This window comes from Vicugna pacos, chromosome 8 (genome assembly GCF_048564905.1).
Source record: "Vicugna pacos chromosome 8, VicPac4, whole genome shotgun sequence".
NCBI classification, from domain to species: domain Eukaryota; kingdom Metazoa; phylum Chordata; class Mammalia; order Artiodactyla; family Camelidae; genus Vicugna; species Vicugna pacos.
In genome coordinates, this window is record NC_132994.1 from 77,147,910 (window position 1) to 77,288,286 (window position 140,377).

Here is a 140,377-nt window from a genome sequence, read left to right on the forward strand (position 1 = left end):
GACGTGCTTTCACGTGTGGACTCCCCTGGGTAGAGAGTAAGGGACTTAAACGTCCCACAGCAGGAAAGTGGCCAAGAAACATCTTCTGGGTCGATTATCGGGTTATCAATCAGCTTGATGGTGAATTTATCATAACACGGAAAATGTTTATCTTAAACATATTAGATTTTTAAAATTGCATTTAAAATTGCATGTGCGGTAAGATGCAGGAGGAAAAACGGAAACTTTTAAAAAAGTCTGGTCATTTATTTAATTTATTTATTTTTAAATGGAGGTGCTGGGGGTTGAACCCAGGACCTCACACATGCTGAGCATGCGCTGTGCCCCTGCGCTCTGCCTCCCCCGACACTTCTGGTCTCTGAAAGGGAAGAACCCGGGCACAGAGCAGGAGGCTCACGCCGGAGGCTTTTACTCAGCCGTTCCACATCGTCATCTGGGCACATTTCCTTCATTTTCCCCCCAAGCATCAGAGTTCCAGAAAATTCATTTATTTCTTTTGAAGGATATGTGAAAGGCGTGAAATCTAAGGAAAAGATACACAGTTCAATATTTTTGCAATGGAAATCCTATTAAACTAACACGTAAACCAGCAATAAACACAGCTTGCCAGCTGCAGGGCTACACCGTTGCTGCTCGGCGTCAGGCAGGTGCCACGTCCTTCAGAAGCGCAGCAGCAGGGCCACGGCCGCGGTTCAAGCCTGGCTCTGATTAGGAGCCTTCCTGGGACACAAACAGCTCCGGGAACGGGACGTAGTTTTGCCATTTTCTGTTACCCAGTGCCACCAGTTTTAACCTTAAATATTGCAGAGACCACGGGACCACCCCCTGGGAAAAGCAGGGGGCTCTCTCTGTGGGCAGGACAGGTGCGGCTCCAGGTGAGACCGCCTGGCGTGGGCTGCCTGGGACCCTGTTTCACAAGGAGACCCTCAGCCTCGTCTAAGCACTTTGGGGAGTCCCTTTGGGGAGCATACCACCATGTTGAACAGAGAGTGAGAGATAAGGCAGTCAGCAAGGTGACTTTCTAAATCCTTTGTCACCATCACGAGCTACAGATCTGGGACATAATTTAAGAAGAATGAGAGGAGAAGATGCAGCCGTTGCTGGCCCAGGGGCCGGGGCTGGAGGAGGCCCACCTTCTCTGCGGTGGTCTGGCATCTGGGCTGGTCCCCACGTGCCTTCTGCACAAGTGACGCGGTGGCATCGGGTGGAAACAGCCATTTCACATGCAAACTGGGATCTCACACTGCGTGCTTCTCCCAGAAGGCGTAAAGCGGGGTGACTCTTTTAGAGTAAGGGAAGCAAATTGAGTTTCAAAAGCGTCTAGACATTCAAACTTAAAAAAAGTTCCAGATGCAACATTGAGAGATTTAGTAGGAAAGTAATTCTTACAATAAACTGGGGCACCAGCTGTGTGGCCTTGGATGTCATGTATAATCTGCACGACTGAAGCACCTGTCAATCAAACAGTTGTGCGCCAAGTGGCGCTGAGCTCGGGACACTGACAGCCGGGACCTGCTTGGGAACCAAAGCCCCACCTCCCCACGTCAGTGACCACAAGCCTGTGAAGAGGTAGGAAAGGAGCAGGCTTTTTTTTTCTTTTTGCATTTACAAACAAGAATAGGAAGTTAAAATGACTTGCCAAGACCAAGCAGTGCCAGAACCACACCGCAACACTGCTTTCCACCTCCTTCTGCACCCCCGGTCCACCAGGGCACCTTCCTTCAGTGATGGGTGTGCGGTTGACCAGCATCCAAATCGTGTGTAAAGGAGGCTCTGGCTGGGCCCCTTCGACTGGCTGCGCCCCTTCGACTGGCTGCTCCGTCACGTAAATCAGCGGAAGGGAATCCCGGGAGCCAGGCGTGTGGGAGCCCTTGCTGCGGTCGTGCTGACACTTGAGCCCGACCTTTGTAGTGTGGAATCCTAACTCACCATCATTACTGCTCAGACCCGGTGGTTCCGGGGAAGCGGGTGGGGGGCTGGCGTCCTCAGGAGTCATCGTCCCTGGGCTCACAGCCCTGAGCCTCGGCCTCCGGCCCGCGGCCTCGGAGGGTGTAGAGGACCCTGCGGTAGGAGCGGCGGAAGGCGGGGCTGGAGAAGCAGTGCACCACGGGGTTCAGCGCGCCCTGCAGGTAGGTGAGGCTGCCCGCCACGTCGGAGGCGTGCACCGCGGCGCTCAGGGCCCCGCAGCCGCGCCCCCGCCGGGCGGCGGCCAGCAGGACTCGGGCCAGGAAACTGGGCAGGAAGCACAGCGCGAACAGCACCACGACCACGGCCACCAGCGCCTGCGCCCGCTGCAGCTTCGGCTGCTTGTCTGGGTCCCGGAGCCTCCTCTGGAGAACCCTGATGATGCTGGCGCTGCAGAATAGGATGAGGCCAAAGGGAAGGATAAACTGGAGGAAGAAGAGGGCTTCCTGCCAGATAGCACTGAAGGAGGACTCTGTCCGGGGCTCGGAGCCGGGGCACTGGGCCTCGGACAGGAGCACGCTCTGGTGGGTGAGGGCGGCCACCAGGAGCCACACGAGGGCTGAGATCCCCCAGGCCACCCGCGGGGCTAGAAGGTTGACCTTGAGCCGAGGGTGGGCCACTCGGAGGTACCGGTCCAGGGCCACGGCAGTGAGGAAGGCGACGCCTGACCCACGGCAGAGGGCCCGCAGGAAGGACATCACCTGGCAGGCGGTGTGCCCCAGGCCCCAGGTCTTGTGTCTCAGGTAGAAGGCGGCGAGGAAGGGCAGGCAGGCGGCCAGCAGGAGGTCTGCCAGGACCAGGTTGAACAGGTAGACGGCGTAGGGCTTCCACACCTTCAGGCAGAAGAAGAAGGTCCAGAGGGCCACGGCGTTGCCCAGCATGCCCAGCACGCACTCCAGCAGCAGCAGCGAGGCTGCCGCCAGCTCCGCCGCCTCGCTGTGCACTGAGCAGTTGGGTGGCAGCATGTCCCGAAGTCCCCGGGAGGGCTGAGCTCCAGGGATCAGGCTGCTGCTGGCAGTGCACTTTCCCACAGAAGAACAGAAAACACACTGACCAGCATCTGAATGAGGTCAGAGGCAAAGTAAAATTTATTTGAGGAAGGAGGATCGGGGCAGAGGGAAAAAATCCCTTGCAGTTTTGTTTTGTCCTCAAAAAGGGGAAACTATGTTTCGCTTTGCATCATCTGGCATTCAGTGGAAGCTACAGTGTCCTGAGAGTGTCTGGCGTAGCCCGGCTGTGCACCCCAGCTGTCACAGAGGGGAGGGGACCTGGAAAGTTTAATTACATGAAGACAACTCGTCTTTATAAAGTTAAAATCATGATGGAACCAGAAAGTTGTTCTCTAGTTTGAACTGTTTTCCAAGCTCTGGTTCTACGTTCACCTGGAAGAGGATGTGGGGCGACCTGGTCCTTCAGGGTTGCCCGTTTTCCCTTGTCCTCTCATTTTGTCAGATTTTATTTTCTGCTGAGGCTGCTTCCCTGCCCTCCCCCGCTGCCCGGGTCGGGATCTACAGCGCTGGACCGTGCTTGTAAAGCTCACGGTTGGTTAAGGTGCACAGAATCCACCAGGATGTCAGGTCTGTGAACCCAGGGACGTGCCCTGTGTGCCTGAGACAAAACCATGCCTGGCACAAAATGGAAGTCAGAAAATACATGTGAATGAGGCTGGTCATTCCCACCCAGCGCTGGCCTGGCCCACCTGGGCCCTGGTCCACAGCTGACCCCAATTCATCCCGGCCCCGCTCAGCCTGGTTTGGGCTTTGCAGTCAAGTCGGCTTTAGTTCTATCTGGTTTCTCCACTCGGCAGCCACACGGTTTTGGGGAAGCAGGTGGACGTCAGTGCGCCCAGCCTCCTCGCCGGGGCGGATGTGACACCACCTGCCTGCAGGCTCCTTGTGAGCCTTTGCGATCCTGCCGCAGGGACTGCACTCGCACTGGATCTGGGATGCCGTGGGTGGCTCGACATTGACTGCGGTCATTATTAACCCCTATCTGACACTTAGACTTTTAGCAAAACTTGTTTTTCCCACCCCGGATGGTGATACAGTTCTGCATCACACTTCAGTTCCATGGGCTTCGAGGCCTTCACTTCGGAGACTTCATCTGAGAGCTCTAAGGGGTCTCAGCAGTAAGAACGACGAGAGTTTGCGGCATGCCGCCGGGTGTCTAGCACCGCTGTGCGCTCACCCGTGCTACAGCAATGAAGAGGGGCATGCGGTGCAGCAGGGACAGTTTTAAGCTCTATTCTGTGGATGGAGGCTCAGAGAGGTCAAGGGACTTGCTCGGGGTCACAGTGGGTGATGGGAGACCCTCCCAGCCCAGCTGGTGCCAGAGCCCGGGGTCCCGACCACACTGCCCGGCTGGCAGCACCCTCACTCCTGTGTTCATGAGAAGTCCACGTCTCAGGAGCCTGCCACGGCCACTGATTTGCATGATATTTCAGGTAGCTTGCTTTGTAGTCCTTCTGGCTTTAATTCTATCAAGGTTTTCCTTTGGACCTGCAGCCCACACATCATCCCATCTCTGCATCACGCATGTTCACCTGCCTCTGGTTTCCTAAGAAGATGCATTCAGAGAATGGTCCAAGCATCTGGAATTGCAGAAGTGTCCCGACTGGTACTTCTAGTGACACCTTCTCTGAACCATATGCCCATCATAAACGTTCCTTGGGGACACCAGGGGACAAGTTCCAGGCAAGGGTTGGCTGGAGACCACGTGTCTCATCTCTAAGGGTGCTGTAGCTCACGGTGACACCCAGAAAAGCTGGGAACTCACTCAACTATTCAGGGACCGAAATTACACAAATGCAGGTAAGTGATGGATTAAATCTCTTTCTCTCAACTTGCTTAAAACTCAGACCTTCGACGCTACCCTTCAGTGCAGATTTCAGTGCACAGTGTACCCCGAACTTGCTACATTGTAGATATTCTAGCTCAACAGGTAACACAAACATGAATGATGGCATATTTTCCTTTTTAAATGTAGAAAATCAAAAAGTCACAGACTTTGAAAAAATTCTGCTTCTTTTCCTCAGCACCCTGATTTATTTTCCTTACTCCTGAAAGGTTGACTTGCCCTTTACTTTCTTTTAAAGTTATAATCTTTGAACTTCTCCCTCAGGGGTCTTGTCTTGTTAAACCTTAGTATCCCAGGAGCCCGGGTTTCAGTAACCGTTCTGTTTCCTCAGTGCTCTTCTTCTAAGGAGACTTCTCTGTTCTCAGTTCAGTTTGTATGGTGTATGTTTTTTACACGCCTGTTCTTAAATTTAAATGCTAATGGAATCGTTGCTTAAAAGCAACACACAAATTTAATTCGACCCATTCTTCATTTCTAGTTTTTCTTTTATGTCTGAAAATAACCAGAAGGAAGACTTTGTAAAGACTGAATAAACACTCTGCCTTAGACTTTCCTGCTAGTTGCTTTGAAGGTCCGCAGGGACCAGGCTGTTCCTACAACACTGCCTTCTCTCTGTGATCAGCTGTGAGTTTGGGGTCCCCGAGACCACCCCCAGGTTCAGTAATTTTCTAGAGGGACTCACAAGCTCACTTATATTCACAGTTACGCTTTATTGCAGAGAAAGGACACAGATTGGGATCAGCCAAGCAGGGATGGGCATGGGACAGGGTCCGGGGCGTAATCGACGTGGGGCGTCCCTCCCGGCGGAGTCAGGACAATACCGCTTTCCCAAGATCCGTGCCCAGAGCGTTGTCGACCAGGGAGACCCCTGAGCCTTCTTCACTTTTAATGAAGTACGGTTGATTTACAGTGGTGTGTTGGTTTTTGGTGTACAGCATGGCGATTCAGTCATACAGACATACACATGTTCCTTTCCGGGTTCTTTTTCCTTATAGGCTTTTACAAGATATTTAATATAGTTTCCTGTGCTCTACAGGAGGACCGCGTCATTTATCTATTTTATATATAATAGTTTGTATCTGCAGATCCTGAACTCCCAGTTTATCCTTCCTCCCCCGTCGTAACCATAAGTTTGTTTTCTACGACTGTGAGTCTATCTCTGTTTTGTGAATGAGTTCATTTGTGTCTTTTTTGGTTTTTAGATTCTACATATAAGCGATATCATTTGGTGTTTGTCTTCCTCTGTCTGCCTTACTTCACTTAGTATGAGGATCTCCAGGCCCACCCGTGCTGCTGCCAGTGCGTCCAGAGGCTTTTCTGGAGTTCAGGCTGCTGATCCTCATGCTGGCCTCAGCCTCCAGGCCCGCGGAGGTGGAGCTGAGTCTGTGTGACTCAGAGCCCTGCCCCACATCACGTTACTCTCTGGCTGGACCCAAGCCCCTGGGTAGGAAATCTACCCCGGCCAGCCATGACCTTCAAAGGGCTTGGAGATGACCTCTGGCAGCTGGGGGCAAAGGTCAGACATCTTTTGGGCAAAGTTTAATTCTTCACTACACACGTAATTGCTCAGAAAAGATTCAGAACATATTGTGTTGCTTGTTTTGTGCTGAGGCTGCAGACACTTATAATTCTTACAATTCTGCCCAACAGTCAGACGCAGATATTCCAGCGAGGACGACCAACGGGCGCACAGATTTGTAGAGAACGACATGATAGCATTCGACACAGCGTGCTCCTGGCGGGAGTAGGGTCAGAGAGGGAGGGGGAACATCCTGGGTGCACGGCTGCTGGGGTGCGAGGGTGGGTGGCTGGAGCGGGAGCCACAGCTCAGCCCTGAGCTGGGACCTTCGTCTCACGTCGGGAGGGTGCGGGTTTCTCACAGCCTTGGTTGGCAGCTTCCTCACAGACTCTCAGAAGCTCCCACACCCAGGCGACGGCCCGGGGTCCTTCTCCTCGCCTTGGCTCCACTCCCCCGGGATGGGACTCGCTGACTTTTCATTCTCTTGTCCTGTTTTCACCTCCGGCCTGGGGACAATGAGCATCAGAGAAAGAAGCTATGTCATTTCCAAGAAGAAGGAGTCGTTTCAGAAGAAGAAACTGGAAGGACAATCCCAGAGGTGGGAAGTCACGCGCGGGCAGCGCCTGAGGGGCTGAACATCTGTCTCAGTCTGTGGTTTGTGTCAAGGAATTTTAGCAGCCTCAGAACAGTCCCGCCACGTGCACAGCAGCAGAGGAGGGGATGGGTAATGTAGTCAGTGTTTCGTGCATAAGAAGTTACTTGTTATAGAAAATTTTTTAATCTTAAGAATCAAATAAAAATAAAATTTCTATGAAAGTTGATTAATTGTCCTCAAACTCCAACCCAGTGTGCAAATGCACTCTTTAGTGTTAAACAAAATTGTTATTTTCTTCTTTTTTTTCAGTAAGGGGTAAAATTAAAGCGTTTCAGACTCTGATGGATGGAAAGCCCCTGAACTGACCTTCCCGAGTCCCACGCCAGAGGACGGCGCGGACAGAGGACAGAGCGCAAGCGCAGCCTCGGCGAAGGGGACTGGGTTTTAAATGTGTTCTTTTCCGTTTCATTGCTCTTGGAGAACTTGACGTAACGGATCAAAAAATGGCTTTCCTTATTTTTTGTGAAACTAGTGATTGGTGATTATGTTATGTATTCATTGATTTGCTCGTTCATTCAGTAAATTTGCAGAGCACGTGCCACACGCCCAGTCCCGCTCCGGCCCTGGGCGGGCAGCGCTGTCTGGAGACTGGATGATCCGTTCAGGTGGGCACACCTGGACGGCCAGGTGGGGTGAGTGCCGTGAAGCTGGGGGTGGGGGAGCACTGATGACGGCGGTGCTAGTTTGGAAGGTGGCCCCTCGAAGGCCTGCCTGGTGTTTGTATTTCTGTGGTGTTGTTGTAATGTCTCCATTTCCCTTTCTTGTTTCGTTTACTTGTGTTCTCTCTCTTTCCTTCTTGGTGAGCCTGGCCAGAGGTTGGCCAGTTTTGTTTATATTTTACTCTTTCAAAAAACCAGCTCTTGGCTTGACAGATTTTTTCTATTTTTCAGAATCTCTATTTGATTGACTTCCTCCCTGATCTTTATCATTTCTTTCCTTCTGCTGACGTTAGGTCTGGTTTGTTCTTCTTCTGCTAATTCCTTCCGGTGGCAGGTTCGGCTGTTTATCTGAGATTGCTCCTGTTTTCTGAGGAAGGCCTGTATCACTATGAATTTCCCTCGTAGGACTGCTTTTGCTGCTTTCCATAGATTTTGTGTGGTTGTATTTTCACTGTCGTTCATCTCGAAGTATTTTTAAATTTTCTTCTTTGATTTTATCATTGACCATTGGTTTTTTTAGTAGCATGTTGTTTCGTCTCCATGCTGCCATTTTTCTCTCATTTGTTTTTCTGTGGTTGATTTCTAGTTTCATGGTATTGTGGTTGGAAAAGATGCTTGGAATAATTTCTATCCTCTTAACTTTGTTGAGGTTTCTTTTGTGCCCAAGTATGTGGTCTATCCTAGAGAATGTTCCATGAGAACTCGAAAATGATGTATATTCTGTTTTTTGGGGATGTAATGTCATAAAATACCAACCGAGTCCAACTGTTCTATTGTGTCTGTTAGTATCTCCGTTGCCTTGTTGATTTTCTGTCTGGGAGACCTGTCCAGTGATGTTAGTGGGGTGCTAGCATCTCCTACTGTTATTATATTCCCATAAATCTCTCCCTTTCTGTCTGCTAGTATTTGTTTTATATACGAAGGCCTTCTTGAGAAGGGACATTTAAAGTGGGTCCTTGAGGAGAAGTGAGGGCAGGAGGCAATGTCTACATGGGGGATGGGAAAGACACGCAGGATGGTCCCTAGAACTTGACATTTTTGTGACTTTCTTTTGGAAGAATGGGTCGAATTATCCAAGAGCATCAAAAAAAAAGAATTCTTTGGAGGGGGATTAGGTTTGTTTATTTATTTAACGGAGGCACTGGGGATTGAACCCAGGACCTCGTGCATGCTAAGCACACACTCCACCACTGAGCTGTACCCTCCCGCCTTCAAGAACATTTTTAAAATTAGACATTACTATGTGCTCTTAGGTTATAAAAATGAAAACAATCTCATCCTGATGCAGAATTAGAAAGATCCATGGAAGGGGACAAGTGGCAAATAAAGTCTCAAATGTAGCACATGATAAGTTCATCTTTGAATCCTTTGAATTTTGTTTAAAAAACTTCATTCTGCCCTTTGTTTTCTGTCCCATCATGTGACATCACAGCACAAGTAAGCAGACATCCCCGGGGGACAGACACAGCAAAGGCCCATCCCCGGGGGACCGCCTGGGGGCGGCAGCTTTCCACAGGGACCTGCATGCTGCTGTCCACACCTCTGTGCTGCATGTGCAGCAGGGGTTACTGGGAGGCATGTTCCGTCGAGGAAGGTCCCTCTGTCTGCACCCTGAGATAAGCCTCTCTAGCCTGGTCCCCACTGGGCTCACCCCATCTCCCTTTAGCTCTGGGACCTGTACTCAGGCTGCTGGAGTGTGAGTTTCAGGGATAGGCCCTCCTTTTCCTGTTTCTCAGGCCTGTGGTTACGAAAGGCTGGCTGGCCCCCCTGCTGCGATGCTGGGCAGGCAGGTGCTCTTGTGGGTGGGGGCTGGTAGATTCCCACAGAGCTTGGAGGTGAGGGCAACTTTGAATGAGAACCACACTTGACTGACCAAGTATTCTTTACTTATCTGCCTCAAACAGAAACTGAAGCCACATTCACATTGAAGTCCTCACAGTCTGGGGGGCCCAGGGAAAAGGAGGCCCTTAACCTGGTACTCCGAAGGCAGGCGGGGGACACTGAGGACAGGCAGGATCTGCCCAATATGCCAAAGTCCCACAACAGAAAAAGAAGAAGAGCGGGTGTTCCCAGACGACCCCATTCAGGACAAAAGGGGCTCCTCAACCTGGACCATCAGTGGAGTTGAGGAATCAGGAGAACATTTAAAATTATACCCCAACTAGGACATCTTGGCTGCAGTGGACTGGCTGTCCTCCAGCGTATCTGAGGAATGCTACATCATGATCTGGTCAGATCGTTCCGCTTAAGGAATTGCCTGGTCAGGCGCAGTTACGAGTGTGCTTTCAAACTCTTTTCCCGTTGGGCATCCTCAGTCATGTCACCTGAAATAAAACCACACAACCCGAGAGTTGTGGGTTAAGTTTTACTGGGGGCAAAATGAGGGCTCTAGCCCGGGAGACGGCGTCTCAGACAGCTCTGAGGAGCCGCTCCGAACAGGCGGGGGGCTCAGGGTATGTATGGCTTCAGTGAAGGGGGGACGTGCTGCCAAGCACACGTTCAGGCAGAGGCTGCTGTTTGTCACCAGGAGCAGACGTCACTGTCAATGGTTTTAGTGCTTCTCTAGAGAGGAGGAGATGGGAGAATTTGGGCTGATGAAATCTCCTGAAAAGATCTGACTCTCCGAAGGCCTGTTCTGCCAGTTTCCCCAGAGCACAGAGCGCCTCCTTCCTGGCCCCGCCCTGGCCTCTCCCCGGCGGTGTTGGAGGTCGTGATTCAATCCCAGCAGGGGGAGATGGTAAGCGCCAGGGGGATCCAATCCTTGGAGGGGCAGGTGGCAAGTGCCAGTTTTTACTTGGCAGCCACAAATGGTCTTTCTACTAAATCACAGAATCAGAGCTGTTTAGAGCAAAGTGAGCTCTTAGAACCATGTTTATCTCCCTGCACTTTCCTGGAACTCCTGGCCACCATCTACACTGTTGAGAACACACTTCCCACAGCGCTCAGCGCCCCAGAGCCTAAGCCTCCTGGTCCCCTTGTGCTGCTGCACCCCCCATCCCCGTCTGCAGTGCCAGGGGCAGCACCTCCCCGACCCCCAGGAACTTCGTCTCATTTAACTCGGAGTCTCACCTCCATCGGCTCTCCTCCTCTGTCTGTGGCGACCCTCTCAGACCCCAGCCGGGAACTGCTGCTCTCTGGGCCCCTGGTCCCTGCCCCACAGGCCAGCACTTTTGAGATGAGAACTTCTTTTCTTTAAAGTGTCTGAGTTGGGAAAGAGCCCCACTAAAGCTTTCAGCATGAGGTCAGGCTGTGTTCTGGGTCCAGGGTCACCACCGTAAAACTCACCTCTGAATCATGGAAGGTTGTACTTGAATCCGCTCTGAAAGTTACCCTGGGACGCAAGGTGCACTTCTGCTCTGGGACGGCATGCTGTGGGGTCCACGTCCACGTGTTGATGTCTGTCCCCCACTCCCACCCCCCTGAGGTGGTTCTAAGTCCCCTTGTGTTTCAGCGGGTCTGTCTTGTCCATGCTTGTTGGGGATGGTCAGGAGAGGCCGCTGTGTTTTTTTGCTTTTTGCCACAAAGTGGAGGCTGGACCGCAGGCTCCGGGACAAGCCCACAGCACAGAGCTGAGCTGGCGGGATACTGTCCCGCGTGGAGGCCAGAGGGCAGGAGGCTGCGTTTTGGGTTCTGCTGGAGACAAAGCAGCGTGTGCTATGAAGAAAGCCGCCTGGAGCTTCCTCTGCAAATACCAAGCTCCACTCCCCCGCCACATCACCGTCCGGGACTCAGCCCAGCATCCTGGCACAGATCACATCCCTAGTGCACTCCGATTCATTTACTTTGCAATGTGCTTGGAAACGATAAGAAATAAGAAGGTTCCTGTGTGCTCGGGGCTGGTTGCTGGGAGGGACTAGGAGGTGGGGGTCTCACGTCACCCCATGAGTCACGGCTCACCCACTGTGACACTGTGTGATTCCGGAAAGTCCCACGCATGTGGGCGAGGCTCCCCCGTGGGAGGTTTGAGGGCAAACTATATATTTATCTGTACTTAATTGAGACTCTGTGACATATTTTACCATAAACCCTAACATTGTTTCTATTAATTTTTTGATAGAAGAAACTAAAATGATACTGACTGTGGAAGAAACCTCAGGAAATTGAAGGAGAGTGTCGTGTGACTGTGAGGAGGACTTCCTACTCCCCCGGATGCAACACCAGGGAGATGAGACAACAGGAATGAAGGTACACGCGTCTGTTCCTGGAAAGTGGAAACGTCACACAGCTTCCCGACCAGGAAACGGTGTTCTTTTCTGTCGATACATCCCTGTGTCTAACCAGCCTCCCACCTGCTGCCCCGCCTTCAGCCCGGACCCCTGCCTAATCCCGCAGCACACGCCTGGGCTCCCCGGGGAGCGAGCCTCGTGGGTCCGGGTGTTCATGCCTTTAGATTCCCCTTGTGTTGAAGAGCGCGCACAGCGAAGATTTATGCTGCTCACATTTATAGGGAATTAAATATACTCATTAATCCTAAGCATCAGTCATTCTTATTTCAAAACTGCATGTCCTTATTGAGCTTCGATCACAAAGCACAGACGAGCTGTCAGGTATGCTGCCTATGGACCGCGGCAGCTGTTTTAGGAACAGCACAGCCTAAGAGGCTGTGAAGCTGCGTCTGGAGCGGAAAAGGGCTTTTCACTGTCTCATAATGTGAGTAACTTGGAACCACCTACAAAATTTCCTGCATTCAAGACACTGATGCTCACTGTCCTGAGGCTGGAGCTGTCCTGCGGGACTCTCCACCAGGCCAGCAGCCCTGTGGATTACAGAGATGGAGGGCACACAACGAGACCATCAGCAGGACGGTCCAGAGCCCTGGGCACTCGGCCACCCTGGTGAACAAAGGCTGCTCCAAGGAGAATGTGAACTTGGAACCAGAGCAAGTGCTGGGTACCGGACATCTGGGGAGCAGATCCTCTACCCTGATGCAGCTGGAGCCCGACCCGCAGCCTGGCGGCCGCCCGGGGCCAGGACCACTTCCTGTGCTGGGTGGACGGCATGCAGGTGCAGCAGGCCCCTTCTGCCGACGCCTCAACGTTTCATTATTCATCACTGCACATTCGGGCTGCCGGTAAGGGGGACCAACGTTCAGCCCCGAGCCTCGACTCTCCTGCGTCATTGCCACAATTTAGAAGGAGAGGAGGCGCTTTGTGGAATGAAGACATTTGGATCGGTTCTCCTGCTTAAACTCGCATTTCTCACTTTCTCCTCAAAAGTATTTCTGCTAGTGAATCACATGTTTTGCTATCAAAGGACAGCTTTATGTCTTCAAGAACACCTGCAAAGAGGTTCTTACTGCATACTGCACACTGAAAGCTTGATAGTAAACACATTTTTTGGAGTCATTTGGGATGGGGAATTCTGACATCTTCAGTTCCTTGCGTAGGTGACATATTCCACTGACTTTGCACTTACTACATTCAAATGACACATTTGAAAATTTTTAATTGTCATTTAAGTTTGTGAAATCATAAGCTGGCTAGTGTGTGTGATGTGTGAAGAGGGCGTGTCCCTTTAAGACTGGGAGACAGTTTAGAATCGATCCACGGTTTTCTGGTTTTCCGAGATGGGGTGGGCAGGTCAGGAGCAGCACTCCCATGGCCGAGAAGATCAGGATCCCAGCCTGGTGGCCGCCTTGGACTTGGGGAGGTGACGAGTCCGCTTGTGGCTGAGAGAAGGGGTCTTCCCAAGACTGAGTTTGGGGCCGAGGAGGCCGAGATGTTAAAGAAATTGGAAGGAAGTGCCTTTTTCAGGGTTACAGAATGGTAAACTCAAGCCAACTTCCAAATGAAACGTCAGTAAAACCCAAGTGAGACAGGAAGGACGGAGCGACGAGGTCACTCGCTGGTCTTTGCTGTTGATACGTCTGATGATTATCTTTCGTCAGGAAACAAACGTTTTCACCTCTCAGTTTTTTCCTACCAGGGTTGAAATATCCCTTTTTAAAAAGTTCTTGTTTTTCACTGAAGTGTGGTGGACTTACAGTGTTAGTCTCGGGCGCACAGCGCAGTGATTCAGGCACACGTATGCATACAGACGTGTGTGTTTGCAGATTCGGTTCCATTACGGCTCATTACAAGGAAGTGAGTATAGTTCCCTGTGCTGGACACCTGTTCTATGTGTAAGAACGTGTATCTGTTAATCCCAAACTCCTAATCCACCTTCTCATTCTTATGTTTATAGAAAGTGCGAGGTTTATGAATAAACACATTTCTGTTTATACACAAGGGCCATCACACCTGAGTTCAAGTCTGTGTTCATAAACCTGCCCCCTCCCGCAAGTTCTCTGTCTTATGAGAGCCGCTGACTTCGTCCTGACTCAGCCTTAATTCTCATCTTGATAAAGACCCCGGTTCCCTTCAGATAGAAAGGAGGGGCCGGCAGCTGGGGCCGGGCTTCAGGAGGACGCCTCGCGCACTCAGGGAACTTTGTTTTCCTGGTTCGTTTTGTTTCCAGTTGCCTGAGCTCCGGGAACGGCGGGAGCGCCGTCCTCCCCGACGTCTTCCCTCCTGGACCTTCACGCACACACAGGCTGTGTGCTGACAAATGTCTCTCGTTGGAAGCCCAGAGCTCGAGAGCCGGAAAATCACCTTTTCGAGCTGTTCGGGGAAGGCGTCTGGAGCAGGGGCACAGCACGTCCGCCTCTCCAGGGGCTGGGCCCGCGAGGTGGTCCCCGGTCCCCAAGCTTCGCCTGCTGCGGGTGTTAGAAAAGTGTCCATTCAACGCTGCAGACGGACGGTCCGTTTTGGTTTTTCAGGCAGGTGTCTACTCAGCTGGTGCTGATCACAGAGCCGAGAGCTCCTAAGGTTCCCTCCGAGACGGCCCCGACCACGTCCGAGGCTGTGCCACCAGCCAGTCGGTTATGCGTATGCGTTATGCTGACTTTCTATGAATTGAAGCGTTTTCTTCAGGTCACCAAGGGGAGACCACGCGTGGCCCACTCAGGCCTCTTTGTTCCGTGGTTTCCAGACACTGAGATGGCCTTTCTGTGGGTCAGTTTTGTAAGCGCTGAGTAGGGTGGGACCGGCTGTGATGAGGTGTCCCATCTTGCAGGGGAGGGGGCAGCCTGCACCCCTCCCCGCCTCGGGCTGGCTCCTGACAGGCCTTCTTCTGCCGCCTCGGGACGCCAAGGAGCCAGCGGAGACGGGCCACGCAGAGGATGGCAGGGCCGGGCCGGACCCCGAGACGGTGGCAGGGCCAAGAAGGTGCTGGTGGGTGGGGTCGACTTAGAGTCACCGGCCGTTAACAGGACGGTGCCCAGGGGACCTGGCACTAGGCCTGCCCCGCCTCCTCTTCCCGCAGGACTGTTTCAACAGAGCTTTGTCTCGGCTCCAGTGTTCTGCTTCCTTCCACAAGGGGTTCTCACCCCGCAGCTTAATGTCCCGATGGCTGAGCGGAGCCACAGGTCTCAGCTTAACTTCCCTGATACAAGAGAGGGCACAAGAATGCAAACACGCTGTTAAAAAAAATCAGAAATAGTCTCATCAAATTCCAGAACTCTGTCAGCATCCACGCCTGACGCCTTGGGAGAGGGTCCGTTTCTCTCTGCTCTGTTTCCACAAAAGCCCCCAGGCACCCCCCGCCCAGGGGCCCTAGCACGGGAGTGGTTCCTGATGGACCCGGCTTAGCAGAGATGGACAAAGCTCTCTGGTTCTGTCGAGCCCACCCGCTGCGGGCTGCGTTTGCAGGCCAGGCTCCGGCCCGGCCCGGCCGTGGCCTCTGACCTTTGTCTGTGCTCTCTCCTCGGCACAGCGGCTGCAGCTGCACATCTCCGGGCTCCGGGAGAAGGTCAGGAGACAGGACGCTTGCTGCGCAGCCGCTCCCAGCAAGCTCCAGGCCCAGATCGACGTGCTGACAAGGCAGAGCCTGGAGCTGCGGGAGGGGCTGAGAGTCTCCGAGCTCTGGCGCCTGGAGACCAAGAGGAGCTCGGGGGCTCCGTGCACGTGGGCAGCAGCCGGGCACTCGGGTATCGAAGGCTGCTGTCTGCTTCCACATAGCATCCTTTATAGAGCCCCGTGCGTGTCACTGGGGCACTGGCCACCTGCCCCTCCAGGAGGCCGGGGACTTGCTCTCTCTAACCAACTCCACTTCCCATAGACAGTGAGTAACAGAACCCAACGGATCAGGATGCCCACTGGAGTCCAGCGGGTCTGGTCTGCAGACATTGGCTGACCCTGCAGAGGGCGCTTCCTGGGGATTTCGTGGGCTGGCCGGGGCTTTCCACCCCTGCTGACTATGATGACCCAGAGATGGGTCTGTTACCAAGCCCGTCGGTGGCCATGTGGCTGGTGAGCCCAGACCGGGATTTGGACCCAGCTCTCTGACCTCGGAACCAGCTCACAGGACCTCAGAGATGCCCCATCCAGGTGTCGGGTGGCTGATGACGTAGAGCCCATCCCGCCTCCTCCCAGACTTCGAATCCGTATTCTCACCCCGCGGCAGCACGGCTGGATGCATGGTCCGGCTTCCACGTCTGGGTGGCGGGGCTGCGAGGGGGCTGTGAGGGGGCTGCAGAGATTGCGGGGGAGGCTGGGCTTTACTGGCCGGTCTGCAGTCTGTTTCCTGCAAATGCATCCAAATCGTTGAATCATCAAAGTTATAGGCCAGACGCCGGCATGAAGCCTTGCAAACACCCTGAGGACGTGAGTGGGGGGTACTTTCTAGCGGATTAAGGGCAGCGCTAACAAGTCTGACCCGCACTCACCGTGTGGACTTGCAAGTCTATGGTGCAAGGAGTTAGCTAGGACACTCCTGAGGCGGCAGGATGATTCTCTGTCTGTCTCTTAGTCTGAGCTCTGGTACTTGGTGGATTTCCAGACGCCCGCCGGGTCTGGGCTCAGTGCCCGCCACAGGGCTGCAGAGTTATTTGTAAGGACAGTACCTGCTCTCAGAAGGACACACCTGACTTGAAGGAAACAGGACACATATATGATAAGAGTGTGTGGACACAATTTTATTTTTATTTATTTGGAGGGGGGCAGATAATTAGGTTTATTTATTCATTTTTAATGGAGGTCCTGGGGATTGAACCTAGGACCTTGTGCATGCTAAACACGTGCTCTACCACTGAGCCGTACCCTCCCCCTTAGACACAGCTTTAAGGACAGAAGATCAGAAAGTCAGTGATACCAGGAGCACACGACACATCAGGGATGAAAGCCTGGAGCAGCCTCTCCCCTCCCCGCCCACCTCCCCTCCCCTGAGCTCAGAAGCCCGCCCTCCACGGGAAGGGTCTGGCTGTTGTAGAGTTTGCTTTAGAGCAGGGAAGCTCCAGGTGCTGCACTCCAAGTCTCTGATGAATTGTGGGAGACGACACCAGAAACGCGATCACCTTGTCTTCCTTCTTTGCTACTTTCTCAGTCAAAGACACTTGACGCAAAGCAGTAAATCTGGGTTGAGTTTATGGTGTGGCCTTTGGGAAGCTGGGATATTTTCTTTTATTATTTTTCATTGGTTTCTGGCCACCTTTTTTTTTTTTAATTGAAGTGCAGTCAGTTACCAGGTGTCAGTTTCTGGTGTACAGCACAGTGTCCCCGTCATGTGTTTATATATATGCATACACATATATTCATTTTCATTAAAGGTTACTACAAGATATTGAACGTAGCTCCCTGTGCTATACAGAAGAAACTTGCTTTTTAAAAAAACCTACTTTTATAGATAATGGCTAACATTTGTAAATCTCAAACTCCCAAACTTATCCGTTCCCACGCCTTCCCCTGGTAGCCGTAAGATTGCTTACTATGTCTGCGAGTCTGTTTCTGTTTTGTAGAGGAGTTCATAGTGTCCTTTTCGTCTTCTTTTTTTGTTTTTAGATCCCACATGTGAGTGCTCTCATATGGTATTTTTCTTTCTCTTTCTGGCTTCCTTCACTTAGAATGACGATCTCCAGTCCATCCATGTTGCTGCAAATGGCATTATTTCATTCTTTTTTATGGCTGAGTAGGATTCCATTGTACACAAAAATCACATCTTTATCCAGTCATCTGTCGATGGACATTTGGGTTGTTTCTGTCTTGGTATTGAACACTGGGGTGCATGTGTCTTTCTGAATTGTGTTTTTCTCTGGCTATACCCCAGGAGTGGGATTGCTGGATCATGACATCGCTTATATGTGGAATCCAAAAAAAAGGACACAAATGAACTTATCTACAAAAAAGAAACAAAGTCACAGACATAGAAAACAAACTTGTAGTTACCAAGGGCGGAAAGGGGTGAGGAGGGATAAACTGGGAATTCAAAAACTGCGCATCTTGGGGGGTGATGGAAGCGCTGGCTGTTTTGATCGTGGTGGTGGCTTCATGGGTGTGTGCAGCTATCAAAATTCATCAAGTTGTACATCTGGAATCTGTGTAGTTTACTGTGCAGGAACCAGACCACAATAAAGGTGCTAAACAAACAAACAAAGCAACATTACTCTGCTTGGGACATTAGCATCTTGACAGGACGTGGAGAGGTGGCTTACCTGACATCTTTCACCCCCCACCCCAGACTGTCCTCCCTGCTGGGGAACCAAGAGGCCCAGAAGAGCATCCTTTGCTGCCTCCACGGTCATCTGTGCCACCGGCCAGTTTGCAGCTGGACCGTGATTAATAACTACACACACACAGTTGCACAGGTGGACATGGGGAGTTTGCTCAACAGACTAGGATGTCTTGAAGGCGAGGTGGGAGGACCCGGGGGGCAGCGGACCTCGCTCTGCGCTGCTGCGTCTGCGGGGCCCCACACGTCTGTGAGATCTGCTTACGCTCAGTGCCCGTGGGATCTGGTTCAACCTGGCCTGACAGCTGGGCCTCCGTGACCCCTCACCTGTGGTCCTGAGGTGGCTGGAGCACGTGCAGCAAGGAGACCTTAACTCTGCCCTGGGGGAATTTGGCGAGTGGGTGCCACGCCTTCACACTGCCTTCCAGGACCCAGAGTGACCTCAGTGTCACAGGAATGCCCCCTATTTCTTCAGCATTCCTTCTAGAAGATTCTGATCAAGATTTCCTGTTTCCTCTTTTGTTGGTTCCCTCTAACCCCGAGTCACAGAGAAACAGAATCCAGTTTTAAAATAAAATAAGAACCTTCACTTTCAATGCAAGACATTTCCAGTCCCCCGAAGATTTCTCAGAATCAAACATCCCAGCCCACTTCCCAGACTCCTTTAGTGAGCAGTTTCTGCAGCTGCTCGGTCCCCGGCCCTCCGGCTGGAGAGCAGGCTTGGGCTTCTCGGGTCTGAGTCCGCGTCCCTTTCTGGGCTGCCGGCTCCGCCAGCTTGCAGTTTGGGGTATGAGGACAAGGAAGAGCCCTGACACCCCACGCCTGGTTTTCCCGGGGTCCCGAGCTGGGCGGCCTCCGCCCCTCCTCTCAGTGTCCTTCCCTGTCTGGCTCACTCCTGCTCGCGGGGTTTCCAGAGGTATTTGCGGGGGAAGATGGAACACACGCCCATTCCATCCTCCCGGACGTGCGGGCTGAGTGTTTCTAGAGAACGACCAGATGCCGCCTTGTGGCCCCCTGGCCACGCGTTGTGTCTGCTCTGCCCCAGCAGCACTGTCTGTGTTCTCTCCTCCCCGTCCCTTAGCGTCTGTGCACCGGACACAAAGTTTATGCACAGAGGTTTCCTGTCACTCTGGAAACTCTTACGTCAGCACGTTATTATTTCAGTTGAATTGGCCGTAAGACTTGTACCACCCAGACTCGGCCTGTTCCTCTTGACGGATGGCTCAAGGCGATTCCTGCCCTAAAAACTTCAGAAGTGCAAATAAGATCACCTCTCCTTAATAACACATGCTTTCCTCGCCTCCGTTAAGACTCACCTTCACATCTAAGGAGTCATCAGAACCTGGCTCACAGTAAAGGAGTATTTAAAACAAACACTGAGGGACAGTGAGAGCTAATCTCTGGTTTTCCAGCGACGGAGGTCACAGGTCTCGGTCTCACTAGGACCCTGGGCACTTGTGGAAAAGGTGTCCCTTTATTTGCCTGACAGTGTAGGGTAGGAGTTTGCTGACAGGTAAGATCAGAGCCACCCTGATGCGCTTGTGTGCTTGGCTCCTCTAATCTTTCCCGGGACGAGGTGGCACTAAATGCACGGATGCTGAAAACAGGCAACGAGCAAGGAGACATCACCGCCTCGTGCCTCAGCTTGCTGGAATGTTTTTCTCTCTTCGTTTGTTTTTGGAATCATCCAGATCTCGTAGTAAAATTCTTTTAGCCGCTTAGAAGCGCGTCCACGTGCACCCTAATCACGCTGAGGGATCACGTTCTTGGCGTGGGTGGTCATCTCGTCCCTGACTTTTGCATCACCCACTAGGCGTCGCCACTCACAAAAATCCAGTCTCACCTTGCTTTAAGTTTTTGCTTTAACTTTTTTTTGTGGTCAAAACAAGCATAAAATAAAACTGGCCCCTTGCGACACTTAGCACCTCTGTCTCATTCTGGAACATTCACAGTGCTGTGCAGCCATCATGACTATCACCACCATCTAGTCCCAGAACAGTTCTGTCACCCCCAGAGGAAACCCTGTCCCTGTCTGCTGTCGTTTCCCGCCCCCCCTCAAGCTCCTGGAAACCACCAATCTGCTTCCTGTTTCTGTGGGTTCGCCGGTTCTGGGCGTGTCATGTGAGTGGAATCGTGCGACCCGGGAGCTTTCTGTCTGGCTTCTTGGTGTGCAGTCTGCAGGGAATCCCGGAGCTTCTGTGTCCTTCCTGTCTGGGAGGAACGGAGCACGCCTGGATCTGGGAGGTTCTGACGCTGCTGCTGGGACGGCCACCTGACAGCCACAAGGCCGACGGAAAGGGAGCGAGCTCCTCGCACCAGGCCTGACTTGAGGCCCGGGATCTATATACAAATAACGGAGTCATTTGTGTGTTTGGAGGAGAGGGAGGTTTTCAGCAATTCACTTTACTCCAGACGGCTGATCATCCTGTTGACAAAAATAATTTTGAACAAAATGTCGCCTATTAAAAAACAAAAAGTCAACCCCTGGTCTTTTACACTGTTCTCACCTAATAATTCTTTTAAGATGTGATAATAGTCTCTCTCACATTAAAGATGCACAACGCAATTGTCATGAAGCACGTCCAAGAGCAGGCGCGGGCGAGCGGGGCCTCCCAGGAGAGCCGAGCCGCCAGACCGGGACGCGGGCGCCGCGCCCACCCCTGAGCTGGCCCTGCCGCGGCGGAGGTGCTGTACTTGTGTCCAGACCCGCGGCTTTGGTCCCAGTGACGTCACGAGGCTGGGGAACAGGTTGCTGCCTCCCCTGAGGTAGACACCCGCGTTTTCAAAAAAAAGTTCCTTTCTTTGTTTTCTTCCTGCCACCTGGGGACGCTGCTTCTGACGCCGAATCCGTCCGTAGACGCTCTGAAAGCAGCTTCACTGAAGGGGAGACGAGCGCGAAGTCGCCCGCTCGGGGTCCGGGGCGGCGCTGCCGGCGGGCGGGGCGCGCGGGGAGATGCTGGCCGCGTGGCTGCAGGACCCTGGCGGGGGGACCTGCCCTCGGACGGCGGTTCGGCTCGGGGCGGCTGTCGTCGACAGAAGCAGGCCCGTCTTCCCGCTGGTCGGTTCTCTAGGCTGGGAGCCCCGTTCGTTCCCAGGGCGCGTTCGCCCCGCTTTCTTCACGGCAGACGCCTCCTTACCCAGCGCTCTGCTCGGGAGCGCAGGGCAGACGCGCAGGCGTGGCCGCATCCGCCGCCGCGCGCAACGGAGCGGCTGCAAGCTGCGGTCGCGGCCCGGCTGCGTCCCTTCCTCTCCGTCCGCAGGCCGCGGGGGAGACCCAGCGCAGCGGTGTCGCGGACAGGCTTTCTCCTCACCCGTCCAGCAGTCCAGCAGTCCAGGGGCGGGGCCGGGCTGAGGCTGACCTCCAACAGCCAGGGCTTCACGAGCTCACCAGCAAAGCAGCAAACCCAAAGAGCTCGCAGCAGCTGGCCGCGCAGGGGACCGAGGGAGCGGGGCGAGGAAGCCGAGGGTCGCCATGTGCCGGGTTCTCTGCCACAGAAGCAGGGCGGCCCCGTGCCAGCTCCGCAGGGCCCGCTGCCTCCGCGGCCGCCCTCCTGCCTCTCGGGCGTCTCACACGCGGCCCGGCTTACGGCTGCCGCTGACGCAGACACGGATGCGGAGGCCACGCCTGCGCCGGCCGCAAGGAGAGGGCTGCAGACTCAGGCCTGTGCTGCGCGCGTCAGCACAGAGCAAAGCCTCCAGTCGCTGCAAACGACAGTCCCTCTCCCTCGAGGTGCTCCCGCCGCTCGCACGCCGGCGGCCGCCCGGGGCCCGGCACCCGCCTCCCTCGAAGTGCGCGGCCTGGGGCACTTCGAGCGGAGGGGCGAGCTCGTCGGGGGGCTGCACGGCCTCGTCATGAGCTTCGGGTCATGGCCGGGGGTCCTTCCTGGTGAGCCGGGTGGTGCCGGGCGCTGGTGACGCTGAGGTGCTCCGGCACCGGGAGGACGCCCTCCAGGCCCCCACGTTTTGCTCGCGGTGATCAAGCTTGTCCCCCGCACCAGGAGGACACTGCCCCACTTCCAACGTGGTCGCGTCAGCTCGGAACGCCAGGGGTTTCAAGACGGCCCCTGCGGGGTCATCGTCCGCCTTCAGATAAGGTTTCCTTTTCTGAAAATGGATGATCAGAAAAGCGTTAGAGGGCGGGCCGAGAGGTCACAACCTAGTGGGGCTTTCGCTGGAAAGGCTTCACGTCTGAGGTCAGCTGTTTTGTCTGCTTTGCTGCCGGACGTGCGGCCCCGTCGGTTACCTGCCTCTGTTCACAAACACTCCGTCTCTGCTCCCCGTGCACCTGCAGCCCGCCTCCTCTCCCTGGTTATTTCCTTCTGGGAGAGCCAGTTAAATGTGTTTGCAGGGACGCCGTCAACGCTCTCAGGAGCCAGTCTCTTGCGGCCCCGTAACTGTAGTGAGTTCATTATTTTGGCCAAAAAAAGTCCAATTTTGTGCAGCTAAATGAATCTGAACATGTGCCAAGCACTTGAAACGATGGTGTGTGACCAGCAGGGGTCTCACGGGCCTGAGAAGTCCTAGGAGTGAGGCCATGGCCCCTGTGATGGCCTCTGGGTTACCACCTTATACCCCCAGGGCCCGGAGCTGTTTCAGTGGCCAGAGGCCTGGTTTATGCAGATGTGTGGGAATTTGCCAGAAAGAGGTGAGAAGGAAAATTTGAATTTTTAAAAACTCACTCTGCAATACCAATGGTTATCTGAGGATTGTTCTGACATCCTGCAAGGCCAATAGGAAATGCAGAGTCAACATTTTTATGAACTTTCAAAGAAAGAAAACAAGATCTTTTGGGAGAAAAATTAAAACTGATGACAAAGCCTGACTTTTCATTACAACCTAGGAAGAAAAGGTAAAACTCGTCAAAGCCTCTGAGGGAAAGCGCGGACACTCCAAGGTCCTCAAGAGACAAACGCATCAAAAGCCCCACGTTCAGGCAGTTTGCCTTGTCTCTGTGACAGCGTTTGTACTGTCCGTGCATAGTTTATCACACAGGTGACATCAGTAACGCATTGGATGGAAATTCTGGGGTGTTGGGGAGAGTCTGACTGATATAAAAGGAATAAATTGTGACGTATACTGTGCTTTCAGGGAAGCCAGTTTGGACAAGAAAGAAAGGAAGGAAGAAGGAAGGAAGCACGGATGGTGGTGGGGGCGGGAGGGAGGGAGGGACAGAGACCCCCCTTGGTCACCCACCTCCTTCTCCGCACTTGACAGGGGAGGGGACACGGGGAGGAGTTGGCGGGGGCGGCGGGGGCGGGGGGGGGGGGGAGGAGGCAGTCTGTTGCCGAGTGACCTCGTTTCGAAATCTGAAGCTGCCTGCAGAGTGTGGGTTGCCTCTGATACTGAGGGTGTTAACAGGCTAGGTCGGCGGCCCCAAAGGAGGTTCCGGGAGAGCTGTGAACAAAGCAGCTTCAGCCAAGTGCCCCGGCGCCTTAGGCGTTGTTACTGCTTTGACCGGGGACGTACAGGATTTATAAATCTGTCATGGCTGTTAAGAAGATTCAATCTTTGCCACTTATTGTGACGTTTTCAAACTGTGTTCCATGGAATTAACACGTATATCAAGCAGTGTGTGTGTGTGTGTGTGTGTGTGTGCGCGCGCGCGCACGCACGGCAGGGAAGCGGGTGGGGGAGGCTGGGTCACATGATTATGGAGGCAGAATTACACAGAGTTGAAAGATTTCTTCTCTTTGTTTCCAAGAAACAGGCTGCGTTTCCCCAAGTTCATTTGATCATGACACACTCTTAACGTGTGTGTGACATCAGTTTCACAAAACCAGCTAAGAAACGCGGAGTCCAGTAGGCCAGATGAAACATTGTCCCATTTCTGGCACCTTCCACCTGCTCCCACCTGGGGAGTGGACCTATCAGAGGCTCAAAAAGAGAAGGTGGGGTGAAAACAGGGCCTGTTTCCTCTGGAATCAGTGCTCAGAGACCAGGGGCTCACCTTCCCCGGCTCTGCCTGAGCAAGAGCAGAAGTCCCGACAGGCGCCGCAGCCTGGCTTCCCTCCCCCTGTGGAGCCGAGAAGGCCAGCAGGTCACCCGGGGGGGGGGGGGGCTGGGGGGAGGGGGTGTGTCTGAGGAGACGCAAGTCCTGGAGGGCTGGTCCCACAGGGCACCCACTGACCTTGGACCCCATTTCAACTAAGTGTCCCTTTTCCTGTTCAATTTCATTAAGAAACCAAATATGTAATTGAGAGTTTTTTCCTTCTCCATAAAAGTTCTCCTGGACCTACCTGAAATGTCTTTATTCTGCCTGGTTCCCACTGACGGGCGCTGACAAGAGCAAGTAGTTTAGGTGTGTGTAGGGTGCACGTGGGTGCACGTGGAGGGACCGAAGACAGGCTGGGGACAGCCTGAGGCCGTTGTGTTGGGGAGGGCGCCAGGGCTCTGTCTGGGGAGGAGGGATGCAGGCAGCGATGGCTGAGGTGGGCGGGGCCAGCAAGGACCCTTCCCCTTCCCGGGAGGGGACGCAGGACTGGGCTCCCACCTCCCTGGTCTGGAAAGGAGAAAATGCTACTTTTAAAGTGGACTGACTGCAGATATCCCCGTTACTCTAGGTGTGGCAGCACCTTTGCCTGCAGGGCAAAGTTGCCCGCATGGGAATAAATAAAAGCAGAGCCCCTTCGGCGTGCATTTCTGTTCTGAAGCAGCAGGACGCAGCCCCCCAGGGTCAATGAGTCACACCGGCTCCCCTCCCAAGAGGCTCCCTCGTGGGTGAGACGATGTTGTATGTGGAGTTCCCTAACAACTTGTTCCCTTGCTGGTCTGAGCTGTGGGGGAGGTCCTCGCGGCTAGAAGGGGGCATGCTGACATGGGAACGATGCTCACGGCCGAGGCAGGACCTAGCGAGGCTGAGCTCCTGCTCAAGGTGTGGCCAGTGGTCCGTGAATCATGGAAGGAACATCCACGAAGACATGGTGTTTCGCCCTTCGTGTCCCAGGCTCGTACAGTTTTTCCTCACTTCAACCACGAGTAAACAATACTGAAAGCACAGAATGCATAGCAGGTTCTTATTCATGGCTCATTTCTGCCTCAAATGCCCTCCCCTTTTTATAACATCCCACTACCTTCGTCAGGAACCAGGAGACAGTGGCTAACTCTACCTTCCTGGTTTGGAACCCAAAATTCAGTGGAAAATTCTACTTCTAAATAAAATAAGCATCAGAAAATTTATCATTTTACCAGATAAACCCTAGATCTTTACAGCTCTTCCCAAGTGGCCAAGTGCGTAAGTCAGTAACTACACATACACACACACACACACACACACACACACACCTTTCAGTATGTGGATTTCTAGGCTGTAATACATAAGATGTATTGGTGGGAAATTGACTACATGACTGACAATAAAATGAAATTAATTAAAGATACAAAAACCATAAAATTATAGTAGTCTGGGGTATTTTATTGCACAGCCAGAGTCCTGGCTATTTCCTGAAGGCATCCATTTATATTAATTGATGCTTATAATAATTTAAAATATTAAATTGAACTCTCTGTGCTCAGACTAAAAAGGCAAAGAAATGCATCATGTGACACACATGCAAAATACAAATATACATATACATATAAAGACACAAAAATGTATGAAATTATTAATTATTTAAATATATTTGCTGCCTATCCAGGACAGAAGTGGAAATACTTGTCAACTCAACAGCCTGAACTTTTACAGTTTTCTAAGTTTGAACGTAGATGGCTCAGCCTGGTTGGAAGAGCTGTCACAGGGCCCACAGATGTGCTGAAAAGAAGCCAAAAACGTTCTCTTTGAACTTGGAGCACTTCATCTGGAAGCACAGTTCTCAGCCCCACTGGGCAGACACACTGATGTGTCATGATTGGTCCTGGGATGTGTTAAAGCGTAATTTTATTAATAGTGTGTAAAGCGCTCAAGTTTGCTGCAAAAAATTATTACGGATATCCAGTCATATTGATAGCGTCAAGATCTCCTGCGGATATTTCCATGTCTCCCTCAGGTGGGAGGCCCGGGGGAGGGGCTATGCGAAGTGGGCCGTCCTTCATAGGTGAGCGACCACAGACCTGCAGACACTGGGAATATTCCTTGTCGAGGGGCCTGATGGAGAGGGCGTCCCTTGGGGGCATTCCCAGAGATCCAGGTCAGCCTCCAAGTAAAAACTCCCAGAAGGAAGCTGGGACCCACCGGGCTGCTCCCCTGGTTACTGCCCGAAGGGATAGGGAGTCCCCGGCCCCAAGGATGGAGCCCTGGTGCTGTGTCTCTGTGACTAGAGGAAGAGTCCTGACTGGAGTCCCCCTCAGCTCCAGGAGAAGAACCGAGCCCCAGGCACAGTCGCTGGGAGCTCTGGGCCTGAGACCAAGCAGAGCGTCAGCCGTCGTCAGCACCCGCAGCGGCACCTGCAGGTCATGGAGGCCGGCACCCTCTCTGTGTGTGCCCGACTCCGCTACTGCGAGCATCACCCACCGGACGTTCCTTAGGCCAAAGCCCCACCTGGATGGAAACTAACAGCGCGCGGTGCCCGGGGCCCACCATTCACCCACGCCACGCGTGAGCCAGAGCCCGCGGGGGCACAGACAACCTGGGAAGGTGCTGCCGGGGGCACCCCGCCCAGACAAGTCACGTCCCGTGCCTTCTGACGGCCGTACTGTGGACGACTGCATCCGCGCACGAGCAGCCACTGAGGACCATCCCGACTCTGGAAGCCGCTTCCAGACGTGTGATTAGGGCGTCATCATAATTACAGGGTTTCCTGGGCTCTTGGAGTCTGGTTCAGCCCTGGCCGCACACTCTCCTGGCTTATGGAGGAAGCTTCTCTTTCCCATCCCCTGATGATCTTGTGGGGCCCACGGGGGGAGGGACGTCAGCCAAGACAGCATTTCTATCACCGCGGGAACCGTCATTCCCGGGGACACCCCTGTGGGCCCATTGCTTCTCCCGCAAGACTGATCCCAGCTCGAGAGTTACGTGGAGGGCGGGCTCCCAGTGCCCGTCGCGAGTTCTCACACCCTCTTCTTTTCAAAATAAACCCTCAAAAGAGAATTAGGAGTCAAGTTTTTTTTTTTTTAAATTCACACTTTACTTTTTAGCACCTTCATTGCTTAAAGGGCAAACTACCCCTCCAGGCAAACTTCCCATCTGAATCGGGATCCAGCTAGAGTCTCAACCATCTCATTAAATGTCAAGCCCTTCAGTCATCATGGAACTGAGAGGAAAGATTTGGGGGTCAGGGAGGGGACCCTCCTTGGGTGACCCTGAATAGGATGCTGCAAACCAACAGAGGTGCCACCGAAGCAGAGAACCAGTTTCTCTGAGAAACAGCGGTCAGCGCACATGACCAGTGCTCCTGCTGGCGGCTTACACGTGCACAAGATGAACGTAATAGACTACACGTTGCTATAAAAAGACGTTGATTTTTAGAATTTCAAAAAATGAAATCCAAAAATATTTTCCCTGCCTTTATTTGGAATGACTGACGATTGACTTTACAAAGCCTGTATGTTCATGCATCTCTGGTGAAAATGTGATTTAACTTTTTTTTAACTAGTAACAGCCTCACCTTTAGTCATATTGCAAATACCTATTTTTTTAAAATGCCATTTTGTTGTGAATGTAAAATTCATACACACAACCGATATTTCACACTGCTTAGCACAGAGATTTTCAAATTTAGGAGTTAGTTGTTTCAACATTTTTTTAAAATGGAGGCACTGGGGATTAAACGCAGGACCTTGTGCGTGCTAAGCACGTGCTCTACCACTGAACTGTACCCTCCTGCTGTTAAACATTTTTGTCAAATGGGAGCAAACAGCAGCTGGAGGCCCTGGTATGAATTTTCTAGGTAGTGAAGCCAGTTTACGAAGAGTCGGCTTCAGCCACCTGTCTCAGGATCGCCGTCGTCCTGTTCATTCTCCTTTTCTGACGCATAGTTTACAGCTTCCCGCTGTGGTTTCCAGTTTACATGAAATATAGAATGCTTCTCACATAAAAAAAAATACCTGTATACATTTTGCCCTATTTTTTAAGTTGGTTGACTTAAAATAAGAGTTCTACACACACTCTATTTGGTGCACCTAAACCAGATATCACACTGGAAATCAACTGTACTTCAATAATAATTAAAAAAAAGGGTTTCTGCATACTATCTACATGTTCTTTGGGGAAAATGTCGGTATTGCCTTGAACCCGGGACAGTTTGTATTATTCTAGACAGAGTCCCTGTGCCATTTTTGATGTTGATTATAGGGAAAGGGCTATTTTATCACTAAAGCCTTCAGTTTCACGAGGGCAAGTCCACTTCCAATCACTCCTTGCCCCCAGAACCCCAGTTCCCGTGTCCCCTTTCTGTAAACACTGGCGAAGGGAACCGACTTGCAATGAAAACCCCAGCATAGTCCCAGGACTCACCAGGCTGAATCTGCCCTTTACAGACTAATACAAAAAGGGAGGGCTTTTGGCCTCTTTGAGAGCCTTTGGTCACTGCCTACGTCTGTCTGAGAGCCACCTGCTCAGCATGGCATCCAAGGCCCCCGGCCCTGCTCGGCCTCAGGCCCCATCCCAGCCCCACCTCCCAGCCCCCGGAGGGGGTCAGGACGGTCAGCCTCTACGTTAAGCTCTGGTCCTCGGAAACCTTTGTCACCGACGTTGTGTTTATCCTGTTCGCCCTGGTGGGGCAGCAACCCAGCACACAGTAGGCCCTCTGCGTATTTTCTGGACTGACCGTGGTTGGAGCGATACATCCCCGCAGGGACAGGTGCGGCAGACTGGACAGTGACCGCAGGTCAGGGCGCGCACTCACCGCTCCTGGCGGCCCTGGACCCCTGTGCTCTCGGGAAGGGTGGGTCCAGGGACCAAGCACCACCCATGGGGCCACCCACGGGGCCGCCCTCCAGCTCTGGGCATGACGTCCATAGGTGGCTCCCTGAACCAGGCGTGGTGTGAACGCAGGACGGCCTCCTGGTCAGGCCTGGATCCGAGGCTGGGGGGCGGGTCCCCCTCAGCAGCCGCAGAGTCCAGTGCACAGGGGCAGGGCTGGAAGCTGCCCTGCTGGCCGCCAAGCAATGCTGCTGCTCCCTCACAAAGGGGTCACCCCCTCAGGGGCAGTGCTGAGGGCCGGGACCCCGGTCAGGATGTGGTTGCAGGGTTCCTCCATCTGTGCTCCAGGGGCTTCCCTCTTTCCAGGGACCCGCACAGGCCACAGTCTTGGTGGTCCCACCAGCTACACGCCTGGGGACTCAGAGAAGAGGCACTGGGCCCCTCCAGGGCATCCTGGGCCTTCCTTGGGCTTTTCCGTATTGGGACCTCAAAATATACCATTTCTACCCCAAAACAGTTGAGTTTCCAAAATGAATCTTGATTATTTGTTGAAGCCATGTTTCTACCAGAGAACCGGTTGGACCCACCCTCCAGCCAAGGCTGAACGCTTCCCCCCTACCCCACCGTCTCGCCCCGCCTTCCAGGGCGCAGGGGCCCCGCCTGTGGACTCCGCAGCCTGAACCCGTGAGAACCATCTGGCATTTCAAAGTCGGGAGCCGCACGACAGCCTCTTTGCACCCAGCCCATTCAGGCTCCGGCGTGTTACCACCTCTGCTGGTGGGTGTTTAATGTTTCACCGTCATCTGCCTCATTACAGGCACTGTTACAGTCGCTCAGGACCAAATGAACCGCTCCACTTAACTGCATGCAAACCGCATGACACGCAGCCGCAGCTGCGGGCTCGCGGTAAAGGGGATGGGGACGGCGGTTTTCTAATTAGCAAACCAAGGACAAAAGGAATTCACTGTACGTGGCCTAGAGGACTTTTTCTTTTTCCGGTTGACATGTTCGCTTCCCGTTAATTATGTATGGTTGTCCTCCAGCCATACTTGCTGGTAAATTTTGTAAAAACTTAGTGTCATTAAATTCTTCCCCTGTCTTCAAACACATCGCACAAAGGGCGGGTCTGGCAAGGATTTCAGTGATGTGCACGGCAGGGGAGGCAATCCAGGTGTGAGTCATGTTATCCGGGTTTGCATCGTTTAGCTGAGCGATTTATACATCCTGAATTTGTTCAACAATTTTTCCATTTTTCCTTCAATCAGAAATGGATGCATGAGCTGGAGCTTCCAAGACTTGAAGCTAAGTGCCTGCCTGGGCATCTGGGCTGCGAGAGGAGGCAACGGTCCAGATGAGAGGCGGTTGCCAAGGGAACCTGAACAATAAGGAAATTCATGGAGCGCTGATTTGATGAAAATGATCGCTGTTTCCCAAAGGGAGCGCAAGGAGCAAGCATGTTTCTCCAAGCTGTTTCATGTCGAGCCTCCTTCTGATGGTTTCTCTGAATTTTCCACTGGGCTCAGTTCTCTCCTTGGCTTGCGTCCCCTACAGGATCCAGGGCCCTCCTCAGACACGGAAAGGCTTCAGGACGGCTCAGTGCCTCCCGGTCACCGACCACACGCAGTTTGGACTGTGTGGTCAGAAAAGTGACTCAGAGGTGCATCCACGAGCCAGGGCAGTGCTGACCCAGGACCACCTTCCGCCCCGACCCCAGGCTGCCGCTCACGCAGTATGGGGTTCTCTCCCTCATCAGTTACATGGACCTCACAAGCGTCCACTAGTGATAGCATCAGTCTGACCTCAACTTCAAGTGCGCATGCCTGCTCTTTGCACCTGGACAGTTTCATCTGACGTGCCCTCCTCTGATCAGGTCAGGAGGAGTTTGGACTCATGACGATGTTGAAATCTAAAGTTTTGCTGGAGTCCTAGGAAACTCTGAACTCATGATAGAATTTTCACTATTCTGTTACACCCCAGCCCCACCCAGGGGAGCACAGAGACCCACGCTTCCAGCAGCTGATAGGAAAAGCATCCCATTTCCCAAGCCCCAGAGAGGGCGGCGTGGAGAGCAGCACGATTGCGGGAACTTGGAGGTCTTTCCTGGCCCCACCAGCGACCAAGTGACCAAGCCTTTGCCGTTCACTGAAACCTGACACTGCAGCCCGGTGCACTGGAAGGATGGTACTGAGAGTGGACTTTTATTGACTCGCACCATCACCTCACTACTGCTTGAAGGACCTAATGAACAGGGTATTTTAATAATAAAAACCTTGAGAGAAATATGTGTAAGTGCGTAAGACGAGTCTGTGGTTTTGGAAGCTGCTGTTCTTGGGCGAACTGACATGAGCGGGTCCCCAGGGGTCCAGGTGGGTGGTGGTCTGTTTCCTGGTCTGGGTGCTGGCTACATGGGTGTGTTCCATTTGTGAACTATACCAAATCATACACCGATAAATGTAAATTTCTGTCCTTATGTTACAATGCAATAAAAAGTTCCAAAACCTTAAGTGCATCTATCTCAGGTGAAAAAGGGCATTTAGGATCATGCCTCTCTCGCCTTCTAGTAGCTAACACCCCCAGCCAGGCGTCTCGCAATCAGGTTCGCGTCCCATGTCTTCAGCTGCGCAGCTGTGGGGCCCGGGACGCGCCAGAACCCTACTGAACAGTCTTGCATTTCTCATCTGTATCCCCTGAGGAGCCTGAGCTAGAACCACCCAATGCCTTCCTTGCCCTGCCCAACCCCCAGTATTTCAGCTGTGTAATGATCCTTGGCCCCCACCCCGGGCTTTAGCGATGGCCTCTTTCCTGGAGAAACCCCTCCGGGAAGGGCGGAAAATCCTCCCCGTCTACACTCCTCTGCTCTCTCGGACCCACTGAGTTCACGTCTTTACCCCCAGACTCCACTGAGCTGCTCTGGCCAGGGACCCCAGCAACCTCACTGCTGCTAAGTCAGTGGCCCACCCTCCACCCTCATGTGACGTCACTCCCAGCCGTCCTCGTTCACCTTACTGGTCACTTTTCCCAGCTCCTCCCCCGCATCTTGCTGTCTCAAAAGGGGCTGGGAAGAACCTCGGTCCTTGTCTTACCCAAAAGAGGAGAATTCAGACGGGAGATGAAAGCACTGTGTAATGAAAGATACTGAAGGATTTATTAGCAAAGGGAACGTGCACCTCCAAGAGCGGGAGGCAGGCTGATCCAAGGGTGGCAGCAGCACCGGCCTTTGCCTGCCCCTCCTCTTACGCCTTCAACTGTTAAAGAGAACCAGCCCTCTCAAGCTAGGGGAGTTCGCGCTTTTCTGTGTGTGGGAAGGCGCAGAGGTCCAGGCCCACTGAAATCACTCCTTTGATGTGCACCTGGCCGTCCAGGGCCAGCGCCCTGTGCTTCCCCATCCTGAGCCCCCTCAGGGGGCACCGCTGGGGGCGCTGCGGAGCCGGCTGCCTGCTGGTCTGCGTGCTGAGTTCCCTCCGCTCGCTGTCGCGGTTGGGGGCGGCGGTCGTCGCTGATGACGTGACGGCCTCAGGATCCTTGTTTACTGATGTGGCTGCAAATATTTTTCATTCACAGAGTGGACACTAATCCAGTCTGGGGGAGGGGGAGGGGGGTCACCCAAGGTCGGGACATCTGCTGCTGGAGTAGAAGCTTCCAGACTCCTGGAGGGTGAGGTGGGAAGTGACCGACCCACTCCCCTGACAGCTGCCCTCCGGCCTGTTCGGATCACAGTCCAGCAGCAGCAGTCCCTGCCTGTTGTCGACCGTCACGACAACCAGCCCGGCTGAACGCGGCCATCTGTCGGAGGCAGCGTCTCCGGGCTGGCCCGAGCTCCTTGTAGGAGTAGTTGTTCACATTCACAGGCGGCGGGAGCCTCCTCGGGACACAAGGGAGGAGAGCACAGGTGGAGAAGAAGGGGTGAGCAGCCTCCGGGGGTGAGAGGAGAGAAGAGAGACCCACGGGGACGCTGTCACAGAGCAGCAGGGGGTGCGGAGACCCGGACGGAGAGCCCGGCTCAGAGAGAGGCGGTGACCGAGTGACCAGCTGCTCCCCCGTGTCAAGGAAGACTGGGTGCGCGTAGGTTCTGAGGGTGAGAAGGGCAGATGGCTCTTAGGACGCTGCCCGGCTTCTAGTGTCTTCAGCCTCACCTGTGTGTCCCGTTGGGGACAACCTTTGCCCGTTGTCCTCCAATGGTCTACAGCATGTGAAGTGACTCACCTGATGACTTCTGCGTGTGTGCTCTGGGTGTTCAGGATAAAAGCGTCTGGATGGGAGACGGCGCCGTGATATAACTGCATTTATTCAGGAACTCCTGCCCCCTGCTCTGGCTTTGGCCCTGACGGACTCCGGGCGGCAGTCCCCGACCGGCCCGAATGTCGTTCAGCGGTTTGTAAAATGACTGGTTTGGGGCTGCGTTTTGGAAGCAGCCTTCAACTCTTAAAAACAACAATGAAACAAGCAGCAGTTGTTGGTGCTAAGAGTCTAAGCCAGTCCCAGTTGGCGGACTGTGCCCTAAATTTCTTTTTTTTGTGCCTGAAACTGATTCCTTCACAAATATTCTGGATTTCCACCAGGAGATGGATGAGGTGGTGGACTGCAAAATTTGGTAGAAAAAAAAACACATAAAAAATGAAATACCATGGAAGTCATTGTAAAGACTCAAGTGTCAACTCGGAGGTGCCTTCAAGCAAAGCCCTCCTGCCCGTGGGCTCCGCCCCACCTGCCGCGGGGTTTGCTGCTTCACATTTTCGTCTGTGTTTCTCCTTCCTCCTCTGGCTTTGTCTGCCGGACGGCAAGCGGCCTGGTCAGCTTCCTGGACTCCAGACACTCGACGACTCCGTACGCCACCATGGCCAGACTCAGGACGCCCAGGAGGATGTAGAGCTTGACGCTGACGCACAGAAACGAGCTGTACCCAAAGGCGATCACGAAGCCCAGGGCCTCCCACAGGCGGTAGTTGGCGAAGGCGGCCTCCTTGTTGTCCTCAAACAGCACCCCGTAGAGAGCTGCGGGGGGAAACTGCGGTGAGGCCTGGCCGTGGAAATGCACACGCCTCCTGCGATGGCGGCAGGAAGTTGTGCGGCTTTCCACGGCCCCGGCGCTCTCAGCAGTCAGGACCTTCCTTTTTGAACAGCGGGGCTAGTTCACGTTGTGGATCACAGCCAGCCGGTCGTGCTCGCCAGCAGAGGGGGACCATCGTGTACGGAGAACCAGGGCTCACGGACGTGAGCGCCGGGGGGTGCCGCCCTCGCCCGCGCCCGCGCCCGCGCCGCGTGGGTGAGGGAAGCCAGGCCCGACCTGCGTGGGTGCCGGTGAGGGACCCGCCCCGCAGAGCCGGAACGTGAGGACGCCTGGAGGCCGGGCTGCGGGGGAGGGACGTGCATTCCTGGGTGAGCACGGGGAGCACCCCCATCCCCAGGACGTGAGCGAGGCGGCAGTGTGTCTGGAAGGCGGACAGCTGGGAAGGGGGATGTTGCCAGCAGAGCGACAGGCCTGCGCACCCGGCCGATGTCCTGCTCTGGTCGCCGGAGCTGCCCAGTCACCATGCCTCCCGTCCCTCCACCGGGAACCTCTCAACCTCCAGGGTGGCCAGGCGCAGACCCTTCTCCTGGCGCCCCCCATCTCCTCCCTCCTTCCTTCGAGGCCCAGGAGGGTGCCCTGCACAGAGGAGGCCCTCACTCTCGTCACCTGGGGAACGGGATGTTTCACCATCAGTTGGAGCCCCTCTCCTGCACCCTCTCCTGGGCTGCCTCGTTGCCTCCTGCTCCAGCCTTGTTCTCTCCCGTGGGTCCCAAGCTGGAGTCAGGTCACGCTTTACCCTCCTTCCCCATGACACCACTGCCTCGTCTGTTTTAACCATTTGGACTTCTATGAAGCACCTACTACGTGGCAGTCACAGCTCTGAGCTCTGCAGACGCAGAGACAAGTGTGATCAGGAGGCTCGGGGCCCCTTCGTCAGACTTGGACCCCGAGTGTTTAGATTTTTCTGTCCGATCCGACTGTTAGAGCAGGCAGGTAGCTAGATATGAGCAGAGAAAGGGGGCCATGGGCCAAGTGGCAGAAAACCATGTTTACATCTTGTAAACAACGGGGGTCCTGGGACAGACCAAGAAAAACAGGATCCTCCAGACTAATAAAAAGCCATACCTTCTGGGTTGACAAGTGTCCTGGAGGCAGAAAGAGGGGACAGGACAGGAATCCCCACCATCCAGCTGTAACCTTTCAATCACTGTGACCTCCGTCCACACGTGACCTTTTGCTTATGATACCTCCCCATCTGAATGTAGCCTTCTGTTCATCATGACCTCATCCAACTTCCCGATCAAGACTAAACAAGGACAAAAGTCCCTCCTCCCCACCTGGGAAGGTAGAGCCGCGATGAAGGTCAGGAAAGACGACCCCACACCCCTCCCTGCCAGTGAATATTCTGCCAGTTCATTTTTACACCCAGAGTATAAGCTTGCCAAGGAGACTCGGGGCAGCTACCCACCTGGGCCTGCCTGCTCTTTCCTTGGGAGTGTACTGTCTGTCCCTTAATAAATCCTCGCTTTGCTTTCCTGACCTCCATGCTTGTTTCTGAATTCTTTCTGCGACAAGACTCTCTCGCCCCAACACGACCTGTCTGGTCACCGCTGGAGTCACCTGTTTCCACATCTCTGGGCTTACTCTACTCCCAGCGGCCCCCAGCCTGTTGCTAGAATCATCTTTCTAAGACGCAACGTGTCACACCACTCCCTGCCGAGTCTCTGGCATCCCGCCGGGGGGAACCAGGCCTTGTGGTGGGGCAGCCCCTCTGCCCCTGGCTGCCCCCGCACACCCCACAACGGCCCACCGACCACGCTTCTACCTTCATGCCTTCACTTGTGACAGGCCTCTCGCGAGGACCTCCGCCTCCCCTGTGACTTTCCAAGAGGTTCTCTGCAGCCGCCATCCCACGAGCATCCTTGGGGGCTCAACCCGCTTTCCCCGCAACATCCGTCCAGTCCTTTCATGCCTTCCACCTACTCAGTCTGTTTCTCCCTCTGTCCCCTGCTAGGCTGTGGACTCCTGAAGGCAGGAACCCATCTCACTTGGAGCGATCATTCCAGTGCTGCCTTAGAGTCAGCTTGGATACTGCGTGACCGAGAGGACACTGGGGGGTGGTGACTTGTGAATTGAGCAGGGCACCCATGTCCTGCAGGTCATGCCCCACAGGGACCTACCATAGCCTCTCGCAGGATACCTAGTGACACGAGGGGACGGTGGGGCCATGCCAGCGGGGAGAGTCCTCCCTTCCTCTCCTCCCCTCCTGTTATAACTCGGAGCCCGCCGCGGGGAGGCAGGCCGGGTAAGCTAGGACCTGGGACCGCAGACAGCAGGGCAGGGCTGAGGCATGGCCTCGACCTGTGAGTCAGAGAACAAGCGAAGCAAAGTGGCAGGTGTGCGCCTCTTGCACGGGCGGGGGGAGCGGACAGCCCCTGCTCCTCGAGCCCCTGCAGGGCCAGGCGGGGTCTGCGCCGGGAGCCTGTGCCCCAGGGCCGCTGTCGCCGCGCAGTCGTGGTGTGCTCGGAGCGGTCCTGCCGACGGGGGGGCAGCGGTGGGAGGCGGACCCACAAGGGGACTTCCAGCACCTTCCTTTCTCAGCTTTCTCCCTGTTTCTTTACCTTTGCCTCCTTCCTTCTCCCCAGCCCCCCCCCCCCAATGAGGCGGGGAGGTGAGAGGGTTTAGGGAGGAGAGGACCTGCCAGCATCGAGGAGGTCTGAGGCCAGGAGCGAGGTCTCCTGCAGCTCTGCCTGGAACGTCGACCCCAGAAGCTGCTCCTTGGCGTCTGGTTTCTCAGCCTTTACCTGCGTGGGAGCCACGCAGATACGCAGTACCAGGTAAGATACACATTTCCAGCGACGCGTGTGGGGAACTAGAGGCTGCTCGGAACACTTGGGAGAAGGTGCTCTTCTCGTGTGCAGTCTGCAAAGCGCCTCCCACATGAACCTTAACAAATCTAAACAGAACCTTAACAGAATCTAAAAGCCACATCCAGGGACTTGGCTCCTGAGACTACTGAAAGGTCTCTTGTCTGTCTTCGGAGGGTGACCTTAAACTGGACCCGGAGACAGGATGCTGGGGAAGGAAATCCGAGTGGAGACGCTACGGCCGCAAGGGGAGGCTTCAGTCCCGGTCTGTGGCAGAAACGGCCACCTGCAGCCTGGCAGGTTGCGGTCCTGTCACATGCACCCACTTTCCTGAAAATCCAGCAACACGGGCGACTCTAAGTTAAGCTACCACTTCTGGTCTGCAGGGTGATGTCTTCAGGAGATTTCAAGATTCGGTTTAGGTCGCGACGATCGTAAATCCCCGAGCCGCAGGAGGCTGGGACTCGCTCCCCACTTGCTTCTGCTTGCGTTCTGGCTCAGGTCCGGTCCCACCTCTGGAGCAGTTACGGGCTCTTAAACTTCCTGAGTTGTTTTTTCCATGAATGTAAACGTTCTGGGCCCCCGAAGCCTGAAATATCAAGCGAAGAACTTGACGTTCTCTGAGTCTGATTCTGAAATTTGACCCCCGGTGGGGGTCCACCAGCAGGGAAGAGAGGCCCAGAGTGGCTGCGAGCTCACCTCCTGCGTTCAGCACAGCTGGGCAGCTTGGGAGGCAGGGGAGCCCTCGGGAGGGGAGGACCTGGAACCCAGGAGTCGGCGGGAGCCAGCTGTGCCTCTGGCTGAACAGCAGAGACTGAGGAAGACGTGGGGCGGCAGACAGGAGGCAAGGGCCCCTTCCCCTCCCTCCCTCCCCTATGGGTGTCTCTGTCCAGGAGGAGCCGGACCAGAGCCCACAGAAGGAGCAAGCCAGCGGAGGCTGCCGTCAGCAGCCGGCACTGCCTTTTAAGAAAGCGCAGAGTCTGGGGAGAGCCACCTGTGCCCCTCTGGGAGCGCGGCCCAGCCGGAGTGGGGGAGGGCCCGTGGTAACCAAGCATCCGGCTTCGGGGAAATGACTTATGATCTGTTTTCCATTTTAATCCAAACGTAAAGAAAGCAACACATTCATTGCGTCCGATTCTAAGAATTAAGGACATGGTGGGCAGAGGGTAAAGACATTAAAGAGAAAACAAAAGTAGGTCGAAAACAGCAGTTCAGCACTTTTGAAGCTGCGTGGACAGTAGGGCCGAACCACTGAGAGGGGAACCTGGGCTTCCCACGTCCAAGAAGGAAGCTGCGGAGCAGCAGAGGGGGCTGGGGGCTGGGGGCAGCTGGAATGAGCCCGCGGTGCTGGAGCAGCCTGGCCCACCCCTGGTTTACAGAGGGAGTGCAGATACAGACGTGGATGCCCCTGTGTGTGTGCACAGGGGCCAGTGTGCACGGGTACCCCCTCACTGTGCAATGGCTGTGCCTGGAAGCAGGGTCATCTCAGCAGCCGTGGGCACACCCAGAACTCAAATCACGCTTTCTAATACCGTTCTCTGATAAAATGCACCCAGGCTCCTTGGAGAAATGGCTAATCTAGGGCTGGCACGGGAGAGTTACCAGATGAGCCTAGGATATTTCGTAGTGCTAGGAAATAAGGAAGTATTAAAAAAAAAAAAGATGGAACATGTCAAAAGGACACAGGCGCCAGTGTGAAAGATCCCAATGGCCAAAGCTGGAACAATTCAAGCAACAAAATAAATAATGTTGCACTGGATTGTGACCCAAGGAATATAACAAACACATGAGCCCACGTTGATACAGACAAATGGTTGAGTAAAGACCTACATGTTATGTAAATACACACTCGTCTTCCAGGAGGTGGGGATTAATTGCTCCCCCTTGATTGTGGAATTGCTCCTAGCTCCCAAAGAAATGGCCGTGGAAAGGCGAGTAGCCCGCTGCCTTGGAGAAGCCTGCCAGATCCTGGGCTGGCCAGCGATCGAGGTTCACAGCACCAGTGACCCGTACTGTGCTGCCACGTGCCCCTGACTGGTGTGCTGAGAAAAGACTTCACTTCGGGATCTTCCTCCCCAAAACCAAGAACACCAGCCTAATCACGAGGAAACGTCACACGAGCCCACGCTCACGGGCGGCCTGCAGAACACCCGACCCGCGCTCCCCACAGGTGCCAAGGGCACCAGCAGCAGGGGAGGAGGAGGATCCGGCACCGACCAGATGAGGAGATGTGACGCCGACGTGGAACGTGGCACCCGTGGGGGGTCCTGAGCCCACAGAGGACAGGGGGTGAAGCTGGAGGTCCTGGAGCACACAGAGGGCGGGGGGAGCTGGAGAAATCCGAATCGAGTCTCAGGTTTCCTTAGGTCGTGTCCCAGTGTCGAGTTCTTGGTTTTGACAAACATATCATCGTTTTATAAGATATTCAAATTAAGCCTGACCTGGCGAAGGAACCGGGGGGAAATGATGGATGCTGACCCCTGTCCTCCGATGACCACATGGGGACATGTCTGGTTTGGTTGGAAGAGACAGGCATGCAGGAGGAGCCAGGGTTTTGAGTTCATCAACCCCAAAACAGCCCCTTTGGAGGCTGACAGGGCAGAAGGCTATTTTTAGACCAGACATTCCAACCTCAGATGCAGGCATTGGCCTGTACGGGTTTCTGTGGCAACGGCCCCCATCTTCCACGCACTATCAGGGCAGATAGACAGACAGCCTAGCAGGAGGGCTCCCGAGGCTGGAGGGACGCCTGGAGCCCAGCGGGAGCTCGGAGCAGTGAGCTGCATGACTCTGGCCCGGGGGGAGGCGCTTGGATGGTCCCGCCACTGATGTGCTTCCACACTGGAGAACTGTCACCATCAGTGTTTAAACTGAGAAGTGGTGACTGAAAAGGAGGAACTGAACTGTATCGTCTCATCAATTAGGGAAGCACGCGGTTCACGTATCTTCTTAAAAGAGAGACACGTTCAGGGAGGACAGGTTTGGGGATCCAACTAGGTTGGGGATCCAACTGAAAAAGCAAAAACGAGAGGGAGCTGATCTTACAAGGTGGCAAAAGCTACACAACGTTTCCAGTTTTAGCAGCACAGAGACGGTGCGGATGCCGGGGGTCGGGAGCTCCGAGGCAGCCAGCCTGCCCGGAACCCCGTTTATTAAAACAGCGCCCCTGGCCAAGGCGGCTGCGGGCGCAGACTCCAAAAGGAGTTCTCAAATCATACGTGAAAGGACAGCTTTCCTCAACAACTGATTTTTTTCAAGGAAAAATGTACAAAATGACAGAAAGAATTCATCTTAAATTAGCACTCCTCGCTCAAGGCAGTCTTTATCCAAATTATTCACTGGCCCTCACGGAACTCTGCCCAGTTTTGACCAAGGCTCTGCCTGACAGTGTCTGCTGCCCGAGGATGGACAGAGACTGAAAGCAGTGACTCCCGGGTCTGCAGGGGAAAGAAAACCAGACATTTTTGCTGTGAGCATTTGAGACCCCTGGAGAATTACTGCATGGAGCGTTGGGTGGCCATGCCCCCAGGCCCTTACCTGGCTTCTATTTAATGTATAAATACTTATTACAATTCAGCTCGTATATCAGAAAGCAAGGCGGCACTTGCATTTGGAGAGCTCAGTAAGACACGGGGGCCTTTCACGCCCCCCGGGGCGCTGGAGGCAGGCCTCTCCTGGTGCTCCCAGGGCGAGCTGTCTGGGATTCCTGCAGGTGGCGTGGCCTGTCACCGCTTACTAATCTGGACCGTGCTTTCGGTTTCTCTCTCTGTGATTCAGTGTTTCTGCTGCTGAGCAATCCCGCAGGCCCAGCCTGTGACTAGTATGTCACTGCTTCCACGCAGCGACCTCTGTCCACACGCCAGATTAGGACACTGAGCCAAACACACCTTTGTCACCTGGTTCTGAACTTCGCCAAAGCCTCCTGCAGGACGGGGGCCATAGGAAAGCTTGGGAAACCCACCTCCTGACCGACAACATGATGTTTTTCTGCTGTTCTGCAAGCCGGGCAGTCCTGGAATACTGAGTCCACGGGGGCTGGGGACAGAGGCCGGCTCTCCCGTCCTGGAAGCGCTGGCTCGCGGCCGCTTAGTGGATTGACCTGGCCCAGTTTCTAGTCCCAGGTGTTTCCTAGATGAAGACCGAATGGGGGGTGGTGTTCCTGAGGGAAGAGGCCCCTTCGGAGCCGGGTCCACCTCTGGGGCCGGGGCGCATCTCACCGTTCTGCAGGGTGCCAGACGCATAGGCAGCTCAAGCCCTGGGCCTCCGACACCCACCGTGTGCCGGGGCCGTAGGTGGTCTGTGGGAAACTCAGGGCTAAGGTCCCCGTCCTCGGCCCTCAGCCCTGTGGTTTTCAGCCACCACACAAAACGCGGGCTCTCTGCCCCATACTGCCACGTGTGGTCCCCCACCTCTGCTTCCCTCTTCTCTCTTGGGGCCTCCCCTAACCCTCTCCGGTACAGCAGCTTGTCCCCTGGCAGGAAACGCAACCAAGCCACCACCAAAGGGCGCTCGACACTGGGGATGTGGTGTCCACACCAGGCCTCCACGCTCCGTGCCCGGGGGCCTCCCTGGGCCTCAGACCCGTGTGTCCCCCGGGGCTGCGACTACTCCCTCCCCCACACGTCCCACCCCTGCTCCCCTGCACGCCGTGGGCGACCCCTACCCGGCGCGACGGCGGGCCTCGGGGCTCGGGAAGAGCTCCCGCCCCATGGCTGCTCCCTCCACGCCTCGCCTGGACTCTGTGCCTCCACCCTGAAGCCAGGCTCCGGGCTCCAGACTCTCAGGCTCCCCGGCCGGGTTCTCAGCCCTGATGCCGCCGCCCTCCCCACCCAGTGTCCCTCTCACCATCCTCATGTCCCTCCCATCCACAGTCTGACCTCTGCTGTTTCATTGCACATCACGCACTCTGGAAAGCACTCGGGTGCCCACCCCTCCCTGGGCCCCCAGCTCCGTCCCCGAGGATGGCAGACCCGCGCCGCACACGCTCCCTGCCCTCAGCTGGCCCACTGTGCTGGCCAGGCCCCTCGCCCGCAGCAGCTCTGCCCGCCTCGCTCCTCCTGGCTCTCTTTGCTTGGGAGGCTGCCTAACAGCAGGGCTGGACGACTGGGCCCAGAGCCCAGGCCCTGCACTGTGCGTGGTGCTGCGGGCAGTGTGGGGGGTGGCCTGGGCCACGTGGGCGAGGGGGCCCCTCGCAGGACCTGGAGCCCGGCCGTGATCAGGGCTGCCTGCTGGTGCCCCCACTGGCTGTACTCCCTGAGGAAGCCACATCTGCCAGGTGTGAACTTCGCTCCTTCCCCGTGGAGACAGTGTCTCCCACCTTCTTCGCCTGGACTGCCTTCCCTTGGCTTCCAAAGAAAGTGCCCACTCCCAGCCGGCGGCGCCCTCTCGGCCCTTCTGGCCCTGCGCCCCCGAAGCGCCATTCAGCTCGCCCTCCTCATCCGACCGTTTTTGGATCCTTCCTCCCCTCCTCTCCTACGACCCCTCACTTGGAGCCTAAGGACAAGCCCTGGGGTAAACATCCCCTTTCAGAGCTGTGCCCCATCCGGCGTCCCTCCTCCATCCCGTTCCAAGTCCGAGGCAAGACCCTCCGTGGATGCCTCTGGCCCTGCTGTCTGATGCCCCCCCGGGACCAGGATGCCCGGCCCCCGCTGGGGACGCTGGGCACGGGCACTGCGGGGGGCCTGCTGCTGGCCAGTAGCTTCCCCCACGCAGACTCTGCCGCAGGCCCTCTTCCCACCCCTCTGTCTGCCCTGACCGTCTGTCTGCCTGCCTTTCCCCGAGTTATGACAGCATCTCACCCTGCCCCCTTGGCGTGGGTCCTTTCTGTTGCTTCCACCCACGCTGAGTGAAACCGGGCCCTTCCCCAGGCACGTTGGCCCCACATTGGGCCAGCAGCCCCCGCCCCCAGCACGCCCCCAGCCTGTCCTCAGCTGCAGGGCCAGGGAGCTTGTGTCACTCAGACGCACTTGTGGAAACCCCACGGTGACAGTGTCGGGGGGTGGCCTCTGGGGGCGATGAGGACCTGGGGGGCCCTCCTGGGTGAGGTTAGTGCCCTTATAAAGGACCCCAGAGTCCCTCACCCCCGCCTTCACGGGAGAACCCAGCAAGACGATGGTGTCTGTGAAGCAGGAGGCAGAACCCTCCAGACACCGAATCTTGGACGTTCAGTCCCAGAACTGGGAGCAGCACACGTCTGCTGTTTACACACCCCCCAGTCTGTGGGGTCCTATTACGGCATCCCAAACAGACGGAGCCCCCGCGCCCGGCCCCCCAGCCTCCTCTGGGCCCCCCTCTGCCTGGAGGACAGCCAGCCGGGAGACGCGGCGTGGCCTCCAGGATGGCGCCTGCGTGACCCCTGCTGCCCCACACGCGGCTCTCGCAGGGAACGACACCCACCCCAGCCCTGGGGTCACTGCCGGGACATGCCATGGTCACCTGGGAGCCCCTCTGCGCCAGAAGTGACACATGCATCTCCCCATCATCACCAAGATCGCTGGGGGGCCCTCGTCCTCAGACGCCCAGGGACAAGCACACGGTGCGGGTGGGGGCATCATCTACTCAGCGAAGCTCCTCCCGTGGGAAGGGCCGGGGAGCCGTCACTCTTAGAAAGGAAGCTGTGCTCTCCGGGGCTTTCTCTCTGGCATCACAGGCCAGAGGAGACGCTTAGAATCCCCGGTGTGGGGCAGGAGCCCTCCCGCCTGTCTGGCCTCCGTTCCGCCTCCTGAGCGCCACTGAGGACGTCTGTCTCCCCGGGACCCCAAGCCGGCGGGCCGTACGTGTTCCCCCATGGCTGGCCCCAGAGTGGGAACGGCCCCGGGCCGGGCGCTCACCATTGTTCTGTGTCTGCCAGACGGCGTCGGCCACGCCCCAGAGGCCGGAAAGTACGAAGAACACAGCCAGCTGACTGGGGTGCGGTCTCCACAGCAGGAGGGCGAGGATGCAGGAGAGGTGGGTAGCGGCACCTGCGAGCAGGCAGACGGAGGGACGTGAGCTCCCCTGAGGTGCTCGGTGCAGAAGGACACGTCTTCTTGACCCCTGGCTTTCTGGCTTAAGTCACGTTTCCTTAAAATACTCCTGGGGGGGTTGACACAGCGCGTGCAGGGCCAGGGCAGGGGAGCGGGTTCAGACAGAGGGGGGAGAGAAGGGCGACTCCTTTAGGGATGAGTCTGGGACCCCTGCTTCCCACCGAGCTGGGGGCGTGGGCAAGGGGCAGGGTCGTCCAAACAGGACGTGGCAGCGCCTGCTGGTCCCTCCTGACTTCATCCTAACGGGTCCTAAGTCTTGGCCCCATGCCTCTGTGGACACTGAGGTGTCTCTCAAATGGAGTAGCAGAGCAGCTTACAGAGAAGGAGCAGGCTCTGCAGAGCCGGGGATGCGGGTGCACCCTGGGTTCCCCAGGCTGTGTGACCTCGGGCAGGTAACCACACTTCTCTGTTCCTCAACATACACGACTCCTTGGCTCCAGGCGGGCACTGACCAGTGATTACTGTGTCCCACCCTCTTCCTGCGTCACCACAGACCCTTTGGACCTTGGGGGGACCGCCGGGCAACCGTTTTGTTAACACCCCTATTTCTCATTATTCACATTGTCTCTGACGCTCCTTCCTTCCCTTCTCAAGAGAGATGATAAAAAAAAATCATAAAATAGATAAACAACAAGTGTATCCTGTGGAGCCAGGGAGCCATACTCAATATCTTGCAGTGACCTATGGTGAAACAGACTATGAGAACAGATGTACGTGTGTTCCCACGTGGCTGAAGCTCTGTGCCGTGCACCAGGAATGGACACGACACTGCAAACTGCCTACACTTCAACAAAAACATATTTTAGAAACAGAGAGATGGAGGGTGACGCGTGTTTCGAAGGTCACCCTCATCCTCCACGAGAACACAGGCCTCCTTCTGGAAGCTTCCCTGACTCCCGCCTCACGCCACAGCCCCGTGGCTGGCCGGGCCTCCCTTTCTGCGCCTCCACCAAGCCCCCTACTCGCCCCAACCCTGGCCACACCACACGGTGGAGCCAGGCCAGCCTGGGACCCCCTGCAGCACGCGCCCACGGTCACCTACCCAGTGCGAAGAGGGCTGTTCTGCCCGTGTGCGCGGCGAGCTTCCCGTACAGAAGGGAGCAGAGCGCGTTGACGGCCGCAAAGCAGATCATCACGTAGCCGACATACTGGATGCCCAGGGCGCAGGTGGCGTAGGACTGCGGGAAGCACAGACAGGTCACCTGCGCTGGCCGTGGCCCTGCTCGGGGGCCGCGCTCTGGAGCTGCAGTGTGGGGGTTCACTCTGACCAGGGCGTGCCGTGTCTGCTACAGCGCTCTCTTCCATGTGACCCCTGACCTGCTAAACTGGCCTGGAAGCTTTGTTCAGGGTCCCCGTGTGAACAGAGCTGGTGCTTGAGTAAGAACTAATGAAGAATGGTTTGCACAGACACCCGGTACTTACTGTTCATACAGGGGAGAACTTGCACTATTCTTGTCAGGGTGGAGGTTCCCCATTCTGTCTGTAAGACAGCTGAGGGTGGCCGTGAGTTCAGAGCCTGCCACCCAGTGCAGGTCACTCTCGGTGTCCAGGGTTGGGGCACTGCTCCAGATCTCCCCCCAAAGAGGCGCCCCCTTTAGGCACAAAGTGGGGCAGGCGGGCTTCCAGGCACAGAGGGCATCTGAGGGGGCAGGGCCACCATGCCGAGACCCACATCCATTTTCAGGTGGAGACGCGTAATTTAAAACCTCGAGTGATCAGGAATTTCAGTGGATTCGTGGATTTCGTGGTTTTCCCTATTTTTCACTCTAAAATAAACCTCAGGTGAGATGCAGGTACGCATCACAAAGTAAATGCTCACGTGCGTCCCGAGGAGCTTGGGTCCTTTCCCTGAAGACACAGCTCGGGTGAGAGGGGCTCCCCTGAGCACATCCCAGCCCAGGGGAGCTGGACGCAGCCAGGCAGCTGGCGTCTTAACCACAGAGGCAGCTCCGCCAGGCGGGGAAGGACCCAGCGCATCACCCGCAGCCCCGCCCGCCCTCCGCCCGGCCGGGCGGCCTGAGCGCGGCACGGTCAGCATCCCCTTCACCCCCTACCCTCGTGTAGTCGCCGGCCAGGAAGGCTTGCTCGAACCCGCTGTACAGCGGCAGCAGGACCAGGAGACGCAGCCGCTTGTCCCGAAAGAGCTTGAACGTCGACAGCAGAGCGGACCACGTGCGCGGTGCTCTCTCCTTCCCCTCCCGTGTCCGCTGAGCGCCTTTCACGGGCTCGAGCAGCACGGCCGTCAGCAGGACGGCCAGGACACCGCTCCCTGGAAGGGCGTGAGGGGAAAGGCTGCCATTACAGGAGCGGGCGCCGCACACGCACGGATCCCTCCTCCTCTGGGGACGGAGGGTCGGTTTCAAATCCGATCCCAGGGGACACGAGGCAGGCCGAGCCTGACCAGAGCCCTGCCCTCCCGTGGGGACTCGGATCCCACACACACGTGTGTTTCTGTGACAAACCTGTGACCCCATGTAACCCGCCACAGCAGGTCCCGGGAAACACAGGCCCCCGGGAGAGACCCCAGCGGTCCTCAGAGCCCTTCACACCCACTGGTTCTCTTGTCGGAACCTCAGAGTAGCTCCCGCCAACAGCCAGTCTCCGGCCTCAGGGTCCCGAGTCCCGGAGGTCACGTCTGCTGCTTCTCCTGTTTATCCCCCAAATGTCCCTAAACGTCCTGCACTGGAAACTGGCTGCGTGTGTCCAGGCATCTCCCAGCTGCAGCGCGATCGTGCATGTGGAGGAAGAAAAAGAGGCTCTTCATACTGAGACGGGAAAACGCCTCCAGACAAACGACTGAAGGGAAAACCAGGTGCGGGGCTGGCTGTCCGCTGCACTGCTGTTTGTTCTTTTCAGTTTAAACTCTATCTTTCATAACTGAGGTACAGTCAGTCACACTGTGTCGACTTCTGGTGCACGGCACAGTGTCCCAGTCAAGCATGTACACACGTATGTTCATTTTCATATTCTTTTTCATTAAAGGTTATTATAAGAAACTGAGTATAGTTCCTGAGCTCTACAGAAGAAATTTGTCTTTCATCTATTTTTATATATAGTAGTTAATATTTGTAAATCTCAAACTCTCAAATTTATCCCTTCCCACCTCTTTTACCCCGGGAACCATAAGATTGTTTCCTATGTCTGCAAGTCTGTTCCTGTTTTGTAGAGGAGTTCATAGTGTCTCCTTTTTCCTTTTTCTAGATTCCACGTATGAGTGATAGCATATATTTTTCTTTCTCCTTCTGGCTTACCCATTTCTTTTTGATAAGGAGGAACATAAAGACATATTCGTTTAAAGCAGAAAAAAAGTTATGGCTATGGGGCTCGGGAGGAGGGGTGCGGGAGGTTAAACTGGGCGTCCGGGACTAGCAGATATTTGGAATAAGTACTATTCCAAAGGCAGCCCTCCAAGCAGCGGTACACCTGTGGCTGCAGGAGGGAAGTCGTTTAGAAAACTATTCACAGAAATACTTGCCATTAAACTGAGCTTCTCACGGCAAGATGCGCTGTGAGGGCTCACTCCCCCGGGCAGCCGTCTTCCCACAGCCCCCCGGGCTTGTGCGCTTTCAGCCGAGCTGGGACCAGCCGGGGGGCCTGGAGCCTCACCGGTGCCGGAGCGGGTGCAGGAGAGACCCACGCCCAGCGCCCGCCTTTCAGCAGAAACGGTTCAATAGACCCCTCAGGAAAAGGCGATAACGCACAGGGGTCTGGGACTTCCAGGGTCACCCGGGCACAGCTGGGTCCCAAGCAGCCAGTCCACCAAAGCGATGGGCTGCCACGGTGCTGTCCGACGAGGTGGCGCTGAGCACTCGGAATGTGGCTGCTGGGACTTAGGAACAGAATTTTCATCTTTGTAATGTAATTTTTGATGAGTTTTTTGGGGAGAGACAGATAATTAGGTTTATTTATTTATTTATTTATTTATTTAATGGCGGACTGGTGATTGAACCTGGGACCTCGTGCATGCTAATCACATGCTCAGCCACTGAGCTGTACCCTCCATCCCCCAAGGAAGAGTATTTTTAATTTAATTAACATTTAAGGAAGCACATGGCATGGTCACCCGCCTGGACTGTGCAGGTGTGAAGCGGCTCCCTCCTGCAGGAGAGCATCACACAGCAGGGTCGGCTGTGTCGGATTCCCTGTGGAAAAGGTCTGCTTACACCCACAGGAAGAGGCTTTGCGGGGCTTTTGCAGACGAAGAGACATGATTCATGCTGGGGGAGGTGGTCTTTGCAGCCCAGGGGGCCTTAGACTTGCCTGCCCGGATCCCGCCGCGCCGAGCACCTACCCGTGTAAATGCCCAGCAGGGTGTAGATCAGCTCCTGGGACGGGTGACTGGTGCTGTTGGAGGATGCCGTGGCCATCAAGCAGTCACTGGCCCCGCAGGACAGGAGCTGCTCCTCTGGAACGGCCCCTGTGACGTCGGAAGCAGAGAGCTGGGATGAGAACACAGGCGGTTTGACGGGAGACGGGACCTGAGCAAAGGGGCGCCCCACGAGAAAGGCACGTGGACATGCAGAGAGCCAGACATCGCCACAGGTCAGCATGACGAGGCACGCGTTCACTTCACCAAGGGTCTGAAAATACTTGCCCCCGGGCACGTGTCCGTACACTTGACCTGAAGGCACTTTGGACAACGTGCGGTAAATGTTGGTTCCTTGTTTATGTTACTTTCCTGACATAATTGAAAAATTTCCACATTTCAAAATTAATAAGAACTAGAGGACACTAGATGAATGTCGGGCCCGCTGGCTTCTCTTTCAGATTCACCTGTAACCAGCTCCATGACCTTGGGCAGGTTATCTCATACCTTCTCTGAATGTTAGTTTTCTTATCTGTGAGAAGAATAAAATTTGAAACATCAGCGACTCTCAGACTCACATCAGAATCTCTGGAGAGAGAAGGATGTCGTGGAAGAAAGAATATTCAGTGAATATTATGTTCCCATCACAAAGGTTCCATCACATAAGATGCCACAAAATCCCTTGGCTGGGGAGATACGCAGTGCGTAGCGAAGGCAGCGTGGAGAGCAGAGGCGCAGAAAGGCCGAGAAGCCTCGTGACGCGCAGTGTGCCTCCCAGCCCTCAGCTCTGTCTTTCAGATAAGCCTGCATGTCTTTCAGATAAGCCTGGCCCCTCCGTTGCGCACCGGTCCTCTTGGAGGGGCTGGGCTTTGAGCCCAGTTTCTGCGGGGCTCTTGCTGACAGTGACGCCAGCAAGGAGGGGCAGTGGGTATCCATCGACCCTGTGGTCCCCTCTTTGGGTGCCTTTAGCAAGTGACGACATCACATGAGAAAACAGGAAGAAGGATTTTCACTACAGAGTTTCCCAAAGGCAGGGCTTTGGCGGGGACAGCGGGCTGAGGTCCGCGAGGCCAGGCCAGGGCAGTAATCATGGCTGCACTTAGAGCCAGAACCTCTTCCTGTTAATACGTGTTCCCTGTAAGGAATGAAGAGGTTCCTCCGTCTGCCCCTGGTTTAAATCCTCAGACATCAAAGTGCAGGCAGAGAAGAGACACCCACGTTACACCCTGTCTGAGGCCAGGGAGAGCGGAGTTAAGACGTCGGCCACCAGATGCTCAAATCAGGTAAGAGGTGAGGGGTCCTTCATGTGCCCCTGGAAACACTGGTGAATGGACCGATTCAGTGGGAAAACAGATGGTCTAGGACAGTGAGGATGCCATGCTCCAAGTTCCACAGAGGTGGCCCTCACTTCCCCAGGGCACCCCAGGCCCCCCCGCCCAGGGGACGCCAGCATCAGAACTGCTGGGGGCACCTGCGGGCCAGACGGGCCCTCAGACCCGCCCAGGCTGCCCGGGGAGCAGGAAGCCAGTAACGCTGAGGCACAGGCGGGCCGAGAACCAGGGCCCGGGCCTCACGAGACCACCCGCTCAGGTCCAGGGGCCCTCAGGGGTGGCCACTGAGCCTTCCTGTTACCGTGAGTGGGCGTCTGTCCAAACACCAGAGACGAGATCAGGTTGCCCCACACTCCGGACGACTGGAATATGAGGAAGAAGATGCCGAAATACTGGTTCACCACGTCTTTGCCGGCTTTTCCCGCCTTCTCCGCGTGTGCGTTTCCCATGATGGTGAGGTAGGTGCCTTGAGCGGACCACAGCGGGGCGGCTCCAAGTCCCAGCAGGACGGAGGTGGGGACCAGTGTGTACCTGGGGGATGAAGGGCAGATGGGGGGTGCTCGGCCCCCTCGGTCTGGAGAGAAGGGGCTCCTCCCGGCCCATGAGGTCGAACTGTGCTGTGGACTGGGCAGATTGACGGGGTCACCCTTAGACTCAGCTGAATGAGAAATCGGCACCTTTCCTGGTTCTGGCTCGTTTGTAAAAGTGGACGTGGGTGCCAGTGCAGTGCCTTTGTATTTGGGTGCAACTACAGTGAGCTGGAGTTAGAAGTGAGGCCGGGCCGGTGCTGGGTATTTCTAACGGCATTACGTTAAGAACATTTAGTATGCATGTGTGTGTGTGTACACATGCATGTGTGCATGTGTGTGCATGCATGTGCATGCGTGTGTGTACACGTGCATGTGTGTGCATGCATGTGCATGCGTGTGTGTGTGTGTGCTGGCCTGCCGCCCCCACCATGGGGACTCTGTAGGAAGTAATCTATGGTCCCAAGAAAAAGGAGCATAAGAAGCCGCTGTATCAGCGTGTCCTGCGGGCAGTGGGGTGTCCGTCAAGCAGACACTTGCCAGCTGGGCTCCTGGGAAAAGGGGTGTGGCCCACGCCCTCAGAGCTTGGCCCCCCAGGGTCCCTTTCAACTGGGGAGCGGGCAGGGCTCAGGCCTGGCCGGGGCACCGGCTCCAGCCGTGCCGTGTCCTCTCTGTGACGGGGTGAGGGTATGGGGTTTGGTCCACTGGTCACATCCTGCTAAGTCTCCCTGAAACTCCCCCCCAGCGTCCTAGTCAGAGTCTCCCCTGGTTGCTGGGGCCACGACAGTGCCTGGGGGGCAGGAGGGAAGCTGAGGGCAGGGTTGAGAATCGGAGTTGATGGGCCCAGCAGAGGGAACGGAGACATCTCATCTTAAAGCAGGAGAGGTGGAGGGGCCGGAGCGGCTCAATCCAAGCCGCACGTGGACCCGAGGTGGTGAGTGGCGGGTGTACCAGCTGGCGTAGAAGTTGCCCAGGGAGAAGGCCACGTAGCAGCACATGGAGGTGACGATGGTCCACTTGCAGCCCAGCTTCTGAATGAGGACCGGCGGCAGGAACATGGACGAGAGCAGCATCCCGCAGTAGAGCGTGCTGAGCGCGGCCACCCCCAGGCCCGCCTCGCTGTACAGACTGCTCTGCGGGGACAAAACCGCCCTGGTCAGCGGTCCAGTGTCACCTCCAGGTCCCCGAGGCCACCAGCCACAGGCCTCATGGGCTGGCGTCCTGGGCTGGAGGCCTCTTCTCCAGCTGGCAGTGGGCAGGGGCGGAGATGCGGTGAATTCTGCACAGGGTGGGGCCGCTCTCCTGGATGGGGAGGGGTGCGCAGGGCTGGGCAGGGAGCCCCACCTGCTGCCCGGCACCTGCCTCCATCCGTGGGATGGCGAGGCAGCCACAGTGTCTCCAGGCTCCTCGGGTGGCGGGGGGGACTCAGGCTGAGCCCGAGGCACAGCAAGAAGCTCCTGCTCAACACAGTAAGCAGACACTCCCGTTTTTCATATTTTTGTCATTTTTCGCTGGAGCGCCTGGCATAGCCTGGTATGAAGCGACTGAGAGGCCAGGCAGGTTCCCAGAGCCAGGCTGGCAAAGGCACTCGGGGGCGGGGGTGGGGGGGGACACGACATGGACGGACTTTTACCTTTTGCTGTGAAAGAAAAACCAGCATAACCGGTTTTTCCTCTTACTTCACTTGTAAGAGGAAAGAAGGGGCAGGGGGAGAGGGAGGCAAGGGGGGGGAGGGGAAAGGGGAGGGGGAGGGGAGGGGGAAGGGGGAGGAGGAGAGGGAGGAGGGAGACGAGTGTTCCTCTTGGCAGCGGGCTCCCTTCACAAGGGCCCTGCTGCGTGTCCCACTCCCCACGCTCTGTCCCCTTCCCCTCAGTGCCCGGCCCTGTGGTCACTCACGGCGGGAGGACCTGCTGAGCTCCAGGTAACCGGCCAGACACCAGAGGAGGAAAACGCCCAGGAGAGGGCGTCTTCCCCGGCAGAAGCCGGAGCCCTAAGCTGAGCTCACCCCCATCGTCCAAGTGCCGACTCTGTGCAGACACCGGAATAAGAGCTTGGACGGCTCTCCCCGCCGCGGCTGAGGCAGGCGCTGTGCCCCCGCGGGGAAGGCGCCCCTGCAGAGCGCAGACGCCGCTGAGGAGTCCAGATGACCCCGAGCCAGGGCTGGGTCTGCACCATCACCGTCCTTCCTACCTGGGCCCCTAACCAAAGGCCCCACACGTGCGGCCGGGGGCAAGTCCCTGAGGCCCTTCTGAGGGAGAAATAATACAACGGCCGCGCTGGAGCTAACAGATCCTTGGCTTTATGCTTACTGCCTGCTTTTAGAATGATCAGCAACCCTGCCCGACCGGATGCTGCTCCCAGCCCCAGGCCCGTTGTTACAGCTGAAGTTGTCGATTCTACTGTTCGATTTGACCTTCCTCTGATCATTAAAATTTACAGTCATGCTTGGCATCTGAGTCATTTCGCAGGAAGGGAGTCACAGGCGATAAGCTCAGGAGAATGACCAGCCACCCCCGACCCCGTGGCGCTGGCGCTGCCGGATGAGTCTGACCAGATAAAGAAGGTCGCGGGCTGACGACCTCCCAGACCACCAGGTCCCATGATACCAGACACACTCGTCCAGATCGAGGGGGAAGTTTCATCAGAGACCCCTGCTGATCACGACCACCCTTCATGTTCCAACCAACCTCTTCATCTATAGAAGCATGAAGCCCCACCCCCAAGACGGGCTCACAGGTTTGAAGGCACCAGCCCGCTGTGAGGCCCCTTTGCCTGGCAAAGTAAGAAATCTGCCTCTTCTTCTAAGCTCCAAGACCTTGTCTCTGGTTATTCGGCTCCTCAGGGACGGGGCTGATCTTTCGGCAACACCCCCTTCCCATCACTCGCGTCTCCTGGAGACTCCAAACCTCACAAGCTGAGTTCTCCCCTCAGGGCTTTCTCTCCCTTTCCTGGGTACATCCGCGCAAACGCTGCCCTTGCTTCCAGTGCAGGGCCAGGGTCTCCAACCCACCCCACCCCCTGACCGAGTATCATTGTCCGCAGAGGTCTCTGCTTCGAGCTTGGCTTGGAATCTGTCCCTGGATCAGCCACTGCTTTCTCTGAATTTACCCCAATGCCTTTGCCCCAAACAGGTGCTTAAAGATGTTTGTTGAGTAGCTGAACACGAAAGCAAGAATCTCTTGTCCCATGAAAGTTTCAACATCTGGTTGGAAGACAGAGGTTTGCATGCTAATGAGAAGCCTGCTTTCAAGTCGAGGTTATCTGGAAATTTCTGCCCCAGTTCCAGTTGCCAGGGTGGGGGAGGGAGAGAACCGGCTGGGGGAGCCTTTTGTTTCCTTATTCTGATGTGTTAAATTCTCCGCCCCGGGGAGCGCGCCTCTTTGTGTGCTAACGAGAAGCAGGCGTTCTGGGCCCTGGAATTTCTCTTCCGTCCTCAGCACTGCTGCCAACCGGCAAGGTGCGTCTGTGTGTTACTTACAGCAGAGCTCCACTGCACACCACCCGACAGGAAGGCAGATCTCACTATCCAAGCGGGAACCAAATTTCAAAAGCGAGTGTCTCTCTTTACGTGAACGACCCTGTTCCAGCACCTGTGTCTGCACGTGTCAGAAGAGCCGCCCTGTGGAACACACGCGCGAGGATGAGCGCACGTGAGGGACCCATTTCACAAACAGTGCAAGTGGTCGCTCAACGCCAGCACTGACCAGTGCAGACCCTGTGTGCAGTCTAGGGACACAAAACGGAAAACAGCCACCGTCGGGGAGCGGATGATGGACAGAGTGGCCAGGTGTCAGCGACCCCAGCCAACAGGCCACTGCAGTGGGACTGAGTCCCGCAGGGAGGAGGCCCAGGGCCCGAGCTTCTGGGAGGGTGCAGGGGCCAGCCCAGCAGCGTCAGGAAGAGTTTCTGGAAGGAAAGAAGGTGATGTGGAAACTGCAGGATGGGAAGGAGGCCACGGAAAGGTCAGAGGCGTGGGTGAGGGGGGACGTTCAGGGGACGTGTTACAGAGGCCGCGTCCTGAGAAGAGAGACCCTGCGAAACATTTAACTCGGGGGTCAGAGCCATTAGCTCCTCTGGGGAGGTGAGGCCGGACAGCCGGCCAAACTAGACCAGGAGGAGCCCTGGACTCCATACTGGGCAATGGGATCGGATCTTTAAGCCCATGGAGAGCCCGGAAAGGGAGGACGTTAACACGCATCAACGACTTCATTCACCAGACAGCCAAGCACAGTGGCTGGGTGCCGAGTGCCGTCCAAGGCAGGGGATGCGGTCATGGAGGGAAGGGTGGGGTTGGGCATCGTGGGACCCACAGCCATTGTGGGAGGCGTGCCACAGCCCTGGGCATGCACACAGGGGGCCTCACCCAGACGTGGGCTCCGGGGCAGAGCCAAGGGGGAGGAGGAAGCATGACGTGCATGCTGAGGCATGACTGACACATAGGTGGCCGCAGCAGGACATGGTGAGAACAGCAGCCACCGCAGCGGGAAGTGGTGCTGATGCGAGTCTGGGTCCCAGGGCAGGTGCACGACCCGACCCAGACCCGGGCTGGGGCTCTGGGGATGCTCGTGAGCATCTTTGCCTTCTCGCTGGGGCCTGAGAATGAAGCCAACCATCCTCAGAGAGCAGAAGGCAGTGATGGAGACAAGCAGGTGTCCCCAGCAGCCCCGGGGTTCAGTCATCCCTGAGGTCACTCTGTCCCTGTCATGACACTGCTTTTTCTGAAGCCGGTCCTGAGATGGAGACCATTCTCCCAGCTGAAACATGTTCACATGTTCTGGATCAGAGGACAAGAAACATGGCCAGATTAGGGCTGGGAGGGAGGGAGGGAGTGGGTGAGTGGGGTTGCTCCCGTCAGGGCTGGAGGTCTGGTCTCTAACGTCTCCAGTCTTCTGAGGAAGGAGGGACCACACCAGTGACAGTGGGCGCCCGGCCCAGGGGGACTGGCCTGAGAGGACGTGGGGGCCAAGCTGGGATGCTGCCCCCACGCAGGCGCCGTTCCCAGTGTTTCCTGGGTGAGGTGCCTGCTTTCGTCTGTGGCCTCAGCATCCTGTGGTCACAGCCTGAGAGCAGGGACCCCTGGCAGCTTCTGAAGTCCTCCCTCCTCTGGCCTCCAAGTCCAGAGGCCACTGCGCCGTCATTCAGCTGAGCAGCCGTCAGTTTACAGCTGACTGCTCGTCCCAGCCCCCACCACAGTCACGCCCGAGCCCGGGAGCCCGCGCAGCTGCCCTGCCTGCGGCTTCCCTCTGTGGGGCCAGCAGAGGAAGTGGTGCTAACATGTCCACACTCCCGCGAAGCTCTCCATCCAGACAGCATGCGCTACGTTCAACATGAGCTCAACTCAACAGAACAAAGCAGGTGTTTCATGCACAAGAGCATTTGACAACACCCCAAAGTTCAGGAGGCGGCGACGTCTACACAAGTCAGGGCCACGCCGGCAGGAAAGGGGACCACGCTTCCCCTCTGCCTTGATTTTGGAGTCACCCCTGGCTGTGCCTTCTCTGTGAGCTTGATCAGAAACCAGACCGAGTAGAGTTCACGAGGAAAATACATACTTAGAATTCGAGGCTGAACTTGAGCTCCCTCGCCCACCTGCAAGTCCGAAGAGTTTGGGCTAACAACGCGGACAGAAAATGTGGACCCCTCCTTCCTTCTCCTGCACAGGCTTTTCCGGTTCAATACTGTGCACACAGTAGGCGCCTACTTCATGTCCCTGACTGACAAACTTGCAGGACCACACCAACCTGTCAGCAGAAGGTTTAAAAATGCCTCACTGTGGGGAAGCCCCCGGGCCACACAGCACAGAGCTGGGTGAAGGCATCGGCGCACAAGGACCCCCTGCCCCAGGGGCTCCTGCGGGTCTGAGCCACAGAGATCAGACTCCAAACAGAGCCACCTGGGGAGGAGCCTGCAACTCCACTCTGGGCACACGTGACCACAGTCACAGCCTTCAGGGACACCCGGGGAGGAGCGAAAGCCAGAGTCAGACTGTACAGAGGCCACTTCATCCAAATTCACAGCTGTGCTTAAAGCGGGCTGGGGATCTGCGTGGCCTGGTGGCCTCTGATGAATTCACAGCACTGCTTCTGACCACAGGTCCACAGGGGTTCGTCCTGTGTCCCCCTTACCCAACAAAGCAAAGCAAGGCACTCTCATCAAGGCACCAGCCCGAGACTCGGCCTCCTCATCCAAAGGCGAGTGCTCACAGCTGTGCGGTCCTACCGAACCCAGAGCGGGAGCCACATGGCGTGGGATGGCAGCTCAAACCACTGTTTGTCTTAGAGGACTTTTGGAAGGTGACTTGGGTAACCAGAAACCCCACGTTCCTCGTGGCCTGTGAACACAGGCATTCCTGAAGGCCCAGAGACGTCGGGAAGGAAGGGTCACACCGATGGCACACCGCTTACCTGCAGATTCTGCAGACCTCCGTAGGCAGTAAAGAGAAGCAGAAACCCGAGGGAGACCACGAGGACGTTCCTCAGGCTTCTGTCCATTGTGCTGATTGGACGTCTCAAGCATCAACAGATTTGTCGTCCCCTAAAAGAAACCGATGGGGCGCTGGAAAAGCCGTCTGTACCAGAAGGCGCGCGCTCTCTCTGAGCTGGGGTGTATCAGTCAGGAAGGCTGTTGCTGAGCGTTACAGAACGTGACTGCCACTGACACCACGAAGCACCTCGGTGCTGTTACTCATTCACCTGCTCGGCAGCCACAGTAATCACTTTCTGGTCGGGCGAAAAATTAAGACTCTTATCAGCTTGTATGTCTTGGAACTTTTTCCCTATTTATTTCCAACAGATATGACCCTCACAGGAACGCGATGATTTTCATATTACATACATTGTATGATATAAGTATGCATATTATATTATTAATTACACATTACATAGTGGTACCTGTGTATATCATTATGTGTATATATGTAAGGGTACCTTCCACATTAAGAGAAATTGTCAATGGTGCACAATGCAGAGTGTACTTCAGTCTTAAAGAACAAAGTATAAATGTCAGCTTCAAGGTACACAGGTCAACTTATGAAAAAGACTTAATATGATTGTAAGATCCAAGGGCCAAAGTATTAGCATCTCAAAGACTATCTGATTTCACAACACTGCGACAATTTTTTTTAAAGCTTATATAACACATTACAATTTGCAGAGCACTTTTCCATGCTGTCTGTAACAGGACTGGGACAATTATCATTAGAACTTGGACCCATTGCCAGACAAGAAACAGTTCCAGAAGACTTCAGAGGTTTTGGGTTTTAGGTTTGGAGCAGTGCTGTCCAAGAGAACTTTCGGCACCACTAGCCGCTGGTCACAGGTGGCCGTTGGGCACTTGAAACATGGCAGTGCAACTGAGGAACTGAATGCATGATTGCATTTAATTTTATTTAATTAAAATTTAAATCTAAATAGCTACATGTGGCCAGTGGCTATCGTGTTGGACGGGGCCAGTTTAAACCCCTTACCCTGCATCTCACAGCTAATCAGCAAGCAAAATCATTTGTCTATCCAGGTGTGAATTCAATTGTTTTTATTCAATTGTTCAGTTTAATTCAGTTGTTAGTGAAAGTTGACGCTTGAAGATTGCTTCCAAAATTCTGTGGTATTATTTTTACCTAGTTTGGATCAGTCAGGCAAACCGTACAGGGCAGGTAAATGTTAGATGCGGTGGAGACGGTGTTCAGGGAACCAAGCCATATCATTTGAATAGCGTGAGAAAGTTCTTGCCCTTGCAGCTTATATTATTCCTATGAAAAATGACAGTTTGGGGAAAGTGCCAGTTTTAGGTATAGACTAGGGATGGACTGTCACGATTATGGGGACACGTGAGCAGCATGGGCTGGGAAAAGGGGTGATGACCACGGAGACAAAGGAGAGCTGGAGGTCTAACCCTAATCCCGTGACTTCCGAGCTGGACAGTCACAGCTGGATCATGTGACTCTCCAAACCTCGGTTTCCTCCTGAAATAGGAGGCTTGCAAAAGTTCAAGAAGCTAGGAATTGGAAAAGCCTTTGGCACCGGCCCTGACATACAGAAATCACCAGTGAATGTTAACTGGCTAGGATGACATTTTAACTTTCAGCAAAGACGTCAGGTGGGGCAGCGTTTACAGAAACGTAACACCAGGCACAACGTGGGCTTCTGACACCCGTCTTGTTACCAAGTATCTGACCTCCTTTCTGTGTTTCAGCAACGCTCTCCCTTCCTTCCATTCTGACCTGTCTACCCGCGAATGACTCATATCTTGATGTCAGAAGGCCTTCCTGAGGTTTTCTCGTGCCATTCGCTGTTCAGTGATCACAACGGTCTGGATTTTCTGACCGGCTCCCGCGAGGCGCTCCCAGGAGCTGCTGGTCCGGCCTTTCAACAGGCCCCCGGGGAGCCTGCGTCTGCGCAAGGAACGCTGGAGGTCGGTTTCCGGTCCTCGCCGGCCGCTCCCTCCCCGTCCCTCTCACTGCCCTCGCCCTATCAGGAATTAATCACAGAAACAGTTGCTTTAAGCATGCTTGCTTTACCAGCCTCCCTCCCGTTTGTTCCCTTTCATCTATCTCAAGAGGACTTTTTTTGTTTTAATGATCAGGTACTTTACGATTGACGCCACCTCTACCAGGACAAAACGTTTCTTTTTTTCCCTCCAGTTTTATGGAGAAGTAGCCGACATACATTGCTGTATGGGCTTGAGGCATACCCCGTGGTGGGCTGATTCACATCTATTGTGAAATGGTGCCCACAGTAGTCCCGCTAACTGCCGCCTTCTCACACAGATACAATAAGAAGAAAAGGAAAGAGAAAAGCTGTTTCCTTGTGACCAGGGCGCTCAGGACTCGCCGCCTCAGTAGCCTTCCTACATGTTACGCAGCCGTGCTGACTCGGGTTACATCGCTCATTCTTCCTGACCTCATAAGTGGGAGTTTGTACATTTGACCACCTTCCTCCAGTCCCCTGTCCCTCCACCCCTCTGCCTTTGGTAACCACAAATCTGATCTCTTTTTTCTATAAGTTTGTGCTTTAATTTTTTTAACAGATTCCACATATAGGTGAGATCATACAGTATTTCTCTTTTTCTGTTTAACTTAACCTCACTTAGTCTAATGCACTCGAGGTCCATCCCATGTTGTCGCAAAGGGTAGAATTCCCTTTTTTTGGCTGAATAATATTCTGTTGTGTATATATACCACAATTTCTTTATTCACTCCTCTGCCGATGAACACTTGGCTGTTGTAAATAACGCTGCTATGAACATGAGGGTGCAGAGATCTTTTTGAGTTTGTGTTTCTGTTCCCTTTGGACATATTCTTGAAGAAGTGGAATTGCTGGTCCAAATGGTAGCTCTATCTTTAACGTTTTGAGAAGCCCCCTTGTTGTCCTCCACAGAGGCTGCACCGATTTACGCTCCCACTGACAGTGCGCAGGGTTCCCTTCTGGCCGCGTTCTCGCCAGCGTTTGCTGCCCCCTGGCTTCCTGATGACGGCCCTCCTAGCAGGTTGGGAGGTGGCATTTCACTGTGGTTTCCACTTGCGTTTCCTTGACAACCGGCGGCGCTGACCATCTTGTCATCCACCTGCTCCCTTTCATATACCTTCTCTGGAGAAATGCTCAAGCCTTTTGCCCATTTTTAATTTTTCTCTTTTGTTATTGAGCTGGGTGAGTTCTCTGTATGTTTTGGGCGTTAGCCTCTTAGCAGACGCATCATATGTAGGTATGCTGTTCCCGCTCTGCAGGCTGTCTTGTCGCTTTGCTGACGGGTTCTCTGCTGTGCAGGAGCGCTTCAGTTTAATGCAGTTGCAGTGGTTTATCTTTCATTTTGTTGCTTGTGCTTGAGGTGCTGTATCCAAAACATCATTGCCAAGACCCACGTCAGGGAGAGTTTCCCCATGTTCCCTTCTAGGGCTTTTGTAGTTTCAAGTCTAACATTGAAGGTTTTAATCCAGCTTGAGTTAACTTTTGTGAGTGTGTAAACCACAGGTCCTGTTTCATTCTTCTACACGTAGATATTCAATCAGCCCAGCACCACCCATTGAGCACTCTTGGCTCACGTGTCACATACTAGTTGACTGTACACGACTGGGTTTGTTTCTGGGCTCTTGGTTCTGTTCCCTTGGCCTGACTGTCTGGTTTTAGGCCGGGCCACGCTGTTCGATGCTTGTGCTTCCTGGCCCAGCTGCCAGCCAGGAAGTGGGGTTCTCTTGCTTCGTTCTTCTTTCTCAGGATTTCTTTGGCTATTTGAGGTCTTCGGTGGTTCCAAATAAATTTAGATGTGTTTTTTCTACTTTTGTAAAAAATGCATTGGAATTGATAGAAATTGCACTGAATCCATGGTAGTTTTGATTATACTGACATTTTAAATATCAATCCTTCCGGTCTATGAACACAGACAACTTGCCACGCATTGGTGCCTTCAATTTCTTTCATCAATGTCTTGTAGTCTTCAGAGTAGAGATCCTTTACCTTCTTAGTTAAATTTATTTCCAAGTGTCTTACTGTTTTTGATGCTACTGTGAGATCAATTTCTTTCTTTCTTTCTCAGATTTGTTGTTAGTGTAGAGAAATGCTACTGATTTTTGTAGGTTAATTTTGTAACCTGCAACTTTACCGAATTCATGGATTAGATTTTTGGTTGAGTCTTTAGGATTTTCTATGTATAAAATTGTGTCATCTGCAAATAGACGACTTTACTTTTTCCTTTCCAGTTCTGATGACTTTTACTTCTTTTTCTTGCCTGATGGCTCTGGCAGGGCTACCAGGACTACACTGAACAGGAGCGGTGAGAACGGGCTTGTCTCGTTCCCGATCTTGGAGGAAAAGCTTTCAGTCTTTCACCGGTGAGTGTGATGTTAGCTGTGGGCTTGTCACATACGGCCTTCATTATGTTGAGATATGTTCCTTCTGTGCCTAATTTGTTAGGAGTTTTTTAAAAAAATCATGAGTGGGGTTTAAATTTTGTCAAATGCTTTTTCTGCACCTACTGAGGTGGTCGCATGGTTCTTCCCTTTCGCTCCATAAATGTGACGTATCATGCTGCTAGGTCTGCATGTGCTGACCCCTCCTCGTGCACCAGGGGTAGCTCCCAGCTGCTCACGGTGAAGGGTCCTTCCAAGTGTTGCTGAATTCAGTCTGATGGCGTTTTATTGAGAATTTCTGCATCTATACTCATCAAGGATATTGGCCTGTGGTTTCCTTTTCTAGTAGCGTTCTTTTCTGAATTGGTATTGGGATAATACTGGTCTTGTAAAATGATTTGGGAGTGTTCCCTCCTCTTTGACTTTCTGAAAGAGTCTGAGAAGGATTGGTGTTAATTCTTGGAAACATTTACCAGTGAAGCCATCTGGTCCTGGGATTTCTTTTTTCTTGCTAGATTTTTAAATTAATGATTCAATTCCCTTACTAGTAATTGATCCATTTTAGATTTTTCCATTCTTTCCTGAGTCAGTCTTGGTAAGTTGTATGTTTTTAAGGAACTTTCCATTTTTTTCAGTTGTCCAGTTTGTTCAGAGCAGGCTTTTCTGACCCTTTGAATGTCTGTGACAGTCACTGCAACGTCTCCTTTCTCATTTCTAGCTCTGTTGACTTGAGTCCCTTCTCTTTTTTCTTCGGTTAGTCTAGCTAAGGGTTTGTCAATGTTATTTATCTTGTTGAATAACCAACTTTTCATTGGGTTAATCTTTTCTATTGTTTTTCTGTTCTTTTATTTATTAGTGCCCTACTCTTTATTATCCCCCCTCTTCTGCTAACTTTGGGTTCAACTTGTTCTTTCCTAGTTCCTTAGAGTGTGGAGGTAGGCGGTTTATTTGGGATCTTTCTTGACTTTTAATGTAAGCATTTGTTTTTTACGAACTTTCCTGTTACAGCTGATTTGCCGCATCCCACAAGCTCTGGTATATTGTGTTTCCATTTTCATTTGTCTTAAGGAACTTTTTTATTTCCCATTGAATTTCTTCTTTGATCCACTGGTTGTTTAGTACAGTGTTGTTTAGTTTTTATGTATTTGTGAATCTTCCAGTTTCCCTCCAGCTACTGATTTCTGGTTATCATGACATTGTGGTCGGAGAAGACAAGTGGTATGACTTCAATCTTCTTGAATTTGCTAAGACTTTTTTGTGGTCTAATATATGGTCTACCCCAGAAAACGCTCCATGCGTGCCTGAGAAGAATGTGTGTTCTGCTGTTGTCCGACAGAATGTTCTGTGAAGGTCTGTTAGGATCGTTTGATTTATAGCGTTGTTCAAATTCCTTGTTCCCTTACCGACCCTACGCCTGGGTGATCTATCCCTTGTTGGCAGTGGGGTAGCAAAGTCCCCGACTATTACCGTATTATGTTTATTACTCCTTTCAGCTCTGTTAGTTTTTGGTTAGTGTACGTAGGTGCTACCAGGTTGGGAAGATAAATATTTACACTTATTACATCTTCTTGATGTAGTGACTTTTTAATTATCGTATTGTCTCTTTTTTTTACCATTTAGTTTAAAGTCTATTTGTCTGATTATAAATACAGCTACTGCTGCTCTTTTCTTTCTTCTTTGTTTCTTTCTCTCTCTCAGTTACCATTTGCTTGAAATGTCTCTTCTCAACCCTTCACTCTCAGTCTATGTATGTCTTTAAGGCTAAAATAAATCTCTTACAGGCAGCATATTGTTAGATCTTGTGCTTTACATCCATCCATCCATCCATTTCACGTCTTTTAATTGGAGAATCTAATCAATTTATGCTTAAAGTCATTACTGGTAGGTGAGGGAGTACTCTTGCCATTTTGTTCACTGTTTTACGGTTCCTTGTTTCTTATCCTTCTGTCCTTTTGTGAGTTTTGATGTCTTTTGGTACCAGTGTACTTTGATTTCTTTACTGTGTTCTTTTGTGTAATTTCTACAGGATTTTCCCTTTTGGTTACAATGAGGCTACCAGTAAATATTTTAAACTTGTAATAACCTATTTAAATGGATGACAACTAAACTTCAATAGAATTCATCAGCTTTACACTTTTATTTCTTCTCTCCCTCACATTTTAGGTTATTGCTGTTACAATTTACATTCTTTTCTATACTGTGTAACTGATAACAGATTATTGTAGATTATGGATGTTTTTAAAATTTTAAACTAGAAAATAAGTTATCAATTAAACTAAACTATTTGCGAATGAATCATGCATCGCTATGATCATATTGCAGAATCTAACTGTAACTACTTATTTACTATTACTTGTGACACTCACTTACACTGACTTCTAATGTTTTTATGAAGTTAATTAGCCTTTTTTTTTTACTTCCACTCAGAGAGCTCTGTTCTGCATTTGTGGTGAGATGTGTCCGGGGGCAACGAACTCCCTCAGCTTCTGTGTGTTCGTGAAGGTCTGTCTTCCCTTTGCTTCTGAAGCCCAGCTGAGCCGGGTACGGGGTTCTTGGCTGGCAGTGATTTTCTTTTAATATTTTGAATATATCATCCCATTGCCTCTGACCTGACATGTTTCTGTTGAGAAATCTGCCAATTATCTTACAAGCATTTCGTTGTACCTAACTTCTCTCTTTTCTCTTGTTACTTTTAAGATTCTGTCTTTATCTTGGACCATTTAATTATAATGTGTCTCAGCGCAGCCCTGAGTTCACCCTATTTGGAGTCCTTTGGGTCTCATGGATACAGAGGTCCACTGCTGTCCCCAGGTTTGGGAAGTTCTCGGCAGCCGTGTTTGCTTTAAAAGTACTTTCTCTTCCCTTCTCTTTCTCTTCTCCTTATGAAACACCCATAATGTGAATATTGTTTCTTTCCTTTGTGTCCCATAATTCCTGCAGGCTCTCTTCGCTCTTTTTCATTCCTCTTTCTTTTTGCTGCAGCTGGGTAATTTCTGATGTCCCGTCTCCCAGGCCACTGACTCTTCCTTCTGCATGGTCAGGTCTACTTTGCAAACTCTCTGTTGAATTCTTCAGTTTAGTTACTGTATTTTTCAACTCTAGGATTTCTGGGTTTTGTTTTGTTTTGTGACAGTTGCTATTTCCTTACTGAATTCCTTGTTTTATGCTTGTATTTTTATTTTGCTATTTGTCTGTCTGCGCTTCCTTGCAGTTCACTGAACTCCCTTAAGAAGACTATTCTCAAGTCTTTGTCTGGCAGTTCAGGCATCTCCTTTTCCTCAGGGTCAGTTACTGGAGCTTTAGTAGTTCTCTTTGGTGGAGTCACGTCGACCTGATTTTTCATGCCCCTTGATTCCTGATGCTGCTGTCTGTGCATCCGAGGGATGGGGCTCCTCCGCGAAACCTCACAGGTTTGTTTTGGCGGCGACGGATCTCCAGCAGGCAGCTCCAGTTGGGGCTTCTGGGTGTGTCTTTGGTCAAGCCCTGGGCAGGAGGAACCTGCTATTATGTCTGTTTTTGGACGTGGCAGCTGTTGCAACTCTGAGAGCGGGGCTTGCGGGAATGGGGCCACTGGCTGAGAGCAGTGGGAGAGGGCTGCTGGCGTGGTGTGCTGCCCACGCGCGGCGCAGAATGGCCTCCCTGGCTGCCTGGATCCTCTGGTCGTTAGCAGGTGGGCCATGGGCTAGCTTCCCTGCCTGGTGGGGCAGCAGGACGGTCTGGGGCTTGCACAGAGTGCTGTCTGGGGACCCAGGTCAGATCTGAGTGTGCCCTGAATTCCCTGGTCAAGGAGGCCACTGAGTTTGCTGTGCATGGAGGAGGAGCTACAGGCTGCGCTGGGTTCAAGTCCCACTGCACGTGGGCCTGGGGAATGGGCTGCACAGCTCCCCGTGTGCTCCCGATGGGCCCCTGGCCACACAGGCTGAAGGTTCTCCTCGGCAACAGACAGGACTACAGACTGGACTGCCCGCCCAGGCACTGTGGGAGAAGCGGCTCTAAAGCAGTAAAACTCTTTGTTTTCTTAACCGAAGCAGACCTGCACCCCAGATTGTCTGATCGGACAGTCACTGGCCTTGCTCTGTCAACTCTCAAATCTGCCTGCGTCTCAGCTGGAATGCTGCGCAGCTCGCAGGAGCCACTGCCAGCCCTTCTGGGCAGAGGGGCTGGAAGGCCCTCTCCGCGGTGGGCGGGGCTGTGTCACGGCTCCCTGGCCGGGGCGGAGCTCTCTGGCTGGGAGGGGTGGGGGCGCCCCTCTGCCCTGGCTCGGCATTAGTCCCCTAGCCCGTGTGTAGAACACCCCATGCCCAGTGTGCTCTGCCTGCCTCCTTTTGGCTTGAGCACAGCTGGACCTCACAGCCCCCAGGAGTCCTTGCCAGCCCTTCGGGTCAGATGGGGCTGGAAGGCCCGCTCCGCAGCGGGAGGGGCTGTGACTCAGCTCCTCGTCTGGGTGCTGGCAAATCGGGCTCTTGGGCCAGTAAAACTCCTCATTTGAGGATCCAAATCAGGCAGATCTGCACCCCGCAAAGCGACCCACATTCCTGGGGTCCTCCTGAGTCCTCTTGTCCCACTGGAGGAGCTGAGGAGCTGCAGGCTCGGGGTGCCCTCTCCACCTGGGGCTGTGCCAGCCTGGGGGAGGGGCCCGCGGCCAGCCGAGGCTGCCTTCTTACCGGCGCGGCGGTCTCCCGTGGTCCCTGTGGTCGGGCTGCGGCAGCCTCGGCCCAGTGTTCCGGGGGCTCAGTGGTGCTTGCTCTTGAATGGCTGTCAGTCGCCCTTCTTGGGAGCAGAGCAAAGTCAGGAACGACCTGTGTCACCATCTCGGTGAGTCAGTCTCCCAAAATACTTCTCAGAAGAAACCACCAGCGCCACTCCTGAGTTGCTAACATGACGAGGACAGTCAACGTGGCACCTTCCTCGTAATCAAAGGGACCCAGACTCAGAAGTACGTCCCCACTGACGCTACACAGTCCCGCAGACAGCTGACTGGGACGGGGAGAGATGGGGAGCTTCCACACACCCGGAAGCTGCCCTGGCAGTTCCAGCAATGTGCCCCAGGAGCCGGGAGCCTGGGCACACCTCAGGCGGCTAGAGGTTAGGCGTGAGCGACTCAAAGGCGCCAACAATCACCTCACGCCTCAAAGCGAACATCGACACCGCGTCACTCTGAGGAGAAAAACACGCTTTTGCAGATGTGCCTGAGTTCTCCTGACCCTTACTGGGTACTTCAGTGACGGGATGTTCTAGAGAACTGGGGGGCAGCTGACCGCGGGCGCGAGTCTACCAGCCGCTTGGGTGTCCCTGCTCTGCTGCCCAAGGTCACCAAAAGCCACGCGGGCTTTCAACCGGCAGGCCTCCTGCTAAGAAGCTGGAGCCGCGCTTAGTTTAAGGGGCGTTGAATCAACGGCTCGCTCTTTTAAAGCAATTACTGATGTCCGCGAATGAACATCACTTTCTCGGCATTTAAATCTGACATCTTTGTTAATAAAAGCAGCACCAGATACATTCAAGTCTGTCCTCTTCATTAGTTACACTGTTCAGCTACAGAGAGGTGAAAAATGGATACATCAGATGCAGAACAAATTAGTGCCTACCTCAGAAAGTCTTACACTTTGGAAATAAATGTATTTAGTGATTTGTTTTTAAGAAAAAAAAAATACCGGAGAAGCAGTTCATGTTAGCACAACTCTGGCTTGAGAAGTGTTTTCTTGTAGCAAGTATTCCAAAAGGGCCAAAGCCTCAGAGCAGCGGGCTGGCCCGCCGGCCCCGGACTGAGCTGGGAGGCCGCAGCAATGAACCTGGAGCCAGTGGGGGACCCTCAGCCGAAACCCTTTAGCTCACCCCCCTAATTTTCAGAGAGAGAAGAGACCCTCTGCAGGGAAACCCAGCCCAAGTGGGGTCAGAAAATACTTGAAACAGTGCAAATACTTCCACCCTCAAAACACAAATGGAATCAGCCCTTATCTTCGCGAGACCCTGGGTCTTCTCTGCCCTATGGGTCCTCAGCACCATCTCCACCTGGGGCTTTTGAATGGCCTGATTCTGTAGCCAGAATCTTCCAGGGGGAGCTGCAGAGGCCCCTGCCCTGTGGCATCAGGTGAGGCCACCCACCCTCATGCTGAACCAGAGTGGAGGCCAGCCGGCCACTGTCACCACTTTTGACGCCTTTCACGTGCCCCATCAGCCTCGCAAGGCGGAATGAGTCAGTCTTCACTCCTGGCTGCCGTATTCAGAGGGAGGAGGGGGCTCCTGGGGTAGAAGACACTCGTGCCTGCACACCTGCACACACACACACCCTTTCCTCTCCCAGAGGCATAGCCCTGCCCCCTTCCCAGCGGGCCATCTGTTGCCCTAGAGGCAGAACTGCTCCCCCAGTCGTTCCGCGGCGGCCCGCTGGGTGCCCACCCCATGTCAGCCACCCCTCCAGGGCCGGGGGCCCCACGCTGACCGACAGCAAGTCCCCTGTCCTCACAAAGGCTTAGCTCTAGTGGAGGAACAGGAAACAGACAACTAAGCAGACAGAGAGATCCATCAAATCCAGGTGAGGTGAGCATTGCCCCCCAGCAAAGTGGGAAATACGACAGAAAGCCTGGGGAGGGGTCCCATCCGGTTCCCACCCCCATCAACACAAGGCCCCAGAGAAACCCCCGGTCACTGACACGGCCGCGCAGCTCCTCTGGGGCAGATCTGGGCCCGTTTCTTCCAACAGAAACTGGAAGTTGCGGCCCTGCAGCCTGCAGACCGGCTCGGTGAGCCCGGAGGGTGGGAGCCGCACCTCTGGCGGGTGCGGAGCGCCGAGGAGCTGGGGAAACTAGTGCCTCGGTTTGGACAGCCAAGGGCCAAATGTACGTTGGCCGCAACAGCCAGACGGGAGCAAAAGTGCTGATTACGCTGGAGTTTTCCAGCCGGCTTCCAGCTGATCATTTCTTCTGTGCAGGCAGAGCCACAGCGAGGTAAGGTGTTGCTAAACCTCCAAAGATCGTTCTGTGCCTTTGCTCCCACAGCACACAGACACCCACAAACCTCAATTTCGTCCCCAGCTAAATAATGCCATCCTCTGTCCATGCTACCCAGTCCTGCGGCTTCCTCAGTTCCAGTCACCACTGTAGCCCACGGCTCCTGCCCCCTTGGACAGTGTCAGAATGCTGAGATGTTGTCCTGGTCACTTTTTATTGCAAGAGAAGCGACTCTTTTCAGTAGCACACTGAAAACCATTTCGGGCCACCTCACCGGGCGCTTGTGCAGGCGGCACAGCTTGCCTGTGAACCGCAGGTGCCCCAGCAGCTGGCGGTCTGGGGACTAGTGAAGTCTTTGGAAAAGATTTGCTGGCTAGATGTAGAAAGGAAGACTGGACGAGGACTGGATGTGATGGAGTGAGACCATTTTATAAAGGTCTCTATTGCAAACCATTGCCTGGGTTTTGGATAAAAATACTAGAAAATCATCTCCATGAAAAAGCCATCCACACACGTGTGTATGCATATATGAACACAGATACAGAGGCTCACACATCTATATGGCTACATGCAGTGGGTCTGTAAGTAGCCTCACATCAAACCCTTCTCAGGAAAACAGAGCCTGTGGGAGGACGGGGGTCTGTGCACACGTTCTACCCCGTGCCCCCTAGATGGGGGTCTGTGCACACCTTCTATCTCATGCCCCTCTGTACTATTTCCATATTTTTAGAAAGAGCATCATCTACTTTTAAAAATAAGGATTTTAAGGAAAATATATTTTCATAAAGAAATTCTCCAATTCATAAAAATATCTGCAAATGATGAGACCAACAAGGGACTGATTTCCGAAATACACCAACACCTCATACAGTTTAATATCAAAAGAAACCAAACAACCCAATCAAAAAATGAGCAGAAGATCGAAATAGACATTTCTTTAAAGACATCCAGATGGCCAACAGGCACATGAAAAGATGCTCACTGTTGCTAATTATTAGAGAAATGCAAATCAAAACTACAATAAGGTATCATCTCACACCAGTCAGAATGGCCATCATTAAAACATCTACCAATAATAAATACTGGAGAAGTTATGGAGAAAAGGGAACCCTCCTACACTGCTGGTGGGAATGTAAATTGGCAGAGCCACCATGGAGAACAGTATTGAGGGTGCTTAAAAAACTAAAAATAGAGTTACCATATGATCCAGCAATCCTACTCCTGGGCTTATATCTGGAGGGAACTCCAATTCAAAAAGATCCATGCACCCCAATGTTCATAGCAGCACTATTTACAAAAGCCAAGACATGGAAACAGCCTAAATGTTCATCAACAGATGACTGGATAAAGAAGATGTAGTATATATATACACAATGGAATACTACTCAGCCATTAAAAAGAATGAAATAAAGCCATTTGCAGCAACATGGATGAAATTAGAGATTATCATAGTAAGTGAAGTAGGTCAGACAGAGGCAAATATCGTATATCACTTACATGTGGAATCTAAAAACACGACACAGATGAACTTATTTGCAAATCAGAAACAGACTCACAGACATGGAAAACAAACTTATGGTTACCGAAGGGGAAATGAGGGGAAAGGAATAAATTGGGAGTTTGGGATTAGCAGATACTAACTACTATATACAAAATGCACACACAACAAGGTCCTACTGTACAGCACAGGGAACTATACTCAGTATCTTGTAATAACTTATAATGGAAAAGAATTTGAAAAAGAATATGTATGTATATGTATAACTGAATCACTTTGTTGTACACCTAGAATGACACACCATTGTAAATCAACTACACTTCAATAAAAATAAATGCATAAGAAATAAAGAACTTTAAAAATTAAACCAAAACACTGACATTTTTAGGTCTCTTACTTGCATCATTAACCGGTTTACTGCCGGCCTCTCTGAATCCCCTCACCCCACACGCCGGGGGGTCTACAAAGCAAATGCACAGGCCTTGGGCCCCTGACACCCTCTTGTGCTTCCAGATGGAGCCCCGCCCCCCTCCCTGCCCTGCACACCCAGGCCAGCCGTCCTCTGGGCAGAGCAGTCCTACCACTGTGGTCCGGCTGCATCCCCAGGGTTCCACACTGGCCTGTCTATGGGCAGCTGGAGAGACCCAAGAAGAGTGGCTGGGTCCCTGCAGGAGCCCGGCAGACAGCCGTGCAGATGGCCACCTCACAGTCCCAAGCCTCCCCAGAGCTCTACTCTGCACAGGACGCAGAGGGCTGTGGAAGAGAAGGCAGGACCCTGTCCCGGCCTGGAGTCCTGGGGCTGGGGACTGCTGTCATAACTGGACACTGCCCTCTGCCCCAGAGCACCGGCTGCCTCCCTCTGAGAGGTCACCACCTACCTGCACACTGTGCTTGGTCCAGAGTCACTTTGTTCCCGTGACAGGGGCACGAGCAGGGCCAGGAGCCAGGAGCGGACGGGAAGGGCAGCCTTGCTCAGGTGCGGCGAGAGCAGGCTATGACGTGCTGTGAGAACTGGAAAGGATTATGACTCACAAGGGGCGTGAGAGTTCTGGCTCCCAGCCAGCTGCCTGCAGGGGACCTGACCTCTGTGATCTGGGCTTGGTCACCGTGAGCTGAGCGTCCGGAGTTCCTGAGGTGGGGCACCCAGCTGGCGTGGGACCCAAGAGCCTCCGTGGCAGCGACTCTCCTGAGTGACTGCTCTTAGATGGCCAAGAACCAGCAGGCAACGTGCCCAACTCTGTCGATGACCTTCGGAGCCCAGACAGGGGTCTGCACCCGACCTCGGGACCAGGGCTTGTCCTGGGAAAACCGGCTGTGTGTGGGCGCCACAAGCAAAATCGTGTTTTCCAAGTGATCCCTAATACCTTGCCTTTTTTAAGCCCATGTGCTCTTTAGTTATGGTGTTTAACCGTGTCTTCCCAGTCGCTCAGAAAGCAGTCGTCCCTGCTCACGTGGACAACAGGCGAGCTCTGGGTGGTGACGCGGAGTGAGGACAAGGACTGGGGGTTACATCCTAGCCTCCACGCTATGGTTTTGTGTCTTCAACTTTCGTCTTGTCCCCTCCCCAGCCCCGATGGTCCAAAGCTGTTTTAAACATCCACCCTCCACGGCTTTCACACCTCCGCTCTTTTATTTCCCAGGAGATGAGGTTCTCGACCCCACCTCTTACTGACGAGCTACTGATGAAGTCTGCCCGATGCTGCCGCCCACCGCAACAGGGAATCCACGGGAGCCGTGGACTGTGGCCCAGGGCCCACGGCAGAAAACGGCCCAGAAGGGGCTTCCCTGGGCTGCGGCAGAAGGTGTACTGGGCTCGCCAAGGTCAGTGCACGTCCCCCGAGTCTCGCTCCTGTGGTCTCGGGGTGAGGACAGCCCAACGTGCGCCCTGAGGGGCCGCCCCAGGCCGGAGCCAGGAGCCAGAGGGGTGTCCTCCATCCTCCATCTGTCTGTCGGTCTGTCCACAGTACTGTGGCCCTGGTTCTGATGGACATGTTCCCCATGCTTTGCCCTTGGCATTCAGTGAATATTTTTCAGATTTGGTAGAACATATAGATTCTACCAAAATAAGAAAACACCTGACTTAAGAATGCAATGCTCCCAGAAGGGGTTTAACATTCTGCCAGATTCCAACTCTATAAAATCATTTACTGGAGGGGCCTGGTGTCCATTTACCATTGAGAGCTTTGCAAATGACAGTGTTCGGGCCGAGTTATGGCTGACGTTGCTGGTTGGAAGGCTTTTCCTGTGACCGCGCCCTCAGGAGTGAAGCCTCTTCCATCGCAGGACGGGCCTCGTGTGCTGCAGGCCCGCTAGCAAGGAATGAGGGCGTCACCCTCATGCAGGCGGGGTTGGAGGTCAGCTTGGGTCCCCTTCTGTCGCTGCCGCGGAGGGCGAGGTGAAGCCCCAATGATGGACTCTTCCCGGACCAGCTTTGATTGAACAGCTCACCTGATTCAAGCCCTGTTCTGTTTCTTTAACAAGAAAACTCACTTTTTAATTTTTTCTTTCAATTCCACCCCCAAGCAAAGGCCGCCTCAACGCTGGCAGCCCCGAAGCAAAATTCTTAGGGAAGAAAGCAGCAGGTTGGGACCAGCTGGAGTGGAGTATCCACCACTGGTCCACCTCCCCCCGCGGGTAGGGGTGGGCGTCCCGGGAGCACCAGCCAGGGGCCAGGCCATCCCTGCAGCCGGGGAGCAGCGCCCAGAGGAGGAGGGCGTGTGTGCTCCGGGGCCGGGCGTCACCTGGGAGACGTCCAGTCCTGGCCCCCGTCGTGCTCCTGGCTGAGTGAGGACAGCAGGGATCGTCCCCCCTTCCTCAGGGGACTCGGTGGGCTCTCCGGAGATCTCCGTGGACGGCGTTCCTTCTGAAGGAGCGGAAAGCCACCGAGGTGGCCCCTGAGCCGGTCAGGCCTGTGCGTGCAGCTGAACTGCCCTACGGCGAACACGCGCCCCTCCGCGTGCACTCTTTTCCTAGAATAACTTACCCTTTCGCCCTAGGGGTCTTGAAAGAGCGTCAAGGACTGAACCTCAAGAAAACGAGCAGATCCTCCTAAATTCCTCTGCAGCAAGTTCTTATCAAGATGAAGAGGACGTGACACCCTGTAAACCGCTCTGACTGTTCCCGCCTTTTCTGTCCCATCCAGTTTTCCCGTAAAACCTCCAGACCTCAACCCCAAGAGGCGCACGCGGTCTTTAAGGCATAGCCGGCTCTGCCCCTCCTTTGCCGGCGAAGCAGTGAAGCAGTTCTTCTCTAATTCTCCCCACACTCTGCCCCCGACTCTTGATTCGCTGTCGGGGGACAGAGGCCGGTGTTTCGGCAGCGGTTGCACCAGCTCTTTCTGCATTTACCCCCAACTACCAGGGGCAGTGAGTCCGCAGTGATCTTGGCTTCATAGTTTTGAACTCTACAAAGTATCAACTTACTTGCAGCATGACTTACTCAGAGCAAAGTGTAATGTTAAAAAAAACAAAGCACTCAAAACATGTTTTTCTTCTAATTGGCTTTAAATTCTCAATTCCGGGTGCATATCCAGCATTCTCATCAAATTCAGTGTGTTCACCCAGAGTCATCAAGTAACTCAGTAGAGAATTTGGTCGGAAGCACCTGTCTGTCCCTCACCTGAAGTCAGTCATGTGCTGGCTGACCTGGAGCCCGGCTTCAGCCGCAGCTTCCCCGATGGCCGCAAAGTGCCGTGCAGATCCTGTGCCCTCTAGGGATGGTGGCCTGGAGGTGCTGCCCCCCTTCCTCCCCCCACGGGGGCTTCTTCAGGGGCAAGTCCTGGCACCTGCTCCTACCTACTTCCCTGAGCATTATTTATGTGCCGGGAACCAGACACGGCAGGGGGCAGTCACTGTCCTTGACCCCTGGCCCTCACATTTGGGTAGACGCAGCTGTGAGGGCTCGTATTGTGACATGAGGAGGCCTGTGACATACGGGGGCCCTGGTACACCTAGAGGGATGCATAGTCTAGGTGGAGGAGGGAGCTTTGGTGAGGGGCGTCTACGCTGACACTGAGGGGTAAATTCTCCCATAGAGGGAACAGTGGCGAAACAGACCAGAGAGCTCAGGGCTCACAAAAGCAAGTCAAAGTAACCAGAACAGCAGGCGGGGGAGGCGGGGGAAGGGGTTGGGGTAGGAGGGGTCCTTCAAGGCTGGAAAAGGAGCCGGGGCTTGTCCCAAGCCTAGTGAAGAGTTAGAGCTTCATCAGCACGTGTCGGCACGGAGAGCATGGAGTCTCCGTATTAATCAGCACCAACTCCCTGATAGAAACAGCCCCTAGGTTGTGCCTGCAAACACCCTAGCCATCTGCCGTCCTCCCAGGTCTCTCCTGGACAAAGAGATCGCTGTCTACGTGCAGTTGTTTTTGCTGGAGATTAATTGTTTTTAGAAAATACTTTCATATGTCTGTATGTCCAGAAAGATACCCTCTGGCGAGCACCACTGTGTGTGTTCTTTACAGTTGCCTGGGCTGTAATTAGCAAGCAGGTTTGATGAAGTGCATTGGAAATTCACCTGTTATAATGAAACCTTTTAGGGGGCGGTGGAGATTGCTGCTGCTTTTTAAAAATTTCTCCTTCTCTGACATAACTTCTCCTGCCCTGACGTCCACCCAGTCACAAAGTCTTTCAGAGTCTAACTGTCGGTAGCTCTTCTCCCCCACCACCCCATTACCTGATCAGCTCTGCAGGGTCACAGCCACATCACCCTGGTCTTCCCGCTTCTGATACCAGCTCCATTTCTAGCCAGAGCAGTGGGTCCAAGATGGAAATTTGATTGTGTTCCTTCAAAGCTTTAACAGTTTATTTACCATTTTAAGGGGAAAAAGGTCCACTTCCTTGACAGGGCACATGAAGACCTAGAGTCCTCGTTTCTGCTCCCTTGCCCTGTGTCCCTATTCCCGGACGAGCCACGGGGGCATCTTGGTAAAGGCGCCCCTGCTGGTGTCTCTGCTGGAAATTCGCATCTGGCCTTCCTTGCTGGCTAACTTCATCTCTTCTCAGAGGATTCCACTAAGATGTCACTTCCTTCAGAAATCTTTCCTTGCGATCTTTCCGTCTTGGTGGACCCCTCCCTGAATTTCTATTTCCATCCCCGAGTCTGTCCGCTCCCCCGAGTTCCTGCAAAAGACTTTTATCTCTATGTCTCTGTGTGTCTCTGCCCAGTGCCTCAAGATTGGGAAGGCACTCCTGGCCGGGGAAAGAAGGAATGGACGTGGAGTCTGCAAGACCTTGGACGATTTCATCCAAATAATTACGGAGGGAGTTTGCCTGCACTGCTCATATTGGCCGGTTACAAATCACCTGTGAATTCGTACCTTTAACAGCTTGCCACAGTTTTCTGACTTTCATAGCTACAAGATGTGATCAAATGTTTTGGAAGCAGAATAAGCCAAAACCGACTGTAGAGCTGGTAGGCTGGGAGGAGGCTAAGGCAGAGCAGGGAGGGGTTTATTCATTAAAGTGATTTTTAAAATTTAATTTAATTTGAAGTAGCCCAAGGAGCAGGGTTGAGCTGAGTTTTTCTGAGGCTCCATCTTCTCATGCTACATGCAGTGGATTTAAGTTAGAATCCCAGAGCAGAGAATGGTGCTTTACCAGAAAGCTAATTTCCTCTCACTCTTTTGTGGTCTCAGGCTGGTTCACACCCCAGGAGTTTTGGTGAATGTTCCAGGGGGCTCTCTTGGGCAGAGCCTCTATGCAAGATGGATCTGGAAACCAAACAGGCTGGAGGAACTGCAAGAGACCTGAAGAAGGCAGGGCAGCAGCCTCCTCTCTCATCCACACTGAGTGCAGGACCGCTGGGTCCTGGGACGGGCACAGCTCCTGGCCAGGCTGCCGCGGAGACCCCGCCTGGAGCGGGCACGGACAGGGCGATGGGAGCCAGGCTGGCGGCCCAGGAATTCAGGTCCAGGCTTAGACACGGCTTTCAGAGCACGAACGAGTACCTCCTCGTTTCACATGAGGTTTCATATTTCATCTTCCTTCTTTCAAATAAAAGTAAGTTGGTGTGAGTGATGATTGATTTTGTGACATAGGGCACTTCGCGCTTTATTCTAAAGTCAGGTAGATCCTGGTTTCCCCAGGAACTCAGTTTACTTTTAGGTCAACGAAGCTTCCGAACGAGACCCCCACCCTGTTCCAGGACGGAAGCCCTCACACTCCTGTTCCCAGGATGCAGGCCTGGGCCACATCGTGACTTCGGGAGACAAGAACTGAAGTGCGATTTTAAAACATGACGCGAAGAGACGACTCACAGGGTGGGAGGAAATATTCGCAGTGATTTCTCTCTGACAAGGTTCCAGCATGAAGAGCAGGTAAAGACTCTCACAGCTCGACCACAAGAAGGCCATGCAACTAAAAACTAGCTGTTTATCAGAAAAAGACATTCATCCAAATGGCTGATAAGGTGTGAAAAGATGGGCTGCCTCACAGGTCACCAGGGCAACGCAGATCAGAGCCGCCACGCTTGCGGGGAAATGCGTTTCCTCTGCGTGTTAGCGCAGTGACGTGCGTGCACGTGCCTTCCCTCTTAGGTGGGGCTAGTTTAGTGCGCTTGTCAATCATCTGCGTCTGTGTTATGCTTTGTCGTCCGGACCTGCTGGTAAGTGAGAGACGTGCAAGGCGAGCTCTCAGACTACCAAGGCGGGTTTACCAGTTACTCCCTTGTTCAGCTTCAATTCTGCTTAAAATATTCTAAAGCCTATTTTATTTTTCTTCCTTTTTTCAGAGTTGTTTGTACCTTTTGATTGCTTTTATCCATCCCCCCTGCCCAGCCCTTACCTCCGGTGACCACAAATCTGGACTCTTTTTCTATGAGCTTATGTGTTTGTTTGTTTTTGAAGTATGATTGACCTACAACGCTTTGCCGGTCCTGGTGAGCCACACGGCAATCCCGCATTTCCATGCATTTCAAAACCATCACCGTCGTGAGTCCAGCCCCACCGCTCACCACACAAAGATACTGCCCAGGTGTTGCTGCATCCCCCACGCCGCACACCTCTCACGCGGCCACTGACCTTACACCTGGGGCTTCTGTGCCTCTAGTCTCCCTCCTCTGCTCCCCCCCCGCCCCTCCCCTCTGGGAGCCACCTGTTTGTTCTCTGTGTCCCTGACTCGGTTTCTCCTGTGTGTGTTCAGTTGTGTGTTTTAGTTCCCGCACGAGTGAAATCAAAGGGTAGCTGTCATTTTTTGTCTGTCTTATTTCACTTAATAGAGCCTATTTCTTTATAAGTTTAAATTTGTTACGTCTTCTTATTGAGTTGAATTTTTTAAATTATTTTGTGGCCCTATTTATTCATAATAATGCTCTTATTGGTCCTAAAGATTTTTTGATCCAATTATAATAATGATAGATTTCCAAAGCTTACTGTTGGCTTAACATATATATTTCCATCTTTTATTTCCAACTTTTTCATATCCTTATAATTTAGGTGTGTCTGTGGAACTAGGTATAGGTGAATTAAAAGAATCTAAGCTGAAAAACCTGCCTATCCACTTGAAATTTAGTTCAGTAATAGTGTAGGTACTAAAATATTTAAACTTATGATTTCAATATTATTTGTGCTTTTTCTTTCTCCTAATTTTTTACTCCTTTTGTTCTCCTTTACAGTTTCTTTTTAATTTGTTTGAATTTATACTTGTTTTCTTGCTCCATTTCCGTTCTATTTTAGGTGTCAAGCCCTCTGCTTTCACTCTTTTAATCATGATCCTTGACACTGAACTACACATATGTGACTAACCGCAAGGAAATTCATGTCTTAAGCCCTCTGCCTGAACAATAAGAATTTAAGGGCACCCAATTTATATGCTGTTTTTTGCAGTCTATTATCTATTTTTAATTTAATCTCCCAAATTTAACTTTATTATTTTCTGCAGACAGTATTAGCATACATTTACCTGTGTCCTCAACAACATCTTTACTCATTATTCTGTCTTACATGTCAGGCATTCCTACTGGGTAACTTGCTCTTTTTTTGAAGTTTATTCTATAGAATTTCCTTCAGTGAATTCTTGGGTGGTTAAAACTTTCCAGCTTTTTTGTTTGTTTGTTCCTTTTAATCTTAAACTGTATTTATGATACTGTTACTTTTGAAAGGCAGCTAATTCTTGGCATGTATTTCTAGCTCAGCAGCTGTTTTTGTCTAAGAGCTCTGAAGATAATCCAGGTTCTTGTTGTTCGGAAGCTCATGTCAGTCTGCTGCCGTTCATCCGTAGGTGATCTGACTTTTCACTCTGGTTGCTCTTTTTTTAAAAAAAATTTTTTTGTTGGAGTAGAGTTGATTTGCAATGTTGTGCTAGCTCCTGGTGTGCAGCACAGTGATGCAGTTTTATGCATATTCTTTTTCAGATTCTTTATCATTATAGGTCATTTTAAGCTATTGAGTATAGTTCCCTGTGCTCTACAGTAGGATCTTGTTATTTATCTATCTTACACACAGTAGTTTGTATCTGTTAAATCCCAAACTCCTAATTTATACCCCCTCCTGCCTTTCCCCTTTGGTAACCAAAAGTTTGTTTTCTATGTCTGTGAGTCTATTTCTCTTTTGTAAACAAATTCACTTGTCTCATTTTTTTCGATTTCACATATAAGTGATGTCATATGATATTTGTCTCTGACTTACTTCACTTAGTATGACAGTCTCTAGGTCCATCCATGTTGCTGCAAATGGCATTATTTCATTCCTTTTTTATGGCTGAGTAGTATTCCATTGTATACATATACCACAATTTCTTTATCCAGTCATCTGTCGAACATTTAGGTTGCTTCCATGTCTTGGCCATTGTGAACAGTGCTGCTGTGAACACTGGGGTGCATGTACTTTTTCAAATTAGAGTTTTCTCCAGTATGTGCCCGGGAGTGGGATCGTCTGGTTGCTCTGATGCCCCTCTTTTGGTCTCTTCTCATCCATCTTTTCACTCTAAGGGGTCGAGGTGTGGCTCTCTTAGTCTTGCTGATTCATGTGTTACTGCTGTATCTGTGGATTCATATCACTCATTAGTTCTGGAAAATTCTCAGCTGTAATTTTTTTCAGTTTCCTTTGCTCTGGTCTTTTCTTTTGAACCTCTTTCTAGAGTTGTGTTAAAACTCCTTGTTCTATTCTTCATGTCCCTTTACCTCTCCTAACTACCTCTGCTCTCTCTGTATCACAATCTGGGTGATCTCTCCGATTTGTTTTCCAATTCACTTGTTTTCTCTTCTGCTTTATCTAGTCAATAGTTTAACCCATTCATTAAAATTTTGATTTAATGTTTTTCATTTAAAAATTCTGTTTATTTCTTTTATAATATATCTGTTCATTTTTTCATAGTTTTTTGGTCCCTGATTATTTGTTATTCCATTTTTTATTCTTTAAGCATTTTAGACATGCTTATTCTATATTTTGTATCTCAAAATTCCACACAGGATAAGCTTGTTCATTGTTTCTGTTAATTTTCACACACGGAGGCATTTTCCTTGTGTTTTCAGTCATGTTTGATTGTAAGCTCATATTAAATCGATAAGCATCGGTCCCCTAAGGCTCCAGGAAGGATCTGCATTTGCCTCTGGAGACAGCTAGAGGCACTCAGCATCCAGAGGGCATGACCAGCCTGGAGCTGTGCGCCCTGCTCGGGAATCCAGCTCAATGCACGAGTTTCTAGTTATCTTCCAGCTTCTTGAAATGGCTTAAGGCGTAGTCTTTTACCCTTTGGCCAGACTCCTTTTTCAGAGTAACTCTTTTCACATTAGCTTTCTCCATACCACTCTCTCCTTTTATTTCAGCTCATGTTTTTTGAGGATTTTACTGCTTTGGCTGTTGGAAATTTCCCTTACAGGAGTCAGTTTGGAACAGGGAGTTAGAATGATCTGAATAAATGAGGTGGACAGAATTAAGTAAGAGAACATAAAGGCAGTGGAGGAGAGAGCTGCAGTCTGAGCGTCCGTGACAGCACAGGAGAAGGTTCTGGCACGTGAAACAGAAATACTGGGGGGCTGAACTCCCAGTGATCTCCTCCAAACGACAAACGTCCTTAAGAACCTTTCAGTGGCTTCCCACTGCTGATAGGATAAATCCCAAGTTTCTTGGCAGTTTATAAAGCTCTTTGTCGTGTGACGCTTACTCCCTCAGCTTCATCTTTCACCGTCTAACTGCTGAAGGGCCGTAAATACACCACCTCAAAGTCTGCCGTTTGGGCATGAGAATTATTTTGAGCTGAAGGAATTTAAGTTCCTATAATCCCTTCTCTGCCTAAAATCAGAGCCTCCCCCCACCACCAAACTGAAAAGAATTCGGTTGTCATTAACCCCCTTCCACGAGCAACCTCGTCTTCTTGGAGATTTCAGCCTGATACCCAGACAGACTCGGTCACAAACGATCACCTCACACCTCTGCTCCTAAGGGCCCGCTGTCTTTCCAAAAAGACACTTGCTTTCCCATAAGTGCCCTTTGCCTCCCTCCTTTCCCCTGTGAAGTTAGGTATAGAGACCCCAAGCTCTAGCCGCTCCAGTGAGTCACTCACCTCCAGGTGGCCCATGTGTGCGTGTGACGCACCCGTTAAACTTAGGCTGTTTGTCTCCTATCCATCCGTCTTTTATGAGTCTAATTACAGGGCCCCTGGCAGAGAAGCTGAGAAGGCGTTTTTTCTCCCCTGCACTGTTCTCTTTTCCCCATGTTGCTCTTTGTGAAGGCTGAACACTGAGCAGCCCAGCTTCCCCACCTGCCTCCTGGCCACTGTTGGGCTCGTGTCCTCTTTCCCTCCCTGCAATGCCTTCCCTCCTACCCACCGCTCTCTTCTTCATAATTCAAGTCCTGGCAGAGAGTTCACCTCCTCTGAAAGCCTTCTCCAGTTCTTCCAGCCACGCAGGGATTACGTGTTCTGTTCACCCAGCAGCTTGCTGTAGTGGTCTATCTGTTACGCTCTCCATTGAACTGTGACGGAATTTTTCATTGAATATGACTCTCTCCCCTCTCTGAACATTTAGCACACGCCAGCTTCTGTAATAAAAGCTCCATGTACGTGAATTCATTTAAAGCTCACAATCTGTTGAGATAGGTACTAATATTATTTCTACTTTACAGATGATGAGAGAAAGCTTAGAGATAATGACGGTTGATCTTACGTGTTTTGACTGGGCCACAGGGTGCCCAGATATTTGGCTAAATGTCATTCTGGATGTGTCTGTGAGGGTGCTTCCACGTGAGATTCACATGTGAAAAATAGACTGAGTAAAGCAGATGGCTTTCCCCAGTGTGGGTGAGCCGCATCCAATCAGTTGAAGGCATGAACAGACCAAAAAGGCTGAGAAAGGAAGAATTTGCTCTCTGCCTGGTAGTTTTCAAGGTGGGACAGTGTCTTCTGCTTTCAGACTTGGACTTGGACCAGAACCACACCATCAGCCCTCTTGGGTCTCCAGCTTGTAGACAGCAAATCTTGGGATTTCTCAGCCTCCATAATTCTGTGTGTGAGTCAATTCCTTATTTTATGTTTGTCTCCTATTGTCTCTATTTCTCTGAAGAATCTAACTAATACAAAGGTATTAAAAACTTGTCCACAAACAACTAACAGCTTGCAGAGATACAGAACCAAGGGGACACTCTGGATCCATATACTGTATCATACCCTAAAGGATGTTTGCAGCATCAGACTGATATTGAAAAATACTATAAATTAAAAAAAATAAAAACCATTTGTAAAGGAAGAGAATTGAAGCTCAGAGAGCTAATAACGAGTTTTCGGCCGTAGAACCGAGGCCCTGGCTCGACCTAATGATTTCCTGACCGTGTGAAGGCCGTCTCTCGGCTCGTCACTCTCCTCTGAGTGCCACTTCATGTTTTGCCAAACACTTGGTACTGTTTGTTTTGAAAGAACCATAGGGTGAAGGACCGGTGGTGCTGTGCCCTGAATTTTAGGTAGAGGGAACTGACTCAGCCCCGCACGTCCAAGCAGTGCCTTTCCCAGCACAACACATCGTCTGCACGGTGGCTGAGTTTCTTTCACTGGCCTTCAGATGCCCACAGGGTCTCAACTTGCAAATCACAGACTGCCTTCTAACACCTACGCAGGTGCTGCAACCCGGTGCAAAAGCAGAATGTAGTTTTCTCTCTGTAAAAAGAACAACATTTCCTTAGACTATTGGTCTGCTCTCAGTAAGACACTGTGAAAAGCTTCCCTTTACCTTTTGAGTCATCTGCCTGGAAAGCAAAGATTTTGTGTCCTTCCAAACTTTCCTGTGCTTCCTGCCTTTCTCAGGTCTTTGATTACTCGGAGAATTGAGTCTTCTCGATTTTAAAGGAGCTGAATTCAGTTCACAACGACACAACCATCTCTGTTTGCCTTTAACTCTCCCATTGTCACTTAGTTTCAATAGATAATTAAGCATCGTTTCGTAATGATCTGTGATCCTATTTGATCAAATGTGAAATCTGTTGACATTTTTGACAACGTCCCAAGATCAGGTTCTAAACGGAATCTTTTTGACCTCGAACTAACTTTAAGGCTTCCCAGAAGGACCCTGGTGAAAGATACATGGACTTAATCAGGTTTGTTTGGTACGTGAAATCACAGGGGCGGCACTGCCAACCAGGAGCAGATGGGAACCGTCCTAGGTCATATGTGTATAAATATGTCTTACTAACGTAGGTGTCCAGAAGCTGAGCTTCATGGAAGTTTGTCAATACCCTCGCTGCAAAAATTTGTCAGCTGTTATCTTAAGTTGTTGTATGGTACAGAAATAACCAAATTCCCTTATCAATCAACTCTCATCATATCTCTAAAGACGGCCGTTTTTTTAAAAGTCTTCTTGCCATTTATAGACAGTTATTGTTTAACTCTGATGTTTTTGCAGAAGTGCCTCATCTTGTGAGGGATTCACGGAGACGCCTCCAGCAAGTGTAGGTTCTGTAACTTTGAGGTGGTTCCGCTAAAGTGGAATGAACTGTGCCCTTCAACCTTCAAAAGGACTATACCTGGTCTTCCTCACTTCCCAGGGGCAGACAAGCGTCAGGGACTTGGGCCTTGGGTTCACATCTCTCAGTTAAAGAGGCTCCTTCAGACTCCTGGAGCCACATACCAGCTGCAGATCTAAAATTATAATTAACTAGGCAGGCCTATGAACAAGAATATGAAAAGGGGTATATATATACACATATATATGTCTGATTCACTATGCTGCACACCAGAAATTAACACAACATTGTAAATCAACTAGACATCATTAGTAAAAAAAAAATATATATAAAAAAATAATTAGGGAGGTTTTTCCCGAGAAGCAGATGACATCTTAAGGTGGACAGCTCTCCCAACATCACAGATCAAAATCCTCATCTCCAGAGTGAAATGTTTTATTCTCTCGCCACTTTCTGCTTGACTTGCCTCCCTGTTAGCGCGCGGGAAGACAACGTTCCTTAACTCTGGCAACTGTCACTGACTCTACCTCTAAGGCCGTAGTTGCACAACAAAAATCCCTCTGCTTTCTTGCTAAGGTGACTTCAGGCCATAGAATCGCTCGAGATGACTTGCTGGCTGAACAAGGAGGAGTCTGCTTTACAGCTGATGCCTCGTGCTGGCCCCCCCGATCCACACCTCCCCTGTTGCAGCAAATACAGGAAATCACCCAACAAGCCACTTGGCTGAAACGGGGCGATGCCTCTCGGGGCGTCCTGTGATTTGCCTGACTCTGAGGCGTTTGGCTCACGGGGGCCCTGGCTCAGGAGTGCGCTTCGTTCTCGTGGCACTGCCCTCCCGGCAGCCACCGCTGCGTCCCGCTGGCTGCGCTGTGTTCTCGCAGAGGTCGGAACCACCGCGTTCCCAGCCAACAACAAGCATCAGAAACCAGGCCTCCCTGTGCCCGGAGAAGCAGAAGCCAGGAGAACAGCTGAAACAGACCCTCCACGGACCTGGCATCATAACCGACACGTCTCACGGCAAGAGCAGCTGATCCCTGACGGTGACCGTGAGTGACGCCAGCACCACGATGCTTCCCCAGGCCGGGGGGCCATTAAGTACACAAGAGGCCACTGCAAGGTCTGAAGGGTCTTTGTCCTTACATGATCCACCACAGGATCAGTGCCCTTAAATTAAAAAGGAGGAGGAGGAGGAGGAGGAGGCGGCCACCAGATAGGGCGGTGTGGGCACTTCCGGGGGGTTCTACCGAAGCAAATCGCCGGAGCCTGAACTGCCTCCGGGTTTAGACTCCAAAAGCCCAGGGAGCCCGTCGGGCGCTGCTGCCTCAGCTCTGCCCCTTCTCCGCCCCCGTCCCCCGCGGCCCGCTGGGGGACGCTCCACTCCGCTGCTGCTCTGTGCCCCCGCACCCCAGACCCAGAACAAGGTGAAGGGGAGGCCATTCGGGCCCACGCTTTCCTCCTTGTGACACAGGACGCACCAGACAGAGACAAGGGGCACAGCGAGCACCTCGGGGGGCGGGAGCAGCGCCCGCAAACCAAGCGCACTCTGCCGAACTTCCCAGGCGTTCCCCGGTCGAGGCATTAGCACCGCAGACATATTTCTCCTGCTCATATCATTTTAGAAAAGAAAGCCAAGGACTCTTCCCAGCCTGTTTCCGACAGGCCCTGCAGGCAGCAGAGAGCCTGGAGACTGGTCGGCTGCATAAGAGTGCCTGCCCTCTGCCCTCTTTGGTCAGGTGCCCCGGGCCCTCGGAGCTGCGGCGGTCTTGCGGCCAGTAGCGTCCGGCCAGTGAAGTCGAATCCAGCCACCTACGCTGACTGTCGGGAGGAGGAAAAGCCCCTCCACCCACCCAGGCCCTTCGGGCCTGCCTAAGCATTAAACTGACATGAGACAGATAGTCAGGACAAAGCCACACGCAAGTTTAACAACATGTATCCACGGGAGAGACTCAGGAGAAGTGAGCGACTCGCCAACGTGGCCAAATCTTCACCTCCAAGGCCGTCTTCAGCTAAGGGCAAAGAGGATGCTGGAAGTTTGGGACGTCACCGTGGGGCAAGGCCACTCACATGAAGACAGAAGAACAAATGTTCAGTTCATGTTTTCTGGGCCAGGCAGAGACAGTGGGACACAGGGACATCAACAAACCCACTCTGCTGGGTTCCTCTGGCCACACATCCATCTCATATTAGAGTCAACTGTGGTGAGAGAGCTCTTCTGGGAACTGGCCCCTTGTCTAAATTCTCAGCAATCCACATGTCCACCACAGGTGGCTGGATAAAGAGGTGTAGTGTGTGTATACAAAGGAATACTACTCAGCCATGAAAATGAAATAATGCTAGTGCAGCAATGTAGATGGATCTAGAGATATCATACTAAGTGAAGCAAGTCAGACAGAGAAAGAAAAACACTGAATATCACTCACATGTGGAATCTTAAAAAAAGATGCAAATGAACTTATTTACAAAATAGAGACAGACTCACAGACATAGAAAACAAACTTGTGGTTACCAGGAGGGGAAGGTGGTGGAGGGATAAATTGGGGGTTTGGGATTTGCAGATATGAATTGCTATATATAAAATAGATGAAAAAACAAGGTCCTGCTGTACAGCACAGGGAACTCTATTCAATCCCTTGTAATAACCTATAATGGAAAAGAACATGAAAAGGAGTATATTTATGTATAAGTGAATCACTATGCTGTACAGCAGAAATGGACACGACATGGTGGACTGACTCGAATTCCGTAAAAACAAACAAACAAATTCTTTAGGCAGCTGAAGGGGAGGCAAAAGGAAAGTGTCTGGAGTCTTCTGTTTCCTAAAAATACCCCACCTAAAGGAATCATCATGCCACAGAGACATATCTGGGTGGGAATGTTGCTCCCTTGCCTTGTGCAGGCCCAGCCCTGGCTCTGGGCTCCAGACCCGCCGGGACGCTTCCTCCACCCGCTGCAGAACAGCTGGGCCTGGGTGGGTCTGGGAGCCCAGGTCCTCTGGCCCCTGGACCCTGCACTGTCACCCTGGGAGCCGGGGCCAGGTGAGCCCAGCTGCGGGCTCCAAAAGGGCCTTCGCCCGAGGCCTCCTCTCTGCGCCTGCCTCGGGCTTGCTCCGAATCTCTTAAAGACTGGGATGTGAATAATTCTTTTTAATCGTCACTTGAAACAGCAGGACCAAAAACACCCAGAGCTCTGTGAAGCCCTTGGAAGAGAAACCTCAGGGACAAGGAAGGGAAGCTTTAAAAGACAGTTTATTTAGCTGTAAGGGCGCCCACCGCCTTTGCTGCGGACAGTAATTAGGGTGCTGTTGTGAGGAAGTCAGGGTAGGGAGCAGAATTTGCCGCCCTAGCATACGCCCCTTTGGAATACCAGTGACTGTAAGTCGGCTGTTTTCCTAGAAACAGCAGACATGGGGAAAACTCTGAAAACCAAGCAGGAATTACCTGCGATAAGACACAGTTAGGTTTGTAAGGGAGACTTCCATCTGTGAGGGTGTCTCCTCTCTGACCCTGGAGAAAGAAGAAACTCTTGGCAGTGGAGAGAGCAATCTTGAGTCTATACCCCAACCACCCAGGTAACGTCCCCAAACTGACCCTCCGCACCCGCGGTGTCCTCTTTGTCTTTAGCTGAAGGTGGCCTTGAAGGTGAAGATTTTGGCCATGTTGGTGAGTTATTCATTTTTCCTGGGTCTCACCCATGGATACATGTTATTAAATTTTGGTTTGATTTTCTGCTGTTAATCTGTCTCATGTCAGTTTAATTCTTAGACAGCCAATAGAACCTAGAAGAAATTTCTTCCTCCCCAACATTAGCATTTTCCCTGTAAAGCATTTTCTTTTCCCCAAAGCAAGTGTGCGCCTGCAGCCCCCTGCCCTGCCCCGACCCCAGGCGGACTCACCTGGGCTGAGAGCAGCCCGTGCAGGGCTCGGCTGGGTGGCGAGGCTGCCCCCCCGGGAACAGTGTTTCTTCTGCCGATTGTGGGACCTGGTTCTCTGCTTTTGAAATCTCATGTACAGTCAAGCCGGTAGCTTGAAAGAGGAGCGTGGGTGGTGAACTCTGCTACTGATTCTTATCAACCAAAGGTCACTGTTCGGAGCGGAATGTGAGCTGAGGGTCCTGGGGTTACTGGGAAGCAAGTTGTTTTGGGGCTCACGATGACTCTGCTCTGCTGGATTCCTTGGAGAACCCGTGTCACCACGCTGTCCCGTGGTGAACTGCGGATTGCCTGGTGGTGTCCTCTACGTATTTCCCGTAGTCTTATTTTTCCAGCTAATTCAGATTAAAATTCAACTAGCATGTGTTACCAAACCAAGCCTGGGCCCACTCACCCGCGGGCAGCAAAGCCAATCTACTGCCCCGGGCTGTGGTGAAGGCAAGTGCAGTGTTTACTGCCGGCGCCCAGGACGCAGGGACAGCGAGTGCTTAAGAGGCCCGGACTCCCCGATGGGTCTCAGGAGAGCATTGTAAAGGCCAGGCGAGGGAGGGGAGCTGCAGGGCAGCCCACGCACGGTTCTCTGGTTGACGGTGAGGTCGCCGTGGGGGTCACGGGGGTCGCCTCGTGGATCCTGAGGCGCCAGAACGGGCTCGTGGTCCTCAAGCCCTGGTTGACGGCTTGCAGTTGGTGGGGGTGTTAGCAGCTGCAAAACAAGCCGTCAGATCCCGTTATCTAGGTGCTCGAGAGAGGAGCGAAGGCAGGGGATACGGGGGGCGTGTGAGCGGAGAAGCGCAGCCCGGCTCGCCAGCGAGCAAAGCCTCGGCCGCCGCCGGAGGCGAGCCCGGGGCACGCGGGGTGGAGCGCTAGCCCCCCACAGGGCGCTCGGGGTGGGGAGCGCGCGGCACTGGCCCCGACAGCCAGGTGCTCTCTGCAGGGGTGATTTCAGTGAGCCCGTTGCACCTCCCCACACGTAGAAAGGCGCTGGATTCCTCCCCTTGGGATGTCTGGCTCCCTTGAATTAACAGTGACCTTTCGGTGCTCCGACTGCCTGGCTTCGCTGTAAACCTCCCGGCTCCTCGTCTGCCTCTTGGGAGCCGCCCCTCGGCGCCACCTGAGGGGCTGCCCCCGGGCGCCAGCCCGCAGAGGGTCTGCTGAGTAGAAGGGCGCTCTCAGCCTTGAGGCTCTGCTGCTTCTTGCTTTGTCTTCGGTGGACGGGCCTGTCCTTTCTCGCTCCTCAGGGGCAGGGCCCGGCTGCTCTGCTCGCCTGCGTCTCATGGAGCACACGACTGGTGCTGACTGAAGGCTCTGCTCCCCACGTTTTCCGGGGCAGTGCCCCTCCTGAGGCAAAGTGTGCTAGTATTTTCTACAGAAATGTTGTAAGTATTGGGCCCTTCCTTGTGGCTGTGCTCAGAACCGAATCAAGACGGAAGGATGCTTTCTGGCTCCTGGAAGCCCAGCGCCTAAGGCAAGCGTTCACGTGCCACAGGACGTTAGCCGTGAGGCAGAAGTCCGAGCAGCACAGCGCATTTTGTGCCCTGGGTCTATTCTATGTGTGAGAGATTGCCAGGGAAAGGTAAAATCAGGGCCCCCACGTCTTTGTGTCCCTTGTTGCTTGTTTGCAGGAAACAAGGAACGTGTCAGAGAGGAAAGCGTTGTCCCCTCACCCGTCTGCTGGCCGGTCTGAGAATTAAACCGACATGAGGCGAATCAACAGGAGAAAGTCACACAGAAGTTTAATGACGTGGGATACATGGGGGAGACCCAGGAGAGACCAGTGACCCACAACAGGGCCAAAGCCATCACCTTCAGCACCGTCTTTAAAAGACAGAAGAGGTGGGAGGGTAGCTCAGTGGTGGAGCAGGTGCCTAGCGTGCGTGAGGCCCTGGGTCCAGTCCACAGCACCTCCCTTAAAAGTATAAATAAATAAATAAACCTAATTATCCCCCCCCCCCAAAAAAGAGACAAAAGAAGATGTTGAGGGTGGAGAGAGTCCGCTTGGGGAGGTGAACGGAGGCACAGTGAATGAGGCTGATTGCGATATGGGTTTGAGTCACCGCCTTCTCTGCTCATAAGTTTCTAGAGGTTTGGTCCTCCTCCCCTTCCAGGGAGAGAGGGGCCCTTACGGGTGGGCACTTCCCTTACAAATGTAGGTCTTTCTTACTAAAGGGCAGTTCCTACTTGGTTGTCAGAGTTTGCCCCGTGTCTGCTGTTCCTTAGAAAATAACCAGCTTGCAGTAATTAACAGATGAAAGAGGAGTGTTCAGGGCGGCAAATTCTGCTCCCTACACTTGCATCTAGATGTGAAAAATGGATGCATGTTGACAATATTTTTTTGCATGCAGTGGGAGAGAAGCAAGCGTTCATGTATAGATGAAAACTGGTTCAAATGAAGTCAACAAAGCACAAATGCATGTAGAGTAAAGGAATTTTGAGATGAACTGCAAATGAGGACAAAAGCGGATTTCCCGCAGCAGGAGACCAGGTAGGAGTTCCGCATGGACGAGTTACCTGCAGCGCCCAGAGCTGCAGAGTAGCTCAGAGACAGCGCATCCTGGAAGGGTGTGCTCTAGCCTCCCCTTGAAACGCAAATTCCTTTTTCCTAAATAAACAAACATTGTTTTTTAACTAGCTGATACAATTCTCCAGGCAGGGTGTTACCCAACAAAAGTTTGTGTGCGTGACACACAGTCACGTCAGACAAACCGAAACATCGGACTTTGGAGCAGAGAAAGCTCTACCGCGGGGCCGAGCAGGGAGGCCGGGCGGCTCGTGTTCGGAAACCCCAAACCCTCCGATGGTTTCTGGGGGAATCTTGGGGTGGGGGCTGCAGGGGGTGTGACGTTCTTCTGAGTGGCTGGTGGGGAGGTACCAGGGCTGTGCTCCAGGAACCTTGTGCTCAGCGTGAAGTCACCGCCCCCCCCCCGCCCCGGGTGGGGCCTCAGTTCCTGCGGAAGGACTCAAAGATGTTGCTACGAGTGTCCCTTGGGGAGGAATCAGGACCCTGTCCCAGGGCTGCACTGTTGTTTCATAATTATCCCTCCCTTGTCTCTGCACCCCCTTCCTTCCCTGATTAGCAACTGTTTGAATCTGCCCTTGGGAGCTCAGGGAAGGTCAAGGAGGCTGAATGAGCCCTATTTCCTACAAACAAGAAATGGGGGACATGGAAAGGGTTTGTCCCAGGAGGGGCCCCGCAGGGTCCTCTGTGTCAGTACTTCCAGTTCACAGTCTCTGCAGAAACTAAGACGCCCCCAGTCCCCCGCCCAGAGGGAGGACGGTGACTGCCTTCTGAGCTGCTCAGGTCAGGTGCGGGGTTGTTAAGGACGCTCCTTCGTGGGGAGCTGGGACTCTGCTTTATGACTGGGCTGTTGTTTAAGCTGTGACCGCTTCTCCTGCGGGACTGCGTCTCCTTTGTTTCTGCGTTTTCTCACTTCCCTGATCAGTAACTGTTGAGCCTGCTCTTTGGCACTCGGGAAAGGCCTAGGAGACGAAAGCCTTTTTCTGCAAAGAGCTGGGTGCACGCCGGGCTTTTGTGCCCAGGAGGGCCCGCGGTGGCTGCTTGGTTTCGCCTTGAAACAGACAAAGTCTGAATTTTCCCTGTTCGTTGACGAATCTAAATTCTAAAGAATGCTACTCATCAAATTATTCTGCTGAAACTTGAGAGAGGGAGGAGAAGTAGCTGCAAAGGAGTCTTGTGGAAGTTGCCCGAGCAAGCAGGAGGGCTGGGACCGGCCCAGGTAGGAGGGCCGGGCTCTGCCAGGCCTGAGGGCAGCCTTTGGCTCTGCCGTGCTGTGAGCCGTGGGTCCGTGAGGGGGACACTGAGGTGTCTGAGGTAGGTTCTCTTGCCGGGGAAGCAGGGACAATGATGCTGTCTGTGCGAGGTGGCAGAGACGTGGACTGAGAAGGCAGAGTGGCTGGTGTCACAGCACTTAACAGTTGAGAGCAACTCTTCTTAGACTCTGAGGTTTGCACGCGGGGTGTAGCCCTGAGTGACGGAGGTGGGGTCCGGATGACACAGCACATCAGGGACTCTGCCTGGGGGACATCAGGGTGAGCTGGGGGGAGCGGGACCTGGGAAGCCGCCCTGGGGGTGGTGCGAGCTGCATGCACTGCCCTTGGGGAACCGCCAGCATCGCGCTCTGCCGGGTGCTTATTCCACCTCCGTCGCCAGTCCCCCAGGTCTAACAGGACCTCCACCGTGCCCGCGAGAAGCAGCGCTGGCGGCTCTCAGCCCTCTCGCAGGCAGATGGGGTCATCATGACCCGTTCCCTCCAGAAAATCCTTGCAGGAGGCACGGAGGCTGGCAGGCCCCTGTGCCCTGCACTGCTGCCCCCTCCCTCCAGTGTCCCAGAGGTGAGGGCTGTGCGTATTCGGGGCTCAGGGAGAGGAGGGAGGGAGGAAGGAGGAGCTGGTCCCTGCTGTCAGGGGCGCCCCGTGCCAGCCCACACCCCTTGCTGGCGGAGGAATGTCCGTGAAGCCGCTCCTGGGGTCAGAGGGCACCATCCCAGCACCGGGGGAAAATGGGGTGAGAGGAGGGCCGTGTCCCAGGTCTCGGGACGTGCCCCACCCAGTGAGGGTCCTTGGCTTTGTGCAGGAAGGAATTCAAGAGCGAACCATCGCAGAGTGAAAGCGAGTTTATTCAGAGGCACACACTCCACAGAGTGTGGGCCGTCTCAGGAGGCGAGGGGCAGCTCTGGAGCGTGGGGCCTTCTAGAAAAGTGAGATCGGCCATGTGGTGTGGGGTGGCTAGTTTGTAGGGGCTGAGTAACCTCATATGCTAACAAGTGGCAGGATTATTTCAACTGTTTGGGGAAAGGGGTGTGGACTCCCGCCCACTTTCTGGCCTTTCGCGGTCGGTCTGGGGCCTGCTGGTGTGTTGCAGTGAGCGTGTGACGAGGCTGGGGGTGCTGGGAGTCGGATCCGCCGCCACCCTGGGCTCTGCAGGCTCTAACCAGTTTATGTCGCGTCCCCAGTGGTGTGTCATTCTTTCGATGGCTGTGCCCTGTCCCCTCCCTCCTGTCTCGCCAGGATGCTGCTCTAGGAAGCAATGGAGACAGAGCAGACGCAGAGTGAGACCCTGCACCCCACCCCTGTCTGAGAGCAGAGCGTCAGCCCCCTGGTGGGGGTGTCCCCGCTTTCTGTACCAGGACGAGAACAACCTCACCGCTGGGGCCGGGGCACCGAGAGCGAGTCCACCCAGCAAACTGGCCGGCTGGGCCTCATCGCCCGTCAGCTCCCTGCAGATTCACCTTCCTCCACCCGCCGCCCTGGAAATGCACAGCCCTTTCCTGTGTCCTGTCCCTTCTCTACAGTCCTGCTTTTCTGTTCGAACGCTGAGGAAGATCCCGTCCTAACCCCCTGGAGTTCGCATCACCGAGTTCTCCCGTGCGGCTGCACCGTGCACAGATGGATAAACTTCTGTGAGTTCTCTTCTTGCTAACCCATCCATTGTCATTCTAATTTGCGGGCCCCCGACAGCAAATCTAGGAGGTAGAAGGAAAAAGAGGTTATTGCTCCCCTAGACTCCCCTGAGTTGGGGCAAGTCCCAGGACAAGTCTCTTCTCTGGGATCCACGGTGGTGAGATGTGGACGAGAGGGTGGAGTCCTGCTGGTCCCAGCCCGCTGCACAGGGCGGGGGCTGAGCCACGGCCGGAGGGAGCCCCACATCGGAGGGGCCCTGAGGAACTCCCTTAGGGTGTCCCCGCACGAGCTAGTAAGAAATGCTAAGTGACAACATGCTGGAGGTGAATTTTTAAAAACCCAAGCAAGCCTAGAGGGGAGGGGACAGCTCGGCGGTAGAGCATGTGCTTAGCGAAGGGATGGAGCCCAGGACCTACATTAAATAAATAAGTAAATGAAAGTAAATCAACCTAATTACCCTCCCCCCAAAGAAAAAAACAAAAAAGGGAGAAAAAGAAACAAGTGAAAAATCCGAACAAGCCACTGCTATCATTCCATTGCGCCCAGTGCTCGCTGTCCTGCTAAAGCCAGCTCTTTTCAGAGCACAGCACCTGAAAAGGGACGCAGAGGGGCCGCAAAGCTGCGAGCACGTCTCGGGAGCAGCTGCTAGCGAACGGGGCAAGTTCTTCAGGGAAAAGCTTTTCTCTTCCCCGCAGCTGGCCCTGTCCTCAAGGGCTTCTGGTCTCCGCATGCCGAGCTGGTCCCTGCTGCTTCCCGAATCCTGGAGAATGCAGCTCAGACCCGGGTTCAAGGAAGGACTCGTTGCCTGGGCTCAGGAGGAGGCCTGCTCTGAGTGCAGCAGAAACAAGGGCAGGGCTGCACCCCGAGGGCTGCCGGTGCTGGGGGGTGTGATCGAGGGGAAACCAGCCGGTCAGGCGAGTTTGTCCGCCCAGGTGAGATGCCGGCCCAGGCCTGCTGGCTCTGAGAACCCGACCACATCTATGCAGACGCATCGCAAGTCACCTGTGCAGCTGGTGAGGCCCGGCCCCAGCGCTGCACCTGCCGCTGGAGGCCCCTCAGGGCGTCACCCCAAATATGCCGCCCTGGCACAGGCAGGGTTCTGAGCTGAAAGCACTGAGGAAAAGTAAATCCAAAAAGCCCTCTGCCCTCCCCCTGCAGGAAGGGCCAGAGAATTCTTAACCGTGAGGCCACTCTGGACGGTTCTCAGCCCAGAGATGGCACCAGAGGAACCTCCTGAAACAGCCCTCACCTCCGGCAGCTCCCCCATTAACTTGCCTTCCCGCTTTCACTGCCCCTGGGAACGCGACGTCCCTTCCGCTGTCCTGCCCCCTCCACACGGTGCCGTCCTCTCCTAGGACGCGACAAAGCTGCGGGGCTCCTACCCCTCCGAGCGCCGCGGCCCTGGGGATCCGTGTGGATGTGCCGCGCACGCCTCAGTGGCTTCTGCTTGTCCCCCATTAGCCTGCCTCAGGCCAGTCTCATCTGCAGGCCCAGCGGTGACCGCAAGGTGGGTAAAGCCTGAGATGCCCGGGAGGCGGCGGCCAGTGGCCACCAGGTGTCAGGAAAGTCCCCGTCTGGGGGGCTCGTTCTTGGAACCTGTATCCTCGGGGCAGCCCTGAGACTCACCCGGAAAATGGAGGGATGTGAAGAGGCCAAACTTCACTAGACAGACAGACAGACAGCAGGTCCCAGCGTCAGTGAAGCCGCCAGCCGCCTCTGCAGGGACGAGCCCTCCCTGGGCCAGCAGCTGTCCCGGGTGGGCGAGGAGGCAGCAGGATGCCAGGCTGACCCGGCCGCACAGGGGGTCCCAGGGACACCTCGCAGGTTTTCACAGGATGACCTGTTAGTGCAAGTGTCCCCGAGGGCAACTTCCCTGACCCCCGAACAAGTCAGGCCGTGCCGTCGGAAGGAGACCCTGGCTACGCGTCCTGGGTTCCCCTGGGGGCTGGAGAACCAGGGCCTGGCCTATCCTTGACCACATCCTGGGTCTGGGCGCCGTGTGTGAGAGGTCCCCTCTCTCCCTCTGAGAGGTGCTTTCCCGAGAGCTAAAGGAGGGACCCCGACCAGGTGGCTTTGTGAGAGCAGTTTTCACTGACAGCACGAGCCGCAGAGGAGCGTGGTCCATGGACGGAAGGGTGACGCCGCATCATGGCTTCCCGGGGCGGCGAGGCCGTCTGTGTGGCGGCTTTGTGGTCCTGTCTGAGGGCAGGGGAGGAAGCTCCAGGCTGGGGAGGGCCCGAAGCAGGGACTCAGGCCTCCTCTAGGGGAGGTGGATCAGCTGAGAGCATCGTGTGCGGGGAAATGTCAGCCGTTGCCCAAGGCGATCTCACAGCAGGTGACAGGAACCAGCTGTTCCCACCCAGACCTGCAGTGACTGGTGACCCAAAGGAAGGGCCCGTGCGGGTCGGGGAACGTGGGCAGCGAAGGAAATCACTGCACCTGCCGCCTAGTGTCCCTGTGTCCCCACACACACCTGGACCCACCATCACCACGCACGTGTGGACCTGCTGTCACCACACATCACACGCGTGCGTGCGCACACACACACGCACACACCCGATCGTGGGCCAGCCGCTCACCACTCTTTACATAAGTAAGCGAAAGAGGCAATGTTGACAGAGAGGAGAGTTGCTTTTAATCAGAATGCCGGCAGTCTGGGGAGACGGTGGACTTGGTGTCCCCAGGAGACCCTCTCTGCAGGTTCTGCTCAGCCGTGGAGGCTTTTAAAGAGAAAACAGGGAAGTCATTTCTGTTGACCATCAGGAGAAGGGGTCGGAGGCGCCACCACCGCCGGCCGCACGTGGCGTGTCTGTGTCTTGCGAATTTTCCTCAGATGCTGTCTTGTTCACACAGTGCTCATGAGGTGCCTGAGGGGGGAGCGGGGAAGACACCGGTCATCTGGGGGTTACGTGTTCCCCATTTCTACTCCTTTGGTCTAGGAGAGCACCCACAGGTTAGGCAAGGCGTTGTGTCATCAGAGGAAAGGCTTGGGGTGCCTGGTTTAAGGTTGGTGACAAGACGTAGGGGCCTCCTTCCTGCCCAAAGCTGCTCACCCTGCGGGCCTGCACACACACGCATACGTGCACGCACACACACATGCACACACACACACTGCACACACACACGCACACACTCAGTTTCTCCCGGTAAACTGTTCAGCCGTTCTTAGCTTCATCTCTCTGAGGGGAACCCCAAACCCATAACCCCTGTCCCTTCCTTTGCCAAACGCCGGTCCTGCCTTCCCTCCGCCCTCAGCTGGGTGTCCCCCTTGGAAACCTCCCGCATCTCCTGTTTCTGAGCAGCAGCTCCCCAGTCTTCCAGCCTGTAGCCTGCAGGCTCTTGTCCCTTTCTCGGGGAGACTGCAGGGTCGCTGAGGCCTCCAGGCGTGGCTTCAGCTGCTCGTCGGTTGGGACAGAGCCTGCCTGTCACTCTGTCGTGGGGACGTCGGGCAGACAGCCCTCCCCCACGGTGGGGCTCACAGCCTGGTCTGCATCAGAATCACCTGGAGGCCTGGTTGAACCTTGACCGCTGGGCTCCACCCGGAGCTGCGATCCGGCAGCTGCCGTCTGAGGGACCCCGGGGTCGCGGCACAGCTGGTCCTAGGAAAGAACTTGGGGAAACACTGCCTCCCCACTCTGGCCACGCACGCTTTGGCCCAGCGGGCGGCCCGCACCCGGACACCTGCAGTACGCTGAGAACCTTCCTAGCACCACCGAAACGAGGCCACCGCCCCCGGTGCCCTCAGACAACGGGCACTCCCAGACTCCCAGATCCGAGGCTGGAGTTGGCAAAGGCATCGGCGGCCCCGCGAAGGCTCTGGAGGGCAGCCTGCTCCCTCAGAGTCCGGACGAGTCGGGGTTTACACGTGCATACACATCTTCTTGGCAGGGGAGTGACCTGTGACACGGGCTCGTTTTAGCGCACGTGTTGGTGTGCGTGCTGCTCCCAGCTCTCCGGGCTCACTGGGGAGAGAGGAGACGCCCCAGGGAAAGGGAGCTGTGGGCGTCTGTCCCCGCCTCCCTCCCCGCCATCGGTTTCAGCATAAACACAGGGAAGCGATGAGAGCGCCAGCCTGTGGGGGGGCCCCTGGGCGGTGGTGTTTCTTAGGACACCTTGCAACCCAGCAGGACCCTGCAGGCCCGCCCGGGTACAGGCCCCTCCGTGCCCCTGCCACTTGCTGGGCCTCCCCTGAGCTCCAAAGAGCGGCTGCACACAGTTCATGACTGGAGCAGTGGAATTGGCAGGAAGTCAGCCAAGCAGGAAAACTAATCACAGCCTAATCGACAATAGAGCCACAGGCCTCCTGGTCCCCCTGAGGGGTGCACGTGACAATCCAGCTCAAGTCTTTAACTCTCTCTGCAGAAGCTAAGACCCTGCCTCCCAGGTGGGGGCCCGCGGCTGCGTCCGACCGCGAGCAGGAGGCTCCGGACTAGCTGGAACCCAAAGGCTGGTGATCAAGGTTCCCAAAACATCCCCGTTACCTCACCACCAGCCAATCAGAAGACAGTCCACGAGCTGATCACGTACCCGGCAACCCTCACCCATAACGTTGTCTTTAAAACCCCTCCCTGGAAGCCATCGGGCAGTTTGGGTCTTTGGGGCACGAGCTGCCCCTTCTCCTTGCTTGGCGCCTGCAGGAAACACTGTACTTTCCTTCACCACCACCCAGGGTCAGTAGATTGGCTTTGCTGTGTGGCGGGGAAGGGACCCGAGTTCGATGCGGTAACCATGTGGCCGCTGTGCCGCGCAAGCGCTCGTTCTGGAGGAAAGCGTGGGCTCTCAGGCCGTCAGTGCTCCATGTACCGGGTTGTGGATGGAACACGGTATCGTGAACTTTGCTCAGCGTCATGGCTGCTCGGCGTGAACAGGGCGACGAAGACCACAGCATGTCTGTGGGCTCCGTGTCCTTGCAGACAGAACACAGGCCGAGACAAGATGATTGAGAATTTCCAGGGGCAACAGTGGAGCCCTGAGCGCAGTGCAGTCCTTCGAGTGCGGCCAGGCGAGGGCGACCAGGCGAGTGCGGCCAGGTTGGCTGGGAAGCCGCCCACCTCCTCCAGCCCAGCAGGTGCCAGCTGGCCATCTCTCGTCTCCCCTTCCTCTCCCACCACGTCTCCGTCTGGTCACTGAGGAACTGGGCATCTTTGTTGGGTCTTCACAACCTCACCCAGAGCCCCGTAACCCCCGTCCTCCCCTCCCCTTGGCAACAACTTCCCCACCGTCCCCTTGCTGCTGAGTTCATTGCCCTCTGGTTTTTTAAGCTTACTAACTCTCCGTTTCTTAATGCTCTTTCAGACATTTGAGGGGTTCAGAACACCCACCCCAAACACACCGCTCTGGCAAGTGACTGTCCTGCACAGGAAGCAGGTAGGCTCCCTGACTGCTCTGTTTCCAAAGCAGGTCCTGAGGTTCCCCTGGAAGGTGCCCTCCAAGCTGCCTCCCCTGCCCCGGGGGAAAGCATTCTTACCCCCAGGGCCGGGGAGTTGACCCCGAGATGGACCTGGACAGTCAGACCTGCTAGGACAGCCCCGTCCTCCCTTCCACAGTCTCTCTGGGAGCCCCTGGCCGCCCATCTGCCTCAGCCTCGTCACAGCCCCACGATGGCTCTTGCTTTGTGTAAAAAAAGGCACACGCACTTTGGGGCCTGATGGCTTCTTCAGGGGTTCATTTTTCTTCTGAAGATTCCTGTGGACACGTAAAAATTCTAAGTAAGTGTTTGCTGTCCTCCTGTTGAGCTGTGTGTGTCAGCTTAATTCTGCGTCTGGCTGCAGGACTAGGAGGGCGGGGGGAGTCTTTGTCCTCCCTTCAGTCGCCGGCCGGGACCCCTTTGGCTGGTGGCTCCGATCCCGGAGCCGGGCTCTCCCCGTGCAAGGAGTACACTACATCCGCAGCCAGGAAGGGACCCCCGTTGTCCACAGGGAGGGATGGGGGCATCACGCCAAGACAAATGAGCCGGACACAGAACAGCGCCGTGTGGCCTCACCTACCTGGGCATCAAAAATGGTCCCACTCAGAGCCAGAGCAGCGGGGTGGTTGCAGGGGCCGGGGCGGAGACGGGGAGAGAGATGTCTGTGCAACACGCTTCCAGTTAAAAGGTAAGTAGGTCCTGGGGTCCCAGGCCCCATGACGCGTGGTGGCTGTGGTTAATACCGCCGTTTTGTATCCTTGAACTTTTCTCAGAGAGGAGATTTAAATGTTCTGATCAAGAGAAAGAACAAGGTAACTGTGTGAGGCGGCGAGCGTGTTAATTAGCTCGACGTGGTGAACGTTGCAGAAGCGTTCCCGTGCAAGACACCACGTCGCTCCTCACGTACAGTTTCCACTTGTCAGTTACGCCTCAGTGAAGCCGGGCAAGATAAATACATTTTTTACTTTATTAAAAAATTAATTGAGTTTATTTTGTGCCACCCCCCACCCAGGGCTGGGGCTTTGGGACATGCTGGTGTCTGGCCCCAGAAACAGGCTATGTGGCTGACTCAGGACCGGGGCTCCAGCCGGCCCTGGCAGGGCCCCCGCTTCCTTCCCGGACCCCAGGCTCAGTGCGTCTCTGCCTGGATGTGCACTGGCAGACCTATAATTACGAGCTATTAGAGAGTGATTTCAGTCTGGTTCCGACCGGGAGCGACTTAATCATCCTGATAATTACGGGACCAGAGCCCTCCTGCGCTTAGGTGGCGGTTTGATGGGCAGACCCATTTGTGCAGCGTCCTGACTTTGTTCCACTTACTGCACCAAAGGGAAGTGGGGGCTGCGACTCAGAGGAGCTGCCACCACAGGGACAGGGCGCAGGCGGCGCCGAGACACAGCGCTTCCCTCCCGGGACGCCGTGGGCAGCTGAGGACACTGTCTCACCCAGACACACAGAGGGACGGAGAAGGCGCAGAGGGAGGCAGAGCAATGAGAGACGGTTTTAAAGGGGAAAGCAAGTACTCACCAAGCACCTGCCAAGGAGCACCCGGGACTTCATGTCCTGTGATCTTGGCCTGGATACAGCCAGGCACGCGTGGTGCTGTGCAGACGAGAAACCCAGGCTTGGGGAGTTATAGGCCTGTTTCTCAGGGCAGTATGGCTGTCCCGACACACAACCCCCTAGTTCTGTGCCTGAATGTAAGAAAGTTAATTTTTGCTTAGGAAACATTCAAGGCCATGTTCCTGGTGGGTAAGTGACTGTCTCCAAGGTCACGTAGGGGTCCCTCGGTGTCCCCATGCTTCCAACCCGCAGGCCATGAAGTCCTCCCCATTCAGCTGGATAATGAGGAGGGAGAGGGGCCCTCCTTCAGTCAGAAGCTTCCAGAGCCAGCTGGCAAGGGACACAGGGATCATCCGCCCACTCCCCACCAGCCAGAATCAGTCACACGGCCACGTCCGCCGGGTCGGGAGGCTGGAAAAGTCACGGGCTCCGTCAGGCTGGCCGGGCCACATGCCAGCCGCAGTCAGCCGGAGTCCAAGCTGTGCTCTCTTGGGCTTCAGCTGTCCAGATCCCAGGGGCCGCCCCTACGGAGATGGGGAAATGCGAGACAGAAAAAGAAGATGCCCGGGGAAGGGGCATCAGCAGAAACGGCCGTGGCTTCTCTCCTTAACTCTCAGTTCGGGACCAGGAGCCTCTACAGACGAAAGTGTCGCCCGTTTCCTGGCTCCAGGCGGCCAGCAGAGGGAACCTGACTTCCCTGTCTAACCTGTCCCAGCCCTGCCCGCAGGACAGACAGCTGACCTCACACTACTCAGGCGATTCGGTGAAGTGTAACCCAAAACCACAGGGCAGGACAGGTGGTGGGAGTAAATTAAAGGGTAGTTTTAGGCAGAGGTGGAGCTCAGAGGTGGAGGGCGTGCTCAGCATGCACGAGGTTCTGGACTCAATCCCCAGTCCTTCCATTAAAAGAAAAAAAGAGTCCAGGTCACTCAGGGAAATAAATTGCATTAATGATGAGGGGGAGACAGTTTTACTAACTTAGCAGAAAAACCTGATGTAGAAAAGAATATAAAGTTACTTACTTAAAGCGAGCAGTGAATAATGCCAACACATCTCCAAAGCGGCTTTCAAAAATAAAACACCGCGGTATCCAGAACGCCTTCCTCCGGTTCTAGAATCCCCGGATGTGGCCAGGTTTCCTGTCAGACCACAAGCACGATGGTTCAGAAGCCTTCAGCTCTCCCAGAGGACCTAAACGTCCGTCGACAGAGGACTGCGTAAAGAAGCTGTGGTACATTTACACAGTGGAGCTCTACTCAGCCATAAAAAGAATAAAATAAGGCCATTTGCAGCAACATGCATGGGCAAGGAGATCATCATTCTAAGTGAAGAAAGCCAGACAGAGAAAGAAAAATGCCACATGATATCGCTTATCTGTGGAATCTTAAAAAAAGAAAGAAAGAAAAGAAGACATTAACGAACTCATCTACAAATCAGGGACAGACTGACAGACATAATACACTAACTTATGGTTACCGGGGGGAAAGGGGTGGGAAGGGACAAGCTGGGAGTTTGATATTTGCAAATATTAGCTATTGTAGGTACAACAGATAAAAACAAGTTTCTTCTGTACAGCACAGGGAAGTATATTCAACATCTTGCAGTTACCTATAATGAAAAATAATACAAAAATGAATATATGTGTGTGTATGTATGACTGAAACATGGCGCTGTGCACCAGGAATTGACACATTACAAGCTGACTATACTTCATTAAAAAATAAATATAATTAAAATATATATAAAAAATTAGAATTAAAAAAAAAACGCAGAAAAGAACAGAGAAGAGTGAAAACAAGCGCTTGACCGATGAAAGCACGGCACGCCTTGGCCCCGCGCTCCTGTCCCGCTGATCCGGGGAAAACGGTGTTGGCTGGGGCCCCAGGGACCGTCTTTGCTTCCGGATTCCGTGCGCGGGGGCAGGAGGAGACCCCCCCCTTGCTGGGCCCCCGGGAAGCCGTGGAGAAGCGGGGGCAGGAGCATCTCCGAGATCCACCGGGTCAGACTTGGGCGTACACACGAGGCTCTTCACACGTCAGCGCTGGGAAGTAAGTGGAAGTCCGTGCCGGCCCGGCCCCGCGCCGCCCCCTGAGTCTGCTCCCTCAGCTGTGTGGCCCAGGGAAGAGCGACCCTGGAGGCAGGGCTCCCACTGCCGTCCAGGGGCAGCCGGCAAGCCTCTGGCCTGAGGCTGGGGACACAGAGTCCTCTCCGCCTGCCAAGGGCCTGCGCCTGGGGCGATTCCCTCAGGGCCTGGAAATCACTGCTTTAATCCCGTGCTTGGCTCAAAAATAATCATTATTTCAGACTTAATAAGCCTGGATTCAGCTTGTTAGCACGGCATTTTTGCTGTGAAAGGTGCCAGCTGTGAGCTACGACTCGAGGGGCGCCGGGGAACCCCCACTTATCCTCAAAATTTCTCTGTCATGTTTCTGAGATCCGCCCCTAGAAACAGAGTCTTTTAAGGCCTTCAGGCATTTCAGTCTTTAGGAGACCTTGATGAAAATGCCCACGGCCCTGGGAACAGTAACAGCACAAACACAGCTTCAAGTCTATCTGGCCTCGCACCCCCCCCCCCCCGCTGCAACAAATATTTTGTGATGCTCCTCTGTGATCTTCAAACGGAATTCGCAGACAATACAACCTCTTTAAAAAGCAGTAAAATGCCCTCATTTTTATATGAAGGAGAAGAAAAAGGAAAGTAATTGTGACGGTGAATTTAAGTCACCTTGACTGGCTGCGGGGCGCCCAGATTGGACGCGACTCTGGTTGTGTGTGTGTGTGTGTGTGTGTGTGTGACCAGCGTTCGAATCGGTGGACTCCAGGAAGCAGATGGCCCAGCCCGGTGGGGGTGGGCATCGGCCAGTCTGCCCGGGGCCCCAAGAGGGCCAAAGCTGCACGGAGGAGAATCCTTCTGTTTTTCCTGCCTCACGAACACTCTGGGTCGCCTTCTCCTGCACTTGGCAGGGATTCACCCATCGGCTCCGTGGTTCTCAGGCTTTCAGACCCAGACCGAGTCGCACTAGCTCCCTGGGCGTGGCCTGCAGGCGGCACACGGTGGGGCTCCTCAGCCTCGGTAACCATGTGAAATAGCTCCGTTCAGATGCACATAAACAAACAAATAAATACGTGTACCCTGTTGGTTCTGTTTCCCTGCAGAACCCTGCCTGATCCAGTCATTTAATAAAATAGTGCGTGTTTTTGTTAGAGCAGGCAGACACGTAGCTAGACGTGGGCAGGGAAAGGGAACGCGCGCCAGGTGGCAGGAAACCACCCGTACTGTGAGCAGCGGGGGTCCTCGGGCAGACAGAGAAAAGCAGGGACCTCGGGACTGCGGAGAGGTCGCGCATTCTGGGCTGGCAAGTGGTCTGAAGGCCGACAAAGGAAGGCGGAAGAGGCAGCGATCGCCAGTGTCCGAATGTAGCCTTTTGCTCATTCTGCCCTCATTTCAGTAAAACTAGCCTTGCGGATTAGACTCCTCATCATGCACCGAGGCTGCGGCTCTTCTGATCCAGACTAAATAAGAACACAATCCCTCCTGCCCTCGGGAAGGCAGAGCTGGGGTGGGGATCAGGGAACATGACCCCAGACCCTCCCTTCCCAGTGAATGTTCCGCCCATTCATTTCTACACCCTTTGTAACCAACTTGCCAAATTTAGTGCAGCTGCTCACCTGAGTCTGCCCGCTCTCCCCTTGAGAGCAGACTATCTCCACATTAATAAATCCTCACTTTACTTCCTTGACCTCTGCATCTGGTCTCTGAACTCTTTCTGTGATGAGACAAGAAAGTACTCGCCGGCAATGTTTTGATATGTGAATGCTTGGGTGCAGTAGAAGATTGGATGGCACAGTTGGATGCTGGCTGACCACCGGAGACACAGCAAAGATGCAGACTGACACCGAGATACCTACGGTGGGTTGATTAACGCAAGGCATTGAAAACTCCAATCAAAGCCCAGTGCAATCTACCTTCAAGGCAGGTGGTCGTGTATTCCAGGTAAGTCAACACCTGGCGGCTGTGCGTGAAGCCAGTGCAGCCTTCGTCTGTGCTCACGTGGTGAGAGGTAGGTTTCCACCTGCAGGAGTGGTCCCTTCGTTTCAGGGTGTTCAGCATCCTGCTCCCAGCCCTGGAGGACCAGTTGTCACTGTGATAACGGAGATAATGTGATAACATGTTGAAAATGTCCCCTAGGGGGCGATGTCACATCGGTTGAGAAGCTTTATGATGCACACCATATGGTGCACTGATGGTCCCCAAGAGACAAGGATGAAGAGGGAGACGAGGTCACTAGTGGGAGGCTGAGAGGGGAGCCTGTGCTGCAGAGGAAGGTGGGCGGATGTCTCAGGGGATGGAGGGTCAGGGGTCCCATGCATCCTGCTGTGGAAATCATGCCCTATTTAAGCCCTTAAACATTAAAGGAAGCTATTGCACATTATCCATTCACACTTGAACCCCCGACCGAGATGGCTCTGCACGTATGCCCTCCTTTCTCCATCAGCTCACACAGCTCAGCATCCAAATTGTGCCAGTTAGGCACCTGGAAAGTGCCTGGTGAAGGAATGAAGGGGCACATTTTCATGTTTAATAGTATTTAAGGTTCAAGGACAAATGGCAGGAGAGGTCTGTCCAACCCTCTCCTAGAAAATGTCATGGAACAGGCTTACATGTGGACCACCTGGGGGGCCGATCCCTTTCCTTCAATCTGCAGGATGAGATCCTTTCTCAAACATCTGCAAGACCAAAAATATTAATTAGCTTCATCTCTTCCAAAGACCTAAACAGAATTTTACGGCTGGCTATAGATACCATCCACGTTCAAATTCTAATTCATGAGCCCATTAAAAAACACAAGCAGGGAGCTAACAGTTTTAATAAAAACCTACTATGTCTCAGGTGCCTTCTATGTACTGCTCTTCTAATAAGCAAACTTTCCCTTCTATAAGGACCAGAGGAGTTAAGTAACTTCTCCAGAGGTGCACAGCCAGGCAACTGCCTTCTGGCAGAGGAGTACATGCTAGACCATTGACTTCTAAGTTTTTTTTTTTTTAACAGTATTCCCTATTTCCTGGGACTAAAAGCGATACTTAACAAAAAATAAGAATGTATTTTCAGGCAGAGAATCTTAACCATTTCGTTTGTGGTATTTTGCAACAGAGCAGCAGTGAAGTTTGTGCTCCATTGATTACCTTAAAACGAGTAAACTGTTGGGCTGTCTCTACACAGTTTTGCAATAGGCATCAAGCAAGCTTGCCAGAGGTGGGCTCTCGCCGAGGGCTACTCCCTTCCTCGAGCAGCAATCACACCCCCTGCGGCTGCCCCCACCCGGGGCTGAGGCCACCGGTTCCTGTGCAGAAGCCTCTCCCACCACTCCAGCCTGTAAGCTCATCTTTCCAGTGGGGTTTCAAACTGTGTTCTGGAAAGCCAGATCAGACCTGAAAAGAGGCTAATCCTGAAGCAGATTCTTACACCCGAGCTGGGAGTCTGCTGGGGTCATTGCCAAGAGAACAGGCAGCGAAGTACTTTGATGATAAGTGTCGCCATTGTTTAAAATCTGGCAGCTTCTGGAGAGGTGACTTCAAATTCTTGAGGTATATCATTATTGCAAAAGTGACGCTGGATGGGAACCTGTGAGTCTTCTTTTTGGTAACTAACACCTGTAGGAAAAGAGCTGCGTGGACTTCAGCGCCTTCTGGGGAAAGTGTATCCTGCTGCAGGCAAAGCAGCCAGGTCACAGAGAGTCCCCAAGGGACACACAGCCCAGGTCTGAGTGGGGCTGGAGGTGCTTCTGACCCCTCCCTCCCCCCCTCCCTCACCGGCTTCCTGCACACAGCCCGCCCGGGAGGGGCGCCCCTGACAAACCAGAGCCCTTTCTTGTCTTCTTTTTCCCATTTAAAATCTCAAACTTGTCATTATCCAGCTGGATTCCACTCCCTGGGCTGCCCCTGGCTCCTTGGCTGTTTACTGTAGACCAAAGCAAATTTGGATTTGTGCTGGTGTCACAGCTAGAAAGAGCACGCTACCTCATTGCCTCCCAGGGACCCTGGGGTGCCCGGCCACCAAGGGGAAGGGGCGTTCAGATGGGCCAGTCACCTAGGACGTCACACTGGTTAGTACTTGATAAGTGTTTCTGGAATCTGATGGAAACAGGGAAGCGGATAAGGCTGTGGGCAGCCTGTCCTTCCGGGTCCAACAAGGCAGGGGCCCTGACAGCTGCCCCGGTCCAGGCTCTCTTCTGCGGTGGTAGCGGGGTGCCGGATCGTGGGCCAGACACAGAGCCACTGGGCAGGGGGCTTTCAACAGGAAGGCGCCTGAGTGCCCCCGCCGTGAGCGGCTGGTAGCGGTAGTGTCTGCCCAGGTGTTGCTGGGAGATGCAGTGAGTTAAACCCCACGAGGCTGTTAGGATGGTGCCAGGATCCCAGGCAGCGTTCAAGGTCTCCCAGCCCCTGTGTGGTCCCCTGGTGTGGCGCTGACTCTCCGCTTCTCCCTCTCTGTCTCTGGTCCCTCTGGTCCCTCTGGTCCCTCTGGTCCCAGTAGATGCTTCATAAACCAAGCTGAGGACTTGCCTTTCAGCCACAGGCGGCCTCTGTCCCCGGCGGGACTTCAGGTGCCACGCCAGGCACACGTTCATGTGGAGGAGCGTGGGGCGGAGGTGACGCCTACGGGCTGCCTGGTTAGTTTCATCCAGGACAACCCGGAGAGGACGCCTCCTTTAAAAATCTGCCTTCACGTCCCTGCTTCCGTGCCCCTCTCTGGTCATATGTGACTGTTAGATGTCTGGGGACAGTTCAAGCCGCACACTGGCCCCCCCATGGGCCTGTCAGATCCCTGGGTGTGACGTGGAGTAGAAGGGAAGTGGACAGAAGTGGACACGGTAGCGAGGGGCCGGGGAGGCCCAGCATGTGTTTAAAGGGGATGTCGGGGAGAAATCAAAACTGCCTACTTGACAATTTTTTCATAGCACACAAATGTCTGAACTGAGAGAGTGAGGATTTCATGCCCTCAGCTCACAGAAAGTTACGGGACTTAGCTCTTTTCCTCTACAAAAGAAGCAGTTGGAGTTCAGCAAATTTATGCGTGTGTTTTGTGCTGCGTGTGTGGTGTGTGCGTGTGCTTGTGTGAGTGTGCAGCGAGCATGGTGCATGTGAAGGACACGTAGCACGGGAGCCACTGTGCTAACACCTGGGAAGAGCCCGCGCTTGGCCTGCGTGGCGGCGGCCGCTCCCCCACCCCATTCCACTCCGCCCCCACGAGCTCCCCCACAGCGCGAGAGCGCAGGCGCGCGGAGCGTCCTCGGTGGGGCGGACCCTGGTGCCCAGGGCTGGGCGGGAAGGCCGCTGCGGCAGGGGCAGACGGAGGGCAGTGGCCGCGTGCGGCCCCTGAAGCCCATGAGCAGTTTCCGCAGGAGGTGTGCCATCGCAGGGGCACTTTCTCCGTGTGCTGGTGCTAAGCCGGGCCTGGGCCTGAGAGGGTCGTGCTCCTTCCACACCCTGTTCCTGGGCCTTGTCCCTGTCAGGACATCACATCGCATCAGCTGGGTTACAGAAACCTGCCGTCGACGGCCCGCCCTGAGAGGCCCCACCGGGGACGCCCTGCCCCGCCAGGCGCCGCTCGTGGTGGGACTTCACGCATCGTTTCCATCTATGTCGCGGCTGCAAATCTTCAGTCGAAGAGGGTAGAGCTTGGAATGCTGAGCTCCACGTTGGCGTAGCTTCCCTTACATCCACTTATAAGATATTGATACCTTAGTTATGCCCTGAATTCCGTGAAACACCCAGCCTCACACGTTTTAAAATAGTGCAGAACATCACACAGGCTACTGTCATGGGGGTGGCCGAAGTGCTCATTAATGAGGTAACTATAAATAAGAGTATCTGAATGCCCAGGAAACGCTCACTTAAAGCCTGGCTCAGAACAAGAACTGGAACATGCTGGTGTCAGTGATTTATTAACACTGAAGTTGGTTTACCCTGAATCTTTTTTAACTCTTTATTCCTTTCAGGCTCTTTATTTTGGAGGCCACACGGTGAGCTGGTGAGATCTGTCCCCTCCCGCACCTGTCTCTGGTCCCGAGAGTGGGGGCCATTCCTCCGGCTCCCCATGTTTGGCTTTCTTCAGAGTGTGAGACACTGGACGAGCTTGGCCTTCGAGCCAAGTACACACCACATGAAGCACATGCCCCCTTCCCACTGTCCCTTCCAGGAGACCTGAGCCGGCCTGGGGTCTGGAGCCCAGCTGACCAGCAGTCTGAGGCAGAGCTGTCCAGGGGACTCTGAGAACGAAAGGGCTTCTGTCATCAGCCACTAAGATCTGGGGCTGTTTGTTACACAGCCAAAAGACTGACTAGTTTACGTGCTCGTGCTCTGGTTTTGTTCCAAATGCAAAAGCACAAAAGTGTTTCCAGTGACAAGCCTCCTTCAACACTGCCCCTTGGCTTCAGTTTCACTGTCTTGAGAAAGCTAGTGTTATTATTATACCAATTCTTAATTGTTCTATAACCGTATATGATTATAGGGAGAGGCATTAAAAAACAAGGACACTAGAGCAGTCTCTACAAAATGCTGCAAAATAATATGGTAAGAGGTCAATAGTGGATCAAAACTCAGTATGTATTGTCTGAAGATTCTGCCTGCCCTATACCTGCCGAACTGTCTGGCCCCAGGAAGAAAAGGGAGGGAAAGAAGGAAGGAAGGAAGGGAGGGAGGTGGGGAGGGAGGGGAGGAAAGGCGGAGATCGGCAGAGAGGAGGGGAGAAGGAAGCAGTTCCGGAAGGAGCGTGGTGGGGATCCACGCGGAGCCTGTCAGAAGGAGGCAGCAGCACCAGCTCAGATGTGAATTTCAGATTCTCCTTTTGTGACAGTTGGAGCCTCGGTCTAGACAAACGCCAGGCTGTTCACCCTCTGTCAGAAAGAGATGCAATCAGTGCTGGGTTCTGGGGATGGTCCTGAGCCATCAGCCCGTCCCTCCTCCTGGACGGAGCCACTCGGGGTGACGAGGGTGGGGGGCAGGGGGCTGCTGGGGCCCCCTCTCCCACCTGGTCCCACTAGGGCTTCCAGTTTCTGTCGGTGCTCTTGTTGCTTGGCTCTGCCCCCTCTCCCCGCTCACTTATGGTTCCCTGAGTCTTGGTGTTTAGAGATCCAGGAGTCATGGCTGAAACTGTTGCCCAGAGGTGTCACCACCAGCTGTTCCCCTCAGGCCACAGACAGACACTAACAGTGACTATGAAGGAGAGTCTTCAGGGGCTGGAAGGAGGAGGAGGACCGAGCAGAGCGGATGCTGTTTCTTCTTTTTTTTCAGTTGAAGTGCAGTCAGTTACAATGTGTCGGTTTCTGGCTGCAGCATCATGCTTCTTGGCCTGCAAGGAGACTCCATGTGGGGCGTGGGAAGGTGATGATCAATGAATGACCTTCTAGGCTCTGGCCACCCATTCCCCTGGTGGGCCAACTTTCTGCTCCAGGATTCCTGTCCCCGGTGTCCCCTCCCCGGCAGCTCTGGGGGACATGATGCCTGCAGGATTGACCTGAGCTCCTCCCTGTTTCACTGGAAGTCAGGACTTTACAGGAATCGGAGGGAGACCCTTGCCATCACACGGGCCCTGGGAACTCATCCTCCCATCCTGCGGCTCGGTGGATAAGACCTGGATCAAAAATTTCAAAGGAGATTTTATAACTCTCCCTACAGCTGGGACTGGATGCTCCTTAAGAAAGGAAATGGTTTTGCCAGGACATGATCTTAGCAGGTCGTCTGGGGAAAGGTGAGGTCCCAGGGCTGCACGGCCCATGATGTCAGAGCGTCAGGAATGTGACCTCAGAGCCTAAAAACAAACGAGACACAGCTGTGTCTGGGAAACAAGGGGGGGACGCGAGGGCAGGGGGCTCAGGAGGGGGAGGGCAGCGCGCCCGGCGGGGCGGCCTGAGCGGTGGGACTGGGGGGGGGGCGGACTTGCACGGAGAAGGCATGCAGAGGGGCAGCATCCCCTCCTTCTGTCTCTCTCCTCCTCAGTTCCCAGCTGCGAAGAGACTTCTCTCACTGTTTGTCAGAAGTGTAGTATTTTTATTGAGATAAGATCCAATGCACAAAATTCACCATTTTAAACAATTTAAAGTGTACATTTCAGTGCTTTGAGTATATTCACTAAATTATGCAGCTGGACCTCCATTTAACTCCAGAACATTTCCGTCACCCCAAAAGGAAATCCCATACCCCTGAACCTCCCTCCCCTCCGCCCCCGGTGCCGCCCAGGCTACTTTCTGTCCAGTGAACGTGCCCGTTCTAGGAACCCCACTCTAGGAATGCAGGGGGCTCACACAGTACTTATTTCATTTCATGTTAATTTTTTATCTGACTCACTTCACTTAGCGCGGCGTCCTCCAGGTTCAGCCATGCCGTAACGCGCTGTCTTAGTTCTGGCTAAACACACTGCCTAACTGGGCGGCTTAAGCAGCAGGCGTTGACCCTTACAGTCCTGGAGGCCAGAGTCCAAGTTCAAAGCACCCGGTGGGGGCCACAATCGACGACCGTCTTCTCGCTGCGGCCTCACCGGGAGGAAGGGGTGAGCACGTGGCCAGTCCTGTTCCATCCCCATGCCACTGACGCCTGCCCTCCTGAGCCGCTGAGAAGTGTTAGTCCAAAGCATTACTGCTTCATCCATTCACGCTCTTTTATCTTTTCCTTTCTCCTTCCAGGATAAACGTGAGGCCCCCAGAACCCACTCTCACTACAGAGTTAGGGTTACTCATAATTTGTCCAACAGTCAAAAATAATGAAAATGCCACATCTTGGGGTGAGGGCAAGCTCGGTGGCAGAGCGCCTGTTTAGCATGCACGGGGTCCCGGGTTCCACCCCCAGTCCCGCCATCAAGAATGAAAAACAAACGAGTAAAAAGACTTAGTTACCCCCCTTCTCCCCCCAAAATACAGTATCTCTCAAGACCCCATCTCCAAAGGCTGTCGCACTGGGGATTAGGGCATCCACGCATGAATCTGGGGGGACACAACCACCCCATCCGAGTCACAGGGAGCAAAATTTCCTTCCTTTTAAAGGCTGAATAAAGCCCACTGTGTGGACGGACCACCGTCAGTTTTCGCTCTGGGCAAGGTCCTAGGTGGAGACAGAAGACAAGCCTCTAGAGCAGGTCTTCTCAGGAGCTGCCAGGCGTGTCAGCCAAGGACAAATCTTGACAAGCGAGGTCTGTTCTGCCGTCCCGGGACTGCAGCCGTCCCCGCAGGGCCCCCGCTGAGCTGGGGTACATTGTGTGAAGACCCCACAGGGATCCTCGTTCCCGAGAGAGGCAGCCCTTCTTCCTGAAGAAGCACGCTCCATCTAGTTTTAAAAAAATGTTTCATTGTGTAGATTTTCTCCCATAAACCAGTGCAGAAAAGCAGTGAACCCCCATGCAACCGTCGCAAAACCCAGAAATAATCCGTGGCCAGTCCTGTTCCATCCACATGCCCGCTGACTCCGGCCCTCCTGAGCTGTTCTGAAGCAAATTCAAGACATCACCATTTCGTCCATTCACACTCATTTTTATCTTTACCCTTCTCCTTCCAGGATAAAAATGGGGTCCCCAGAGCCCACTCTCCACACAGTTAGACCTATTCAATAATTCGTCCAACAGTCGAAAATCACAAAAATAGAATGCAAACCTGGATTAGAAGGACATCAGAGGAGGTCACTTCAAACTGCAGGAAGGAAGAGCCTGTGGACTCCTCTCCCTGGGCTCCCCCCACCCCACGACGGCCGTCCTGTCTCTGCCCAGTTTTGCTCTCAATTGAACACCGTCTTGTTTACCTAGCACAGCCCTCCTCTCCTTCCCCCCAGGCGCTTCTCTTCATCACTAAATGACATGGAAAACACCCAGCCCTGGATTATGCGTAGTAACTACAGTCCCCAGCTGCTTCCTGGGTGCAAGCTTTCGGCTGTGGCTTCGCCTTCACGACGCTCATGACGGGGACCCGACGCCTGGGGCTTTGAATGACCCCAGCGATGAGGCTCTTCCTCATAACGGGCTAAAATCTTTGATACTATGACTTTTACTTTTTTATTATTTTTTTCTACATATGTATATTTGGTTTCATATTCTTTTTCACATAAGTTACTATAAAACATTGAATACAGTTCCTTGTGCTGTACAGTATAAACTTATTGTTTATCTATTTTATATACAGTAGTTAGTATCTGCAAATCCTGAACTCCCAATTTATCCCTTCCCACCCCTTCACCCCCCAGTAATCATAAGTGTATTTTCTATGTCTGTGAGTCTGTTTCTGTTTTGCAAATAAGTTCATTTGTCTCATTTGTTTAGATTCCACATATGAGTGATACCATATGGCACTTTTCTTTCACTTTCTGGCTTATTTCACTTAGAATGATGATGTCCAGGTCCATATATGTTGCTGCAAATGGCATTATTTCATTCTTTTTAATGACTGAACAGTATTCCATTGTGTAAATAGACCACATCTTCCTATCCAGTCATCTGGGATGGACATCTAGGTGCTTCCCTGTTGTGGCTGCTGCATATAGTGCTGCTGTGAGCACTGAGGGGCAGGTGTCTTTTTAAATTGGAGTTTTCTCTGGATATATGCCCAGGAGCGGGATTCCTGGGTCATATGGTAAGTCTATTCCTAGTCTTTTGAGGAATCTCCATACTGTTTTCCACAGTGGCTGCACCAAACTGCATTTCCACCAGCAGTGTGGGAGGGTTCCCTTTTCTCCACAGCCTCTCCAGCATTTGTCATTTGTGGACTTTTGAATGATGGTCATTCTGACTGGTGTGAGGTGATACCTCATTGTCGTTTTGATTTGCATTTCTCTGATAATTAGTGATACTGAGCGTTTTTCATGTGCCTATTGGCCTTTTGTATGTCTTCCTTGGAGAATTGCTTGTTTAGGTCTTCTGCCCATTTTTGGATGGGTTTTTTTGTGTTATGTTGTATGAGCTATTTGTATATTCTGGAAATTAATCCTTTGTCAGTCACATCATTTGCAAATATTTTCTCCCATTTCATAGGTTGTCTTTTTGTTTGTTTATGGTTTCCTTTGCTGTGCAGAGGCTTATAAGTTTAATTAGATCCCATTTGTTTATTTGATATTGTGACTTTTAAAATTGCTTTTAATTCTGCCTTTCAGAGCCTCTTGTTATTAGTTTTTTGTTTATTTGATTTTGATGCTGCTGTTTTCATTGACTGAAGTATGGTTGCTCCGGGGAGGGCAGAGCTCAGTGGTGGATACACACTGAGCGTGCGCGAGGTCCTGGATTCGCTCCCCGCCGCCTCCACTTAAAAAATAAATAAATAAATAGACCTAATGACTCCCCTCCTCCTAAAACTTTTTTAAATAAGATGAGATGCTGCCAAACTGCGCTGCACTCTGCAACGCAATCCTCTGCACAGGGAAGAGCCAAGCGACGGAGCAGACGCCACTGTTGTCTTATTTTAAGAAATTGCCACAGTCACCCCAGCCTTCAGCAGCCAGCACCCCGACCAGCCAGCCGTCAACCTCAGGGCGAGACCCTCCGCCAGCAAAAGGATTGTGACTCACTGAAGCCTCAGGCGACGGTCAGCATTTGTCAGCAATAAAGTACTTTGTCATTCAGGTGCGAACATGGCCTTTTAGACATAATGCCATTGTGGGCCCCGATCCAGTGTGACCGACGTCCTCACAAGAGGAGGAGATGAGGGCACAGACGTGCAGCGGGACGGCCACACAAGGACATGGGAGACTGTGGTGTCTGTAGGCCCTGGAGAGGCTGCAGAAGGCCAGCCCTGCTGACACCTTGACCTCGGGTTTCCAGCTCCAGGGCTGAGGGAAAACGTGTGTCTGCTATTTAGGTAGCCTGGTCTGTGGCCTGGGCCGTGGGGCCCCGAGCAGACGGACACAAGCACACACAGACCCAGCTGACCTGCCTCGTGCCCCTAGTTCACGGGAAGTGTTGCACTGGGGGTTTTCAGATCCCTTAGCTTGCTGAACCGAAGGATCCTGCGCTGAAGGGACTGGACAGAGACTGTGGGTGGAGAAAAGAGCTCTTCCCCGCTTTCCTGCCCTCTGGGACGCTTTCGGTCCTACGTGAACTTGGAGGTTCACTTTCAAGCCCCTGGGTCTTTAAACAACACAGCAAGCCTCTGTCCTGGGACTGAGAGGCCAAAAGAGGGAACCGGGAACCTGGTTGCTGAAAGTGGAAGAATCCTGGTTCCAGGAAGAAGGCGACCCGGCTGGGAATGTCTCCATCTGAACTGGACATGGGGGAAAGTTAGGACTGGATATGAAATAAGCCATCTGAGAAGGGACCTATTCAAGGGAGGAGAGGAAAATGTGATGCTAATTGGCTCAAAGGGCTTCCAGAGTCCGAGTGAGACACCGGAGTTCATCTTACAACTTAAATGGAGAAGCAGGCTCCAGTCTGGGATGCCATCACCCAACTGTCTCAGGAAACGGTGGCCTGACAAGCTTTAAATGGCTCAGTGTGAACCCCAGGGGTAACCTGGGAGCGGGGCTCTGGGGCCCTGGTGGACGGCAGGTGTCGACAGGTGGGCAGAGGTGACCCCGGGTGGGGAAGGGTCTCAGGAGCTCTGGGTGCCTTCTCTCCCTCTCTCTCTCGTCCTGTGGTTCCAAACATCCCTCTGTTTAGAATCTGATTTCCCAAGAACTCTGATCCTGGGATTGAGGCGTCCTGGGGAAAGAAAAAATCGCTGCCATGGCCAGTCTGGTTTAAGCCTCCACGCTGAGTTTGCGTGAGGTGAGCCGTTTCTGCAGAGCTGGACACTGCAGGTCAAATGCAAAATCACTGCCTCGGGAAAGCGGACCCCACTCTGGGCCCTTGACGCCCCACGAGGAAACCAGTCCCCGAGTGGCCCTGCAGGGGCGGCCGGCCACCTGCGCTGCCTTTGACATCCCAGAAACCCCACGGTGGTGAGAACCTCTAAATTTGTGAACTAGAAACAGGGCTTTTTACACAACAGCAAAAACGTAAAGATCAACCTTGGCCTTGCGGCCTTGGCAACAGTAAAGGACTTTCTTCTCTGATCTCCCTTCCGGGTCTAGTTTTTTTAAAATCCAGGAAGGTAAGCTGAGACCCTTGGGCAGTGTCCGTGGGAAAGCGGGAGACGGGCGCTCCAGCGGAGGGAGAGGAGGGGGGCAGGCTGGCGGCTGACAGTTAACCACGTGCACATCTGGAAGGGGGCCGCGACCAGCTGGTGAACAGCTGGGGAGACACTTCAGATCTGAGAGGGGATGAGAGGTCTAGCATTCAGGCAGCGGGTGGCACCGCGTGTTTCCCGCCAGAGCAGCAGACAGCGGGGGCGGGCGGGGCACAGGGCTGCCAGCCCCGCAGCACCGTCCCTGATCAGCACCCATCTTTTCAACACATTGCGACAACTCTGACGTGCGATCGGAAGCAACCAGGAATCTGAGGCTCAGAAGCTGTTGTCTGCAATGTGTGGCATTTGGATTTTCTGCTTGCAAAGCTGGCTGATCACAAACTGAAAGAATTTCTGGTCCGGTTCCTCACAGCCTTAAAAACCACAAGACTGAAAATGCTGCAGGGACGTCTTCTCCTAGAGCTTCCAGCTCGACGCTGGCTGGGCTGAGAGGGCTGTGGGGGGCTGAGAGGGCTGGAGGGGACTGAGAGGGCTGTGGGGTTTGAGCAAAGACAAGTTCGTTTCTTAGGGAGAGAATAATCCAAAACCATTCTGTCTTCTGACTCCGCGGAACCTTTGACCTCAGAGACACTGGGACTTGCCGTGGGACATTACATTCCCTGCACCTCCCTGCTTTCCCTCTCTCTCTGGATACAGCCCAGATTTTTTAAATTTTTAAATTTTCAAATTTTTTGGGGGGGTAATTAGGTTTATTCATTTATTTTAATGGAGGCGCTGGGGATTGAACCCAGGACCTCGTGCATGCTAAGCATGTGCTCTACCACTGAGCTGTGCCCTCCCTACCACATCTTACTGAAAAAAAAAAAAAGCAACAAGAACTGTTTATTGAAGTTTCAGGCTTTGGGCAAACCTGCCGTTTAACATAACCTTTATTACACATTAAATTACATGGGCTTTCAATTATATAAATTATATGCATGACAGGTAATAAATACTCAAACACTTCCTGCCAATTTTTCCACACTTTGCAGCTTCTCTGCTTTCGAGGTTACTCACAGCCTTGTGTGTGTGTGGCGGAGAATCTTTGTCAGGATGTTGTGTGTTCGCTTGGCTTGAAATGAGTCACAGTGGGAGGATTTACACCCCGGGAATTGGCAAATGCTACAAACTGGGGCGTGATTTATTATTTTGTTGATTGTTTAGACTAAAGAAAGTAATGGAGAAAATGTTACCAATGCAGATTCACATGTGTTTTATCTACTGCCAAAGCTGAGAGAGGCTTCAGTTAAAAGTACTTAATATGTATTATGTATAATTATCTATATGGGTGAAAACAGTTTGAGTAGATCACAAATCACATTAATGACAATGAATTAATTTACAGAGAAAAGAGTTAACAGACTGGCATGTAATTTGATTTGTCAAATCATGGTCCAACAAAAATCAATAAAAACATCCTGTGAGCATCAATTTGCCACATGGAATTTATCATAAAATTACTGTATATTTTATTATTACATGTGCTTCAGGCCCCTGCATCAGTAGAATTCATCATAATCTTATACATACACTTACACGCACATGTGTTAGAAAGCTTTTGTTAAACGTTCATTAATCCATCGCTATACACGTAAGTATACATAAATGTGCAGACTGAAAATGCACGCAGTCAGACCCCTCAGACTGCAGACACCAGTGTCCGTGAGGACGAACCACCAGAGAGAGGACGGGGCTGCGTGAACGGCCCTGCTGCCCTTGGGCCCATTGCCCTGAGGGCTTCTCAGGGCTGTGATCCTGGCCGTGAATCTGGGATCCAGAGTCTGGGAGGCCGCAGGGTCCCTGTGCTCAGGGGCCACCAGGGGTTTGCTGCCTGCCCACTTTGGGATGTGCTGGTCCCACCAGAGACATTGCAAGATGCCTCCGTCCCTGGCGTGGAGGGAAGGTTTGTGACGGTGCCCCCTTAGCAAGGGTGGGCACTGTCTCCGGCCTCAGCGGGGACGCGGCTTCACACCACCCCCTGAGGGTGTCGAAGTGGAACAAAATATCCCCCATCACAGGCCGGGCTCAGAGTGAGCGTGTCGGTCAGAGAAGCAGAACCAGGAGGAGATGACACACACGAAAGGACATCTCTCCTAGGAGTTGGCTCCGTGATGATGGAGGCTGCAAAGCCCCACCATCTGCCATCCGCAGCTGAGGCCCAGGAGGGGCGGAGGTGCCACTGGGTTGGAGACCAAAGGCCTGAGAACCAGGGGAGCCCGAGGGCAGGAAAAGATGGCCCAGCGCATCCCTGAGGAAGGAAACGTGGAGGATCCTCCTTCCCACACCTTTGATCCTCCCAGGGCCCCGGGCAGACTGGGCGCTGCCCGCCCACACTGGGCAGGGTCACCTGCTTCACGGAGTCTGCGATTCCAACGCTGGTCTCATCCGGAAACCACCCCCACCCAGAGTCATGTCCAGCCTGGGCCCCGTGGCCCGTCCAGTTGACATAAATTCACCACCATGGAGAGTAAATTCGACAGCTCTGCAGAGCCAGGCTCGGCCACTCTCGTGTCCCAAGGCGGAGAGTGAAACTCAGGAGACGCACAGACTAAGCCCCTGCTCGGGCCACGTGCCCCTTCAGGTCTCACAGAGGAAGCGGTTGAACCCAAGTTTGATTAACTTTCCCATCTTCCAGTGATACTTTCTTTTCTCTATTATTTCTCTACTTCCCAATCCAGGGCTGGAGCAGGAGGTGGGCGGCGTGTTAAGACAGCGTCTCGGAGCCCGCTCGGCTGCACTCCCCTTCTGGGGCCGCGTCCAGAGCTGGCCCCCCAAGAGCACCGTTCAGCACAAGCCCCCACATCGCGAGGTCCAAGTCCTGAGGCTCCAGTTTCCCAAGCCAACAGCACCCGGCAGAACTGCTTTTCAGTCCTCACATTCTCTCTAAAGAACGTCAAACTAAAAATCAAAAATAAATATAAAAATAGATGAAAGAAATAAGTTTCTTCTGTAAAGCACAGGAAACTGTGTTCAATATCTTGTAATAACCTTTAACGGAAAAGATTATGAAAATGGATATATGTACATGCATGGCTGACGCTGAGCTGCACACCAGAGACTGACACATTGGGCTGACTGCACTTCAATTAAAAAAATAAAATGTAATGACTTGAGGGTGGTATGTTTAAACAAAAATTAAATGCAACGAAAAATCAAGTGGACGGTCCCCCATAGTCGGCCCCCTGTCCTGTCCTCCCCCTCCTCTGGAGCTCCTGACGCCACAGCTCTCAGGGGCTTAGGTGACATCTGGCCCCTGGGGGAGGGGTGGGATGCTGGGTGAACCAGCGAGGCAGCCGGTGGTGCAGGGAGGGGGCTGGACATGGAGCAGGGGCCATATTCTCATCCAAACTGCCCTCTTCTCTTCCTTTTGTGGGAAACTCATCCTTCTGAGACCTCAGACAGTGTGCCTGCCTGTGGGGATGGCGCAGTATATGAAATTCCATTTGGGAGAAGAATTTTGGTTTTTTTGTGCCGAGAAGGAAATAGTCTGGGCACCACCTGCTGCGTTTCCCCTGATGTCTCGTCCCGACAGGATGAGCTGTGGCCCTGCCCAGGGCCAGGATGCCCCGGGTAGCACGTGTCGGCTGTGAGGGCGGCTGGGTCCTACTTCCCACTCTGCACCTGGGATCCCGAGGTCACTCAGAGGGAGGAGGAAGGGCATTGAGGAGGGAGGACCCCCAACATGCCACGTAAAGACCCACATTACTCGTCAGGTGGCCCAGCTGGACCATGAGGAGGCTCACACGTGTCCACGTGGACCCACAGCAAAGGGCTCTGACCGCAACCGGTCACAGGGGACTCGCTGCGTGTGTTCAGGTGTTACCAGGTGCTGTGTCTGCTGAGGTAGGCAGTTAGCCCTCCCAGCCTTTTACTGACCCTTCATTTCCCTACGAGAGTAACGAGGTCCCTCGTGTCATAACTGCCTGTGACCAGACTAAACACTCTTGTCCTGACGGCATCTGACGGCTGGCCAGGAAGGAGGTGAGGGCACCAGGTGACTCCCCTCACAGCCCAACCCCACGCTCAGCACCTCCGCCAGCTTTCACAGTGTACCTGCCGTGAACTGTGTCCCCCAGAGTCATATGTTGAAATCCTAACCCCCCCACCGCAGTGGCATTAGGAGGTGGCACTTTGGAGGTGATGAGGTCGCGAGGGTGGAGCCCTCAGGGTGGGATCAGTGCCCTTATAAGAGAGAGCCCTGGGGAGCTCCCTCACCCTCCAACCACGTGAGGACACCGTGAGAAGACCTGTCTGTGAACCAGGCAGGGCCTCGCTGGACAGTGAAACAGCCAGCACCTCGACCCTGGACCTCGGCCTCCAGCCATGAGAGGTGAACGTCTGCGGTTTGTAAGCTGCCGGTCTGGGTGTGTTTGTCAAAGCCGCCCAGAAGGGTTGAAACCGTTACTTCTTCGGCAATTGAGCAGCTCTTTGCAAAACCCCCTCCTTGGTTTCAGCAGGTGTGTGTGTCCCCCTTACGCCTGCACTACCTCGAGACAAAGCGTCAATGTGTGTAACTGGTTTACCTTATTAGCAACTGTTTTCTTTTACAAAGAAATTATTATTATATTACCACTGTTAATTACATCATTTATACAGTAGATTGAGCTTCTTAAAAGTAACTACTAACAAACGCAGAAGCATAGCTACGTAGTATTTTATTATTCAAACGACACTTAAAATAATCAGGCAGATTACCTGAAGTCACAGAGCCTCACCTGATTCTTCAGCTTTTGTTTGAGCTTCATAAAGAATGTTACTGGCAATATTTTAACATTTACAAACTGTCACCATTTTCTGTGGGCTTTATTTCCTGATGTGATTTTAAAATAGGAACTATTTCCTTGTGATGATGTAGGTTTATACAGAACATGTCTGTATTTTTTTCTATTACTCTGCATGCATCCAGTTAAATCAGGGTTATATTAAGCCTTATAAAGATACGCTGGGGTCCCGGAGGCTGAGCCCCCCGCCCACATGTGTGGGGCTCGCCTGCAGGGAGAAGGGGGGCCTCTGAGCTGCAGGAGGAAAGTGCTTGGCGGAAACCAGAGGAGGTTTTCGAGCACAAACAATCCCTCCCTGCGCTATAATTTCCTCTTTTCTGTTTAAAATACAGTAAACAAAAGATAAAAATATCACTGTGACAAAAAGACAAAGAATGGTAAGATAAAACACAACAAAGGCCAAGTAGATGAGCAGAATCTATTTTGTTTGTTAAAAACAAAACAAAACAAAGACTCAAGGAGCAGCCTTTGTCTAAACCTCACAGCTTAAAGCAGCTTGTAAATATTCTAAGGCCGCCACGCCCAGCGTGGGAACACGGTGGCCAGTGTAATTTCCGGTAGAAGTTTAATGCAAGCCACATACAGAATTGTACACATTCTAGAAATCACATTAAGAAGAGTCAAAAGAAACAGCAGACACCAAGTTTAATTCGCGTTTCTGTAGCGCGATGTGTCTGAAGGCCGTTACTTCCACGTGTGGCCGCGCGAAGCCGTATGACGAGGTGTTTCCCTTCTTTGTTACGTCCTCCCAACCCAGTTTGTATTTCACTCTTACACTTTGCCTCCGTTTGGGTGAGTCACTTTCAAGGGCCTGGGGGCCCCGGGTGGCTTCGAGAGGTCACCCGCGTGGACAGCTCAGTCTCAGCATAAAAGGCGGGGCCGGTCCCCGCGGTGGAGAGCTCCCCAGGCCGACCAGACGCGACTGGCCGCGTGGATGGCAGGCAGACCCAGCGGCGGGAGCGGCGGGGGCCGTCGGGGAAGGCGGGGCTGTGCCTCTGCGGAAGATCGTCCTTCCAAACTCAGCCACAGCCTGCGGGGGAGACGGAGCCCCCCAGACTCTGGATCCAGTTGATGATCTGACTTTGCTGGTTGTCATTTGCATTTCTGTGATTATCAGGGAAGCTAGATGATTCTCCCTCGATTATAGGTCATTTTCATTCCTAATTTTATGCTTGAAACCAAATTATTGGCTTAGAAGACTATCGTGTACAATTCACTTACTGTTAAGATGAGGGAGGAGAGAGGAGATTGGGAGGGAGAGAGGAACTGTACCAAGTCCCGTGTGGGAGACACCGGTGACACCAAGTGGCAGCCATGTTCCATTAGTGGTCACGTTCCTGCTCCAGAACCGCCCCTCCCTGCACCACACCCTTAGCCCGGTGACCTTGGACGGTATCCCAGCAGAGGCAGGGCCCGTTTCTCCGTCCTGTTGGCATCGACTGTGCCCATGAGACTTGCTTTGTTCTGAACAACTTTCATCACCCTGAGGAGGACATGGCCCCAGCAGCAGACGGAGAGGCATATGGAACAGAGTCTCCCTCTGGTCACAGCCCTGCAGCTGGAGGCCACGCTGACCCAAGAGCCAGCTAGCACACACTCATGGCTGTAGATGTGGAGTTTGGGGTTGCTTGTTACAAAGCATTAGCATGTCAATAATTGACTAACACAACATGTGCCCGGACTGGGGAGGCGGTGACCAAATGCATTACACAGGAAAATTCCCTAACCACGTCGGAGGGGCAGGCAGAACACAGGGCAGAGAGGCACGCGGAAGTGCAAACAGGTCAGCTCTCTCAGTGCCGCGTGGAAGGAAATTCCACAGTCCCCGTGTGCGCAGGGTGACTGACAGAGGGGAGAGGATCTGACGGGCACCGCGGCCCTGTTGCGACACTAAATTTAAAAAACAGTGAGTATAGAGATTTTGAGAGAAAAACTATTAGAAATTTACACTCAGCCAAACTATTGCATAACTTTGAGAGCCAAAGAAAGCTGTTTCACCACCCACGCTCTTTCCGAAAACAAAAAAATTACTCAATGAAATGCACCACCCACACCAAAAATGAAAGAAAACGCCCCAAAGTTCTAGAGTCCAACTCCCAAATTCGTTATTTTTCCTCTGCCCAGATTTTTCAAAAATACGTTCCAAGAAGCATTAGTTTCACAAGATGTTCCTAAAAATAGGATTTACTGGTCTAATAAGTTTGGGGAACTGCAGGCTTTCATGGCAGTACCAGCTAACCTGGTGCACAGTTCGAGCTGTGTCCCCTGTGTCAAGTCACTTGGTCCTCACGCAGCTCTGTGGTGCGGGTACCACTATTCCTGCCGGGCTGCCGGTGAGGAAGGGGCTCATGAAGATGCTGAGTGAGTCGGCCCAGTTATCTGCTGGTGAGGAGCCCTGCAGCTCCAGCGCATCCTGCACTGACTTCCGACGGAGAACCACACCCCACAGGCATGTGCTCAGCCCCGACTCTCACCTGCCTGTGGTTCTGCCTGCGAAAGGGAAGCTCAGGTGGCCACAAACCAAGACAAGACGTCCACCTGTTGTCTGCATCTGTCCAGCACCCACCTGTGTTGGGAGGTGTCCTGCCCAGCTGTGTGTATGATGTCTGCCAGGTGCCAGTCCAGGTCTCCATTTACAGGCCCTGGGATGAGGATGGGAGGGACCCTCAGCTATGGCGCTGGGCCTGGAGGAGCCAGTGACACAGCTGGGATAAAGAGTGACCTTTCCCCAGTGTCATTTTCAAGAAAGGGGAGGAAGGGTTGCAGGAGGGACAACTGTGGATCGGGACTACCAGAGGCCTCGGGTCACCCCCACCCCCGGCAGGTGGAGAACCCCGTCTTCGGCTGTAGACACGCCTGCTGTCATTCCAAGTCCTCAAAGCCATCATTTGCTTTTAAGAGACAAGCACGTTCAGCCTGTTAGGTGGCACTTTGGGATCGCTCCTCTTTGTGGAAAGAAGCGTTTTTGTGGTGTGGGATGAAGTGGTAGCAGTGAGACCGGGGGCATTAACCAGGGGTGGGGGCGATAAGAGTACAAAACATTGTATTTTTGTGGGGTTTATCCCAGGATGGCACATATGGTCTAATACATGAAAAGTAATGCGATTCACCAGATTAACAGAATAAAGGAAAAAGCACAGTCATCTCAGTTCATCTCCAAAAGCACATTTAGCATCTGTGATTAAACAAGTGAATGAGTGACCTCAGCAAAGAAGAGCTGTAGTCTGAGGAAAGGCATCTACAGAGCGCCAACCTCTGGGCGCACACGCTGACTGAAAGCCCCACACGTCCTCTTCTCCCTGAGGCTGTGAACAAGGCGAGGATGTGTGTTCCCACCTCTTCTGTTCCGCGCGGTACAGGCCCATGGAATAAGCCAAGAGAAGAAATAAGGCACATGTTTTGGCATAAAATCTGCCTTTATTTGCAAATGGCATGACTAAGTATGTAGGAAATTCTAGGGAACCAGCAAAGACGCTTCCAGGGCCATCGAGCAGGTGAGCAGGATTGTAGGAGACAAGGTGATGTGCAAAGTCCATTACATCTCCACGTGCCAGCAGTGCAAACACTGGGAAGTGAAATTAAAAAAAAAACTGTATAAAAGGGTAAAAAACATGCTCAAGGAGAAATGTAACAAAATAATGCAAGACCTAAAAAAAAGACACTGAAAATACAATACACAGCTGTGAGAAATTATTGATGACCTAAGTAAATAAAGAAAAAGACCATGCTCACGGACTGGAGGAGCTGCTCTTGTTAAAATGTTAATTCTTCCAAACTGATCTGTCGATCCGGTGCCGTCCCCACTGCGCACACCGCAGAAACAAATTTGTGTCACGTGCGTGTGAGTGCCAGTGAGCCCCTTGCGGCACCCACCTGGGGATGTGAATCCACCAGGCAAGGGGACAACAGATGGCGCTGAGGGACATCGAGGGATTTAAGTAGGACTGAACCGACCAGAAGGTAGGGATGTCCTGTTTCAAGGTCAAGGTTGTCTCCTACTGAATTCTTGAAATTGAAAACATGAACAGCCTTGCCTTCACGTGACATCATTACACCAGAATTGCAGAGCAGGGGCGTTTTCGTCTCCTTTCTCCTGCTGCCCTTCACACGACCACGCCTGGTTCTTCGAACGGCAGAGGTTGGAGATGATCAACAGAAAACCAGCCATAAACCAACCAGAGCTCTGCCTTCCTGCAGTCGGTGACGCGGGGCGAGCTGACGGGGAAACTGACTGAGGAAGAACCGAAAAAAACAAGCCCCACTGAGCCCCTGAGCCAGGTCTGCGGGACCCGAAGCCGCGGCTCCGCTGGCACGTTCTACTCACAAGGAAACAGGGACAAGGCGGCCCTGCGCATCCCACGGGGTGACGTGACCTGGCACCACCCGGGAAGAAGTGCTGATGGCAAGGAAGGCAGCCTCATCCCCCAAGGGCGTCCGGGCCCCGGGAACTGCGGTCTGACTCACACGCACCGAGGACCGTTTCAAGAGGGGAAGAGCCATGAACTAAAAACATTCCACTTCCATTTCCATTGCTGCTCTGGGAGGTTAAGTTCTTACTTTCTCCCTCTCTCCACAGCCTGAGAAGATTTTAGCTCTGCATCGTGCAAGTATTGAAAGCAACTGGGTGTTCCTAATGAGACTAGCCTCTGCCTCCCTCCACCCCTCCTACCAGGACCACCCTTTCTCTGAAGGAGGCACAATGCACTTGATCAGCTGCTCCGAATTACGCATGCGTCCGCCTGAGGTTCAGCCAGGCCGCTCCCCAACAAAGGGGTACAGCCCGGCTAGCATCTCACTTTTGTTCTCGCCAGCCGTCTTTTGTGATGCAGCCTGGGAAAAAATCTGAACGAGGCTGCCCGGCTGCAGCAGGAATTCTTGTCAGATAAAGAGGCAGCCCCCCTCCCGCCACCTGGGAGCTCGCAGAGGACACGCAGCCCCCAGCCCTCACGCAGCCTGGGAACGGCCCTGTTTAATTTCCTAGGCAACCGAGAAAGCCGGATAAAAGCAAGAAACACGGGAGGCGAATCTGATGTGGGAAAAGCCAGATAGAGGAGCTAAGTGGGGGGGCTCTTGGGCAGCACGTCCCGGCCGACAGCTGTGTGGGAGAAGATGGAGGGGACGGCCCCTCCTGCCACGTCCAGGGGGCGGGTCCCGCAGCTGACGGGCGTCAAGGTCGCGGATGCTGCGCTCCCTCCCTGATTTTAACCCCGAGTCATTGTGGTTTCCCCAGCTCTGCCTGATTAAAGCAACACAGTCGTGAAAACAGCATCCTTCAGAATCGTGAAATCTGTGAGATAAACACAGAAAGATGGAACCAGCAGTGTGTGTAACAACCATGCCGAGCAAACACACACGGGAGATAAATTCTGAGCGAGGTGAAGAGCTTAGTGTTGGCCAGGTGCCTCGTGGAGGCTGCTAAGTGCTGAAATTCAGGTAACGACCACTGCGCCCTTGTGTCCGTCAGCCCTGCCCTGCCTCCTGCGTGGGTCGAAAGTCCCCTGGCCTGTGTCCTGACCCAGTTTTCTGCCCTGGTTGTCCCCGTCCCCTCCCAGGACAGTCTCTGCTTCCATGGGCACAGCTACCCCTGACAGACAAGACGTAGTGCCATGCTTGTGATTAGGTGGCTCTGAGGTACGAGATGAATGAACGACTCCTGCCCGGCCTGGCATCCTCGGCAGCTGGGGTGGGAGGGATTAGGGGCAGAAGGACACTAGCAGACAAAGACCGCACACTGTTTGCTCCACTAACTGGGTCAGAAAGTGAGGCTCAGTGAACCGTCCTGCATGTGTGGAATTTAGGAAATAAAGACATATTATGTTTTCAGGCAGGTGGATGTTTTATTTCACAGGCAGGTAATTGTTATCGTCTGGAAGATAGCTTTCCACCTGGGGACAAAGCGGCTGAGGCCCTGGACCTCAGATCAATGGAAGGAACAAAGACACCATGTCCCACGCGCCCGCAGCTCGAGCTGCTGGAAGGCTTTCCCACTCTCTTTCCAGATGTCTTCCTCCCTGCGAGCCCCTGAGGACAAAGGCCGTGTCTGTGTGTTGTCACACAGCCGGCTTAGCGTGGAGAGACCTCAGTATCTGTTGTACAAACAGCGATGGTCTCTTGTGCCAAAAGCTTCTAGACTTGGCTCTTTCCAGAAACTCTCTCACCTCCAGCCATTCAGAAAAAACTGGAAGAAAAATGCCATACGATATCACTTATATGTGGAATCTTAAAAAAAAAACCCACAAATGAACTTATTCACAAAACAGACACAGACCCACAGACGTAGAAAACAAACTGATGGTTACAGGGGGAGGGGGTGGGAAGGGGCAGACTGGGAGTTTGGGATTTGCAGATACTGACTACTGCACATAAATAGATAAACAACAGGGGCCCACTGTACAGCGCAGGGAGCTCTGCTCATGTCTTGTAATGGCCTGACGAAAACGAATGTGAAAAGGAATATATGTATATGAGTGAATCATTATGCTGTACACCAGAAATGAATGCATTGTATATCAGTTATACTTCAACTAAAAAAATGAAGAAAAGAAGAAACTGGATTCTGAAATGTACCGCATATCCCCGCTCGCAGCAGCAGATGCTCACGTGAGTGGACGTCCTAGTGCAGGCGGCTGAGCAGAGGGAGGGGGCGAGTCTCACCCGTGAGGGAGGAGAAGCGAGGTCTGGTCAGACGGGGCTGCGGACAGATCCAGCCCCGCAGAGAATCATGTCGTCCTCTTGGGCCGAGCATTCTGCTCTCAAAGGCCCCACGAGAGACGACAAGCTGGGGTCCCAGAACATCAGTCCAAGGGGCCGGGGCGTCTGCCAGATGGTTACCAGCTGTCATCAGTCACTTCTTCTAAACCTATTGTTAACGAGTTTTTCTCAGTCCTTCCTGAACCTGTTTAAGGATTCAGCTCTTCAAACTTGTGGGTTATTTCTTGAGAGCAAAAAGATACTGTGGATGTCGCAGGTCTTACATGTTACAGGAATTAACTTACGTTTTTTTAAAGGGGGAGGGCCTATTGTTCAATCACACTTTGATAGCGTCCCTCTCCTTTTGTGAACATAAATTCTATTTTTTAATTGAAATATAGTCAGTTCCAGTGTGTCCATTTCTGAAGTGCAGCATCATGTCCCAGTTACACACATACACACATGTATTCGATGAACGTAAAGTCTTGCGTTCTGTCTGCACATAGAAAATCAGTTCCTCTTCAGTTTTGGTTACTTCTCGCCCCGTGTTCTCAACTTGGGAGTTCAGTCATCCTGCCTGCTGACACGCCCTCTGCTCCCACCCCACCTCCGCCTGGACCTCCCCTCTTCTCCAGATGCCCACGGGATGTCCCTTCTTTCCTGATGTGGATTCCTCTCCTCGTGTGTGTTTGGTGAATCACCTCCTGGGATTAAGATTAGCAGGTGCACAGAGCAGGGCTGACTCTGAGGATGGACTTACCGCCAGCCCAGCGCTGAGACGTGAGAAACAGTCGCACGCGCCTGAAGAAAAAAGCGCAGCAGTGTTTCCTCCTGCACAACCACAAGGCGGGCCTTTGATTGGTTTCCTTGTATCTTGCTACATTTGAAAATGAGCTGGTCCTTCGCTTGCTGTTTCGATATATGGTGTTGTTTCCACTGTATTTTTTAAATTGAAGCAAAGTAGATTTACGATCTTGTGTTTCCGGTGCGCAGCACAGCGGTTCAGTTATGCATGTATATACGTATATTCCTTCTCATATTCTTTTTCACTCCAGGCTATTACAAGGTATGGAACATGCTTCCCTGTGCTCTACAGTGGGATCCTGCTGTTTATCCGTTCTATGGATAGTAGTTAGTATCTGCAAATCCCAAGCTCCCAGTTTATCCCTCCCCACCACCTTTCCCGGGAACCACAGTTTGCTCTCTGTGTCTGTGAATCTGTTTCTGTTTTGTAAATAAGTTCACTTATGTCATGTTTTTAAGGTCCCACATATAAATGACATCATATGATACTTTCCTTTCTCTGTCTGGCTTTCTTCACTTAGAATGATGATCTCTAGGTCCATCCATGTTGCTGCAAATGGCATTATTTTGGTTTTTAACAAAATGTTTTAGAAGATCTCCAGGCTCCCTGTGAGCTTCCGTTTTAAATATTTTACCATGATTTCGCCCCCAAAATAACCGTGATTCATTGCCCGTTACGCGCGGTCTTACAGATTTCCCTTCTGCTCCTGTTCAGTCTTTCTGAAGATGGCGTGCAGAGCCCTTCACCACCCAGGATCCTCTTTCTCCTCTCGCAAACCGCATCGCTCGGTGGAAGTAGCCATGGTACCTCATGGGCAGTCCAGTCTTGTCTTGACGCCTCAGCAGTTCAGGAGCGACAACAGCCCTGCTGTGCTGGTGACAGCCCTCGTTCTGGTGCAGGAGGGCGGGCGCTGGGGTGGGGAGACTTGCAAGCGCCAGTCTGGCCTGGAGAGACGAGCTCACAACAGGTCAACACCCACTCACGCTGTCCAGGCCTCCACGGAAGGGCTGGGGGGCTCGGGGCTCGCCCACGGCCCCAGCACAGCCACCCCGAGGCCCCGATGGCGGAAGGCTGACCTGCACGTCTGTCATGTCCTTGTGCTGGGCTGCCTTCCGCCAAGGGGGGGGCGGGTGAGGAAAGGGGTACGAGGCCTAGGGGAAAGCGGAGATCTCTGAGGAAGCAGCTGTGGTCGCCGCTGGCAATGCGCCGTGCAGACGGGTGGTGCACAAGAGAAACCTGCCCTGTGAGGACTGGGGAAGCCGGGCCTGGCTGATGACTTGGTTGCCTGAGCTTTGTTGTCTGTGGAAACATCAGGATGTTCTGGGGCGACCTGCGCCCCTAGCGGTTGATACGTGGAATCACACCTGAAAGCAATGAATGGCTCTCATGTGCCTGTGAGGCACAGGGCCTTTAAAACAGAATACGTAATTCCTGGCACCAAGTGATTTAAAGGTTTTCTAAAGAAAAAAGTGGAAAGCGATAAAACTGAGTAAAGCAAACGTGTGTGTTCATGTGCACATATACACATGCATGCACACACACGCACACATGTACACTGCACGCAATACACTGCACACACATGCACACACGTGTGCATGTGCACGAGTCTGTTAATACACAGTCACAGAAGAAAAGAGCGTAACAACAGAGCCCAGGCCCCAGGACCGCTGCCCCCCAGCACAGACGGCACATCCCAAACCCGGCGTTCTCGCTGTGTCACATCAGAAACACCCCGCACTCACCAGCCTCCGTGGGTGTCAGGAAACGCCCGTCCGGACCAGTCTGGATGCAGGAGAAACCCATTTCCCCCGCCATCGGGGGTCCTCAGTGCGCTTGGCCTCAGTCTGAAGATGGACGGCGAGGCCATGTGATCTAGGCAGGTCCTGAGTTCACAGGAATTCATTGTTTCTTCAGAAATAGAAGCGCCCAGCCTCGGGCCCCAACACTGTTATCTCCGTGGGACGTTCAGCCAGGCTTTACCGTCCATTTACCAACCACTGAAGTGAAGACATTATGAGCCCTACCCAGCTCGCACGGGCGCGGAGACTAGTTTGGGAACCTCTATGGGAAAGTACGCGGTGGAAGCCTGGACACCCCCTGCACATGTGCTGCGGGCTGACGGCAGCGGGCAATGTGGTCGGAGGGCGCTGGCATCAGCAAGAAAAGGAAACCGCGCTGCACGGGGCCCCCAGGCACAGAGGCCTGGCCAGCCCGTGTGGCCCTCCCATGACCCGAGCGCGCTGCTCCATCGGTCCACTGGGGACTGCTGTCTTGTTGTCTGAACTGGAGCAGCGGGCGTCTGAGCAGGTGCGCCCGTGAGTGCAGAGCCCGGCCCCCGCGCCAGCCAGCACAGTGGGGGACCGTGCCCCGGCCGCGCGCCTCTCGCTGTGCGGTGCTCAGCGCCCCGCAGCGCCCCCACTGGATGGCAGACGCTTGGCCTGTGTTGAACCGCATCGTGTTCTGTTCATGAGGACGACAGGTCTCCACTGACGAGCATGGGACCAGGGCCTGTGCCCCCAGACCCTGCGGGGTGGCAGCAGGGTTCCACGGCAGGGCCACCGGCGGTGTCTCCCGGCAGTGTTCCCATCAGACCCGGGCATCCTTAGGGTGAGTTCCAGGTGCTGGTCGTGCTTAGAACGCTAAATACATTTCCCCAAGGTGAGGCCCTTGGGCAGGAGCCCCCCACGGTGTCCTTGCCCAGGCGCAAGGAGCAGGTGCTGAAGGAGGTGGGTGGAGACAGAGGGCGGGTGAGAGGACCAAGGAGGGGGACCCTCCACGGAGACACATCTGTGACCGGGCCTCCGGGACTCCGGCTGTGGCCCTGTGACCGTGGGAGCGGCCACGTCTCTTGTGTGGCCGATTCCTCCGCCACTCAACGGAGAGCCTCCCAGGTCAGTCTCACCCCAAGATCCTCGGTGTTCGCTGGGAGCTTGCCAACAGCACTGGGGCGCCAGGACTCACTGTCGAGCCTGAAGGACACGGCACTGGGTCACACGACCTCTGACAGCTTTCCTCGGTCTCTGAGTCACTGGGGCTCTCTCAGTGCTTCCCTCTTCCCCAGCCCGGGCTTCTGTGGTAGGCTGGGTTGTGCTCCCCAAAGAGATGTGCCCCAGCCTAAGCCCCTGATACCTTTGAATCTGACCTCATTTGGAAACAGGGGCTCTGCAAAGGTAATTAACTTGAGGATTTCAAGATGAAGTCATCCGGGATTTAGACTGGATTCTCCGTCCAGCATCTGGTGTTCTTGTAAGGAAAAGGAGAGGAAGACTGGAGGCACAGAGACCCAGGGAGGAAGGCCCTGTGAAGATGAGCCGGAGATTGGAGTGATGCTGCCCCAGGGGGCCAGGGATGCGGCCGCTGCCATGAGGGGAAGAGGCGGAGGGAGCCGGGCCGCTGACGCTGTGACCCGGCCGTCTGGCCCCGCGAACCCCAAGGGCGGACAGTTCTGTCGCAGCCCCAGCCCCGCAACCGGCCCGGCTCCCGGACAGGAGCTGAGAAGGTCCAGAGACACACGGCCGACGTCTGGTCCACATCTCTGCCACCTGCTCCCCACCCCGAGGGTGCTTGCACTTACACATGCACAGCTGCCACACGTGTGGACCCCCCCCCCCAACATCCAGGAGCCTGACCCACAAGACCTCCCGGGGCTGGGGAGGGCGCTGCCCGGCAGGACCATGGCTTTATGTACCGCGGGCCCGCACGCAGTAAAGCCCGCCGCCTGACACCGGGTGGCGGTGAAGGAAAGCGCAGCGACCTCTGTAGGCGCCAAGCAAGGGGTCCCGGACAGCCAGGGCTCAGAACCCCCAACAGCCCGGTGGGCTTCAGCGAAGCACTTTCAGAGGCAGGGGAGGGGAGAGGGGCATTGCAGGCTGTGAGACCGGCTCGTGTAGGGTTCTCTGATGGTTGACGCTGAGGTGACAGGGTGCCACCGGGGCCAACGCCAACCCTTAGGTGCCAGTCCTTAGGGTCTCTGTGCTCACAGCCATCAAGGAGTGAATTTCTTCCCGTCCAACAGCTCAGCAGATGTGCATCAGATACCGGCACCTGGGACTTCAGAGAGGAGGCCAAGCGGAGGACCCGGGGGGAGGCGTCTGTCCGGGAGGCCCCGTCGGGTCCTGCTCGGTTCTGCTCACTCCGCACTCGAAGAGGCTGCCTGCCTGTCCTTCTCCTCTGCGCTTCCAGACAGGACCAGATGCAAGTCCGCTATGAACCATGGCCACCAAGGGGCCTGTGGCGCCGTCCCATGAGCCCCTCCCTTGAGCTGCGGTGAAGCGGACACACCCCCCTGAGGAGGAGAGCAGTTCCATTCCTGCCTCCTGGCCCCTCTCTTGTCCGTCCCTCTCGGGGACTTCTCATCCCACTGCGGAATGCAAAGTCCGTTTGTCCTTGGGGAATGATCGAAACTCCTGTTTTAACATTACATAGGGGAAGGCTGGTTCCTCACGGCAGAACGTATTTATTCAAGATCAGAGGGACTTGGTGCCCAGCCAAGCAACGTCCGAGATGTGACTTGGGAGTGGAAATGAGGCTCCCCTTACTCTTCGTGTTTGTGACCAGAATTGCCAAATAAATATGCCCAAAGCCCTGGCATTGCATTTCCCCAGGCTGGAAACTCGAGGCTCAGTTATGAGGCCGAAGCCTCAGGAGGAAGTCTGAAGTTCAAAGCAAAGGGTGGAGCGAGGAGGCGGCAGCTAATCAGGCAGAAAGGAATGAAGGCGGCCTGTGCCCTCGCCCCCGGAGCCGTCCTGCTTACGCGTGAAGGACTCCGCAGTCCAGTCCTCCCCGCTGTGAAAATCGCTGTTCTCACAGGTGTCGGGGGAGTCTGCACGGGGCTTGGTGAAAAGAGGGAGAATGCAGTTTGGGAGAAGGGCCAGGGTTTGGGGAGCTCAGTCGAGGGAAGAATTCCATGAGCAAATATGGCTAAGTCCACGAGTCCACAGAAAGGTGCCTGGAGCCAGGGCGGCTTTATCCCAGAACAGCACGTACGCGAGTCACTGAAAAATGTAGATCTTTTATTCTAAATGCTAATTCAGGGCCTAAGCTGTAATAAGCAAAGCTGGATTAATGATTTTTTTTTTTTTAGAATTAATGAAAAGCTTTTCTCAGATATATTTTCAAAACAGGCGTGGCAGACAGTGACCACACCGTCGGCAGCCACACAGGGTCTTCACAACAGTGAATGAAACGATGGGTTTTTAGCACAATTCACAGGAAAGCCGGGAAGCTCCTGACTGACGGCTGGCTTTTTGGCGTTCGACCCGCCCACTGACCTCTGAGGCAGTGACTGAGTTTGAGAAGGAGGCCAAGCAAAGAGGGGAGTTAAAAACGGAGTGTCAAGCCGCGTTACCTCATCCTTGAAGAGATGGGAATTACATTTTGGGAACTCGATTTTGAAAGGGAAATTATGTGCAGCTATAAACTTCCACTTAAGAAAGAAAGGAATGCTTCCCAGCACGGAACTGTGGGCATGGGGCGTGTCCCCGCCCAAGGGCACCGCTCGGAGATCAGGCTGGCCTTGGCCCACCCCCAGGCGTTCGGGTCGGTCTGAACAGGGGTGGCCAGGTGAGCTGTGGGGAGGAGTCGGGCAAAGACCGCCAGCAGCTAACGCTAAGCTGGGACCCAGAGGCTCTGGGCTCTGCTTCTTAGAGCATGGCTGGACACAGTGGCAGAAGCTGAGATGTTCCCAGTCCCGAGCAGCACTGTCAGGTGGGGACGTGTGTCCAGAACCTCAGCCCTGTTCTCTGTGCCCCCTTCCCTCTCAGACACCAGCATTTTCCTCCCACGTCTCCAGGAATCCGAAATTGTCGGAGTGAGAAGAGACCTGGGGTGGGCTCGGATCCCCACATGCCGCTTCCTGTGTGGCCTTGGGCACAGCCTCTGAACTGCTGGGAGGTCACCCATGACAGAAAGAACACTGGGGGTTGGAAGCTCAAATAGAGTCGTGGCTGTGAAGTCGCACCACGAGCTCTGAAGCCCCGCGCGGATTCTAACCTCTGAGAGGTCGCTGTGACTGTGTATCAGTCAGCTCAGACCACCGCTGCTGTGACAGAACGCCATGGGCAGGGCACCTCAAACAACAGAAGCGGAGCTTCTCACGATCTGGAGGCTGGAAGTCCAGGAGCCAGGTGTCGGGAGGGCTGTCTCCACCCTGCATCTCCACGTCGTCATCCTCTGTGTCCAAAGGTCCCTTTCTGTAGGCACAGCGGTCATGCTGGACTCGGGCCGCCCAGCTGCCTCGTTTAGCTTGACCACTTGTGTAAAGACCTTCCCTCCAAGTAGGTCGCCATAAGAATTTCAGAGGATGCAGTTCAGCACGTGAGGGAATGAATGTGCCCCCGTGTTTGCGATAGTTTTTACTGCAGACCCAGAAGCACTGCCCGGCTGTACAGGGGTGGGTCAGTCTGGGCCACTGTTAGAATAACTAGGGGAGAGTATGTCATCCCAAGTCCGGGGCCCCAGCCCCCTAGTGGGGGGACCCAGGCATTGGTGCCTTTTAACATCCCCTGGGCACCCACTTTGAGAACTATTGTCTTAAACAGACGAGGGATGGGGACGAGTCGGTTTCAGTGAGGCGCAGGTGGCTCTCCCGAGGACTTCCGTTCTCCACTGAGGTTTAGGAACCACCCGATTTTGCGTGGGTTTTAGATGAGTCAAAACACTGGCGCAGAAGCTGGGAAACAGTGTCTGTAGTTACAGGAACAGAGCGAATGCTCAGCACAGCACCGCCTGTGGAGGAGATGCTCGTTCCAGGACCCGCCAGCAGGCGAGGGACGGTCTGAGCAGAGACTGGACAGAGGACGGCGCCCGGATGCCCGTGGAGCAGCCTCTCTGGCCCACAGGCTCTCTCTCTGGTAACATGCGTTGAGAGACTCTGCTCACAGGTCAAGGGGACGGGAGGCCCTGGCAAGATGCCCGTGGCTGAGCTGGCCTCTGGGGCCGGAGTGGCGCCACCTCAGGAGGTTTTCTGGTAAAAGCAGAACCTGGAGTTTTGAAAACCCAGACATTGAGGTATTTTCTAGGTTCTGGGCTTCTTAGCCCTACCTTGATTTTCAGTAATTCTTCTTAAAAGTTCCAGGGATATCAAGGGGAATAAAGCAACATTTCTGCCCCTCCTCTGACCCGGGCTTCGAAGGGAAGCAGCATGCCCCGGGACCTGCAGGGATGCTGAGCAGCACCTGGTGGGAGGTGAGACCCAGTGGAAGTGGGGTTGCCTGCCCGATCTCCCCTTCCCCCTCAGGACCTCCCCTTGGCCTTGCTTCCTTCTCTCGTTCATTGGCACCCCCACTCACGGACAGCTCTGAGTGCCCAGCCCCGCTCTGCACCTGGACAGGGTACGACAGGAGGGACCGGATCCTGCCCTACTGGAGTATGTGATTTACTGCAGCAGGTCAATCAATGCGCGTCAGCTTCAGGGGTGAGAAATGCTATAACAAAAATAAAACTGGGTCAGTGGATACAGAAAAGGCAGGTGGAAACTGGAACATTCCATTCCATCTAGGGAACCAGGGAGAACGGAATAAGAGAGCGATGCAGAGCGCGGGTGTTTCCTCAGCTCTGCAGTTTGCAGAGACTCCCAGTCTGCCCAGTTCTGCATCTGAGATCCCGCCCGCGGTGACCCCCAGCGTAGAGGAAGCAGGGGCTCTGTTCTGCCCTGCAGGTGAGATGTCTGCACAGATGGACGGCCAAGGGATGGAAGAGTTGGGCTCATGCTTGGCTGTCTGTCCCCATGGCCCCTCATGTCCTGTCCAACCCTGACATCTGTGTCCCCAACGATGACCGAAGGGAGAGGAAAGGAGGAAGCTGCCCGTGGCAGTGGCCACGCAGATCTGCCGGTGGTGGGGGGTTGTGCAAAAATCCCTTCCACTGCTGCTTCCCCCAGCACCTCCTGGGCAGTGCCCTGATACCTGGAGTCTGGAAGTGGTTTCCCAAGAGCCGGCACACTGCTCCGCTTGGCATCCGTATGGCGTCCGTATGCTTTGATGTCTTTTGTTTTGTATGTTCTTAAGTGGAATTCAGTTTCATATAATGGAATTAATTGTTTTCTTGGATTCATGACATTTCTCATCTTTGGTTCATGCCTGACTCTGCAGGTGTCTTGTGTTTTATTTATTTCATCTATTCATTTATTTGTTTCTAGTTATATAATGAAAACCCAAGACGTACACCACGGGAGCAGAGAACATGCACACTGGCAGCTGATGTCTGTGTGCGCCCCCCTCCTGCCTCCCTGCTCTCCCTCCCCCTGCCCGCCCCACCAGGTAAGCTGGCCTGAATCCTGTGTTTGTGGTTCTTCCCATGCATTTATTCTTTTTTTTTTTAGTTCAAGTATAGTCAGTTACAATGTGTCAGTTTCCGGTGTACAGCATATAATGCTTCAGTCATGCATACACATGCACATATTTGTTTTCATGTTCTTTTTCATTAAAGGTTACTACAAGACATTGAATATAGTTCCCTGTGCTCTACAGAATAAATTTGTTTTTATCTATTTTATGTATAGTAGTTAGTATTTGAAACCCCACGCTCCCAATTTATTCCTCCCAACCCTCGTCCCTCCACCCCCATAACCATAAGTTTGTTCTCTGTCTGTAAGTCTGTTTCTGTTTTGTAGATAAGTTCATTAGCGTCTTCTTTTTTTTTAGATTCCACATATTAGTGATATCATATGGTATTTTTCTTTCTCTTTCTGCCTTACTTCATAAATCTTAGCAATGTTCTCCTAGGGAAGTCCACCTAGGCAATGGAAATAAAAGCAAAAATAAACAACGGGACCTAACTGAACTTAGAAGCTCTTGCACAGCACAGGAAACCATAAGCAAAACAAAGCAACCAGCTACAGAACGGGAGAAAGTATTTGCAAATGATGCACTGACCAAGGTTCGATTTCCAGAAGACGTAAGCAGCTCATGCTACTTAATAACAAAAAACGAACGGCCCAATCCAAGAATGGGCAGAAGACCTAAACAAGCAGTTCTCCAGTGAAGACATAGAAACGGCCAGCAGGCACGTGGAGAAGCGCTCGGATCGACGCGTTCGCTCCACAGCGTCAGCAGGACGTGTTTGTGTGGGTCTAACTCTAAGGAGGGATATTTTGTTTAGATTTGGTTGCTTTTGCACTTTATTCTTTAAGACAGTCCTCATCAAAGTTGACCCTCGGAGTTCTGCATCTGGGAACTTGGAACTCATTAACAATGCAGATTCTTGAGTTGTCCCTCCCCCACCCCATCCCCCAAACCCTCTGATTCAGAAACTGTGATTTGCATTTCTCTGATTACTAATGAGGCCAACAGCCTCTTGATTTCCTTATTGAATGTTTGTGTTCTTGCTTCTCTGACATGCCTGGTGGATTTTTGCCCTTTTTCCCCTGCTGGGTTGATTATCATTTTCTTACTGACTTTATTCTTTGTACTCTTGACACTGACTATTTCAGTTTAAGTGCCTAGAGAATATTTCCTCCCATTTATAGTCTGTTTTCTTTCTTCATGTTGATTTATGATGAACAGAATTTCTAATTTTAATGTAATCAAACGTGTTTGTGTGCTGCTGTGGTTAACGCTTTCTGAGTCTTATATAAGAATGCCCCAGGATAGGAAGAAAGAAACACACCTGTATATTCCACTAAAGCTTTTAAAGGGTTTGCTTTAGACATGTAAGTCCTAAGACTGTTTGGAATTGCTTTGTTTGTGGAGTGAAGTCAGGAGCTGAGTTCATTCATTTTTCCACATGAATAATCACTGTTTCTGGCCTCTCTTGCTTCCTCTGAGACACGAGGACCCTAAGCTTCCACAGGTGTGGGTTCGTCCATTTTATTCGATTTCTGTGTTCTTATAGCATCAGCAATGGTCTTTCTTTTAACAGCTTCACCATGAATGTTCATGTCTGGTTGTCAAGGTCCCTCTCCCTACACGTGACTCTTCCCAGACTTTTAATATTTCCTAAATTTTTTTTTTGTCAAACAGTAAGAATTCATTAAATACTCTAATACTAATCTAAAAATATTTTGATCTCATAGAATTTTATGATTTAGAAGCTCCGTCACAATCTCAAAAATGCACCTCAATGTAGTAAACATTCACTGAGGGTGTGTGTCGGGCCGGGCCGACACCACGGGGTATGGGCATAAAATCGGTGGGGCAGGTGGGCTCAGCCTCGGGTGTGAGATCCCTGCTGCCCGAAACTGCGTCTCAGTGTTTCACCCAAAGGGGCAACAGCTGTGGCTGTTTCTCGAGATATACATCCTGGCTCTTCTGGATTTTAAATCTTTTTATCTGGGGGAGGGGGAGGGTAATTAGGTTGCTTTATTTAATGGAGGATTGAACCTTGGACCTCGTGCATGCTACTCATGCGCTCTACCACTGAGCCCTGCCTTCCCCTTAAATATTTTGTTTGCTTTGAGACCAGTGCTCAAACACGAGTCTTGGATTTGGGGTTTGGACACTACTATACTCTTGGAACACCACCTGTAAAAGTTACAGTTGCCCTAGGGTGTGTTTGATGATGAAAACATAGGAGAAAAAGTCCAACACAGGCACACCCACCTCCTTTTCAAGAGAGCACGGGGAATGCAACCTGAAAAGCAACATGGATGAATCAGGAAGTGACAATTAAATCCAAAATCAAAAAGACTATTTGCCCTTCAAAAGAATCCTGTCCAGGTTCCTACTGTAAAGTACTGCTTTGCATTCAAAATACCATTTGAAACAAGGGCCTACTGTGCAGCACAGGGAACTGCATTCAATACTTTGTGATAAACTGTGATGGAAAAGAATCTGAAAAAGAACAGATATATGTGTGTTTAACTGAATCACTTGGCTGTACACTTGAAACTAATGCAACATTGTAAATTAAGACTACTTTAACTTTAAAAGAGGGAAAAACTATCATTTGATGTAAAAAAAGAGGAAAATTTGGGGAGATTTTAAGTACAGAATCAGAGCCTTCTGTAATGAGGGTGATGAAAAGACCTCTCCTTTTTGCTGATTTCCTGGAATTCTGGGTTGATTTTTTCAGAATGACAAAAATAGCAACAGCTATTAGAACTGAAATAAATGCTGCTGTGAACAACGAAAAACATTTAAGTAAGACTTTTGTTTCTATGAAAGGAAGTGAAGAAACACAAGTAAGTATTATAACCAAGGGATACATGTTCCCCCCAAAAACTGGGGGGGAGATGAGTTCATTTAAATCCATTTTATGAAAAAAGACAAATAATCTGAAAAAGTGTTCTAGGAATAATGACAGTTACTTTCTAGCTGACTTGTTAAATACCAGTCGCAGGAGAAACTGTTTTATTACATAACCTCCATCAGTGACCATTTCCACAGCTTTTTACAACTTTGCCGCTCAAAGTTCACATAGGATCTGATCTCCTGTTTGACAAGTTTGAGCACCTATTTCTTTATAGTCATGTAAACGTCCCCAGGAAACATCTGATGGGGACATGGTGGCTTAGCTGTGGTTTTGAACAAAGGGCCATAGAAGCTCTAGTTGCTTTTTTAAAAAATCTTAACCACAATGCCTTCTATAAGGGGATGGGCCATGTGACCTATAGTGTATTAGATTGTTGTTTGTTTAAGATTTCACTGCTGAGTTTGGCTAGTGATCATGGAAGCGTCACTTATTTTGATAAGACAGACCTACTGCCAAAGGACATGGAACAACATTTCCTGAGCTTTGAGAACCAGAAACCACCACTGTTCGCCACCTCTGATTAAATCAATGCGCCGAGACCAGGCAGGACGGAGGACGAAGCTCAAACAATGCATTTCAAACAGCCAAGCCACACAGATCCCTGTCCTCGAGGGACTTGGCCACAGCAAGGAACCTGGACACATCTGCTGAAATTCTCATTTTTATTCAATTCTCACTCTGCATTCAAAAACAAAAGCACCAGACATAAGACAGCTCCACAGCTGTGCTGGATACAGTGGCTGGAGAAGTGCAGAGCGTTTCTGAACACCTGGGGAATGGCGGCCTGAGTGATGTTAAATTCACGTAGCATCTCTCCGAAGCTTGTTCAAGCATTTCCTTAAATGTACTAAACACATAGCGGTGTGGAGAAGGAGGAAGCTGGTGTTGAAGGCGGTTCTGGCCCCAGAGGGGAAGTAAGACAGGAACAAAGCCTGCACTCTGGTCCCGGGTGGAAGTCAGGGCACAACAGCCCCGCGCAGGGGCCCTGGTGGACCGCCCGGGAGACGTGGTGACAGCGGCTGGCTGCGCAGGGCGCAGGCTTCTGCCGGAACCGCTGTGATATGTACCCCTGGTTATGAAATGCGATTTCCCGAGAGCTCAGAGACCCACCGCCTGTTTTGTTTCTGTTCATCCTTGTGATGGATGTGGGAGCTTCCTAGAGGCAGATGTCTTTGTGCCTCCATTTTTCACTGGTTGAAAAATCAAAGCTCCCAGACGTTGAGTACAGCCCCACACAGTACAGCAGGCCGTCTCAGATGAAAACCCACCCCTGCCCGGTTTCTGTTTCTCCAGTGCCCGAATTTTCTACTCATGGAGTAAACGTGAAACCAGAGGTAAGATGTCTGGCTTTAGATAGAAAACGAAAAACACAGGGCTTTCAGTTAAATGTGAACTTCAGATAAACAAGTGCATGCTGAGTGTGGACACATCCTTTGCAGTATTTGGTACATACTTGCATGGTGTCCATCTGAAGCTCACATTTCACTAGATGTCTTATATTTTATCTGGAAACCCTACCCAGAGGAAGAAATCCTCTATATCCAAGGAAAAGGTGGGTGTTCTGTGTCCTTATCACAGATTCCTTCTCCCAAAGCCCTGCCTCCAAGCTCCTTGTACTTGCCTGGAGCCTTGGCTTTTTCCTTGGATGTCACCTGGGTGCAGGGCGCTGCCCCTCTGTGTCCCTCCATCTCACAGGCCCGATGTCAATGTTTGTGCACACGGGTGGCTGCCACCTCCCAGCCCTCCCCCAAGGGGCCGTGTCTGTCCATCTCCTCCCCAGGCCCCGAGCAGGGCTGCCTGGCAAGGCCGGGGTGACCACCGCCCCAGCTGGCCAACAGGGCGCTCCCACTGGCTGTCCTGAAGTCTGGGCTACACAGAGGTCTTTCTCTCTCATTAAGGGAGCTGCTGTTAGCTATTACACAATTTTTTGTTGAAGTATAGTTGGTTTACAATGTTGTGTCAGTTCCTGGTGTACAGCGTAGTGATACGTTTATATATGTATGTATATATTCCTTTTCATATTCTATTTCATTATAGGTTGTTACAAGATATTGTGCTATGCAGTAGGCCCTTGTTTATCTATTTTATATATGGTAGTTAGTATCTGCTGATCCCAAACTCCTAATTTATCCCTCCCTCCCCCTTTCCATTTTGGTAACTATAATTTTGTTCTCTATGTCTGTGAGTCTGTTCTGTTTTGTAAAGAAGTTCATTTGTGTCATTTTTTTTAGATTCCACATGTAAGTGATCTCATATGATATTTGTCTTTCTCTGTCTGACTTACTTCACTTAGCATGATGATCTCCAGGTCCATCCATGGTGCTGCAAATGGGGTTACTTCATTCCTTTTAATAGCTGTTTTTAAACTTTTAGACTAAAATACTGTTATTAGCTTTGGCATTTTAAGCCCCTCCATATGGTGTTTGGCACCTAGAGCACAGTAAATGTCTGTGGAATGAATGAGTCAAAGTGAGAAAGAGCACAGCTCCCCTAGATCAGAGCGCCCTGCCCACAACCACACTGCAGACCCTCTCTGCGGATCCCGCCTCCCGGGTGTCGGACCGTGGTTCCAGCAGAAGAATGAAAAGCAGGCTCTGTCTGGGGCCTCCTTTCTTCTTCCTGATTGTCAGCTCTCGCGGCTGCTGTGCTGCTGGGAAGCCGGGCCTCGCCCTGTGTCAGGTGAACTTTGAGTTAAAGTCACCTGAACTGAGGGAGACAAAGCCAGAAAGCAGAGTTCCCACAGCCCATCTTCGTGGATGCTCGGTGTCTCCTGAACAAACAAACGAATGAGTGAATGAACGAACGAACGAACGAACAAATGAATGAACGACCGAATGGAGTTATCGAAGGACAACGCAATTTCCAGCTCTACCCCCAACCCAAACTCCTCCAAGTATCACAAGAAAAGCCCAGTATTTCACGGTATTTTATTAGAAGGGTTCCAATCTGGTCTCCCAATCTGAGCTCGGACCTGTGGGTCGGTCCTCACGTGGCGCCGTCCTCTTCTTATGAGGATGTAGTCATGTCAACGGGGCCACTCTGATGACCTCACCTTGACTTGACTGCACCTGCAAAGACTCATTTCCACACAGGGACCAGGAGCACGACTGCAACCTCCCTTTTCTGGGGGGACGCAGTTCAGCCCGTAAGATCCAAGGTCTCGGCTGTGCGTCACACACAGAGTCCTTCTACAAACCGGAAGAGTCACAGCTAAGGACTGTCACCTAGTCATTGCGGGAGACGAGGAGCGAATTCCCCACCAGAATAAGTGCTGAGTCCTGGGGTTCTGAATGGCCCAGTTC

General features: G+C 53.2%; 2 protein-coding genes and 4 long non-coding RNA genes across 10 annotated transcripts; 1 reads left to right on the forward strand and 5 right to left on the reverse strand.

Moving 5' to 3' along the window:
- Nucleotides 1-1,802: 1,802 nt before the first annotated feature.
- Nucleotides 1,803-2,990, reverse strand: GPR31 (G protein-coupled receptor 31). Its single transcript, XM_015247548.3, has one exon. The coding sequence runs from the start codon at nt 2,928-2,930 to the stop codon at nt 1,986-1,988; it is 945 nt and encodes a 314-aa protein (XP_015103034.2). The 5' UTR covers nt 2,931-2,990; the 3' UTR covers nt 1,803-1,985.
- A 16,994-nt stretch (nt 2,991-19,984) lies between these two features.
- LOC140697942 (uncharacterized) lies at nt 19,985-20,970 on the reverse strand. The gene is made up of 2 exons (XR_012075326.1): nt 20,644-20,970; nt 19,985-20,561 (listed from the first exon to the last, which is right to left on the reverse strand). It is a non-coding gene; the product is annotated as an uncharacterized lncRNA (long non-coding RNA).
- A 4,812-nt stretch (nt 20,971-25,782) lies between these two features.
- UNC93A (unc-93 homolog A) lies at nt 25,783-73,104 on the reverse strand. 4 transcript variants are annotated; one of them, XM_072966211.1, is made up of 9 exons: nt 70,158-70,256; nt 56,399-56,528; nt 50,946-51,127; nt 49,769-49,998; nt 48,122-48,247; nt 45,885-46,099; nt 44,873-45,008; nt 43,636-43,767; nt 25,783-25,986 (listed from the first exon to the last, which is right to left on the reverse strand). In XM_072966211.1, the coding sequence occupies exons 2-9, from the start codon at nt 56,483-56,485 to the stop codon at nt 25,796-25,798; spliced, it is 1,299 nt and encodes a 432-aa protein (XP_072822312.1). In that variant the 5' UTR covers nt 56,486-56,528; nt 70,158-70,256; the 3' UTR covers nt 25,783-25,795. The 4 variants fall into 4 exon arrangements, with proteins under 4 accessions (XP_072822312.1, XP_072822311.1, XP_031535741.1 ...); XM_072966210.1 differs by lacking the exons at nt 25,783-25,986; nt 70,158-70,256 and adding exons at nt 33,547-33,922; nt 72,898-73,104; XM_031679881.2 differs by lacking the exon at nt 25,783-25,986 and adding an exon at nt 33,547-33,922.
- Nucleotides 73,105-73,251: 147 nt separating this feature from the next.
- On the forward strand, nt 73,252-75,196 carry LOC140697943 (uncharacterized). Its single transcript, XR_012075327.1, has 3 exons — nt 73,252-73,296; nt 74,442-74,688; nt 74,912-75,196. It is a non-coding gene; the product is annotated as an uncharacterized lncRNA (long non-coding RNA).
- Nucleotides 75,197-94,133: 18,937 nt separating this feature from the next.
- LOC140697944 (uncharacterized) lies at nt 94,134-99,192 on the reverse strand. The gene is made up of 3 exons (XR_012075328.1): nt 98,443-99,192; nt 97,496-97,706; nt 94,134-97,193 (listed from the first exon to the last, which is right to left on the reverse strand). It is a non-coding gene; the product is annotated as an uncharacterized lncRNA (long non-coding RNA).
- Nucleotides 99,193-121,811: 22,619 nt separating this feature from the next.
- LOC116281433 (uncharacterized) lies at nt 121,812-122,982 on the reverse strand. 2 transcript variants are annotated; one of them, XR_012075330.1, is made up of 3 exons: nt 122,715-122,982; nt 122,425-122,621; nt 121,812-121,955 (listed from the first exon to the last, which is right to left on the reverse strand). It is a non-coding gene; the product is annotated as an uncharacterized lncRNA (long non-coding RNA). The 2 variants fall into 2 exon arrangements; XR_012075329.1 differs by having other exon boundaries at nt 122,123-122,621.
- Between the last annotated feature and the right edge of the window lie 17,395 nt (nt 122,983-140,377).

Excerpts from the sequence above, each read along its gene's own strand:
- UNC93A (XM_072966210.1), bottom strand. The coding sequence starts at position 56,485 with ATGGACAGAAGCCTGAGGAACGTCCTCGTGGTCTCCCTCGGGTTTCTG. Across the intron at positions 46,100-48,121 it reads CCTGCTGGGCATTTACACGG|GGAGCGGTGTCCTGGCCGTC; the intron begins GTAGGTGCTCGG and ends ACGCCCTTCCAG. Across the intron at positions 43,768-44,872 it reads AACAGCCCTCTTCGCACTGG|GTGCCGCTACCCACCTCTCC; the intron begins GTAGGTGACCGT and ends GCCTGCTCGCAG.
- GPR31 (XM_015247548.3), bottom strand. The coding sequence starts at position 2,930 with ATGCTGCCACCCAACTGCTCAGTGCACAGCGAGGCGGCGGAGCTGGCG.